Source organism: Neodiprion lecontei, chromosome 3, assembly GCF_021901455.1.
Source record: "Neodiprion lecontei isolate iyNeoLeco1 chromosome 3, iyNeoLeco1.1, whole genome shotgun sequence".
NCBI lineage: Eukaryota > Metazoa > Arthropoda > Insecta > Hymenoptera > Diprionidae > Neodiprion > Neodiprion lecontei.
This window is the reverse complement of record NC_060262.1, coordinates 19,360,361-19,471,485: the sequence shown is the minus strand read 5'-3', so window position 1 is coordinate 19,471,485 and position 111,125 is coordinate 19,360,361. Positions and strand designations below refer to the sequence as shown.

General features: G+C 36.3%; 6 protein-coding genes across 18 annotated transcripts; 4 read left to right on the top strand and 2 right to left on the bottom strand.

Annotated features, from left to right (window-relative positions):
- Positions 1-8,882: 8,882 nt before the first annotated feature.
- Positions 8,883-10,677, top strand: LOC107227073 (activated RNA polymerase II transcriptional coactivator p15). Of its 2 annotated transcripts, none has more exons than XM_015668113.2 (4): positions 8,883-9,035; positions 9,567-9,671; positions 10,117-10,339; positions 10,468-10,677. In XM_015668113.2, exons 2-4 carry the CDS (start codon positions 9,618-9,620, stop codon positions 10,548-10,550), a joined length of 360 nt encoding a protein of 119 aa, XP_015523599.1. In that variant the 5' UTR covers positions 8,883-9,035; positions 9,567-9,617; the 3' UTR covers positions 10,551-10,677. The 2 variants fall into 2 exon arrangements, with proteins under 2 accessions (XP_015523599.1, XP_046589993.1); XM_046734037.1 differs by lacking the exon at positions 8,883-9,035 and adding an exon at positions 9,252-9,275.
- A 524-nt stretch (positions 10,678-11,201) lies between these two features.
- Positions 11,202-25,922, bottom strand: LOC107227074 (serine-rich adhesin for platelets-like). 4 transcript variants are annotated; one of them, XM_046734034.1, is made up of 12 exons: positions 25,722-25,922; positions 22,993-23,163; positions 21,843-21,976; positions 20,960-21,110; positions 20,614-20,850; positions 20,300-20,541; positions 18,681-18,991; positions 17,984-18,576; positions 17,284-17,343; positions 12,644-17,167; positions 12,191-12,246; positions 11,202-11,819 (listed from the first exon to the last, which is right to left on the bottom strand). In XM_046734034.1, exons 1-12 carry the CDS (start codon positions 25,762-25,764, stop codon positions 11,721-11,723), a joined length of 6,621 nt encoding a protein of 2,206 aa, XP_046589990.1. In that variant the 5' UTR covers positions 25,765-25,922; the 3' UTR covers positions 11,202-11,720. The 4 variants fall into 4 exon arrangements, with proteins under 4 accessions (XP_046589990.1, XP_015523600.2, XP_046589991.1 ...); XM_015668114.2 differs by having other exon boundaries at positions 20,300-20,529; XM_046734035.1 differs by having other exon boundaries at positions 21,867-21,976.
- Positions 25,923-40,714: 14,792 nt separating this feature from the next.
- On the top strand, positions 40,715-47,727 carry LOC107222788 (synaptic vesicle glycoprotein 2C). Of its 2 annotated transcripts, XM_046736053.1 has the most exons (12): positions 40,767-40,839; positions 41,479-41,520; positions 41,579-41,653; positions 41,745-41,906; positions 42,888-43,050; positions 44,135-44,256; positions 44,506-44,744; positions 45,010-45,170; positions 46,287-46,645; positions 46,878-47,037; positions 47,120-47,247; positions 47,542-47,727. In XM_046736053.1, the coding sequence occupies exons 1-12, from the start codon at positions 40,806-40,808 to the stop codon at positions 47,673-47,675; spliced, it is 1,779 nt and encodes a 592-aa protein (XP_046592009.1). In that variant the 5' UTR covers positions 40,767-40,805; the 3' UTR covers positions 47,676-47,727. The 2 variants fall into 2 exon arrangements, with proteins under 2 accessions (XP_015517779.2, XP_046592009.1); XM_015662293.2 differs by lacking the exon at positions 41,479-41,520 and having other exon boundaries at positions 40,715-40,839; positions 41,594-41,653.
- Positions 47,728-52,617: 4,890 nt separating this feature from the next.
- Positions 52,618-67,759, bottom strand: LOC107222787 (probable multidrug resistance-associated protein lethal(2)03659). 5 transcript variants are annotated; one of them, XM_046736050.1, is made up of 12 exons: positions 67,693-67,759; positions 63,159-63,288; positions 61,640-61,891; positions 61,226-61,490; positions 60,954-61,128; positions 60,725-60,881; positions 60,420-60,622; positions 59,000-60,335; positions 58,244-58,458; positions 56,584-57,662; positions 53,483-53,593; positions 52,618-53,312 (listed from the first exon to the last, which is right to left on the bottom strand). In XM_046736050.1, the coding sequence occupies exons 2-12, from the start codon at positions 63,233-63,235 to the stop codon at positions 53,286-53,288; spliced, it is 3,897 nt and encodes a 1,298-aa protein (XP_046592006.1). In that variant the 5' UTR covers positions 63,236-63,288; positions 67,693-67,759; the 3' UTR covers positions 52,618-53,285. The 5 variants fall into 5 exon arrangements, with proteins under 5 accessions (XP_046592006.1, XP_046592005.1, XP_015517778.1 ...); XM_046736049.1 differs by having other exon boundaries at positions 67,544-67,754; XM_015662292.2 differs by having other exon boundaries at positions 67,548-67,754.
- A 14,029-nt stretch (positions 67,760-81,788) lies between these two features.
- LOC107222783 (odorant receptor 22c-like) lies at positions 81,789-89,156 on the top strand. The gene is made up of 8 exons (XM_015662288.2): positions 81,789-81,840; positions 82,764-83,214; positions 86,432-86,720; positions 86,805-86,904; positions 87,001-87,111; positions 87,875-88,030; positions 88,904-88,950; positions 89,022-89,156. Exons 1-8 carry the CDS (start codon positions 81,802-81,804, stop codon positions 89,023-89,025), a joined length of 1,197 nt encoding a protein of 398 aa, XP_015517774.2. The 5' UTR covers positions 81,789-81,801; the 3' UTR covers positions 89,026-89,156.
- Positions 89,157-100,707: 11,551 nt separating this feature from the next.
- Positions 100,708-110,780, top strand: LOC124293759 (odorant receptor 13a-like). Of its 4 annotated transcripts, XM_046736055.1 has the most exons (9): positions 100,714-100,741; positions 102,297-102,492; positions 102,577-102,744; positions 108,407-108,695; positions 108,781-108,880; positions 108,978-109,088; positions 109,161-109,316; positions 109,388-109,438; positions 109,526-110,780. In XM_046736055.1, the coding sequence occupies exons 1-8, from the start codon at positions 100,736-100,738 to the stop codon at positions 109,436-109,438; spliced, it is 1,077 nt and encodes a 358-aa protein (XP_046592011.1). In that variant the 5' UTR covers positions 100,714-100,735; the 3' UTR covers positions 109,526-110,780. The 4 variants fall into 4 exon arrangements, with proteins under 4 accessions (XP_046592013.1, XP_046592011.1, XP_046592010.1 ...); XM_046736057.1 differs by having other exon boundaries at positions 100,708-100,816; positions 102,297-102,744; XM_046736054.1 differs by having other exon boundaries at positions 102,297-102,744.
- Positions 110,781-111,125: the final 345 nt, after the last annotated feature.

Genomic DNA, 111,125 nt, shown 5'->3' with positions numbered 1-111,125 from the left:
ACCCCAAATTCGTTAGCTGTCAGTCCGCTAATAAAATTTCTCGACTTCCAGGATAAGCGCTCCGTGGTTCCTGGTTCATGTTTACAATAAATTATTTCAATTCATTTTTCGCGCAACCCCAAATTCGGTAGCTGTCAGTCCGCTAATAAAATTTCTCGACTTCCAGGATAAGCGCTCCGTGGTTCCTCGTTCATGTTTACAATGAATTATTTCAATTCGTTTTTCGCGCAACCCCAAATTCGGTAGCTGTCTGTCCGCTAATAAAATTTCTCGACTTCCAGGATAAGCGCTCCGTGGTTCCTGGTTCGTGTTTACAATTAATTATTTCAATTCGTTTTTCGCGCAACCCCAAATTCGGTAGCTGTCAGTCCGCTAATAAAATTTCTCGACTTCCAGGATAAGCGCTCCGTGGTTCCTGGTTCGTGTTTACAATTAATTATTTCAATTCGTTTTTCGCGCAACCCCAAATTCGGTAGCTGTCAGTCCGCTAATAAAATTTCTCGACTTCCAGGATAAGCGCTCCGTGGTTCCTGGTTCGTGTTTACAATTAATTATTTCAATTCGTTTTTCGCGCAACCCCAAATTCGGTAGCTGTCAGTCCGCTAATAAAATTTCTCGACTTCCAGGATAAGCGCTCCGTGGTTCCTGGTTCGTGTTTACAATTAATTATTTCAATTCGTTTTTCGCGCAACCCCAAATTCGGTAGCTGTCAGTCCGCTAATAAAATTTCTCGACTTCCAGGATAAGCGCTCCGTGGTTCCTGGTTCATGTTTACAATAAATTATTTCAATTCGTTTTTCGCGCAAGCCGAAATTCAGTAGCTGTCAGTACGCTAATAAAATTTCTATAACTTTACAATCTTCTCATAATCTTTTTGGTAAAATATGTCGATAAAAAAATTATATTAAACCTTACACATTATTTTTGATTTGTTCTCATGCTGAAAATATTTATTAGTATTCGAGGTATAACTCGAGGTGGTTGACGGTGGTCGTTGGGGGTGGTTAAGGGTGGTTGCGGATAATCTCGGTGATTCAGGAGGAGGGGGACGAGGATTTGTGCTCGGTGAGTAAAACACTTTCATAATAGTTGATGGCAATTGTAATTATATTTCATCTAAAATATTTCAAACTAGTCACGTTTACATTAAATTATTTCAATTCGTTTTTCGCGCAAGCACAAATTCAGTAGCTATGAATAGGCTTATACAATTTATTATATTATTAATTAATTAATTAATCAATTACTCAATTATATTAATCCTTACACAATATTTTCGATGTGTTCTTATACTGAAAATATTTATTACTATTCAAGGTACAACCTGAGGTGGTTGAAGGTGGTCGGAGGTGGACGAGGAGGAGGACGAGGAGGACGAGGATTTGTGCTGGGTGAGTAAAACACTTTTATAATATTTGAAGGCAATTGTAATTACATTTCATTTGAAATATTACAAACTTGTCACGTTTACAATAAATTATTTCAATTCATTTTTCGTACAAGCACATATTCAGTAGCTATGAATAATCTTATACAATTTATTATATTATTAATTAATTAATTAATATTCTTATAATATTTAATGGCAATTGTAATTACATTTTATTTGAAATATTACAAACTCGGCACGTTTACAATAAATTATTTCAATTCATTTTTCGTGCAAGCACATATTCAGTAGCTATGAATAATCTTATACAATTTATTACATTATTAATTAATTGATTAATTACATTAATCCTTACACAATATTTTTGATGTGTTCCTATACTAAAAATATTCATTACTATTCCAGGTATTACCCGAGGTGGTCGGAGGTGGACGAGGAGGAGGACGAGCTGGACGAGGAGGAGGACCAGGTGGACGAGGAGGAGGACGAGGTGGACGAGGAGGAGGCGGGGTGGGTCGTGGGAGAGGACCTCTCCTCTCCTCAGAGGAGGGGAGGGGGAGGGGCAGGGAAGGGGGAGAGGTGGGCAGGGAGGGGGAAGGGAAGGGAAGGGAAGGGAAGGGAAGGGGGGAGGGGTGGGTGGCGGGAAGGGGGGGGGCAGGGGGAAGGGAGGGCGGGCGGGAGGGAGGGAGGGAGGGAGGGAGGGAGGGAGAGAGGGCGGGAGGGAGGGAGGGAGGGGGGGGGGGGGGGGGGGGGGGGGAGGGAGGGAGGGCGGGCGGGCAGGCGGGGGGGTGTTGTTCTGCTCTATTAACTCTACAGATCGACATCCGTCCTCCACTCCCCCCGCCTTCCCGCCCTCCCTCCCTCCCTCCCTCCCTCCCACCCTCTCTCCCTCCCTCCCTCCCTCCCTCCCTCCCTCCCGCCCGCCCTCCCTCCCCCCTGCCCCCCCCCCCCCCCTTCCCGCCACCCACCCCTCCCCCCTTCCCTTCCCTTCCCTTCCCTTCCCTCCCCAGCCCTTCCCTTTCCCCTCCCCGCCCACCTCTCCCCCTTCCCTGCCCCTCCCCCTCCCCTCCTCTGAGGAGAGGAGAGGTCCTCTCCCACGACCCACCCCGCCTCCTCTTCGGCCACCTCGTCCTCCTCCTCGTCCACCTCCGACCACCTCGGGTAATACCTGGAATAGTAATGAAAATTTTTAGTATAGGAACACATCAAAAATATTGTGTAAGGATTAATGTAATTAATCAATTAATTAATAATATAATGAATTGTACAAGATTATTCATAGCTACTGAATATGTGCTTGCACGAAAAATGAATTGAAATAATTTATTGTAAACGTGACAAGTTTGTAATATTTCAAATGAAATGTAATTACAATTGCCATTAAATATTATAAGAATATTAATTAATTAATAACACAATAAATTGTATAAGATTATTCATAGCTATTGATTATGTGCTTGTACGAAAAATGAATTGAAATAATTTATTGTAAACGTGACAAGTTTGTAATATTTCAAATGAAATGTAATTACAATTGCCATTAAATATTATAAGAATATTAATTAATTAATAACACAATAAATTGTATAAGATTATTCATAGCTACTGAATATGTGCTTGTACGAAAAATGAATTGAAATAATTTATTGTAAACGTGACAAGTTTGTAATATTTCAAATGAAATGTAATTACAATTGCCATTAAATATTATAAGAATATTAATTAATTAATAACACAATAAATTGTATAAGATTATTCATAGCTACTGAATATGTGCTTGTACGAAAAATGAATTGAAATAATTTATTGTAAACGTGACAAGTTTGTAATATTTCAAATGAAATGTAATTACAATTGCCATTAAATATTATAAGAATATTAATTAATTAATAACACAATAAATTGTATAAGATTATTCATAGCTACTGAATATGTGCTTGTACGAAAAATGAATTGAAATAATTTATTGTAAACGTGACAAGTTTGTAATATTTCAAATGAAATGTAATTACAATTGCCATTAAATATTATAAGAATATTAATTAATTAATAACACAATAAATTGTATAAGATTATTCATAGCTACTGAATATGTGCTTGTACGAAAAATGAATTGAAATAATTTATTGTAAACGTGACAAGTTTGTAATATTTCAAATGAAATGTAATTACATTTGCCATCAAATATTATAAAAGTGTTTTACTCACCCAGCACAAATCCTCGTCCTCCTCGTCCTCCTCCTCGTCCACCTCCGACCACCTTCAACCACCTCAGGTTGTACCTTGAATAGTAATAAATATTTTCAGTATAAGAACACATCGAAAATATTGTGTAAAGATTAATATAATTGAGTAATTGATTAATTAATTAATTAATAATATAATAAATTGTATGAGCTTATTCATAGCTACTGAATTTGTGCTTGCGCGAAAAACGAATTGAAATAATTTATTGTAAGCATGACAAGTTTGAAAAATTTTAAATACAACGTAATTACAATTGCCATTAAATATTATAAGAATATTAATGAATTAATTAATAATATAATAAATTGTGTGAGCTTATTCATAGCTACTGAATTTGTGCTTGCGCGAAAAATGAATTGAAATAATTTAATGTTAACATGATAAGTTTGAAATATTTTATATAAAATATAATTACAATCGCCATGAAATATTATAAAAGTGTTCTACTCACCGAGCACAAATCCTCGTCCCCCTCCTCCTGAATCACCGAGATTACCCGCAACCACCCTTAACCACCCCCAACGACCACCGTCAACCACCTCGAGTTATACCTCGAATACTAATAAATATTTTCAGCATGAGAACAAATCAAAAATAATGTGTAAGGTTTAATATAATTTTTTTATCGACATATTTTACCAAAAAAATTATGAGAAGATTGTAAAGTTATAGAAATTTTATTAGCGTACTGACAGCTACCGAATTTGGGGTTGCGCGAAAAACGAATTGAAATAATTAATTGTAAACACGAACCAGGAACCACGGAGCGCTTATCCTGGAAGTCGAGAAATTTTATTAGCGGACTGACAGCTACCGAATTTGGGGTTGCGCGAAAAACGAATTGAAATAATTTATTGTAAACATGAACCAGGAACCACGGAGCGCTTATCCTGGAAGTCGAGAAATTTTATTAGCGGACTGACAGCTACCGAATTTGGGGTTGCGCGAAAAACGAATTGAAATAATTTATTGTAAACATGAACCAGGAACCACGGAGCGCTTATCCTGGAAGTCGAGAAATTTTATTAGCGGACTGACAGCTACCGAATTTGGGGTTGCGCGAAAAACGAATTGAAATAATTTATTGTAAACACGAACCAGGAACCACGGAGCGCTTATCCTGGAAGTCGAGAAATTTTATTAGCGGACTGACAGCTACCGAATTTGGGGTTGCGCGAAAAACGAATTGAAATAATTCATTGTAAACATGAACGAGGAACCACGGAGCGCTTATCCTGGAAGTCGAGAAATTTTATTAGCGGACTGACAGCTACCGAATTTGGGGTTGCGCGAAAAATGAATTGAAATAATTTATTGTAAACATGAACCAGGAACCACGGAGCGCTTATCCTGGAAGTCGAGAAATTTTATTAGCGGACTGACAGCTGCCGAATTTGGGGTTGCGCGAAAAACGAATTGAAATAATTTATTGTAAACATGAACGAGGAACCACGGAGCGCTTATCCTGGAAGTCGAGAAATTTTATTAGCGGACTGACAGCTACCGAATTTGGGGTTGCGCGAATAACGAATTGAAATAATTCATTGTAAACATGAACGAGGAACCACGGAGCGCTTATCCTGGAAGTCGAGAAATTTTATTAGCGGACTGACAGCTACCGAATTTGGGGTTGCGCGAAAAATGAATTGAAATAATTTATTGTAAACATGAACCAGGAACCACGGAGCGCTTATCCTGGAAGTCGAGAAATTTTATTAGCGGACTGACAACTACTGAATATGGGCTTGCGCGAAAAACGAATTGAAATAATTTATTGTAAACATGAACGAGGAACCACGGAGCGCTTATCCTGGAAGTCGAGAAATTTTATTAGCGGACTGACAACTACTGAATATGGGCTTGCGCGAAAAACGAATTGAAATAATTTATTGTAAACATGAACGAGGAGCCACGGAGCGCTTATCCTGGAAGTCGAGTTTCACCGCGTAGCGGACCCGAAGCGCGGGATCCGGGAGCTTGAGAACCCGGTACTCGAAATACGTAGCGGACTCGAAACGCGGGATCCGGGAGGTTGAGAACCCGGTACTCGAAACTTGCGGAGCGCGACTCTTATCCGTCCGCTCTACTGCGCGGTTGTTTCCAGACTGAGGAATTCGGTTAGCCGATTCTAGGTCGATGACGTCAAGAGAAAAAAAAATTTCGTGAACATCCGACATCCAAACGTTGGCTTCGAAGTTTAATACTGTTTATGATGTATCATGATGTATGATGTATACTGTATGATGTATGATGTATAATGATTTTAGTTTTAGTTTCTACATTTCACAATCAGACAAGCAATATGCACATTATCCTTTCTGCCGATTCCAGACTCAAGCGGCTAGGCCCTTCGATGGTCAGCCGTTGACTAGATATATTCTTCAGTTAACGAGTCAGCTAATAACGCTGCTGTTCTGCGACAGTCGGATGATAAAAATTTTTGCTCGTACCTTTCAAATGTGTGGTAAAATAGACTCGAGGTTTTCAGAAGCTTTGTTCTTTCTCTCCCTATGAAAAAAAGAAAACAATCGCCGACACACACTTTTTAGGTTTCTAATCAGGACACTGCGTTAAATACCGTCTCATATACGAAGCATCCATTTCATCTCGATCAAAATCAGCGCATCCGTGATGTATTACAATTACTCCGAAGTTTTCACCATACGAACACCTTTCGAAAAATAATTCTGCTTCTCTACCCAACGAAGATACTTCACTAGCGACTAGCTAAAACAGCGTTTCGATTCTATGCCTAGGAAAATTTAAGATCGAGAGAGCAAATGAAAAGTTGTGAGAATGATTATGAATATTAATGTTACAGAATACATAAAGGAGCAGGGGGACGAAAAGGACGAAGGTGGTCGGTGGTGATCGGAGATGGTAGGAAGTGGCAGGACCTGATAAGTGGTGGTTTGAGGTGGTACGGGGTGTTGGGTGACCGCAGGAGGTGACAAGGGATGGTAGGAGTTGTACAGAAATGATAGGAGGTGGTAGCAGGTGGTAGGGACTGGTAGGAGGTGGCAGGAGGTGTTTGGTGGTGGTTGGAGGTTGGAGGCTGCACCTTAAAATAGCTCATGTAATGGCCACTTACCTCTTACATCAATTTTTTGACACAACACGACACTGTGTTATTTCATTGGCGTATTTCGTTAGATACGACCAACGAAATCACATACTAAGTGTCGAGTTGTATCAGAAAATTGACGTAAAAGGAAAGCCACGGAGTAGTATGTGACGTCGGAACGGTACCTAGTGGAAATCTCCAAATGTTAGACACCGGAAACATTCACACACAGCTACAGCTAGACTCACATCAGTAGTTTGGGTCACCAATTACCGATTAAGTATTGAAATACACCGGACAACGGGCATTCTGTCGCTCTAATCTAACGAACCGAAGAAGGAGTAATTGTTGGATAAAAGATTTAATTTGACTTACCTTTTTGAGAATATTCTAGATGTGATGACTTGCAGCGTAGACTGGTGAGAGGTTTTAGCGGAATAACTGACTCTAATATATTTGGATACTTTGATTAACTTTGGTTTATTTTATAAGTTCGATATTTAAAGTCACAAAAACGGAGTTACACAGTGTAAGATCTTAAACTTAATATGACACAATGGAGCTGAAGCTCGCTGGACTTTTGCGCAGACTTACGTTGTATGAAAGTTTAAATGCAAAAGGCTAAAGGATTTTACCGCGAGACTGTACCGGAACAAGATCACGAATCTGGAGGTAGAAACCAAGAGGACGATCGAGTGATCGGTCGCCGTTTTTATAGGGGTCGATCGTTGCGCAGAACGATCCCCCTCTTATATTTTTGGTCACCTATGCGCACCTCCCCCCTTTTTCTAGGAACTAATTAAGGCACGACATCCTCGCGCATGCACGCCTGTTATCTTAGTTCATTAGCTATTACTATATTGTAAGTTTTTACGTATGGTATAACGCTGCATTGGTGCGGTGGTGTAGGTGCGGGGACTTTGTTCTGTAATTTTCCAACCTGCGTGAGCTTCTTTGTTGAGGCGCAAGCCCCCCTTTGGCCCCCCTCAGCCCACTTAACTTCTTTCTGTTTACTTCTTAATGTTTTTACTATCTTGCTCGTTACAAAGTCCATATGTCATATTGGTTACCCGTCGTTTGTTAGTTTTATAGCTGTATGTATATAGAATTACATATGTATCATAATCGATTACTGTCGTTATTAACCTGGAGTACAATAGCGATTGTTTATGAAACATAGTTTGCTATTTGCTTAACATTATTAGAATCGCGCTGCTGCGAATATTCTTAGCTGTTTGTGTTATAACTACCTTAACAGATTTAGAGTATTTAATAATTTGATAATTCATAGCTTTAGAGCAGGTTTACATGTGTGCTTTTTTGTATATAATTCTCTTCTGTAATTGTTAATTCCTATATTGATATAAATCGGCTTGGAAGCTTCTAGAACGTCTTCTTTATACTTGTCGGTTGCCTGTCATTGGGCGTTGCCGCGTATGCATCTTTGAGTTTAGTGCGAGTTGATTTACCTTTGATCGTTTCGTCGGTAAGTTTCCTAATGTATTCTCTAGGTGAAGCTCTGTATGGCTCCACATTGGAGATCTGCATTGCCTTCAAAACGTTGCGCGTGTTGCCTATAATACGGCGTTACGAAAGAAGGTATAGTTCATGCTGGATAATTAGTATTCACGGTTTTGATGGTTTTGCAGTCTCTGGTTTTATGGGTTATTGCAGCAGTGCTATCTTTACATTATATTGGTTATGCATTTATCTATGGTTTTACAGTCTTCTATACTCCAGGCTACATAGTGAAGCGTATGTTGCTTATAGTATAGCTCTCAGCTCCGAATGCACAAATGGCATTGTCGAGTGCTATATAATAATTGGATATAATCGTGTTAGTTAATTATGGTGTTAATATGATAGTGACATATAGTAACGTATAATAATATTATAGCTCTCTGTAGTACGAAGATCTCGTAACATGGTTTTTAAGCCTTGGCTAGTGAATTTCATAGTTATTTCTATCTAGGGATATTCCAAGTAGTTAGACAGTTGTTTTAATTTCTTATGGTTACAAGATTCTCGTACTTCGAGTTTGGTTAGTTGATAAAAGTAACATGCAGTAATAATAGTCGATAAAACATACGGACGTTCCGGTCGGATGTTACAAGTAGGTGAGCGGCCGCCATCTGCCGCGACATTGCCCAATTTTATTAGGCATAAGGACCGTTTCCCGCTCCGTGTCTTGGGGAACTGTACAGATTCAAATTATTCAAAAGCTGACTATCTTTAGCAATCCGTAGTTGATGGTGTTCACGTTAACGGCTATCCGCTATTTAATGTTTATTCGCCTGCTTGAGAGATTCTGCGAATTGCCGCTTTTTTAATACGGTACATATAACTACCAAATTATCGATAAAAGAAAAAATCATTTGATACGTATCGCCATACATATAAGTTTCAAAATTCAGATATATTTTTGTCTATTGATATGTAATATCAGACTTTTTCCCAACCGGTCTTAGCCTTTTTATGTTTTTTGTACAGTTTTTCCCGATCTGTTTACTCATGTTCCTCATGTTCTTAAACTGAGCATCAAACACATCATTAAAAATTTACTAACCACGCCATGTATGTTCTGAATTTTATTCAGAGATACTTATACGTATACATTGATATGCACTAAATAAAATTTTTATCGTCAGTTGACGTTTTCTGAAATTAATAGCGTTTAACAAGAAGTATTATTCCAGTACTAGTAGAGACATGTATATAACTATTTACAATCGGCAACTTTTCTTTGCGTAGCAATCTTAAAATATTGAAATGTTTGTAAATTATATTATTGGTTCAGGGTTATGACTAAAAAAATTTATTCTTTTACCAATCAATCAACTTAAGAGCAAGTTTTCATTGTTACAGTTAAAACCTGTCCAAGCATACAGAAAGCTATCCTGCAATATTCGTCTGACAATGCCGAAGTCAAAAAAGTATGTGGAGTCAAGTGATGACAGCAGCGACTCGGAGGTATATAAACTTTAATTTTTCAAATTTCTCTTCAATTTCAAACCTGGACTATTTTCTTAAAATGTTCTGTAAATATTTCAATTTGGGTAGAATCTTGAAGTGATAATGCACAAATTTTTCATCCAATCCGAAAGAAAATAAAGTTTCGAATTTTAAAGCCAACATATCGATGAAGTTAAATAGCTTGGAGTAGATGAATGCAGTCACTAGGCAATTTCTAACTGAAGTATTTGCACTGGAAAATTGTTTGAATTTATTGACATAAGATGTCCTAAAACTTCATTATGTTACAAATACTCAGGCTTGCTATTTTATTCTTGAGATTTGTATAAGTCCGGAACGAATTTACTAGCTAACAAACATCCACGAAACTTGTCTTTCGCTACCAAAAATGTGAAAAGTTTGAAGATATCAACATTTGTATCGTATTCTTGTTACCTTATAGCCAAAATCAGAGAAAAAAGTGTCAAAAAAGTCAAAAAGAGAAAATTCAGATGTCGAGGCATCCCAAAGCAAAAAACCAAAGAAAGAGAAAAAGGAAGAAGACAATGCTTGGGACTTGGGAAATAACCGGCAAGTCACGGTTAGAGAATTCAAGGGAAAGCTATTGATTGACATAAGAGAAATGTATTACGATAAGGAAGGAGAATTAAAGCCTGGTAAAAAAGGTAAAATTGGCATATGTTACTTGCTTATTCTGAACGTGTTTCTTTAATGACGTGTGCAGAACCATATTTTTTGTGTTATTACTGTTGTATGTACATTAATTACTCTATCCTGGACTTCTATTTTATAGGAATCAGTTTAAACACAGCCCAGTGGCGAAAATTTGTGGATGCAGTTGCAGACGTTGATGAAGCTGTTAAATCGATGTGTTAAGATAAACAGATACATCTAAATATTAATAACATATGTTTTACTTCTGGAAGAAAAAATTTGTATTACCTCATATTGTAAGCTAACGTCGATTATTTAATAAATATGTGTTAATACTATAGGTATCTAATTATCACGTTAAGGTCAATAACCTATTCGTACAAGTCTTGTCTATTAGTTTTCAAAAAACACACATGATTTAGCTATGTACAAGTTTAGTAAATTTAGCAAGTAGTGGGTTGAAAAAAAATTGAAACCATTTCTACATAGTAATATCTACACAATGGATGTGTGTATGAATACTTACGTTCATTTCTTGGAAACCGAGGAATAATCGGGCTCACAATCAGATGTGCTTGATGTATGTCAAAATATTGTGAGAAAATATGAGCACGAATTATTCAAGGGCCATACTAGTCTTGCAGTTGAGAAATTTGGTATTAATCAGAATTTTTTTTTCCTTATCACTAAACACAATAAATAATGGTCTCAAGAGGTGGAACGCCGAAAAAGAGAGGTAATGTGATTAAAAATCTGATATACCTATATCTGGAGTAATTTGTAAATTAAACCAATCATTCCGAAACTACTTGTTTCCTTAACGTTAGTCAGCGCTAGATATTATTTTGTTATAATAGACGAAGCATTGAAAAATATGGTATAGTATATATATATTTAAATATATTTTTCTAATATAGTCCAGCGGAGTCATTAATCTATATAATCGACAATGAACAGTCTCTTTTGGCCCAGTTACAAAAGTGGTAAGTTAACCCTTACGGAAAATACTCAACTTGCGTGTAAATTCGTACCCTCGACTTTTTGTTTGTGGGAATTAAGCATTATCTATGAGCTGGGGGTTCGAATTTGCACCCAACTTAGGGTTTTTTCCGAGAGAGAATAAAGTTCTGGAGAGTGACAACAATAGAAATACTCAACATTATTACTTTCTTTAGGCATGGTAATAAAAGGTTTGTCGGTAATGCCATTTATGTACTTCAGTGTCTTGAATTCTGCGCGGAAACTTTCGAATAAAAATAATAGTATTAATAGTAATAATAGTAGTTAGAAACAAATAACAATATCCAGTAAGTTACATGTATAAATATATGTTCAAAATTTAACAACATTATCTTCCTATGTACACTTAGTTAACTGTTTAAACGAAATGCATTATTGTCCGACAGGTCCATGAACAGACGTCAGAAAGAGGTCCAGGTCTAATTTCTTCAATAATGATTGTGGGTCAGCAATACGTCGTTTCTTTTCAATCTAAAATGTATAAAATCAATCTAATATCTTATATGCCTAGATATAATTAGTGATATTTCTGTCAGTATAAGAACACAAAACTGTAAATGTAGTAAGGAAAAATCAAAAAATAGTTATTATAAAATACGAATAATCAATCCTATTTCTCATCCTATTCTAAGATGTACCTGCAACAAATCGGGTGTAGAGGTAATAATATTTGTTAAACCATGAATTTTCACTACAATACCTCATGGTTTTGTTTTCTTACCAAAGTTCTAGACAACAAGGAAGATTAACGTATTTCTAAATTTTAGATTTTTCTTTCTTCATTTTTCCTTCATTTCATTCTATGCTAACTTAAGAAATTGTAATAAATTTTTGCACCCTACCGGTTGATCTTCTACTGAGTCTGAGATTTTCAGTTTCTCCGAATCTGGGTTGCCATCTACAACATCAAATTAGTGTAACTTAGTTTTTATCCTCTTACTGATGATTCCTATGAAATACGTGTGATCGGGCGCATTTTCGAAATAATTCTGACATTTGAATTGAACTTTTTCGTGAATGTTAATATTATGACAATTTACTTGGAAAGAATTGATTTCAAATATTACGAAAAACTGTTATCAGTTCTATTGAAAAATAAAATGTGCGAGCTGAATTATTTTCCGGGTAATATTGTTCTGCAAAATTTGTTGAAGATCAGTAAAGCATGATGTCCAGTAAAAAATTCGTAAGAAATTCAATGACATTTCCAGGACATAAGAAAAATCTATGGATAGTTTCCAGGACCACTGAACACCATGTAAAGGTAATTTATTTAATGTGTTGTAAGTCTTTACCTTCATGCTCCGTTTCATCATCTTTCTTAGTCAACATGAGGCTCTTGGTTTGCGTTTTTGTAGCATTCTTCTTAACTTTGGATGGTGCGGTTTTTAATTTCACGCTCGAAGATAAAACAACTGATGTCTCTATTATATCGTTTTCAAATTTTGTTCCAAGTGTACTTGTGGGTTTCAGAGCCTCTTCTTTTGTGGATTTGGAATTTTTAATTTTCAGCTTCTTAGCCACTACTCTTTTCTTTGGTCTTGGAGAATGATTGAAAATTTCTTCATAAGCAGTGGATGTCATTACCTTCTGACATTCTGTTCCGTTGTCATCATCAAGATACCGAGATATTATATATTCCAAACTACTACTACGAAACTTTGTTCTCTTTTTCTTTATTGATACGGAATCAGTATGGAAAAACTGATATTCACCCAACTCGTTAATATGTAATTGAGAACTGTTGCCTGTGTTCCCAATTGTTTCAGTTTTATTCGCCGGAACTAATTTCAAACATTCCAAAACATTTGTTAATTCTTCTTTTGATTTTTTAGGCACAATCTCACAAATCTTCGGTTCGGATTGAGCGCTATAAACAGGCATAGAAGGTTCACTTTTTTGCGTATCCGATAATTGACGGGTTTTCGAACGAGTAGTTCTTTGATCGCTATTTTCCTCATCACTGAAAAGATCCCTTCTGATCTGGTCGACTTTAGACAACTGAACAGTCTGACTTTTTTTCACTGGAATGGTGATATTTTCTACAGGACATTCCTCATCATTTTTGTCATCGGAATCTTTTTCGAAAATCGTTTCACACTTTTGGGATACAATTGCTATAAGTTCGGTTGAATGTCTTGGATCAATAATTTTGCTAGTAGCTCCAAGGTCTTCATTCAATTCCGTGTAACTCATTGGTTGTGAGGTATCGTAATCTAATGTAGTCAAACCCACTGTCAATGGATCTTCATTTCTCATCGCATCACAAATTTTGGAGTCACACTCAACTTTGGCAGTCTCCTGAAGCACTTGCCGATTTCGTATTCTCCTGATCGATTTTCTACTTTTCAGAGGTGCATTACAGTCTTTTTTTCTTATCGTAGAACTTTTGTGTGTATTCATATTAGATGACTTTTTTGTGCCACTTTGAGCTGCATCACATTTTTTCTGTTTACAGTCTTCAGAAATTAATTTCACCGAAGCTTCTTTGGATTGCGTAAGCTGTGCTCCCTCATTACTTTCATTTTCCGAAATCCGTTTGCTTGATGCTCTGCTACTGTTTGTCGCATTGGGGTTTGTTTTTTTTTGAATTTGAATAACTTGCTTTGTTGCTGGATTATCAGACATTGTTTGAGTTGAACTCTTTCTCTGTTCATAAGTGGAAAATGTGGCTATAGTATGTTTTTCTTTGGTATTCATTTTCGCATTTAAATTTACTTGTTTGAACCTTACTCTATTTGGAGCTATCTTTGTCTGAGGATTACTTTTCAGCTTAGCCATAAGACGCAGTCTTTTTTCTTCCAAATGCATACCAAGCTTACAATCTAATGTAACGGATGATGAGGAGACTTGGCTATTCGAAGGTTGTGTTGTATTGCTTACAATTTCAGATAGCAATGGTGGCTTGAGTGCAAGTGAAACATCTGGCAAAAAGTGTTGCACACTTATAATTTTCGGTTTCAGTCTTGTAAAAGGATGAATATGAGTTTTATTAACTACCTGATTCTGTTTTGAACTATCTTCATAGCCAGAATTGTCCAAAGTAGAAAGTTTTGACTTTAAATTGGTTAAATTTTCTACTCCAGATTTAGAGCTACTAGGAGTTTCCGAAATATTAGCCTCGGACAGTAGTGCCTTATCTTTAAGCGGTGTTTCCTTTGTTGAAGCATCTACCTCCTCCTGAGTCTTATTCAGTAACAGTACTTTTAAAGGTGATGTTTCTCCTTTCTCTAATGACGAAGTATTTTGCATTTCAAAGAGATTTTTGTAACTTTCTACTGCAGCAACGCCGTTGTTTACAGTTATGGGAGAAAGTTTACTTATTAAATCGTGAGTATTCAGTACATCGGGTTGATTTTTGGCACTAGAGTCAGTGCTGGTATCGCACGCGTTAGATTTTGTTTTACATTTTGTTACCGACTTGAATGGCGTAGATGTAGTCGCAAAACTGGAGCAACTACATGATGATGACGTTGATGAAGATGAACTAGTGCCAGATGATGACGATTTGCTCGATTCATTTAGACTTGTGGAATCAGTACTCTGATTTTGTGGGGACCGTTCAAAAACATTTTCATCTTCAATCTGTTCTTGAATATTAATAGGTGTCGCATAGATCAATTCAGGTAATAGTACTTCAGTACTTGTAGAATTTGTCGATATCTTCAACTCTTTGTCAGCTTCTTCTTTTGACAAATTTTCCTTTATTACTTCAAACTGTGTTATTTCTGGTTTACGCTTTAAAGTACTTCTTATAAAATCATTATCCACCCCACTATTGAGCATATCATCAGGGTCCGTTTTCATGGACGGTGCAACAGGTACAACTTCGGACCCACTTTTTTTCGTGGTATTTAGGCTACTGAACACGTTATCTACAATATTCGGCTGTTCTGTACTCGGTTCATAATAAGGCGAACATGTTCCAAACTCTCCTTTCTTGATTGCATCAATCGTGATTTCTTCCATTGTTTTTGGCGTTAGCCTTATGTTTGGAGTCGGTGGAAAATCCGGCGTACTAATGATACCTGGAACTTTGCTTGATTCCTGGGTCCTGTTCGTAAATGGAGTTATAGTAATGCTACTTGGACTGAGCATTCTTGGAGTGGGAGGAATACCAGGAGAAATATCGCCTTTTCTTGGAGTTTCTAAATCACACATTTGCAATATGTGAGTTGTTAAACTATGAGTTTCAGGAGAAACTTTCAAACATTCACTTTTCTTTTGGCTAGAGTCATTAGGGCATAAAGTTGTGCTTTCGATTTCACGATTGTACTTGTGTTTTGAAATTTTTGTTTCCAAAGTTTTTAATATAGCATACTTTTTAACACTCAGTTTTTCTTTCGTTTTACTCACATCGAAGCCTTCAGAGGATTCCATCTCATCTTTAAGAGCATGTTCATGCCGTAATTCGGAGGTAACGATCTGTGCATCGGTTTGCACGACTAATTCGACATTTGTATTTAAAGCAGAGCGCTTTTCATGCAGTGATATCTCTTTGTTTGCTACTGAAGGACTAACATCCGCAACTACATCAGATATAACTTCGTCAAAACTATTCACACCCCGTTTTACAATAAATTTCGATTCATTCCGGTCCATTATTACGCCATGCTTAGACTGCTCAGCATTTTCACTTCCTTCAGATTTTGAAGCATTTTCCTTTCTACCTGCGCTGCAGCTTTTCCCAACTCTACTTTTCACTTTTACAGGTCCCTTTTTCACTAGCAATGTTGAACACGAAGGTTGTTGATAGTCCTGTAAAACTTGCCTAAGATCGGCATCCCAACTTTTTTTCACAGTACATGACGAGGATTTTGCTTGAGAATAGGATGGTGGTTCATCGTGTTCGACGGATGTCGACGAAGAACTGGGATGTGGAGATGTGCCGCCAAGGATCATTCCAACGCCAGTGTACTTATCCCAGCCTCCGAGTAACTTTGGAGCAGGGCTTCTGGTAGCAATTGGTACTTTACATGGCTGCTGATCTTTCACTGGTGTTTTTATTTTCTGTGACATCGTTACCGAACCAGAAAAAGGTGGAGACTTGAAGAGGCTTGTTCTACAAGCTGACCTTATACGTTTAGACGATTTTGGAGAAAATTGTACACTTTTGTCGCTGCCTGTCTTCTGCTCAGAACTTGATGATTTTTTTGGGGTGTTAAAATCCAGTGCTCTTATGTGATTGCTTCGCCTTCGAGGGGTTGACATGCTTAATCTGTTATTTCTGGACCTATTTCTTAACAATGACTTTGGAGTGTTCCGAGCAAATAAAATATTTTCCGTATGAGGCAATACTTTAGATTCGTCAACCTTGATATCCACATCTAATTGTTCAATCGGAACATCATTGGTCAGTTTTGCTGATGATACGTTGGATGTTGATGTGATATTTTTGTTATCGTGGAATTTTAGATAGGGAGAGAAACCGGTACCAGTTAAGGCCATTGTATCATCAAGATTTATCATTGGCATATTCCCAGCATTTTCAATCAGTGTTCCAAAGCTATTGTCATTTGCATAAAGTGTTATAGACTCAACTTCTGCAGAACTAGTCTGTTCTGTGTTCGTAACCGACAAAGTTTTAGACTCTACGGCGGTATTTGTCGGTACAATAGCAGGCTTAAGATTTTTCTTTTTTTTCATCATTTTGCGATTACACTTTGTATTAGCTCTTGATACCTGTGATGACGATGGAGGATTCGTTATCATTTTCTCTACTTTGGTAGCGACTTCAGGTTGAATCTTCGATTGAACTTGTATTGGAACATGTACAGCTCTAAGATACAACGGCAACATTGGCTCCAAATTGTCAGGTCCTAGAAAAAATATGCCAATTGTTTAATTGAATTTTAATACTTAATTCAATAATATTCGGACATGAATACAATTTAATGGTTTAAGAATATTTAAGGATCATAATTTCCTTGTTTACCTTTTGGGGCAATGGGAACGAATCGAGGTTCAGGGTAAGACACAGTTGACTGGGATGAGGCTGAAATGTTAAAGATTTCATTTACTCAAACTCAGTTTCTCAGTTTTCAATATTAATTGTACACATTCCTTAACTCTTATTTTACAGTTATGTTAACCACTCGTCAGTTTGTGTACAACAGATTTCAAGATTACACGATTCTGAAAGACATCATGGATTATGTGATTATAGATTTCAAAACATTTATAGGATTTCAAAAAATTTCGAAGTATTTCATAGGATTTTAGTGATTTCGCATGTCTTCACATAATATTTTACAAGATTTCACAGGACTTTAATAGATTATGGTATATTTCAGGAGATTTTCGAGACCATTTCATAAAATTTCATGTGCGATGTAGACCAAATGTGAAAGGTGGTCAACCCCTTGAGTAAGGTATGTCTCAGCATTAAAAATTACTCGTATTGAATAATTCAATTCTATTTTGTAATACAAAACCACCTGTATCACAGAGGTCAAAAGCTTGCGATTATCTAATGAGCACAAGTAAAATGACTCCGCAAAAATATTTTTTTTACAGATTAGTATTTATTATACAAATGAATGAGAGAGAAAATGAACTAAATCATGAATGCTGCGTCTATCCAATAAATGTAAATAACTCGTTTAAAGATCTTTTCTTTAATATTTCAAACTTACACAGATTTTCTGCTTTAATACTATTGCACACTTCTGCTGCAGAACAAAGAATTAATGTAGGCATCGCCATCATTTCTTGTTCACTGATGAGATTAATCTGATTGCCATTTAGCTCAGAATTAGAATTTGGACAAATGAGGTTTTTAACGGCTGGTTCCTCACTACTTTTGTGGCTTGTAAGATCATTTTCCACTACTTCAGTACTGTCTGCGATCTGACTTGTAGGAGGAATTGATACAGGTTGCGACAAGTCAGTGGACTGGATAGCCACAGCAGGCTTTGCTGCTATAGCATTCCCGACTGCAGGACCTTTGTCTGACATTTGTTTATTTCCAACAATGTTTGCATTAATAATACTCCGAATAGCTTCAGCGTTATGATCTTCAAGAGCATTGTCAACTCTTTCAACGTCTTTTGTTCTGTCTCTTTCGTCCTCCGGCTTACTATTCTGTTGTCGAGATGAACTACGTAATCTGTGCTTCAAAGGTAACTCCGTTATGCCATTTGAACTCGTACTTTTAGTGGATACTACTGAAGTTACTTCTTCCAGTTCCATGTCAACTACAGCGGTATTAGATGGTTCTGTCTGAATTCTGCAAACAAAATTAAAAAAAATTAGATAAATCTATCCCCAATTCAATAATGAAAGTGAATTTCATATATATAATATATAGCACCACAGTGTAAATTCAATTACCTAGAATTTGTTTCATGTTCCAAACTAACTCTGAAGTCATGCTCTTCATCTGGACTGGTATCGGTATCCACATTTGGTCCTATGATCTCGTCCAAAAAATTTTCAAATACTGGATCCGTTTCTGTCGCTACAACTATGGATTTAATTGCATTATTCAGCTCAGCCATGATCGAGGTGTTCATCTCGCCACTCATAGACTCACAAATGCTTTCATCCTTAGAAGGCATTTCTATGGGAAGTATTGCTTTGTTTATATTTTCAGCTATTCTTTCTTGCAATTCCGTCCGATTAAGTAGTTCTTTGGTCAGTAACTATAAGTTCACAAGATTTGTTAATTAAAAGAATAAATAATATATACTTGTAAGTATGATACATCGTTTGAATCTTTCTGTAAAAATGATTCATGCCACTGATAGTCTAAAATGACATGCTACCAAGTTGCTGCGTAGTTTTCAAGGGATTGTACATTCTGAAAGAATCATTTATTCACCAAAAACTTTAAAGGTTAAGCACTACTACCACAAAATATCCGTTTTGTCTAACATAAAGGAGATTCTGTTCAAAATGAAACATAATTTTTTTTATATATGGTGACAATTTTCTCACGCACAATGCAACTTTCAAAAAGACTAGTCCGTGTGAGAACGTCAGCAGACAAAATTTATGTGAAATGTGCACTGCATTTAGGTACATCAAAAAAAAAAATATCTGAAATTTTGTAGTAATGCATCACGCATGGTAGTGTTTAGCAGTTGGGTGTGCTGGGTAACGAGGGTCGATTCTATGTCCATTGCTTCTAAATTTTTTTCGTTTGTCCAACAATTTTTTCTGAACAGTCATTCATTTTCAGCTGATCCTCTATTGCGTCGAGTTCTGCCTTCGGATTTCGTCCGATGATGCAAAGCCAGTAGTCATGTTGAATGAGAATATTCTTCCCAACTCCCAAATAATACCATGCAAAAGAAAATGTCAAACTGATCTTGCACAAACACACAGCGTTTGGAATAAGTAAAGTTACTCAAGTTTTTTATCGTTATTTCACAAGTCAGGCTGCCGAAAAACATTTCCAAAATTTAAAAACAATTAGCTGCGTTCGCACTTAAGACTATAGAGTCCCATAATTAGTCTTACAGTTTACAGAACAAACTTATTATACTCTAAAATATGGTTGAGGAAGCAAGAATCAAGTGTGACGTTTTATCCATAAGGTACTGGCATAACCACAAGATTTTCAAAGTAAACTTTTTCGTATCCTAAGTACTAAGCTTCATATGCTTTCGAATTTACTGATCTGTACAGATCGCACAAGATTTCAAATGTAAATTGTGTTCTCCATGAGAATATCAATCATACAACAGCACAATAGACATTTGTACGAATAGATTCAAATGTGACATGTCACATAACTGAGTTAATAATCACCTTAATGAGGTAATTCATACAAGTAGGCAGTTGAAAAAGAGGACGAATTTTAGGAACGTCAAAAATCTCTAAATTCGTCTGTTTTTTCGGCCGTCCAGTTGTATACACCCCCGTAATCAATGTGTCGTATATGATTTGTATAATGAGATCATTGCATGCTACATATTTGTGCAAAATCAGAACTATTATAAACTTACGCTTAAATTTTCAATTGGCTCATCGTCCAGCTCATTTGACTCTGATTCCGAGAGGGCGTAGGGAGTGGTTTGTACTTCAATGCTGGAGTACGTGGTCAATTCATCGGTACTAGTAGCCATCGTTTTTCCTCCGAGCATTAAGTTCTTGTTTTCCTCATTATCTGTCCGCCTCAAATCCGTTATATCTGTTACATCTTCCAAACCTGAACTGCATTTCTCCAGTCTTCCACCTGTAGTTTGTACTAAATTACACTAATGATCTGTTCAAAGTACAATATCCGTAAATATTATTGTTTGACGTGTAAACACCCTACTCGAAGTTTCCTGCTCCATTCCCTGGTTGGACAATCTCGTATCGTGACACATCTGTGTCGTAAGAGATGAAAAATCACCCAAAGGAGGGCGATCAGTGTACTCATTTTTTGTTGAAGTGCAGTAAACGCCATCACTGTCATGGCTAGTAGACGGCTCAGGCTGATGGGGTACGCTGCTCAAATATGTATGACCAGGTAAGCTTTCCAGTGGAGTAGCTTCTACTGTTTCGCAACGTACTGAAATAATTTATTGTATGATTTACTTGAAGTGATCTCAATATCGAATTAAGTCGCATTGTATTTCATCAACAACTTCTGGTTAATCAATTACAAATATGCCACTCACACTGACTGCTTACTGGCTCGGTCTGGTTTTCACTTAGTTGATGTAGCGGTTTTGGGCAACGCCTAGAACGGTCTCTATCACTGGCACTGTGATACCTTTTACGTATACTACTAGTTATTAATGGAGATCCGCCATAAGTTTGAGAACTCGCCTGTAAATAATTTGTGTTTAAATCGATGTGCCCCATTTTTCAAGGATAAGTAATGGAGATAAAATTTAATTATAGTACACGAGGATTCGATAGATTCTCAGTAAAACATCGTAAGCTAATTTTTTATTAAATTGTATTAACAAGGATGAAGTTTGTAACTTCAACACAACGAAACAGTTTTCGGAAAACTTTAGAATTTCCAAAAATGTACCAAATTATAAATTGCTTTTGTGATATAATTGTGAGGTGAGTAATATTATGTTACACAAATATTTAGAACATCTTTTGCGCTATGCAATCGTGAATATAATCTATTTTTGCCATTACAAGTTAGCTTTTAGATGTGCATCTACAGTATTTTAATTTTAGTCCATTAAATATTGATAAACATTACCAAGAACAAAATACTTTTAAATAATACACAAAATACGTAGATGTATCTCTGTTCGTGCAGAAAAATATAGTGGCTTGAATATTTATGGTAAAAAGATATTTAAAAAATTTTTTTATTATATTTTGAAGTAGAAGCTCGCATATTGTAGTTCTTGACAAAATGAGGTTTCTAAAATGTTTAATAAATATTATAGCGTGGTGTTGGCAAGCATGACGAAAAGTGATGATTTTGACTTTTAAGAAAAAATAATAGTGAGATACAAATTTCTAATCCGTTCATATGCATATGAAATCAAAATTCTTCAAAGTAGCAAGAACTTGAAAGAAATGAGCTAATACTTGTGATGGAACATTGATGTTTACTACAAAACGTTGTCCTCGAGATCCTCCAATCAGAAATCGCAACTGGTCCAGCAAATCGCCACATCGTTTGACCTGCTCACAATCCGCAACTTTATTCAATCTCTCCTGCACTGTAATCAAAATATGCAACCTCAGGAATGGCTGCCATACAGCACTTGACCTAAAGTTTGTATATGAGTCAAAGGGTATGACATTGCTAAATTTCTCAAACTGTTATAGAAAATCCAAACTATTTGCATGGGCATATTTACGACTTAATTAGCGTCAATGGTAACTCATAAGTAAATCATTTCTAAGCATAGCTGTAAAGATGTCCATCGCAAGATGCATCGAAATTGGTACAGCTGTTCAATCCCCAAAAATTCATCTTATTACTAGCATAAAATTTAGAGAAAAAAAAAAAAAAACGCAGTAAACTACTATTTTAAAAAAATATCATATCGACCTATGTTCATTTATCACCGTAACTCAGTATTATCGTAAATTTGAATTTGCAATCCAGCCTGATTACTGAGATTTCAGGGACAAAGATAGGTGCATTTCAAGATATGAATGGAAGTAAAAGTTAGGGGGTAATCCGCTACTTTAGAGTTATTATTGAGAAAGGTGATGCTTCAGGGGAAATAAGAAAATCAATAAAGTTTCGGATTAAATCGAAGACTATGCAATAACACTAAACAACTTGCTACTGCCAGTACTGCAATAGAAAACAAACTAGTTTGAATCGAAAGAATTAGAACAAACACAGAAGTTTATTTTTCTACATTCGTCCATATTTCTGTTCTTTTGGAAACCAAAAATTACTCTCATATAACAATATTACTTAGTCAAAAAGGATTTTTGCTGTCTACAAATTGAAACATAATGATAAATGGTAGTGATCTTTACCATTGCATATTGTGGATTAAAGAAAGTATAAAAAATACATTGTCTCGTACTTGGATGCCTTATCATTATGTGACTAATGGTGCAGAATGTAATGATTTTTATTTTTAATACCTGCAGTAATAAATATTCATTACACAAATAGATTTTTTTAAACGAATTTTACTTGTCTTGTCTTTAAAAAATTTGTAACATTAATGTGGATTGCTAATATAACGAGTTTAGGAGATTAAAATGTCACCTAATAAATGAGCAGCAGAAAATTTATCAAATATATCAGTAAGTGTATATCCGTTGACACGGGTGGTGAACCGTCTGCCGTTTAATACAGCAGTGCGACATTCATGCAGGTGTGGAGAGGCTTCCAAAAACGATCTGGCAGCCTCATTGCATTTTTGGTCTTCAAGGTATCCTGAAATTCAAGAAAAAAAAAAAAAAATTCATGTTGAAGAAAAACCACAAGTGTCAAATAGCAGTTTCGAGGGTGTATGGGTCGCAATGCCTGAATCAAGCGTGATGAAGAGAGAAAAAATTTCCAGTGGTGTTATTTGTGTAAATGACAGTAAACGCAAACAAAATAACATACCTACTACGAAAAAAAAACATTCATCTAATTGTAAGCAAATTTGAATAACACAAGCTCAGATATCAGCAATTTGAGCAAACGTTTTTTAATTAGAACGTTCAAAGTGATCAAGCTGTGATGTTTTTGGGCTTGTTTTGTTCTCCATAGAGATCTTCGTAGACTCCTGAATATTTTTTTCAAATAGTTATTTTCAGAGTCGTTGAAAATTTGTTTTTATAAGTACGGCACAAAAGGTGTTCATCAACAATTACACTTGCATACGGTAGCTGTAATGAAACGTAGAATGTCTTGAATGTTTTTAATACAACTTGTGAGGATCAGGTCAGTTTACGAAATGAGATCAAAAACATTAGAATTGGTTTGAAATCATCAGAATTTAATAATTCTAAACCTTTTCATTATATGTCTCATTATACCTTCTCTATTGATGAATATTTAGTTTTATAGGTGGGCAAAGTCCCGTATGATATAAATAAATAAATAAATCATACAACTTTTAGGCAAATTGTTCATACCTTAGCCTGTGTTATTCATATTTGTTTACTTCCATTTCTGTTACACAGTACACAGAAATAACACTGTTGGAGCTTTACTAAATAGTTGTTCCCTTTTCCTAATGTTTCATTCAGATATTGTGACCTTCTCATCTTCAATTGCATACGTACGTACTGTATAGTAACTTATGTTCAATGCTTGATAACTAATCTACAAAATATTATTTAAATTTGGAAAGTGCATCCGATAAGAGAAGTTGGATTGAAGTTTAATTACTGCCTGTAGAAACACAAATACAGGCATTCTTTTTAGGCATCCATAATCTTTGATACTTTAAAAGGTTATTTAATTTGGTACTTTACTTATGTACAATGCGTATTAAGTCGAGCGTCTTATGAGGTGAAATTGAAGAAAACATAGATTTAAACTCTGACATGACATAAATAAGTTTTATTTTATCGCTAGCTAAAACACAGTATGTATTTTAGTTTTTCAGAGATAATAGATATCAAAGTTTGTTACTACAACTATATATTTTCTTCACTCTAGATGTGAATCCATCATCATTCGTAAGTACTTCAAGAACATAGCAACTTGAATAGTCACTTATTGCGAGTATTGTTGTCAAGACTTGGGTTTAGTAATTAAATTTAATGCCAGACTGTTGTGGAATACTGTTCTTGTGATATCTGTAGGTTGTATAATGTAGTAAGCTCAATGTTAATAATATTGAGTTTGTTTCAAATCATCTGAGATACGTCTTCATGTATATTCTTTTTCGGGACTTTTGAGAATTCCTGTATTCATCCTCCAATAGCAGATGAGTACGGGGTTGAAGTTAGTATTTTAAACGAAAGAAATGTTGGTAAAACTTACTTTCAAGAAATCAAGTTTCCAAAATATAAGTATATTTTGCTTTGTAATAGTTTATTAAACTTCAGACATTTTTAAAGTTGCCAAATGAATTTTTACTTTACATTTGCATCATTGAAGTAACGTTATTAACTTTGACCTCATTTATTTCTAGGGCTACTTGAGACTAGCAAATCTTTCAGGTAGATAGACTATAAATAATCTTTCAAACTTTCTGTTTTTGAAAACTAGCAAATAATAGACTAATAGAATTGATAACCAATTCAAAGAAATTAAAGCAGTCTATGATGTTGTTCATTTTACACTATGCATTGGATTGTCGATTATATTTGCTACAATTACTACCTAACTGGTGTATTATTTTAATTCCATGCTTCCTCAATCAAATTCAACAATGCTGATCATATGGAGAATTTATTATATATGGAGAGTCTAACAAAAGCAGGCAAGATCGGTAAGTGTGCTGTACTGGCTCGATTTTCACCGCGCTATATTTTCAAGCCTCAAAGTTCAATGCAGCTAAGGTTTGGATCAATAAAAATAGAAGAAAAAATTATAGTAATTTGATTCAAGTCACCTTACCAAGATTCATATACCCATCAAGAATTCAAAATCAACAAAGACTTGGCTTTTCGATCATGCTTGATCGATTGGAACGTCAGGTGTACGGGTAAAGTATGCGGAATAAGAGTTTTGGATACTACAAGCTGCTTAGTAAAGAATCACAAAACACAGATAGAGAATAAGTTACGATTATGCACTTAAAGGTACGTGAAGTGGGTGGTGTAGTTGAATGTAAACAGCTACAAGCAAACATATACGTTGTAAACACGCCACTTTATTCTTTCGTAACTCTATTGAAACGGAAAGTTAAACGATCGTGATTAAAGATGAAAGTCAGAGAATAAGAAGAAATTAGATTCTACGTGCACAAAGTATTGTTCACAACAAAGGCTGTTGATATTCCCGCCAGAAGTAAAGGTTAGCGACGACTAAGAAGCCAAATAAAATCTTACCGAAAACCAGTCTTGCAATTTCCGATGGCAGTAGAGCCTCCATTTGTTTAACTCTGGAAGACACGCCGAAAACGATGAAGATACTTCACAAATAAACTGTTAATACTAATAGTCCGCGGTCAAAATTGAGACGCTACTGAACTGAATCCAAGCAAAACATTTTTTACGTTTGTATGCACTTGTACCAGAGGAGTAGGCCTGTACTCGCGACAGTGGCGACGACATTGGTAAAAAGATCAACTGCACAGCTCTTTTCTCTAAAAGTTTCCCTCGCTCTCTCCAGTTGAGTTGAGCTTAAGTATACCGGGTGTAAAAAATCATTGAAATACCCTGGACAAAATAGCGGATCATATAAATGGGCCCATTCACGAATCTTCGTTAATCTTTTTGGAATAAAAGTTTCGAAGTGGTTTTATTGGATGTGTACACACTACGATACGAAAATCCTCCAATTTATTGCTCTCCAGGCATTGACGTTTTCGAGAAATTCGGCAATCAATTTTATCACCGGATAGAATCTTTTCTTTCGATTTTTTAGCACTCCCCGTCGTCGTAAAACGATTATTATCTAATGTATATTTTTATAAGAAAGTCACATCTTTTTGAATACGCAATCCATACTCAGGTAAATCCTCCGCTGAGAGAAAAAAGTCTTTGAATCAAAAAAAAAAATTGGTTCGATAAACTAAATGCGGCGTTCACGGACAGCGAATATTTGGTTATTACAACAATTTATAAGTTGCACGAACTAAATGAAAAATACTTCTCTTGGCTAAATTATTATTTAACACAAGTACGTTTGCATTTGTTTTGTTTTTTTAGTTTCTAGTTTCTAGTTCTGTTGTTAAGTTTTCTTCTTCTATTTTTATTTTTATATCTTCGGTCTGTGTATAGGGTCGTTATTGAACCTCTGCAGAATATATGCAACTGGATTAGTAATAAATAAATAAATAGGAGGATGTACAATCAAAGAAATTAAACATAGGTAATATGAAAATCATTTTGATAATCCAAATATTCTACTCTTTGATTTAACACATGTTTAATCGACGCAAAATAATGTTTTGTTAGTTTCAAAAAATCTTATTTATTGGAATTGAATATTTAGTTGAAAAAATTACAGCTAGGTTTGACAAGCAACTGAACATTCAGTTTAGTGTAGTGTTTTATCAATTAATTAAAACAACTTATTTATTGACTGTAGTCTCATATCGTTTGGATAAACAAATGTTCAGGTTATAATAAGCTAAGGTAATTTTTTATTACAATTACTATATGGGTTAGACACCTTCAGGCTTCAATAGCATTGATTTAATTTTTTTCTAGAATTTTGTCATACTGTTTGAGAGTAGTGTCCATCATTTATTTTACAATTTTTCTAGCCGCCGTTCCCGAGTTTTTGGAAGCCCAAATTTTAATATATTCGAAATCCACGAATTTTTAACCGATGATATCTCCAAATTGAAAAGTCGTATCAACAAAAACAAGAGGTGTTTGGATTTTATACGAACCCAAATACTTCCTTGTTTTTGTTGATACGACTATTCAATTTGGAGACATCATTGATCAAAAATTTGTCGATTTCGAGTATCGTAAAATTTGGGAACGGCAACTCGAAAAATTGTGAAATAAATCAGGGGCACTACTCTCAAATGGTATAACAAAATCCTAGAAGAAAAATGAAATAGAAGGTATTGAGGTTTGAAGGTGGCTGACTTGAAGTGGAATGTCCCATATTACTGAATGGAACGAAAGGAAGTTCCACAATCATTTGGAGTGATTCTGATTTAAAATAAAATTGATGTTTTTAGCATAATAACGGCAATTGGTAGATTTTACAGTAGCGCAAATAACTTGTAATTGTTCGCAAGTTGGATAAAACCCATTTTGAGCTTCCGATTAAATGGTCCGTGATTTGGTTCGGGATTTGAACCGGGGACCAGTTGCAAATGCCAATCATTCTACCTGGCTGCACATCTGTATCTACTATGCCAAATTATCGCACAGACTTCGAATTAACTTTTGCTCAGTTAGATCACGAGATATATTTATCTCACCGATACAAAGCTAGTGCTAGGTGACGTGAAGAGATTTCAACAACATCAAAGGAGTGAAAAAGCGGATAAAATAGTTCAATTAACGAATGAAACGCTCCCAGTCAACAAAATATTTATTGGACATATGTACATAATTTGTCTATATAAATGGTTCAAGTCGCTGAAAACTTCGATTTAATTAACTTTAGGTTTTCCCAGTTGCTGTACACGTTGGACTTTTGTGGTTTTTTTCGACCAACAAAATATTCGAACATAGCTAAATTTATTGGACTATTCGTGATTGTAGATAGATTCATTGTATTATTTGTATGGAAATAATTCTCTTGTTGATTCGACTGATTCATACATTTGAAACAACAAAAGTATATATGCAGTTAGTCGAATTACGTTCGCTGACTTGGATCAACGAAACAAGTGGTACCTATATACCTGTGAAACGTGGATCCGTTTAGACTAAGAAACACAATTTGTTTCTTTCAATCATCAAAAGTTCCTGACAAATTCACATTTAGTTCATTCAACCATACATATTCAACAATGTATAAGTTTAATCGGAAAGAATAAAAATCACTTCTTTTAACGAAATCAATTTATTTACTGAATCACATGCAGGGACTGATTCAAGAGGATCAAATTTAATTCCGTGGAGTAATAAATTCTTTGACGGCAAAAAATATTTAGTTGAAATGATTACACGCATTCAACCGCAGGTATCCCCTTCTTCAACCGGATCATGGAGTTGACACAACTCACTCAAACTAAATTTTTTTGGGACCTTTCAAATTTTTAATCAAATCAACCGCATAGTTCAAATAACACATCTCGTTGACTTAACCTGACAGAATTTATTATGTTAACTACGCTATATTCATTTTCACAAAAGAATGATTGAAACAACAATTTTTCATCCAACTAAATTGATTTCGTTGATTTAATGACTTTTTTCTCTCCGTGCAGAAAGTTCCAAATACATGTTGATAGTCTTTTGACTCATGTATGTGAGAAATGGTGAGAAGGCCCAAAAGATAAATAACTGTCGCGAAGACGGCATCGAATAAGGGGTGTTTCACTGATTGTGAGAAAAAAAAATGATACCACGATTACAATGTTTCACGATTACTTACATTTTATAGAGTGATTATGAGAGATCACTCGATAAATAAATTCTACTTAGATTAGGTGATTTCTCATGATTTCAAAGACTTTCTTCAGTCAATGGTTACGGTAACAAAGAGATTTCTGTAATCAACAATAAATGATTTCTTCATGACTATCAATGATCAGTAATGCAAAATTTTATTTTAATATTACTGATTTCATTCTGATTTCGAAGATTACGAAATTATCTGGAATCATATTAACACCACGATTATTTGAATGGAAGACCCCTTGGTATCTAAGACCACTGTCTAAGCCACGGTCTTGAATACAGGCTTGAAAATAACCTCAATTTTTCGGAAGTAAAGGAGGCCCCCGTTTTAAAGCCAAATTAGTAGTTCCATAAACGGACGCGCGGATCGCCACGTATGCAGGAGTAAGTTGTGCTATATTCATGTGTTCTGGCGTTCCGGTGAAAAATCGGAATAACCGACAGCGTTGACTGAAAATGTATAAAGACTGTTAGCCTTGTGGAGTTTCTCGTAATCGTCAATAGGCGAGGTAAATTCATCGTCAAGCGGCGTCTTCTGCGTCCTACATTGCACGCACAATTCATATCGGCAAGTGGTCGGTACGTAGAAGCAACTGGAGGCAACATAAACTGATGTTGCTCACCGCGTGTATCCAGATAATGCAGATTCGAATGTTATTATGCCTATGGAATGACAAACGGGAACAGACTGAAATTTTTATATAGCCTCATATGGACACCGTATACTTTTTTCAACTATGCAAATTCATTGGAGCAAAATTCACCATGTTAATCTAACTCCATCGGATCGATAAAAATAATGTTATTTAAATAGATGCATAATAAACATACACTTGGTCAGAGTTGTAAATAATGCATAAAATTTTTTAATTCATTAGCATTTCCATTAATCATTAATCTTTGTTTTTTAATGGAAATAATTTCTATTAACTATTAAATTAATTTTTTTAATGGAAAAAATTTCCTTATTTATTAAATTTCTTTATTTAATGGAAAAATTTTTTATGAAAAGATTAAATTTAATGAATAATGTATTACCTTTTCATAACAATTTTTACAACCCTACACCTGGTGAGAAGTCTTTTCTTGATGCAAACGATGGAAGAAACAGTCGAAGAAGTTAATCAAAGTAAGAAGATATAGGTATAATTGTTCCTGTACGTACCTTATGTAGTTTGTATACATATGTTATACATTACTCATACCGGTGTCCGAGGATATATTGCTTCAGTCAACGCTCATACTTTCATTGCGAACGAAGATGCAGCTGACATATAAAAATAATTTCTCAATTTACGTTAGATTTCCGAGGTTTTTTTAAAACTCTGTTCATTTCCAGGAGAAAATTCAGACCTTTCTACACAAAAATACTACTTGTAAATATTTTTTGGAAATTAGATAACACTGAATTGTTACTAATTTTTAAGTCCGTGCTGTAACAAACTCGGATGAACCGCAGGATATCATTATCACAAAAGTAATAAAAAAGAAATTAAAAAATTATTATGGTTCATTTTTTCAACCTCTAGTTGTATTATCTGGTTAGATTGCGACTCTGCCCGCCGACTAGTGTCCCAGAATATAAATGCCATATCTGTCCGCTTTATTATCCATTTGTGACAGTGTTCGTGTTTATTATTAGGAATTTCGAGTTTGAGAATAATATTTCTCGAAAGGGTCCGAACGGTGTTTCACCGGGTCTTTCAGCATTATGTAATGTTATAATAACCAAAGTAAGTAATATCGATCATAATTGTATAATAATGAAATTCTGACATCTGGAGTTTGTCTGATGGATTGTTTACGAATTTTGTGACTCAAAAGATAAACATTTCACGATCCGTTGACGTTTACTAAATAACTTCTAGAGATTAGGTACAAGTTTTCAGCGGTCAGGAGGTGAAGGTTTCAAATTTCTCTGAATACACGTCAATCAAAATCATTCAATTAACACTCTGGCTATACATGACTACTGTTGGAATGTCAAACTATGAGAGGAGAAGGTAACGAATGATTGCGAACGTTGCATGCTCTCCCGGCGAGAACCGGGCAGGGTTGACAGATGAAACAATGAAAAAAATATCGGACTCACAAGATTTTGTTTCGCTAGAACACAATTTGCTCGCTGTCGTGGCATAGCAACATAACACTTGACTTCGTACTCGACCTCTAAAAACTTTAAGTAAATGTGACGTGATGTAGTCCTCGTGTTCATTACAATCGTTACTGAAAAATCATTATGAAATGTCACAGGTACTTTTGCACTGAGGAGCTGACGAGAGAAACAATTTCCATATTCGGAGCTGAACGCGATGATAATATCGCCCCAATATAGAAGCCGAACGGATTTCATCGCGCGTGAAACGGACATTATTCAGTGTATGTACAGCTTTAATGCACTCATACTTCGGTAAATAAAAAATAATATGATGATTTTTATCAATGTTTTGAATCTCGAAACAATTAAAAACATTATTGATTTCAGTGTACGCTACGAAAAACAGTAAAGAAAGTGTAGTTTGGACTTCTGGTAACATTGAATATGACCAATAAAATTGGAAAAAAATGAATAAAAACAAAGGCATATTGTAAGGTTGAACGCGACGCATTTTTGAAAGTCAAAACCAGTTGCGAGAAATATAAAGTATTTGAAAGTGTAGGTAAGTGCAGGTCTGATATTCATAAATATGTAAAAATGAAGCTTTGCTGATGTAATGTAAATGAAAATCGAACGAGATTTGTTAAATGGGTAATTTGTTTCGCGCTCGGCCGACTATGGCGCTGTATGTTTCTCTGCGTTGCCAACATAACTGACTAATGTAAAAAATTAGCCATCTCAGATTCATTGTCCTGAGGTGTACATGCGCTACATTTCGAATTTGGGCTGCTTGATATAGTATCGAGGCATTTCGATGCACTGCGATGTATTATGACGATTGTCTGTGACATATAGTATAGAACATTACACATATATATTCAAACATATCTTGTTAGCAACTACAGTCGATAACCCGGAGTACAGTAATTTAGAGAGCCTGAAATAATCGACTTATCCCGTAGATTAAATCAGAATACTTTCCTTAGGTTACTGGCGAAAGCCGACTGACCGTAACAACGAGACTGAGGCGGACTGAAGGTAGGAACTGTACCTATCCGGCTTTGGCCGTGATCCCACTCGATATTGCACTAGTTTTTATGTGCGACAAACTTCACTCCACTGCAGCCAGTATTTCGATTATAAATCGATTGAGTCCGCGGAAAGTCAAAGACGTAAGTACGGTAGTTCATTATCAACAATGATTTATATGAACATATTTTACGCATGTTCTGCTTGGAGAAATTAAAAAAATTGCATAGAGTCAGAAGTAACAAGTCGTGAAAATAGTATTTTTAGCACTTCATTACTTTGCAAACTAATCGTATTACTGAAACCGCTATCAAGTATGATCGAAATCTTTTATTTTTAATGTTCTCTTTCTTCATAAAATAGTTCCTTCATTACTCATGAAATTGTATCTTAATCCATTATTTTATTCAAACATAAATCATCATACATTTTATATAAACGTTGTGTTAACTGCACCGGAGTCCTTTGAGTTTTCATGAATTCATTTCGATAGAAGCATACGGTCAGAGAAAGCGAGACATGGCGATCTTCAATGGCTATCATTTAATGGTAAACTAATGTAAATTTCATCGGTATAGCCAAATTTATTCTTCCTCAAACAATTAAATTGAAAACGAATTCATAGACCCCTTTGTTTTTGTTGATACAACTCTCCAATTCCGGATGACATCCATCAAAAATTCTTTAATTTCATGCATCACATAATTTTTTTACTTTATTTTTAACTGCAATGACGGATTGTTTAATAATCTAAATTAATGTTTTTGAGGTTTCAACAGAATGCCCTAAATAACGGTACCCAACTCGTATAATGTGACGATGATTTGTTTCAGACACAGATCGTTGAGAGGCAGTGGCAGAGGGAAGGAAGAGGGGGAGAGGTAGGGAGGGGGGAGATAATTAAAATATTTATGGTTCATTTTTAATAAAATCTTATTTTTAAATAAAGTTGAAACGAACATCATTCACTGTGTTACCATTGATTTCTAATATGGTTTGTGTCAGAATATGCATGTTTAATAATCACCCTCCAAGATTGTTATGCGTAAAAAGGAATACGATGCGCAATCTACACGTAAATACGAGTGTAAAAATTACGCTTTTTCCTCTAGTCGTTAATGTATACAACTTTTTTTCATTTCTTTCCCCCTCGTCAAATCGCCACAAGTCACTTTTTTCTTTAGATAATTTTTTCAACTTTCTCACTAAAAGTATAACTACAACGACAATAAATCAATGTGCAAGATGTAATGATGTTTGCTCCAATTTTTTTCGATGCGGAATATCATATAACTATTAGTATCTTCAGAACAAGGTCGTAGACTTGATGAGATAAAAATGTTGCAGGGCTTATAATAGTACTTTATTCCCGACTCAACCGTACAGTTAGCTTCTACGATCTCAAAAGCGGGATGAAAGTGGCATATTTTTCACTAAAAGGCATTTGTGGGAAATATGAGCTCATATTGACCCGGAGACGAGATCTAATTGTTCAGGAACTATTTTAACCGGTTAAACAGGCCACATTATGCGGCACTAATATAAAGTCTTTATACCGCTGTTCAAGATGCGCAGTTCGAAGTGAGCATCAAAACTGCGGTATAAAGACTTTATATGGTAGGTCTCGGGTTAACGGTATAAAGTGCAACTTTGCAGATCGAAAACAGGCGCCAAGAAGTGACTTTTATTCATGCCTGTGCCGGAAAAAGGAATTATTACAGATGATGCCACTCACTTGTGAAATTGGGATTCAATGATTCTCAAAGCTAGTGAATTATTCTCTTCAAAAACAGTTATTCGTTTCCGACAGTTATTACATGCAAAATGTATAAATATGATTGCACGATCAAATTTCAAAGTAATAGAATAAAATTTAATTAAATTAGGTATTTTCTACCTAGGATCGGCACGGTTGCCAGCTTATTGATCGATACGTGACGGATACAAATGATACAGTTAATACAGCTACGGACATTTGTTTTCAAAACAACACCCTAACTATCAGCGCTTTCAGTCAGTCTCACCAAGCGGTTCTCCGTTCACCGACATAAATTTTTAGTTCCGGTTGCCGCTCAGTCCTTAACTATTTTCATTTTTTACCACAATCGAAAAATATAGTTCTAGGTACAAAATGAAAATTAGTTTTATAGCTGTTACCGGAAAGTCTAGTATCCGTTACTATTCTTTCTCATTACGATCACTGTTACTATATTTTCTTGTAACTGTTACGAAAATTTAATGCTTGTGCAACGATAAATTGACGTTAAAGCCATGTTTAAGTAAAAAAGTAGAGTAAACCTCAGAAACTGATTTTGCGTTGCAATTACCAAAAAAGGATCGACAATAACGCAAAACGGTTACATGTTTTTTCCTCGTTTTGCGTAATTCCAACAATATTCAAACAGTTTTTTTAACGACACCTGTTTTACTGAATTTTTCTAGTTACTATAACAAATGAAATTTTTCTCAGTGTTACTATTTACTGTTTCAACCTGTATACGAAATCTCTGAAATCTTTTTAAATTCTTTGAAATATGGTGAAACCATTTGGATACTCTGAAATCTTTGAAAGAAAATCATATATTGTGAAAGCCTCAAAAGAATATGACTTAAGTTATTTCGGATTAGTCATTTTGCAATTGTACATGTTAGTGACAAACCACCCTGGGGTAGCTTAGCTTATTGTTAGCTACTCCGGCAAGGCCAGCCCACGCGGCTACACCAATTTTGTGTGATTTGTTATTTATTTTCAAACGTTCTTGATCCGCGAACTGTAACAATCACGTTGGTTTCCCAACGTGTCAACCACCCCGGGTCGAAACCTCAATCATGAGGCCCCGGGAAGGCCGGCACGAGAATCCCTAACCGGGTCTACCCAGTTCTGCTCTCGCATCTAATTACTCGATCACTGGTACATTAGAAACACGATCCAACGTCATTTAATAATCAAATCGATCATTACGAGCCCCGATTCGACGAGTTGATATCCCCGCGTTCACACAATTCACTGTATCACTCTCGCACACATAACGAGCTACTGTCAGCAAGACTCACGTGTTTTCTCTTCCGAGTTTCGACTAATACTGATCTGGTTTTGGATTCTTCTCCGTATTCTCCTCTCGCTCGCTCTCGCGGGGATTTTGAGAACTTTGGACTGTATTGTCTTGTTGACCACTCGCCGTAGTGTGCGTGAGATTAGCGTACTTGGATTCATTCACACATCACCGTAGTATTATAATACATTCTGTCCCTTTACTAATCTCTTACTGATCTATAGCGGTCGTTCACCCCCTCGCCTTACCATACCTCTCTGTTATTACATATGGTTTCGAGTAATGATCGTCCAAACTGTAGTGCTATTGAGTACACTTCTTAATTTTTTACACATTCTCAGGTTGAGATCGCGTTAAATATCGGATTATAAATCAATAATCACACGGGGCAATAATGGTCTGTGGCAATGGCCGATTACGAAATTATAGGTCATAAAGCACTAGTTACAGCTGTTTTCTGTCTATGTATTGCTATGCGTTGCCAACAGTACACATAAGACTACATTAAAAAATACAAACATATTTTACTTCTGTTGAAAACGTTATATCACAGATATAAACTTTAGTTCACAGCATCCGCTGAAAGTTATGGAAAGTTTTGTCAAGTTTATTTAACGTTTCCACAGATATTTCTATAAAACTTTGGCTTATCGCAGCTGAAAACTTACAATTATATTGCGGGTCAATGAAATAGACGTATGGATGAACTTAAACGCCCTGATAGGAATAAAAAACACTCATTGAAATAATTTGTGACTAGCTCAAAATGTATTTAAAATTGACAGAATTTTCTGTAACTGTAGAAAGAATGGTATGAACTTGACGACATCAGGATTTTAATACAAACATGCAATGTGTCTTGGATATTGTTGGATGTAGTTTTCTTCACATAATTTGAATGATGAAATTAAGCATTTTTAACGTTTCATCACCTTTGGTGACATAAAAAAAATACTGATTTTGGTCGAAAATCACTTTTTCTAATTTCACCGAATCTTGAGCCTTCGAACCTCTAGAATACGAAAAACAGGTTGTTAGAAAAATGTCAGTCTGTCGGATAAACCCCCGCGACGATCTTAGAAACGGCTCGATCAAATATTTGAAACTTACAGAATTTAACAATCAAATGGTAGGTATGAAAAATTGTCATGTCCTGTTTAATTTGAACTTCCAGTGCTGACGGAAATAAATCGATTTTCAATGGTTTACTGACAAACATATACTTCTTTCTCCTTATTTCTTTTTTTAAATAAACGATTATGTTCTTCCCAGTTTATAGGGGAGACCGGGTTACAACGGCCCCCCTTAAGCCGCTAATTATTTTTTGTGGCTTTTTGAGCACCGGGTACAAGTTGTTTTCACCTATCACGAACAAATTCATCATCACTTGGTCGTAGTTAATGATAAAAAAAAAAATTCTCCCCTCCAAAAATTTTACTTTTTGTTTTTAAAATAACTCTGCATCATATTCCGTGGTGAATAAATCACTGATTATCTAGAAAAATGTATGGCAAAAGAAATTATATTGCGGAGCAAACGGCCTTTATCTAAAATATCGTTTTTAAACAATATTTAAAAATAATTTCTTTTGCCCTAAAAGAATGTTGAAGTTGCGTACGCAACACATATTAAACATACCTTTAATAATATCTTGATATTAAAAGAAAAATTTGCTGTCAAAACTTTCACATTTGGCTGCCAAATCCTATCTGTTTCAAATTTTGCACTGGGCCATTTTCGAGATCGTCGCGGACGTTTATCGGATAAATCGACACTCTTCCTTTTTTATGGTGATGTAAAGTATCGCGACAAAACTGTTTTTCCGGCTTATTAGGCTATTTAAGTAGAGGTAGTTATGTGTAAATTTCATTTTAAAAATGCATTACTCCTTCTCGTTTCCTTGTATACACACCTTATCGCAAAGTAAATAATTTATAGCATAAAATAAGCTACACAATGATAACGAAAATGTATGATTTTGAGAAATTTGTAACTCCTTCCAAGATGCTTACTCGTACATAAAATCTCAACGTAGAATTCATCTTTTTTCATTTCATTAACCTTAATTAAGGCCCTGCGTGGATCGATGCTTCATTTATTTCCATTCAGCTCTGTCCTTTCTTCGTCAGATTCTCGCTCGCGGTAACTTGAGATACTTTTCTGCATTACTCCTGGTCGCCTTTGTTTTTTTATCTTTCCCTCCTTTTTTTCCTAATCGGCTTCCACTCTGCTTTTCTTTGAACTCCTATACCAGTGATTCATCCATCCTAGCAATGTGACCAATTGGATTCTCTGCACACTCATGAATCACCCTATCCCTAATTCAATGAAATAATTCAAACCGATTGATATTTTATACCGGTTTTAATCGGGTTTCCGTTTGATATTTCCCATTGATTGGTCAGCATAATTAACGTATTCTGTCGTTTCTTGTAAAGAAATATTGCATTAATGCGAGTAGCATTCGGTCCGATAAAAATTAAGATCTTATTGAAAAGTTATTAATTCTTATTAATTTTCCATCGCCAGCCGGAGATAGAATTGGCTTCACAGATTGACTCAATATTTTGATGGGTTTTTGTCGGGTTCTGTTATTTTTTATCGGACCTTATAACCGAAAATGACTTTACCCTCTGTGACATTGTTCAGTTCGTGATTTATTTTAATTCTCCGTACACTGTCTTAATTTCCTCTCATTTTTCGCTTATAAAATATATAAAAAAAAAACAAGCTTCAGGTTACCTGGGCAATTATGTAAGGAAGTATTGTAGTTTTACTCAAAACGTCATTTTTGAAGAGCGCGAACTGTCTTTCTCGAAAACTATCTAACCGATTCTTTTGAAATCTGGTACAATACTTCCTTACATAATTGCCCAGGTAACCTGAGGTTTGTTTTTTTTTTTTTCAAACAATTATGCATTTTGCAATAACAAATAGGCTGTTTTTTTTTTAGCGAAAATCGGTGTTTTTTGTTCCAAGTGTCAAAAAACTTTTGGAGCAAAAAAAAAAAAAAAATTATTTTCTTCCAGGGATACTTGCGGAAAGAAATTATTTAACGATAGAATTAAAACATTTTGATTTCAGACCAACCAGTCCCAACTTTTGTTCGAGGCGCCACGGGAGATCTGCTGCCACGAGCTTAATTCTCGATATATTTCTTTCAAAAAATTATGAAATACTCTTGGAATGTTACTCAACAATGTCACAATCAATAAAATAAATTTATATTGCGTGACTCGTCAAAAAAAATTGTTGAAAATAAGCCTTTTTTTGGTCTAATTAAGCATCCCCCCTCCCCCTTAAGACGCCTTAAGAATGCGAACATACTACATAATCCAGAAACATTGAGCTTGTATGATTTACACAACACTGTTTCACGGTAATACAAGTTATAAAACTTTTTTATAAGGCCCCAGTGGCCCTACAAACACGAATTAATTGTTTTGGCAATTCGTGTAGAATATTCCTTAGTTGTCACTTGGAGCTTTTAACTTCACGATCGAATGTATTATTATTTCCGCAATAACAATATCCTATCGACAGTTTTTTTATCAGTCCATAGAATAGACTGATAAATCAGTTCAACACATGTTGCATTATTTACTAGTTTCGCTTTTGATAACAAATCGAGGTTACGATAATGAGTTCTATTACCTTATTAGGTACTGAATTTCAGAGTAAGGCCCCAGTTAGATGCCTCAGCATCTGGCTGGATGAATATTTTTTTTTTTATCACTTTTTACTTGCTCCGACTTAGGATAACGATACCCTCTATATGCATATTCGCAAAGTTTGATGAACTTCCTGTTTACGTAGTTGTTTATATTTATAATTATTTACCGCCGTCTAATCAAAATTTCTGATTAATTATATTTTGATTATACATTCCACCACTATTTTGTCTATAGGGTGAAATGATGATAAATGCAAATTACGTGAATTCACACCGACACTCTCCGATGATCTCTTTGGCGTATACTGCAATATACCAATCTATTGCACATAGTCGAGCCCATGGCAATGCAAGCTACGCTGAGGAACCGAACGTGATGATTCCAATTTCTACTCATAATCAGTTTAACTTCTGGTCTGTGGTGCAGATATGGGTAATATCTATGTATGACCCCTCCCTTTCAGTTTTTAGGTATTACTTATTTTCCTTATATTTTTCCGTGTCTGATTACATTTATAGTTCCGCCAAAATTCCATTTAGTCCGAAGATCTTGCCATCCATGGTGTAAGGATTTCTAAACGTAAAACTACTGAAAAGTGCTTTGCAAAATTGGTTGTTGGTGGATTACTGTTAGACGTAAGATTCTGCATATCCGTTTTAAAAAAATGAACAACTACGCAAACTGTAACGATAACAACACTTTGAGCAGCCAAACGATGAAAATCTGATTTTCAATAGAAATCTACTGGACACTATTTTGTGTAATTTTGCAGTTATAAGTTTAAATAACACGCCGGTTCGCGTAGTTCGTCGTTTTTTTAAAAAGAATATGAGGAATTTTATAATTTATATAATACATACTTTTTTGCGAAGATTTTCCCAAAATTATTTTTGCTGAGGGTGAGTTTGGGTCGAACCCATGCAGAGAAAAAAGTATATTCAAAACAAAAATTGGGTTTAAATTTCACGCGATTTTTATCGCATATATAGTACTCAACAACTCTGGCAGTTTTGCATTGATCAGGGTAAATCGAGTGTTTTCTGAAAGGGTGATTAATTCTGAACATTTTGAACGAAAACCGTAAGCATTGGTCGAATTTTTGCAAAAATTACAGCAATTTTAAGAAAATAACAATTACGACAGGGTTACGAGCTGTTGTTAAAAAAATTGATTCATTCGTACAAGGTCCGAAAAATATATTGAAAAAAACCCAAACATACAGATTCCTCCGTAGGAGTAGAGACTTGGACTTGAATACTTCGAACGAATTTACACGACTTCAGGCAAGTTCACAGAATTTTTTTTGGGTCACCTTAAATTAAGCCCAAAGAATGACATATTTAAATCCCAAGTAATTTGGATTTATGGTCTAGACTTACCTGGGTGATTGGAAATGAAACCCTACAAATTTTTCCAATTCTGTTTCTCATTTGTTCCTCAATACTCTTGCAACAAAATTATAGTCACGAAAAATCGCACTCGAAAAACAATCCAATAAGTGTGGTAAACGTCAACTTCCTCATTGTCCATTGATACAGTGGGAATTAATTCAATTCGGTATTTAATTTATCGGCGTTATCCGCAGATGCAATTTTTTTAAATTTATTATAAGGCATCGAATGACACGTTAGCATGTTGACATGAAGCGCAAAACAAGAACGTGTCGTATTGACAATGGGACTAAAAATATGCCGTCATGATAATTGAACGCTCCCTCCCCCTCCCCCCCCCGCCTTTGGCTTTATCCTATATGTATAAATATACATACGTGTTTACATACATATACGGTATATGGTAAAAACAGTACGCGATTATATTGTCCGTAATATTTTTAGTCTTTTCTTACGCGGCGATAACGGACAGATTTATTGCATGCCTTACGGAAAGTCTGCATAGTAACTCATCCGACTGTATCTTCTTGATATAAGGTGAGGGTATAACATGCTTACAGCATTGATTAATAAAGTTGCTGCCGGAAAGAGTGCGTGCTTTGCTTCATAAATAACAAAGGAGCTTCAGAATAATGAAAAAGTTGCAGGAAGAAGAACAGCAATTGCGTGAGTGCATTATCTCGTGAAATACGTAAATTAATTGTTAGTAGTTAATTAAGGGATGACAAAATGAATTTTTGTGACTTCGTAAAAATGACTTTTCCCTCTCGCATATTGCAAATGTAACGAATATTTAAGAATTCCTTATAATTCTTTTGACATTCGTGGCTATCGTTTGTAAGGAAATTGTCCGGAAATCATTTTACTGCATCAAATAATGCAACATTATGATGTTTCGGTAATTCAGGAGGCATTAGCCGAGACGTCAGAATCTGAAGATAGGAAAAGAGTATAAACTGTGTAAAAAATTTCCAGTTAGGTTATTTTTACAAATTTTTTTTCATCCACTCTAGAGATGAATGTTTACTAAATTTTTTCCAGGAAATCTCTGGAAATCTCTATGGTGAACAAAATAAGCCCCGATACGTTAGAATTTTGGGTCAATAATACCACAGTCTAATCATTTTTTACATTTCCAATTTTACAACCTTTTCTCGAACTGTCAAAATTTTGGCTTGAGTAATTTGAATTTGCACAAATTCGTATCTAATACATAGCAGGGATGTTATTTCATTCGTGTTTACAGTTATTGGCGCATTTAACGCTGCTAGAGATTTTTTCAAACGGTGTTTTTACTTCTCCTAGTTTTTGATTACGACGGTCCGAGCGATTCATCCTCAATTGCTGGTAAACTTATATGGTGAAAAACAAATTATATTTGTTTCCTTTGCTCATAATTATGTAGCTGTTGACTTTTCAGGGACCATTGAAAAGTCCGGTGATGAATCGGCTAGCTTTGAACGGGCTATGCATTTGGCAGGTAGCAAACTTTGTATTGTAACTTGGTAGACGAAAATATTGAGATTTAATTGATATTACGGAATGAAGTTGACCGTCATATGTAATTTTAGGCCATGGTCGATATCACGTATCACTTATGCTTGTATGCGGGCTAATTTCGATTGCAACTGGTTTTCAAAATAGTTTAAGCGCGTACATACTACCAGCTGCGCAATGTGATCTTGATCTCACCTCTACTGAAATGGGATTACTCAACGCTGCAATTCCACTTGGTTAGTGACAATTAAGCAATACATTTTTTTGTTGAAGTATATACTATAAATATTCGAAACACATACACTCACAGCGATTGTTCGAGTTAGGTTTAGGTATGCAACATGTCTGGCATGTACATTGAAAAAAGAAATTGCCTTTTACAAGTAAATCGAATTTACTTGATTTCCCTCTCTCGCAGAAAAAACCCTCGAGTTAGGTGTCAATTCGTACCCTCGACTTTTTCCTTATGGAAATTTAGCATTAACTATGAGTTGCGGGTACGAATTTACATCCCAGTTGAGGGTTTCTTCCGTAAAGGCTGATTTGTTTCATTTGATTGATGATTTGTTCGATTCGAATAAGACGTATTGAAAATTTAATCGATTTACTAAGATCAATTCAAAGGTTGTTTGATCCGATTTTTCTTTTTTACCAACAACAAGTAAATATGGGCTAAAAAGTATTCAAATAATTTCCAGCTTTTTAAATCCTGCAACCAATCACTTGTTTAGAATAAAAGGAACGTAATTGAAAAAATTTGTATTTGAACCAAGTGAATATTTTGGGAATTCAGAACGCCTTAATTATTTAAACAGTCCGTAGCCAATATTTACTTTTTATCAGAAAAGAAAAATTGAATCAAGTAACCATTGCATTGATCTGAGTAAATTTATTAAAATTTAGTACATCTTATTTGAATTCCAAAAATACTTTGTCAAATAAAAAAAAATCAGGGAAGTCAAGTGAATGCCATTTATAGCGAAGAGCAATTTTTTTTCTTTAGTGTATGCACTTACCTTCGAGGCATTAACGCCGTACGATGAGCTCCTACTTGTTTGTAATTAATATAGATTTTTTTGTAATTCTCATAATTGTACAAACTTCATCGATAAACCTTGTGTGTAATATGATTCAATTATGAAAATCAAGCATACTCAAACTGATTCAACAGAGATCTATGATCGAATTTACACTTTACGATTCACTTTAATTTGCAGGAGGTACATTAAGCGCAATGTTATGGGGCGTCGTCGCGGATGCAACCGGTCGGAGGCATATTATGATATGGTGCCTGTTGATCGATGGCATTGTTACGTTACTCTCCAGCTTATCCCAAAATTTTCCTATACTATTTATACTTCGGTTTATCAATGGATTCGTGTATGTAAGCAATTCATACTTATCGTTTTACTATATGAGGTACTCTGCTCTAAAAATGTCATAGGACAGTCCAATCGAAAGTATATACCTAAGATTCTACCCCGACCTTTACAAAATCGGTTGCAGCTTTCTTTACGAACCGTTATTAAGTTGAATTTTCTTCCGGTTTTTAGGGTCAAACCTTTTTGAACTGTAGTAACTCGCGATCACAAGCTTTACATCTGAAGTTGAAGTTATTTACATGGAAAAAAACATTTTCTTCTCTTGATCTAAACGTAAAAATATGTCGAATGATACTTTGGTAACTCTTCCTTAGTTGTTTTGGATCAAAATAACACAAAAATCGTGACTTCTGGAAAAGAAAAATGTTGTAGCCTATAACGTAACATAGAAACGTACAAAGTTTTCCGAGCTACTCGGTACAATTTTTATTTTATTTTTTTGCTATTTTTTATTGCCCATAACAGGAAAAAAAAATTGGCAACCGATTATATAATTATAGGGGCAGAACGTTGTTCATCTTCATTTTAACTGCTGCACACAGGTGCCGTAAATTTTGCTCAGCACCAAAAGAAAGTTATACAATCGGGACAATCTCTTGAAACTTGAAAATAGCTGCGCATGCGCCAAATAATTCAATCTCATTGGTCGGTGAAATCTTCCCGCAGCGATATTTTTGTCCGCGACGCAGGCGGGCCAACCTACACAAAATGTCTACGTTTGAATTTTCAAAGAGCATAAGCATTAAATTCCGACCATTCTTCGCAGAATCAACTTTCCGACCCAATAACAAATGCTTCCCAAACCTTTCCGAGGCACTACCTCAATTATTTAAGATTCTAACCTCGAAAATTCGTATCAACCACATCGCTGCCAGAAACAGTTTGACAGCTGAAACTCGGGATAGCCAGCTTGCGCTAACAGCCGATAAAACTCGCGCATGCGCAGTTGATTTTCAAGTTTCAAGAGATTGTCCCGGTATAAATACGTGAATTTTTATACGATCATAGAATTGTTTTAAAAAAATGATTATTATTTTAATAACATATACTAACATGATCGTATGCATGAAATAACAATATAGGATAGGTGGACCTTCAACGGTAATAGTTTCATTCCTTGGAGAATTTCATCCTGAAAAAACGAGAGCTACGGCTATTTGTTATCTCGGTATGTTCTGGACTATTTCAGGTATAGTTCTACCTGGTGAGTATAAATATAGGATATCAAAAGTATCCTGTTATTTCTGGACATTGAGTAGAAATTGTATTTAAATTACAAAGACCGTGTATGCTACATCGGAAAGTATATTAATGCAATTATACGTATTATTTATAAATCATTAATATTCTGGATGAAAATAATGAAAATTGGATCCTTTTTAACTATGAAATATTAAACGTAAGAATGCTTTGATATAGTCTTATTGTTAGATATACGATATTAATATTACAGGTTTTGCGTGGATTATTATTCCTCTTGAATTTAACGTTGTGGTGTGCGGGCTCGTGTTTAACTCGTGGCGATTATTTGTTGGGATTTTGGCCATTCCCAGTTTGGTCTCCGCATTTCTCATATCAAAGTATCCCGAAAGTCCAAAATTCTTAATTTCCCAAGGGAAGCACAAAAAGGCGTTACAGATCTTGCGGGAAGTTTTCGCTTCAAACACTGGTATGCAAGCACATCAATATCCGGTTAGTATTATCTTAAACTTTGCATGTCTATGTTTGTAATCCTCAATCCGCAACGGTTAGAAATATTTGTTATCCAAAAAAATTGACATCACGTTGACTTTTTTTTTAATCAATTTATCAACCTTACAATTTTTTACACAGTTCCATCAGTTATTCAATAGTTTATAATTACATTTGCTAACACTTGAAATAATCGGAGTGGTAAAATATCATTGAACCTGTATCAAGTTTTATCAGTTATTAACCATTGGTTTTCATTTTAAAGGTCGCGGTACTTACTTACGATCATCATAAATCTAACGATGAATGTAATTCTATAAAAGCAACTGTCAGCAAAATGTCGGAGCAGCTGCACCAAGTGTTTGCTCCTCCGTTACTGAAATATACAGCTTTGATTTCGTTTATCATGTTCACGAATATGTTTGGGTAGGTAAAAAAACATATTTGTCTGTAGGATAAGAAAGTTCTAAAACTAAACTGCATATCGGCATCGCTGGAAAAAGAGCAACTTTTATCACTATTGAACACGTATGCATAAAGTTCTGAGTATCTTTCTTAACGCAACATTGAGAATCGATAGGGTACCTTTTTGCCTTATTGAGATTTTCCTCAAATCACTTTGAACGCAAACGTATTGCACACAACCTTGTTTGACGCAGCATTATTTGACATGACAACATCCACCTCAGGAACTAATTATATTATTGATCACAGACATATTCGATTCGGGTGTCATTTGAAATGGTGCATGTTCTTGTATCAAGACGTCCTAGTATTTTTATTTTAGATGTTCCGTTCAGACGGCATGTATTTCGGTTTTTGTGGTGAATATCATTGACTCGCCTAAATATGTGAGGAAAATTGATATGAGGTGAATCCGGCCATTCTCTAACGAGAACTTTCCAGACAGTCCCGTTAATGGCCGATATTCAGTAACTATATAATTAATTTTTCTCCATTTCTAAATTTTTTTTATCCATTGTGTAGATTGTCGTTATAGAAAAATACGAAATGTAAAAATGTTCAGAGTCACTACCTAACCAATTTAGTATGGAATGCTCCATATGCACGTACCATTGGTTTGAGGTACCTTATAAAATACTCCAATTGCATACAAATTAAAATTTGATTCTGACCCACGAACATAATTGTATAATTTTAAGGCAATTCGGCTAAGGTCAGTTATTATATAATTATAAAAAAATGCAGATGAGTACTTTAATGTTCAAATTAAAAATGGTAACAGAGTTTGTCGATTCTGTTGAGTCGCACCTTCTACAGGGGATATTGGGTAATATGAAATTCTCAAAATATTGGGTTCGATTCTTGATAAACTCCAATAATTAGTAGTAAATTCAATGTTTCCAACGAGGAATTGATCTGACTTTTTGAATGTATTTTAACTGACGTCACTTTCTGCAACCAACTGTACAGACCTAACATGTAACTTTCGTTGTCTATTTGCTGGCGTTGAGCTGTGAGATTTACCGAAAACTCCCGGTACGTTTATGACAACGATAATACCAGAAATTAACGTTACAGGGGCCTCGGGCTGGGCTTGTGGTTTCCGGAATTGTTTAATCGGTTCGAAGCTTACTACAAGTCGCATCCTAACCAAACTATAACGGTATGCGAGCTGGCACATCTTCGAGAAGAAAATTTGGGACTCACAAACTTACAGTCCGTGGGACATGTACACATCAGTTCAAACTTCACGTCTCAGATTATTTCCATTGCCTCCAATTTGACATCAATATCCGTTGACGATACGTTTGAAAAATGCGACAGTTTCGTCGATGATAAAGTTTTCATCAACACGATAATAATGGGACTTAGCTGTCTGCTGGGAAATTTCGCTTCTATTCTCTTAGCTGGACGTTTGGACCGCAGAATTATGCCGAGTAATGAACATCTATTTTACTGTTCATGTATAATACGATGACAGCTATTATTATCATATAGATTTTTTTTTTTTTAAATTTATACATTTGCATACATATGATATTTCTGCCAGTCGACGTTCATAGAGGATGTTCTTTATACTCATATTTAGAGAATAGCGAGTCGAATGAACCGCAAGAAAAATGCGTGTATTTTTAGTAGTAAACATACCTATCTATCTGTTTGTTTTAGTTGCCACAGGAGTGATTTCTGGAATAGCTGGAGTCCTGATCTACTTTCTTCGATCTTCGACACAGAATCTGATTGTTGCTTGCTTATTCTCTTCTCTCTCGTCAACGGCAAATGTTGTCATTTGTAGTGTCATAGTTGACGTCTTTCCAACTAATGTTAAGTAAGTGTGCGATTATCGAGTTGTACATGAGAATATACACGTAAAAATCTTTTTGAACATACTATGTACATTTTTTCTGCAGTTCAATGGCTATGTGCGCTGCGACATTAGCCGGACGATTTGGCGCAATTATCAGCAATTTGTTGTTCGGCTTACTATTTAAGACTAGCTGTGAAATTCCTATTTTTCTGATAGGAGGTCTCGTTACATGTGAGTATCATTTCACTTACACATAGTATTCATACGTCTACAAATAAATAATCTCACCTTATCCTCTATAGTTTCTTTAGCTGACCCACAAAACAATAGTCAAAATTTTTTCAATATTTTTAGAGTAATATTTGTATTTTAAGCTGGATATAATATGAGACATGTTTCCAAAGTCAGATTTCCCAGAGATTTTAACAAAATGTTTTTCAGACAACTTTTTCCAACAGGAATAATTACCTATAAACAGTAATTTCTACAACTTTCCAAATATTAATTATTGACAATGTTTGTTAGGTGGCGGAATCCTTGGAATATATTTACCAAAAAATCTGGTTGATGTTCCAGAAAAAAATAGGAGAAGCTTTCCAATCCCACAAAAAAATCTCCCGGAAGACATGGAGAAACAAATGTTCAATCCTGCAGGCTGACTTTTTCTTAGTAAATTGTTTAGCAGCGCATATTCCGCCAGGAATGCAGAAACGATATTGCCATTAAGGCGCAATAATATTGTGGCAATGTTGAAATAGTTACGCTCTCTCAGGAATCTCAGACCGAGGTTCTGGTGAGATTGCAGCAATATATCGTACTTAGGCATTATTTCCACAATATACTTCGAATATATTTCGAATCAATTTCGAATCAAGTGTGTGACGTAAAAAAAAAAAAAGAAAAATCGATGCTACATTAACTCAGGTAAATTTGGGAAACTCATAAGCGATAGCTTTCAATATAAAAAAAAAATATTGCTCACAATCCGTCGGCACGTTCATCGATCAGGGAAAATAGAAAAAAATGCATCACTCGCATTGAACTACTACAGAATTAGGCACTCTCTCACTCTCTCTCTCTCTCTCTCTGTCACTTATCGCTAAAGCTCTGTACGTTGACTAAAGAATATACTTTGTATAGTATTATAATATAGGTCTGTAACATTATAAATAACAAAATAGATACAAGATAGATGTAAAGACAAAATAAATTGCCATTACGAGCGTAATATTTAAAAATATAATTTAAAATTTGTTCGGTCCTGCATGCCCAAATATTCTGTTTTTACAATTTATTGCGCAGTTTGATATAATTTCCGAAGAAATGACTAGGCTGCCGAACGAGACTTTACACACATTTGGAAGGGAGGAAAGACCCAGTCCAGCTCATAGTCTGACTCTGCTTTCTTGGACGGGCAATCGCAGCATATTCGGTAAGACAATAACCGTTTCGGGACGATGTACACTTGGGGTCAATAAGTCCGAGGCTGATAATTTTTTAGACTAGGTAGTTATGTTGGCAACACAGAGAAGTCTGCAGCGCCACAGTCGGCCGAGCGCGAAACAAACTGATTCTCAATAAGCGTAACATAATCCATGACCATCGAATCCAATCTTAGAATACCGCGGAGATAATGACTTGTTAGATTGACACGTATTATAAGGTTGAATTCGACGGTCATGGGTTATGTTACGTTTATTGAGACTGAGTTAGTTTCGCGCTCAGCCGACTGTGGCGCTGTAGGTTTCTCTGTGTTGCCAACATAACTGTCTAGTTTAAAAAATTATCCGTCTCAGATTCATTGTCCCCAAGTGTACCTTGGATGTAGCCGTAGACAATAACTACGCATTTTAGCAACAATACAATCGTCTAAGAGTACCCCAGAATGCTGGTGCGGGTTTTTTCCCGCATTTAGGAGACCGCGAGGGTCTTTCCATTGTTTTATTGTTTATTTCGGACATACCTGGTTTTCCCTCCCACTCGCGGTATGTGCAGCCTAGCATATTTCCAAATTATGCGTAAAAATCAGTTGCCAGAGAACCAGCGCGGAGTGCACTTCTACTCCGGTTCTTTTGTTGCAGTTCCCTCAGACGTACTTCAGTTTATTGTAAATTCTAGAAACAATCAATTAGAATCAACTTTACTACGACTAATATTTGGGACACTTATCCTAGGGTACGAGCAAAATTATTTCCCCTAATAATTTGATATCTTTCACTGTGATTAAACTATTTCTTTACAATCAAGAAATCGACGAGACGTTTGTTATTTTAGAACTGATTAGATTTTGGATACGATGGGTTCTGTAGTTTACGAGTTGTTCTATTAGCAACATAAATAAAAAATAAAAGAGGTTCGAGACTGAATCAATAGATTTTGATAACTTTGGTCTCGATCGACGTAGCTTTTCTTAGCTCAGAACTTACGAAATTTTCTATAATATCAATCATGCAGTTTTCGAGTTATTTGAATAATAAAACAGGAGAAAAACTTAATAAATTGCATTTGTTGATGTCGTATGGGCTCAAAATGCATCCTCCGTTAGGGCCAACCAAAATAATCACTTGTTTCACGATTAAGTCTGTGAATTAATTTCTTTTGTTATTAAATACGCGACCGGAAAGATCTGGTCTATCTGAATCTTGCCGACATAGGTCTACAAAAATTGAATTGATTATGTCTGTATAAAACGTGAGGGATAAGTGTTCAGGTCGAAATGGAGATTGATTGACTTGAGCTTTAGTTATGCTGTGTTACTTGTCAAATAAATATTCAAATTTGATTAAATAGTACGTATTTTGATTAACACAACCATTATAATCGTCGATTTTTCATGCACTGTAAGATTTCGTTTCTTATTTTTATTTTACCTCCAGTTATATCGACAACCACTAAGTGAACAAAATCAGATATACCTAGAAGATGATATAACAATCGGGAAAAAATCGATCGAGAGAAGAATATCATATTTCGTAGTCGACTAGTTCTCGTGCTGTTGAAAAATTAACGCTGCATCCTTTGCATGGCAATACGTCTCACAAAGTGCCGAAACATGTGATTAACTCTATCAGTCACAGTGGGATTCTCAGCCTCCCATCGCAAATATTTCCATGTTCTAGCCTTATCACAGTTTATTTACAACTTCAAATGATCTTGTTACTTCGTATAATCCCAAGAACCCTCGAGTAAGAAGTTTAGGCCAGAATCGTCAAATTTTTATAGTTTTTTTCGATTTCACATCCGCCATCTCGGATTTAGAAATTATCAAATTACGACTTCAGATTCGTGATCAGTGACTCCAAAAACCTCCGGGTAATAAAAAATTCAGGCCACAATATTGAGTTGAGAAATGTGTGACAGAAAGGGTTAAAATAAACTGGATTCGTATGATGTTTGAAATATTCGTGAACGGCGGTTGATCTATATTGATTGTGTTTTTCCTGGTCAAAAAGTTCAGGTCGACTGTTGTTTCGTTTTTTGATAAAACGGACCTTAAACAAACGGTAATTGCATTCTCCTGGTTTTGCTCATCGAGACGAACGCAATACGGTTTCCAGTAATTGGGAATTTTTTTACACCCTGTACATGTATGTGTATAATCTGTATATGTTATTCGTATAAAGTATAATAATAGGCCCAGGTTTAAGGTTGTCACTCCGGCGAAAAGTAGAGTAGTGGGGCCGAAAGACAATAGATTTAGAATAGAGTACCTAGATAGAGACGTCGAACGAAACTATATACTGATATAGTTATAGATATATCAGTGAACGGAACAGACAATTAAATATTGCGACGTGCCAAAATGGCAGAGAAAGAATTACGATTACATACAAGAGGACGACCAATAAATGGAAGTTAACATATAAGACCACATAATCGATCCGTGTATGTATGACCTTGACAAAACCTTACCGATCGTTCGAATATGAAAACCACCCTATGAATGTCTTGTATTATATGGATATATTGATTCATCAGTTTGTCACACGTTCCATTAGTTGCTCATTTCGATTTTAGATCAGTTATGAGTGGAACTTGTAAAACTTTTCACTAGTAGAATCGATAGCCTTCCTGCGTTAGCAACTGAAAAGATACCCCTATCTGGCTGATGATGTCCGTGTCAAGTGCGAAGTAATATCGGCATTACCATTATACATATACGTGTTATTTAAGTGAGCCGATCCAAAATTTTCTCCTTTCTACTCAAACTACTTAATGAATGAAGAATTATACCTACATTGTTTAGTTGCTCTTTATTTCCCATTGGTCTCAGTAACCTTCGATTTGTCTTTAAGCTCTCAGTTGTCGATTAATGATTCTAAACAATTTCAGGAAAGTTTCGAATGCTCTTGAAAGTTCTGGAAACATTCTAGACTGTTCGATAAATATAGACAATATTCTTGAATAATGTGTAAGGTAAGTGTACCAGTTATTGACATATTCAGACCGGATTACTGACCCTTTTATTTTCCGAAATTATAAATTGTTAATTTCTCGAGGACTAAAACCAATTGCTAGAGAGTCAGACACTGCAAATTAATTTTTTTGGTAATTTGAAAACTGAGCATCAAACAGATGCAACAAAAAAAGCTCAATAATTGGGACGCTGCTAACAATTGGAACACTTACCTTAATTTAGGTAGATTCGTAACATAAACATGGAGAATACTAGTTTTGGTTATTTTTAGTTTAATTTTTTTGTATGCGTGTGTGTGGGGGCGGGGCGACTTTTTAATCAACTTTGCGATTCGTTAATCCACGATTAATTAACGTTTATAATAATAATAATAATCACTACCAGTTTCGCCATACCCTTTCGGGTATGCTCTATATAAGTGGATAGCTTGTGCGGAATGGGGGAGGGGTGCAATGAATTGACTAGGTATTTCACGATTGTTATCTCAAGGCTCGATTTTCTTTGACTTTCCGTAGTGGTTTATGCCTATGAATTTTTTGTGGTTTGAATTTTTAAAAGCCGTAACCAGATTGCAGAGTTCGTAGTGCCACTTTGATACAGCTTCTGTATTCTGCTTATGGCTTACGGGATTCGGTATGCTTCGGCCTTTAAGATGTTTAACACAAACAGGCATATTTGCACAAGTGACAAGGAAAACTACAGTAAACCTGGTCTTGGTGTAGCCGGACCGAGTACAAACCTTACTTCCCGATTCGAAACTCAAACGACGTGATGTGTTTTACAATTTTTACGAGTGGCCGTTCACATCCTCATGGACGCACATTGGATTTGAGCTCACGTTTCCTTGTTCCGTAGTCTCGCACGCTATGCGTGACACTACTACGATAGGCTTAATATCTTGCATAATTTTGCAAGCCTCTGGTAGGATCGATGCAATCGTGACGTGTATTCTTCTGCCTATCCTATACCTATAGAAACTTTGGTAAATTACATTGCCAATTAATTGGAAGGTAGAAATGAAAAATATATTCCTGTATCAATCTCTTAATGCGTACAGTCGGAGTTTCTGTTTTTCCTTGATCATTTTATATCGATAGTTTAAGAAAAGTTTAAACTGAAATGATATTTTCATACAGCTATTTGACGGAAAACTTAAAATAAAAAAAAATTAATATCCTAATAAGTTATATATAATAATTGTTTTTTAATCATTATGATCATAGCAATAATATTGAATACTAATAATAATGATAATAGTAATAAAATTTTCCTATATAAATTGTTTTAGGCACATTGATTACTGAGATCGTTTTTATATGCGATTTGCCACAACAAACGAATACTGCAATATTGATATTATTACTCTATTAAACCTAGTAATTGAAACCTAGTAGAAGCCCATATATTGAGCTTGTATGTCGTATGCTTATATAAAGCTTATAAAGTTTTTCTGGCGGTGAATAAAACGTGCCAGCGTAATAAGTACCTATAAGATTAAGATCAACTGTGTCCGCTCTGATTCGATATCAGTATTTGCACCTATAAGGTCCTTAAAAATTAATGGAAAAGTATACAAAGTTTGAGAATGGTAGATAATAACTAACTTTTAAGACACATTAAAAAAGACTATATAAAAATATTTGATTTTCGCATGAATCACTTTTAAATATAATGTACGACATGTTAAGAATAGGAGATGGAAGGCTTCGTGAAAGAGATTTTGATTAACGTATTATGTGCAGCCTTGGTAATGGATGATTCATACTCATACGTTCTTGGCAAGTTTAGAATCCTAGTATCCAAAATGATTGTGTGAATCCACAACAAATCCTAGTATCCTTCATGTATTCCTTCAAGTCGACGTTTGGCTAGTGTAGTTCTGAAATAACACCATTAATCTTATTCACATTTACGCTGATTTCATTATGTTTTCTTCTGCCAAGCTATACTATTTGAGCTAGAGGGAAAATATAGGGTCGATAAAGAATGGAAAACTCACAGTTATAAGATGTGCATAAGTTGCACATGGTTGCAAGAATAATGCTTTACCTTTTCTGCTATTTTTGTAAGATTTTCCGCCATTGAATGTCCGGTTTGCTGCACCATGTCGTACAAGTATCCTTGTCGATTTTGAAGCAATAAATGAGGATGATCAAACTCCTGGAAGCACAATGGTGATCTTATTATTATTTTAGGATCTACATACCTATATGGACGATAATTAAAATATGGCTAGTTTTTCGGCCGAGTCGAGTACGTTGGTAATGCAGATTGAGCCCGTAGCGGCCGACCGAAAGTGGCACAGCAGGCTGAATCAGGGTTACCAACGTAATCAACTAGGCCGAAAAATTAGCCGTCTCTGAATTAACGTCCGCATGTGTACAGTTTTACTCAAGCACAGATTGCGTACGAGGGTACAAATGAGTAGACAGTAGGAGAAGTGGGTGAATTTCGGGAATTTATATTCCGACAACCGGTTATTTAGTTCGATTAGGGTTCAATTTATTCAAAAGTTTATACAAGATTGAGCTTCATTCGAATTGTTTTTAAAATCGGAATCAGTACTACGCATCGTTATTAACAATCACGTCAATCATTTCCCTCGGTGATATGCATGTTTAGCGGTGCCCACAACATGTCAAAAATGGCTCAGCCGACTTACTTCTTTGCAGACAGTATGCTTATGTAGTCAATATATTTTGCTACGATCTGATTTTTTTTTCCTCACCAAAATGGCGACCTTTTGATGTTGATTTTGACTAAATTTTTCGTAAAAAATCGACGACTTTTTCTTTATTGAATTAACAAGAGAATGTTACATCCTCCAGACTTCGGATTCTTTTCTCGCCATCCAAAGCCCATGACGAAAGAAGAGTCGTGTATGTCTCTGTTGTAAGGGAACGTTACGGCCTGGAGGTGATCCGGCTCACGGATCACAGTTTTTTTATGTGTGATGAGCTTTACAGCTACATTATACCCTGCATCCTCGAATCCTCCCCTTACCATCACCTCGCTGCCTGGGTTCCCATACCGCATCAGTAACATGCTCCTTCTATAATTGATAGACGGTAACTAGCCAGTCCCTTACATCCTTCCTCCCATATATTCACTTTCAAGTCAACTCTCATTCGGCCAACATATAAATTCATTTCTCTTCCTTTTTCCCTCCTGCGAATAATACTTCCTTCTCATCTTCTCATTGTACTTTTGAGATCATTCACAATAAATCAATTATATAAACAATCATTCAACTTCTCAATATTAGTTCCTCTCATTCTCCATTATCTTTCGTACGAGTGCGTAGTCGACGGGTTACAAACTCATAATAGGAATATCATCACGACAGGGCTGAATTCATTGATAACCGCTCGTCGTAATCACAGTCATACATCCCGTAACAAGAATAGAATTATAAAAAACATGAAATCTTGGCAAAGAGGCTAAACTATCCAAGAATACGGTCTCCAAATTTGAAGTAACTGGTTTAAGCGTTTTTGAGATATCGTGGGCACTGTAAAATGCGAGGTAACGAGTGTACGCCTGTGGAAAACACAAATGCATGCCATTGAGATTTATTGACTTCACCTACTTAGATGTAAAAATTTTTCTTCAAACCAAAAAAGAAAAATTCTGGACTCTGTCAAGTTATGACATATTGTTCCGTGAAAGGTCAACAATTTTTTTCATTTTTACAACTAATATTTTAATCACTTGTATGCCACTCTGGGGTCTCAGAAGCTCTAAAATGGAACCGTAAACTTGCGTTTCTCGAGAGAAAACATTTTTCAACCGACCATATTTCAGAAGGATTTCAGAAAGAACAATTCACCTATTACCAGTTTGTTAATGCATAGATAGATTTCTCGATTAATTGGCTATCGTAAGTTAAAATCGAGTGTGATCCGATCTCAATGCATATTGGAAAATTAGAGCATACTGAAAGGAAACGGTGAAATTCAGCAGCCTGAGCAACCGACTGCGCATGCGCGAGATAATTGAACTCTATATTGTTCAGTGAGATCGTATCGACGCAATATTTTCGTCTTTACGTTAGGAAGGCCAACTTACTGGTAAATGGGCATGGGCTGTCAAACTTTTCCGCGTCAAGTATCTAATTGAAATTGGGGTCACGCTTTTATTATGATTATTATTCATTGGTTAGTTTGCCGAGCCTAATCAAATTATTATATAAATTATGTGATATCTGTGTAGCCTAAAAAAATAACAGTTGAAGCTTGAGATCGCTAGCCTGCGCGAAAAGACAATGAAACTCGCGCATGCGTAGTCAATCGTTTACTATTTCTTCTGTGCATACTCACGGAGGACAGGAGGAAGCATCGATAATTGGACACTAAAAAAAGTGTCCTCAAGTAGGTGAGCGTGAGGGACGAGTATGGCTACATACCTTCTCGTCCTCTAACACAAAAGCATACCTATCGTAATTGAAGACCCCGAGCATTAAGTTGATATAATCCGAATAATGTGTGAGGTTATGATGTTTTTAAAGTCGATTGACCTGTTTTTTCTGTGAACCTTAGAGGCTGGGTAAATTGTTAAGAAATAAACAATTACGTCAAACAAAATTATTGTTACAAAGGCAGTAGCAATCATTTATGTATCGATTATTCAGAGAGAAGCAACATGATGAATTCACTAAAAAAAATGTAACAATCCACAATCATGATCAAAGCCTAGCAAAACGTTGTATCTGCCTGAGTAAACGTATCAGCTTTGACTGAAGAATGCATGTTAGAATTACTGATTTAATTCAGACTGCCCTTCATGCACAGATGGTAAAATTTGAAAATGCTCGTTCATACAAGTTTCCCATTCATACTAATGAAAAATATATAAATGAAATTTGATCTACGTAGTTTTGAATAAACCGAACTTCAATTGAATTAAATGATTGGTTGTCGAGGTATAAATTCCCAAAACTCATACACTTTTTCCGCTGTCAATGTGTGTACTAAGATCCTCTTAAGAGGTATAATAATGCCCCCTGTGCTAGAATTAATTGTGCTACAAATTTGAGAGAAACCACTCTGAATTTTGTTTGAAGGTAATGTTGGTTCTTCAGGAATAAAATGTGATAGTCAATACCGACATAATTATAGAAAATGTTTGCATATAAGATAAGTGTAACTCACCACCATGGTACCGGCATCCATAACAAGCACTTTGCTGCTGTCCATAACGGTGTTGAGTCGGTGGGCTATAGTGAGAACGGTACAGCCAGCAAACTTCTTTCGAATAGTTTTTTGAATCAGCACATCAGTCTGAGGATCTACATTGGCTGTAGCTTCATCAAGTACCAATATTTGGTTGTTTCTAACAATGGCACGAGCAAGACAGACCAATTGTCGTTGCCCGACACTGAAATTAGTACCCCCCTCAGACATTTTCGAATTCAAACCACCCGACAATTCGTTTACGGCTTCCTTGAGTTCTACTTCCTCCAGCGCTTGCCAGAGCATATCGTCAGAATACTCATCAAACGGATCAAGATTTTCACGCAGGCGTCCGGAGAACAGAACCGGTTCTTGCGGAATTATGCTGATCTTGGACCGCAGATCATGCACTCCCAAGTTACTGGAAGGTATGTCATCAATGAATATTTCACCGTCAATGTATGCAAGTCGGAACAATGCAGATATCAACGAAGATTTCCCGGCACCGGTTCGTCCGACGATTCCAATCTTCTCCCTTGGCATGATCACAAAGTTCAGGTTCTTTAGAACCGGGGGCTCGGCTCTATCGTATCTCAAAAACATATTAGAGAACTGTATTCTTCCTTCGGTTGGCCATTCTTCTGGAGGTTTATGTTCCGGTTTGCTCTCAAGCGGCGGTTCCTGTTCAAGGGTACTGTACTCAAGAACCCTCTCGACGGATGTCATATGGTTCTCCATTTCCGCAGTCTGCCGGACGCCCCACTGCAGCATCCCAGTCAGCCCGATACACTGAGTAATTGCCAGACCCACGTTTCCTCCGAAAGTCTCTTGGCTCAGAACAAGGAAGCTGAAGGTCACCAGGCCAGTATAGATTACGCAAGTGAAGTCCAGGTAATATCCAAACGTTCGCGAACATGAAATGAAGATGTACCAGGCTGAAGAGTGCAAGTCTTGGTGGTTATCGAATTCTTTTGAGAGATTGGCTTCAGCGTCAAAAGCTCGAATCGTAGTCAATCCATTCAAAGTGGCACTCAGATGCCCGAATACTGGAGAACGAGCTGAGGAAACACCATGTAGATTATGAAAGATTGAAATGTCACTGCCACATTCTGGTAAGTTCCAGTTCACTTGAGACATATTTCGTAAGATCAGTATCTGGCTTATACTTATTGAAAGCGTTCTTCTTTTTCTAATTTTTTTTTTTTTTTTTGCCTATATTCATGTTGGGTAGGTACCAAGATTGAAACCATTAATTCAAGATTAGCAAAGATAGCCAGCCAAATACGGTATTTTGAAGCTAGATGAGTGATGGGGCAGAGAGCTTCGATATGGAAATTTCTTACTTTTATCGACCTAATCAACATTGGAGTCCCATAAGAGAGTCAGTAAATGTAGGGTATACACCCTTGGCAACTTGTTTCGGCATTAATTATATTATTACAAAAATAATATAAGCATTGTGTGAAAAGTGCGGAAACTGGGCTATTTGCGATGCCTCTGAAATTTTTGACCGTAAGCCTCAAGGGCAAGTGCTGTGTTCCTCTAAATAAAGATCAGTTCACACAATAAAAAGTATTTGTATTCGTATTGATCTTAAATTTTGCATGCCAGACGAAATAACAATAAACGTCATGCTTACTTATTCCTTCTAATCGTTTGACACTGCGGCTGGTACTGATGTAGATAACTCTCATAACATACAGCAGGATTAGGATAATCACGGTCGGTATCATGAGCAAAGGGTTTATCATTGTAACCAGGACAATCACACCGAGTAGTGAAAGGCCAATCTGCACAACGTCAGACATACTCATCGGTAGAAGTTCATCAATGGCACCCATATCTTTCGAGAACCTGACGTAGAACGTATATAAAAACACCCGGTTATCATCTTAAGGTCAGTCGTCATTATTGATCACTGATAATCAGAATATCAGACCTCCGAAGCGCGAAATTTGCTGAAACGTCTAGAAGTGTTAGAACTAAATAAATAGAACTACTCATGTTCAGTTCCATCCATTGAGCTTTCCTTGGCTCAATCTATAATACATCAGGTTCTCGGAAACTCGCTTGTTTGAGCTCGACTACAGCTCTGAAATAATAATACATCCGTTTACACTAGAATCTGTAAGAGCGTGTCATTGAAACTAAAACAGAGAACAATGAAAGTTAATATTTAGGACAAAAGTACACAGCAAATTTCGTTTATTGCGGCATTTTACTCATCGCACTGTCAATTTTAACCGGCGTGAAAAGCCCAATGGATAGAACTATACGCAAGAAACTTTATATTTTCGGCCAAAGAAACACCCCTAATAGTTTTAGCAGAACCCGTGATCCGGAAGTGTAATACTCACCTTGTGAGTGTAACAAACTAGTAACGTAAATTTCGTACCTGTTCAAAATGCGTCCGGATGTATTCGTATTGAAGAAACGCATCGTTGTCCTGGTGATGCATCTGAACATGTTGCCATGTAAAGTTTTCGACGCCCGCATGCAAACACTGACGAACATATACGTTCGCAAGAAAGTAAAGATGACGGTGGCCACTGTAATGCCGCTGTATGTGTAAATACACATGTCTCTGTTCAAGGGTGCCGTCCAGTTAAATACCAACGTGCCGTTGGTTATGTTTACTGAGGTCTCCTCCGTGTTTACCCAGTATGTGATAAAGTAGTCACCGCCACTAGCGAAACCTTGGTTCAGGATGCACACCAAGAACATAGTTACGACGAAACAAACGCTACCAGCTGCTTTAAAGTAGGACAGGTAGATTTTGGCCGATATTCGACCAGTCGATCTCAGTTCCGCTTCCTCGACGGGATCCACGTCGTTTATCTCTTCGGATCTCATGCTCTGAATTGAAGATTTTCGACTCAAGCTTTTCCGCGTGCTTTCGTTATCCTCTGGCACGTTGACTTGCTCCTGCAGTAGCTTCACGAAATCTAGTCCAGCAGTTTCAAGCTCTTCGAAAGTACCCTCAGCTTCCACTTCGCCATTGTTCATCACGATTATCCGATCGACATGCTTAAGATACTGGTGCTGGTGTGTCGCGACTATCCTGGTTTTACCCCGGAGGTAACCATTGATGCATTCGTCGAACAAGTGTCTTCCCACGTGAGCGTCTACCGCCGACAGAGGATCGTCGAAGAGGTAAATATCTGCCTCCGAGTAAACGGCCCTCGCCAAATTTATTCTCGCGCGCTGTCCTCCGCTCAAACTGATTCCCCGTTCGCCAACAATCGTTTTATCGCCATAGGGAAATAGGGTGAAATCCCTCTTTAGTTGACAAACACTGACGACACTCTCGTAGCGCGTCTTATCCATGGGTCGACCAAAAAGGATGTTTTGTCTAATTGAAGAGGCGAAAAGCCAAGGCTCTTGACTTGCGTAAGCGACTTTACCGTTCACTTCAACACTGCCACTAACGAGAGGAAGTTCACGTAATATTAGGTGGTGAAGACTTGTTTTTCCAGATCCTACGTGACCGATAACTGCCACAAATTGACCAGGTTTTATCTCAATGTTCAACTCTGAAAGTGTGTTCTCTTTGTTGTCTGGCACCCATTTTGCCGTAGCATTTTTCAACATAACAGCGTGTTGGCTGTTACTGATTTTCTCACAATTGGCTTGTCCATTAGCTTTGATCGCTGGTTTTTCTCTCTCCTCGTGCAGCATGAATTTTTGCAAACGCCTGACGGACACCAACGCTTCAGCAATTTGGGTCATACCTGAAATATTTAAAAACGTGCAATTGAGGTACCAATTGAAAGGGTATAAATTATAATGGCGTTTGGAATGATTTCTGCTCTTACTGATTGGAAACGCAATTGTCATTGCTGTGCGAAGGACGTTGTAAAAGGCTGTCATCATGAACACTTGTTCCGTGGTAATTTTATTACCACTAAGAACGTAAGCCAGTATCGTGACAAAGACGCAGAGTCTCGGTGTGTACATGTCAAACGACGATGATATTCCTAAGACGATTGAATTTTTCTTTATTGCGTTAACCTCTTTCCTAAAAATTATACAATATTATGTATGATTCCGTGATATATGTTTCCTTCGCTGCGATTTATATTGCTCAATGACTTTATTCAGAATAATAAATTACCCTTACCGTCTTGCGATTTCGACAAGGTAAGAAAATGGCTTTTCCCACGTGTACATTTTTATTACTTGAATACCATTGATGATTTCATTCATCAGGCGAATTCTTTCATCTGTTCGAAGAGCGATTCTCAGTCTGAATGTAGAGGACTTTTTTCCAAGATATCCTGACGATTAAAAAATAATATAAGTATTTTGTTAGTGTGCATTTCTAACGGTTCCGGCAGTTCAACAATCACCTTGCAACGGAATGAAGAATAGCAGTGTCAGCATTCCAATGACTGCTGACCATCCAACTTCCCGGTAAATCAGGTAAGTTATTACCACAGACTCTAAGGGCCCCAGCCAAATGTAGTGGATAAAATAAACTGCCAAATCAAATCTGTTCACATCATTGCTAAGCAGATTAACAATCTGGAATAGTTTTATAAGTGGATGAATACTACAGTCTTTGATGATGGTCGGTCACACGTGCAGTCACGTGAGGTTTGAGTTAGTGTCAGCAACTCACCTGCCCAACGGTCGTCTCAGCCAAAGCGGATTTCGAGAGCTTTAAGACCTTCCTGTAGATGAGCGAGCAGCAGGCGACCCTTATTTTCATTCCCGTGTGCATTATTCCCAGCATGCAGGGATGAATTACAAGGAAGTTGAGGGTGGAGCATAAAATTATTCCACCGGCCCACAAGTATGCTTCGTCCTTTGACATTTTGGACCCATTGACATTGTCACTGCGGTAATACCGAAGTAACCCGGCTAACATCAACGGCTGCGTTATCCTGTCGGTGTTTGACGGTGTCGAAGACACAACGAATGTTCGTTAAAATGTTTTTCATGTTTTACCATTCGTTTTTGTTTTTTTTTTTTGGGTCAGTTAATTATTGACCTTGGAACCGTTTCATGTCTCTGCAATGAGAGCTAGTCTCACCTTACGAGAAACTCCAAGGCTGCTATTATGATCCCCAACATCATAATCCGGGGGCCAAAGCACCTTACAAGTACTCGCAGCAGACTGGGCTGAGTTCCTTTCTTTGTTCGACAACATCTTTCTTGTTCCTTCTCCCAGATCCTCGATATTTGGTCCCCGAGGACGTTGCTCTTGTGTTCATTAAGGGGTGCATAGAGGTCTGTTACTTCGAGCTCTCGTCGGTATCCCAAGGCAAACGTCCTCAGAACCCATCTACATGAGAACCATTCGTTGGTGAAGTATGTAATATATAGTGAAGTTAAAGTGTTATAGAAATGGATCGAGGCGCTGAGCGATAGATATTTATGTTTTCTCATGCCATCGTGTTGAAAAACTCAATTTGACGGTCGTATTATCAATCACCAATTGCCAACGGCAGGACAGAGGTAACGAATAGAAATCTCATTTCTCAAGTACCTTCGAGAGGCGAGGACGTGTATAAATATACGTGCTATACACAGTGTTCGATAATGACTTGGTTCTAGACTGTGCGGTAAGTTTTAGCTTGAAATCATAATACTGCGTACCCAGTGGCGATGGCCAGTAAGCTAAAAATAATCGATGCATCGATCAACCGACTCCAAAAAATAATTGAACACAACTCGATTGAATCGGTGAAAATCAATCGATTACTTTATATTTGTTTATATTTGTTGAAACGGTGCATTTGAAACCAAAACTTTGTCAGTGCGTACTCTTGTTGGCGGAAAAGTTTTTCGACAATTTATAGTTTCAGTCAAAACATGTTTCAATTTCAGGTGAAGATATTCATTTATCTTTCACTTATTACATCAAATAGGTACTTAGTAGGTAAGATAATGATAATAGTTGATACTTTAATCAGATAAATTGATATTGTATTGCGTCGTTCATGGGAGTAAAAAACAAAAACCGATTGCAAAGAAAAATAGTCGATTATGCTCGATTAAACGGGAAAAAATTTTCATTCGATTCATTCGAAAATCGATTATTTTCGGTCATTCTTAGCACCCAGCATTTTTTCATTTCACTCCTGGACGAGGCGCTTACAAATTACTCGCATTACTATAATCATGTATACTGTGTGAAATTTAATGCTGTCAAGCTTGTGATTGTCATGGTTATACTGATGTTTAAGTTGCAAAAAGATGAGTTGGCGTTATGATGAACCATAGGTACTTGCATTCCATGGTAACGAAATACCGGATAATAATTACAGTCGCAGACCACTGTATGATATCAATTTAGTATGCGTTGTATGTTACTTACGGTATGTTTGCGATGCTAATCAATACGGCGATATGAGTATCACTACCAAGGCTTCTGATAAATGCAGGGCATAATTATACCGATAGCACACGTGTTACACCATAGTTAAATAGTTAAGTGCATAATTGCGCCCCAATTCTTTGTTAACCAATGCCGGTGATTTTTGTCGCGAATACCGATAACCAATGTCACCTATCTGGTTTATAATTGTACAAACGTGAGTTGAACTTACGCGAATGTGATGATCGAGAACGGATTTGCTTTTTCACGCGGGTTCCGTTGCGCTTGTTGTTTCTCCGACTTGTCCATGGCACATGAAGTTGGATGATTACCAAATGTCTCTCATCTAGCACAGTCACCTCCTGCAACAGGAACAAATCGTAACGAATTCATTAGCGTGATGCTAAATGTGACCGAAATCCACGGTACGATGTGATCGCGGTTCGAAACGGTTGCCATAAATTCCATTTAATTATCCCTTATTCGTGCGAAATGAATCAAGCGCAAAGTGTGGATCTAAAGTTTCTTGGAATTACCAATTACCATATTACAATTTCATTTGACAATTACACATCTGCAAAGTAAATGCATTGATCGAACCGTAGCGTTCAGGAATTATTTTGTTTTCACAAGTGTATAATATTACCAACAGCACCTCGATGGTATTGTTTTGACACGGTAAATATCGCTGATAACCAATCGTCGGTGGCAAAGATTCAGAAGGTACTATGATGACTTTCGACGAATTTAGCACAACGACCTCATCACGTGGATGAATGTGGTGTTCCTACATGTCGGTAAGCGAAAGGTGGGGCTGGGAATACGATTTAGGTCCGTACATAATGTATACGAGTACAGTCGTCGTATTAGAGTTTCGCTTCGTCACTATGCCTGATCGATTTTTTCGCAGTTACAATATTTTTTCTTTTATAAACCAACAGTTTAGATTGTATACGAAGCACCGTGGACGTGGACAAATCGCTGGAGCTCAAAGTACAACCGACTACTTGAATTGTGAGCCAGATTTGCGATTCTAATCAACCACACGAATTCTGAAGTCGAGAGACTCTCGGCTTTTGTATGGTTCGTTTATACCGCATGCGTGACGCGCGTTTGTACTTTGCGTACATATGAGTTGTGCACTACGGCACAGTTCCGCAAATATTCGTCACTCTTACGAATAACCGAATTGTCGCAAAGAATACCGAGTTGTAAACTCAATGGATCGATTTTCCTGACACTTTTCCTCGAACACGATGTTGCTTTGTGATTAGTCGCCACTGTCTCCATTTCTAGCAATGTAAGTGTTGCGTTTTTCAATGTTACCACTTTGTTATACTAGTTTAGATTTCCGACTATGAGATCACTGCTGAACTGCATTATCTGCACGCGGATAATGAATGTTCGACTTCGATCGTTTGTAAGAGAATACTAACACGATGTTTAATAATTTGAAAATAAGACTTGTCCATTGCACGGTATAAGATAAAAGCTTCATTACCTTTTATCCGACTGCATTGCCAGAAAAAAACCGAAAATCGACTGGTCTAGACTTACATCGTTTCAAATTTTGTTCTCCGTATACATCGTCAGTCCGCACCAACCGTGCATTGTGATTAATATGCTTGTTTATACTTGGAATAAATATCAGCAATCGGTAAATCATAACAGCCTCGAAATTATCATATTGGTGCATAATCGCCTTAAACAAAAGTGAAAATACGGCAATTAGAGCCACTGTACCATACTGATGTCACCATCGGCACTTGTATGCACAGTGGATAAAAAAGTTCTTCAGCTTCGGGCTCAATAAGTTAAAGAATTTGTGTCAACATCATCGTGTTACGAGCGAAAGGAATTGCTCGCGACGACTTCGAACGTCACCAGCAAAGAGAGACCAGACAGCTGATGATCGAGGCAGCCCGCATGCACAGATCAAGGGTGAACCAACGTAAACGAACGTTAAGCAAGTGCAACCATCGCGCATCTGTTAGAAATAATGAAACAATATAACGGAGGGAGTTTATTTTATCGTTGACTGGACATCTTTTCAATTATTCTAGAAGACCATCTGAACAGACATCATCCCATTAAACCTTAATTGAAAATTAATATTAGACCTGCAGCAGACTTTCTTCACCGATTTCTTCACTGATCGTGCACCGTTCGAACTCTGAATAGTTAACCTGTGTCATTTTATTTTTCCGTAGACTTATTTTATTTCTCGAAATTGTTATTTTATGTAATCGTCAGCCGGTATAACGACGACACAGCCGCCGTCGAAAGTCTAACAATAAGCATAGTAGAAATCCGCCAACCGTGCTACTTTGGATATGAATGGCCTGGCGAATATTTTTTTTTACTCCATTCTACAACGCTAAGAATTCACCTCGACAGTAGACATCATATATAGGGATATAATATATATTATGCACATGTAAGTTATAGATGTTGGAAAAAAGAAATAACAATACCGTTATAAATGTAACACCGATGACAGGGAATTCGGATTGAATTGCACAACATTTGACAGCGTATGTCGATGAAATTAAAATCTTACTCTGGTCCGTGAATTTGGCGAAATGAATAATCAAGCAGATCGATAACAACGAGTGGAAACTATACAACGTAACGAACAGCAGGTCTGCACGTCCTAAACCAAAGGGTACGTATAATATGCAGGGAATGTCGCGATCGCTAAAAATAGCTGTCCTGAACCTTCGTGCGTAGGGTAAATATTTCAAAGCAAATACATATAAATATACAGTTGTTGATCGAACGAATGTGTGTCCTACGAGTGAGTGGTTTTTACCCTCTCCCCCCCACCCCGCGGGTTTCATTTCTGGGAAGGTTGAAAAAAAATACATCTTTTCTATTAATAAGTGACACGACGGTCCCGCCTTACCAACTCTTATGACTCGAGAACCAGCAACAACGTCGTTACGTAATCCCGGGTTGAATCTTCTAGACCATTTCACGTGTGTGTGTGTGCATACAACAAGCGTTATTGTTAGTATCGGAATATAAATTTTATGTTGACCTTGCAGCATTTCTGTATCGTAGCTACCAGTACAGGTAGATATGAAATCTTATAGTTGGTATAAAAAAAAGTGGTCTACCTGCCAGAGCGACTTTCAGTGCGGGTTCAAGATCATCTATTAGCGAGATATAAATACGTTACATCCGAACTTGAACATCACTTCATTGAACCATCGGCGGTTGAACGTGAATTAATTCACAATTTTTAACGGTAAAACGATTCTCTTTTGCTTGTAATCTCCTCCGTGTATCGTTTCCGTGCACTAAAATAATTGTGGATTATCGCCACTGCCGGGCACGGAGTTGAAATACGCGCAGGAAAAATTATTCCAATACCCCAGCGTCTGACAATGAGATTATAAGCGAAAACACCGTTCAATTAGCTCTGGTCATAATGTTACAGTATCAAGTTGACTGCTTCGATGTAAACAAATTGACGAGGTAGTGGTTAATGATCGATTTTCTTCTTTAATAATCAGGCATTAGTTGTCGCATTGCATACAACCTCTGCTTATAGTTCGCGTGACATTGAGAAATGCACAAAGTATGACACGTTCAACTCCCCGCGATTCTAGATGAAAATGTTTTATCACCGCAGCTTCGCTCTGCAATCATGCAGAGAAGCACAATTATTGCCGTCCTTCGGCGGTTGTACAGTTTCTCAATTAAAATCGTATCAACGTAGCTATAACGGGGGGATGCGTGACGATAAACAGCTGCGAGAGTGACGCCCGTTCCGGTTGCCATGGCAATCGACGTATCGGGTTGAATGATAATTTAGCACGATATACGTATAGGTACATGGTAATACTCGGCGGCTGCATGTGATTCGTGAGGGAAGCGTGTCGTCTGTGAACCATTCCCTTTCGGAAATACAACGCCGTTATGCTACTCATTTCTAACGCTATTTTTTATGCAGATACACGTAACAACAGGATTTCCGTACAACAACGCGAACGCCGCAACGCGACGTGCACGATGCGACAAGTCTGAAAGCGCACTCCGTGGGATTGTGCATCGGCAAAATATTTGTGCTTACACAAGTGTCTCGCTTTAGACGAATGAATGCGCGATTGCAAAGATCTACTCTTCGCGTGCGGTGTGTTTTTACCAAAATATTTTCACCCGTTTCTTGACAATTAAACATCACTCAATTATTTTATTAATAATTTCACGGGTACGGTTAACTCACGCGGCAGCACATCGTCATCCTCACTTATTACGCAATTCCGATTAACCCGCAAGGAAAAACCCTTCTACGTTGAACGAGGCGATCGTTACAGTGGCGTAGCCACCGCACTGCGGGAAATTGACCGAGTCTAGGGTTCTGGAATGTGGGAGAAAAGCAACGCTAACTTCGCAAGCTTCGTCCGTGTGAAAACCGCTCGTAAAACGTGCGAGGCGTTGTGATCGAAGCGTTGCACGTAGACGCAGTTTCCGCAATAACTCTTGGCCTAACAACAAAGCGACGCGCTTCCATTTTACACTCGCATCGCGCAATATCACGACCGAGTTAACAACAAACATTGAAACGCTGAGCGCGAGCAACGCGCACACGCCGCATGATTGTATTCTTACGTACTCGATGCGCCTCCTGCGTGCCTCGAAACGCCGATCACTCTTTCTCGCGTTGCCTCGGGCCCGGCACACTCCAAGCATTCGGAGGATCGAATCCTCGTCGCCTCCTCCTCTCTCGCTGCGAGACGCAGACCTGTCGAGTAACTGACCGTGTGTGTTAAACTGCGGCACTCTGCCTTCTCCCGTTCGAAGCGATGCCGACTGCAGCTGACTGGCTGGCGCTGAGCCGAGGGAGTCGAGAGAACTCGTCATTCGGGCACGTGGTGGCTCTTCGACGCGCATGCGCCCTTGCGAGGCGAGTTTCAACCGGACAGGTCACATTGTTCGGGAATTGGCGAGATCACGGAACACAATTTTCACCGTAATATCGGGTCGCGGAGGCGGTGTCAAAGTTCCGCATATGAAAAGTTCCGAGGGCGCAGAATTCCGAACTTTTTCCTGACGAAACTTAAAGTAAAGAAACAAAACTTCGAGGAATCATCGAAATTTCGAATGGTCAGAAAACCGACGGGTCAAAGTTCCGAAATGCAAGATTCCGTAAAGTAAAGTTCCGACAGAGCAAACTAAAAAGTTTCGAAAAGTAAAGTTACGATAGAGCAAAATTCCGAAAAGCAAAAATTCCAATAGAACAAAAAACTTGAAACAAAGTTTATTGAAAATTTTATGTACTGCAAATTTGGTTCACACCACTTTTAATGTTTCGTTAACCATTAACTATGTGTTTAGCAATAACCATGTTAAAGAAAGTTTGACGCGCTATAAATAAAAACCTATGCGTTATACAGAAAAAAGTTTGTAATAAAAGTTATAGGAAATTTTGTCATCCACAAAATCTATTGTTACTACATTTTTGTCGGGTGCGGGTCAAAAATTAAAAAAACCAAAAATCTGAATGGTCTGCATGAAAACAGTCTCACGATGGCTCATTTTACTCCTTACTTCGCATTGTTGCGCTGTCGTTCTATCGGCTGATAACTAACCGTCTGTACTGCGGTTAAACGTGCGTCGTGCGGTTCTCAATTCCCCTTTGTAATGTTTCTGGGAATTGTCTCGTACTCGCTAAACCTGTTACAATATTCTCACTTTCCGATTGGCGGCAGGTTTATCTCGACAAACACGAAGAGCAACGGATTTCATCCGGTAATTGAGTTTTTAATAATATAACGATTTCACCCTAATCACCAGACGGGTTCTTGTATCTATTATGCGTGTCCATATGACGAATACTTCGGATGTTATATTTACTGTCTAACAATATCAAACGAGATATTATAAAACTGTATGGGATCTCTTCTTTGGTATCGCACGAAGTGATCCATGCGTATGTATAAAATTGAAGGACGGAGCATTCGAATTGGTAAAAGACCAACTGGGCAGTGAAATTTTCATCAAAAATATGAAAAGTGGCATTATTCCGAAAAAAAATGTCATGTTTTGTACTTTATCGATTTGAAAATTTGAACCGCATTTCACGTCGACATTTTATACCACGTACTGAAAGAAGTAATACCGATTTTCTAATTAAAAAAAAAAAAAAATTCAATACATGCGGGTCATCTGTCTGTCCGTTGCCGCTTATAAGGTCCACATAGTTCATTAAACAAGGCGCAAATTACGTCACCAGGCGTATAGTATACACAAAATTTCAGAGAAAATTACGGTGTTAGATTGAGGACGCAAACAGCGTTTGCACATAAACGACACCTAAGACAAATCGCATGGGAGTGATGAAGAAACTCACATTATCCGTCTATGTTTAAGCTGATCTGTAGTTCGTCGCTTACAGCACATTTGCAACTTCGAGGCAAGTGGAGTGCAAATTCAAAGTCTCCTAGGAATTTGCGAACTTACTGCGTGATGTCTCATGAAATGATTATTTCACAATTGGATGATTAAGTTACTTCGACCTCGTTTCAGTTCATTCGTCATTCGCAGTTTACGACAGTTTCACAAGCGAAGATCCATTTTTCGCTCTCTCCGACATACTGCGCTAATGAAATTTCAAGGAGATGATTTTTTCCGACATATTCGGAGTAATACTGACTTCCCTTGCGATTTACAATTTTGATGAAATAATTTCCCCAACACTACCGTTACTCGGATGATGGTGAATTTTTTTCCGAAGAGTTTGCATAAGTCCAACATTTCAACCCAAGACCGATGAAAATTTTTTACAGTTGTTTCGTTCCGTTGTGAAATTGTCGTTGTTACGTAACCAGGTAATCGATTAAACGCATTCATCAACAAATTACGACCGTTTCAGGAAACGTGGATTTCATCGTAGTTACGTCCGTAACGTAATTACTTCACCGTGTTTCCTGAACTCTTCTTTCTACTTCTGCATTTCCTATATCCGCCAAAATTGATTTACATATCATCCTTGTAGCAATAAATTTCGCTCTGTGAAATACAATTGCATTAGCACAGGAGAGAAAATCGAATGCTTAGAAAACATCAACGACGATACCTTCTGAAGTAGATAAGATGTATCTGTTACTTCTTATTAAACCTGCCTTGTGGCTTACACATCGCGATGATACACCTGTGTCGTATCCGGATGGTCCGCGGTGTGTTTACATTTCCTCTTATCAGTCATTGCAAAATATTTATCTCTCGCCTCTGTCCTACCCGTTCAAACGAACCGCCTTCTATCTTTGTTCACGCCGTCGTCGGTTGCTTCGCTACGGTGACTTGGATCTTCGCTACGTACCATCAAGTCGCACTGCACATAATGTGAATCTCGGATATAATTAGAAGTAGGTATAAACACTCTTGTTTCTAATGCCGACGAGCTGCATGATCTATTTGATAACACTCACACACCACCACCCTCTTCGTGTGTAATTTTAGGTGGAAAGTTTCTCGTACGTTTCAGAGAAGACATTGGTACCCATTTCTGTAAGATTTATAATATTTCACGTTACAGATTTACATATGTCCGTACGTGGCACGTAACCGTCAAAATAATGATTCAACTTGAAAATAGTCTGGAATTAGGACACTGTCATCGGTTTCTTCCAAGGAGGCTAGATGGCCATTGATTGATAATTCTTATTGAATTTGTTTCAAGATTTTCGTACGTCGAGTGTTTATCAAATTATTATATAAGTAGACTGCGAAGATCTTTTTAATGATAAATAAATAATGAATATCGGAATTATAAACAAGTTTAGATATCGATGCTGAGTTTCAAATCGATTCGGAATGGTTGAGTATCTGGTAGATTTGTTAGATTTGACTCCACGATTATTCATTTTATTCATGATACTATACGAATTCACTAGAGGATTATTTTTTTATCGTGTTGGTATCGTTAAATATTAAATTTTATACAATTGTACGAATACTGCTCGTGTACGATAAAAGGCAGTATTGAAATGCGTAACTACTCGAAAAAAGCAAATCTGGTTCACCGACTTTTTAGAAAATAGTCTTCCGAATAAAATGCGATATCGTATACCACACAAAATCGAACGATGCTACTGGATTGTTAATCATTTGACAACGATTTGAAACGTAGCATCGATATGTTAACTTTACTTTATACCTACGGTATTATCTGTTTATTTAATTTAAAATGAGATGTTCGTGAACGTTCGCATGAGATAAGATCTCTCCTTCTGTATTCGAGCAATGCATCTAATTCAATCAAATAAATATGAGACGGACAAATCTTTTTTCGTTGTGCACAATGCACACTATTGCATAAATTCAACGGGATTATGACCAATTCAAATCCCTTTCTCTTCGAATCAATCAGTCCTCAGGTTTTCAAATATAGCCCGTGTTCTCGGTTGGACATAGTTTATTTCGGACATGATTATTCGTAAGTTACATTTGCATGGAAAATTAGCAGTTTCACAATCGTCCTAGAAATTGACTCAGTTGCTGTACGATGTCGTAAAGTTTCATACGCACATTATGCTGATTGTGAAAGGGAATTAAGACAAAAAAATTGCGATTGAGTTATCTCTGAAAACAATACGGTTACCGATTAAACTGCACCCTGTAGTTACAGATTCCTTTCTTGCAATTTATTTCTATAGCAGCTGCGTCGGATTTTCACAATTAAAGTCAATCAAGATTGGATCGATCCAAAACCCTTTGTCAAGCACATTCAATCTCTCTTGAGAGCCATAATCTGCGTAGAATTTAATTGAATACGAACACTCACTGACGTGGCAACATTTTTAACGGTGGATGTTAACGGATGTACTTACATGAAAAGAGATAAAAAATATAATCGGAACAATAACACTAAATGTAAACTCGTACTTCAAGTTACGTAATCAGAGATCGAAACGTTCTGTAAGTTGAACTTGACATAAAATTAGACCAGGAGGTCATCGAACGCTTGCACAATCTATGGGTAAATTTCGAAACTGATGCTAATTCTTATGGTCTCGAGTCGTTGGACCAACATAATACGATTCAAGTTGAAAAAGCAGTTATTTAAGAGCGGCAGCGTTCAATGATTTTATTGCGCGTTAGTTCGTTACAATTGTAACATCAGTATCAAGTGCGGAACGCGTTAATATAAATTTGTTATTGGATGTAAGCATCTTTCGGGTGGTGAGAAAATAGTTTCATTTGTTTCAGTAACTAGAAAATTCTAGTAAACTGGGTGTCGTTACGATAATGATTAAAATACTCTGGAATCACAACAAAATGCGGTACAAGCAACTATTTACTGCAATTATAATTGTCGATACTACATTTTACGTTCATCGCTACATTAAACCGGTTCGATTAGTTAACCATATCCCTTTAATTAAATAAGGTAATAACATCAATATTTTGTTACCTATTCGGTTTAGTCGTAGGTGAAACAAAGCGTCATGGATAACTTTGAATTGTTAATATTATGGTGAAAATATTAGTCTCGGTTCTTTTGTTATCACGCCGCCATTTTGAATGTCGGTATTTTCCCAAACGTGTTGAAACTTTTCCAGAAAAATAAAATCATGAGTGAAAAATGTCTGAATAGAAAAAAGCAGTCCTTGAGGACCGAGGTGAAAGGAAAGTAACGCCTTGACTTTGTCGATTTCACTTGATTATAGTTTTTAAAATCGGCTGGACAATATATTCATTCGCGTATTTTTCAATATCCGTAGAGTATTAACATTTCTTCTTTCAACTCGCGCGGCTAATGTTCAAATAAGCAGCAAAAACCGATGTTTTTAGGTACGGATCTATTTTCGATGACGCAGGCTACGACTAAACCGCACAGATAATCTGTGCAAGGTTCTCGCGATACTTGTGGAGTTAAGCTGATTGTTCGAACAATCACGAAACAAGCTTGAACGTGTTTGTCACTAAAACTAAAACTAGATTTGAGAACCAAATAGGATACTTGGAACGTCAATTGTTTATGGATGAATTCGTTTGAAGTATCGATCTTGAACCGAAACAATTTACTCGTGAGAAAAATTTCTAATATGGGTGAACTCAACCAGTGTTCCGTATAAAAATACTTGAGGAGTCGAATATCATCGTATTGAAAGTTGTCGAAATAGTTTTTTTTTCTTTTTTTTTATGTTAAATTCAGGAGATTGGATAAAGGAAAATTGGTTTGATTCTGTCGTGTTTCATGTATTCGACACCAAAGAATAGCGCAAATTTGTTTTCCATTTTACAACCTCGGTTCAAATATATTACGCGTACATCGTTGGCCTAGGGCGATTAAAATGAAAGACCTTGTGGTATTCGGTACAGGATAACAACTAGTTGGATGAAAAAAAAAAAGTTTAGCTGCTAGCAATAGACACGATCGGAAGATAGCGTTGCTAGTTTCGAGTAGCTTACACTCGGTTTAATTTGTTTGATATTCGAAGACGAGAGACCGGGGCAAACTATCGTACGAGAATAATTTCCAAGTGGCGAACGATACCGAGATAGAAACAGATACGCTAAATTGAGAAATTGAGGTCCTGTATCAAATTTTGAAATTTTACGAAAATTCGTACAAACTTCTGCGAATGATGAATTTTGTTAGAAATTCGGGCTCCCGCCATTACGTAACCGAAAGTCGACGGTTGTTTAGCAAGATTGTGTATAATCTTCACGGAATAGTTGATTTTATCGCTAAATTTCAATCGCACCGATTTGGCCGTTTTTTCGATATTCAGGATATAGGTAACCAAAAGTAGTAGAAGTTTACTTGAAAAGTTTCCTGACGTTTCTTTGAAAAAAACTTCACGCATCATTAAAGTTTTGCCCAAGTCGGTCAAACCATTCCTATATAATTTAGGATACACGAAATAATTATTGAAAAGTTCAAAAATTCGTCATTCCGTAACCGGAAATATTCAAATACCTGTGTGAGTGATGATACATACGTGTTAAGTAGCAGATGATTTATTTTTCATTGCGTGGTAACGTTTTTCGTTTAAAAATACAATAGGCTTTCCATTTTACGATAGTGCCTAATGGGTGTTGTGGCTGTGATTGGAAATAAATTACATGCCGCTGTTTTATTTATTCATCTATTTTTTGTTATACTTACGAGTATCTTCCGCCACTTCTAGGTAATTCTTGCGGTAATATTAGGTCAACACGCAGTAATAAATTAACGTTAACGGCTTATTTGACTGATAGACTGTAGTCAACTACGCAAACAAATTTAACGTTGAATAACCAGAAAATGTATTATTGCGAATGGCAAACATTAGCACACTGAATACAAACTAAAACTATGTAACAGAATTTTGTCAGCGGCTGTTCATATTTACGCTTTTTCCACTCGAATAAGGAAGTATCTTGATTAGATATTTGACCGAAATTTTAGCGAAGGCTACCCTAATCAAGTTCAAAGAAATGCTCCTAATTTCGTGCAATCTTATCTCGCAACAGCACCGTAATCAGCCTTCGAACGCGAGACGAATGCATTTGACCGTTTCCTTGGTCCTCGTTTTTTTGGTTGTACTGTTTATGAAATTTCAAAAGCTCCTTGTTATTCATGATAGTATCGTAATTTTCTATCGAAAGTTAATTGATCGTGAATTTGACCGATTGGACAGAAATCATCACGGACGGTCATGACACACGTGCTGGAAAGCCGAACGAGATCGTTTGAGTTTAAAAACTTCGGCTTTCTGTTTCTGTGATGAAAGTTTGCATTTCGAGAATATTTCGAAACAGTAGTTGGAAAATATTCTGAGAAATGTTACTTGTGCAAACAATCTAGCGATAAGAAGCTGAAGCTTTTATGAGAGGCGCATAATCTAAAAATTAGTCTAAAGACTTCTTGACGTAAAAATGATAGTTCAAACCTGAGAATGGAATGAAACTTCCGCTGCGGAAATCTTTCATAATGTTGTCGAACTTCTGCAAAAATATGATGCATAAAGAATGATTGTTAGTTTCGTGATACAGATCCGGATGCTCCGGAACGAATCATCAGTTTACGCTACGTGTTGCGCAAATATTATTACTGAGTCATTTTCACATCCCCACGGGAATGACGAACGTAAAAGATTACATTTTGTAATGTCGGATACTTGTGCAATCTTATTATTTTCTTTTTTTTATGTTACCGAAGAGAGTTCTAAACATTAATCAGTTTCCAAAAGTATTTATGAAATTGATATTCAATCATTTCAATTACCTTTTCAGCCCGCTTTAATATACTTACATGATAACTTAATTATAACAGGCCAGCGGAATGAGTTTTGAGGGTCAAATACAGAAAAATAATGGTTGACGTGATTTGAAAAAACTTGTTTTCTTGGGGGTTTAGTCGTTGAGTGAAATTTTAGAAAATCTTTACTGTATATTCACAAGTTGAATGAATAAGAATTTTGGTTACAAGATTTCAAGGTTTTTCAACGATTGTAATTTCAACTTGATAAATGATAAAAATGCGTCAAAATCACAGATTCCCACAAGACCTCATGTCAAGTGCTTCGAAATAAAATTTATAACATCTTCTTTCAAAGTCAACCAAAGGTTACAAAAATTTAAAAGGTAAAACCCGTGGATAATAAAGTAGGAAAAAACCCGTGCTTCGATGATTTAGTCATCGTTTGATATTAGTTAAGTAACAATAGTTCAGAGCGATTTTATCTTGCCAGATACATGTGGGACTCTTACCTTTTATTGACCCGGCTTCGGATCACCTTCCATGGAAGTCCCAGCCAAATGAGAATGTATAGATTAATTAAAAAAAAAGACTAGTTATACTAATGAAATTGTGTTGATACACGACAAATATTCTCAGCTTTTATTTTCTGGGAAAGAATTCCCGAACTCGTAACGATTGCGACGAAAAAGCTGTAATACGAGGATAATGATAACATCCAGATAACCGCTCATTGAATAAATGAGTCGGTTTCAAACACGTGCAGCACTGATAAATAAGCCTTCCGCTCCATGAACGGTCATTTATATGTCACACTGCCCGCAAAACGTTGACGATGTAACAAAGGAGAAAACATTTACTGTCGTAATAAATATTGTACGTACGTATAATGACAATGAATGCCATTTTGAACATTTTTTTTTTATGCCACATACACGGAGGTTTCTGCACTCTGGTTCTATTGAATTACAGTAAAATTGAAAAAATTGGAATATCATTTTGGAAGAATGTTCGCGTTTCCGCCGCTGTAACTCGTTACAAATCAGACTTACAAAAAAAGGGTTTATACAAAAATGCAGGGAATTTAGCCTTCTTCAAATTTGTATCAGACATTTTGTCGTAGGATCAAGCATTGATGAATTATTTTGAAAAAATCACCTTTTTATACCTTTAATTTAAAATTATCTCTACACCACGTTTTGTAGGGCAAAGGCCTTTTTCAGTTCCTAATGACTAGGCTATTCATAGCTGCAGGTTGATTAGTGTCACTCAGGCATAGCGAACTCGAAAAACCAGAAAACTTTCGTGGAATTGTCTACTATCGTCTGTCAACAGCGTCACGAATGCCGTAACAAATCGACACTAGACAGGTAAATAAGATATTCGCACTTGAGTGCAAGACCCGCTAACGGCCGTACAATTCTTCTAAGACAATGAATTAACTACACTGAGAAAAATTTCATTTGTTATGGTAAATAAAAAAATTAAGTTGAACAGGTACCGTTAAAAAAACTGTTCGAATATCGTTGGTATTACGAAAAACGAGGTACGCCTAACCATTTTGCGCTATTGTCGATCCTTCTTTGGTAATTGCAACGCAAAATCGGTTTGTTAAGTTTGCTCTACTTTTTCAGTTAAACAAGGCTTTAACGTCAGTTTATCGTTGCACAAGCATTAAATTTTCGCAACAGTTGCAACTAAATATAGTAATCTATCTGTTATCTATAAGTTATCTGCCGTTTTTAAGTTCTGATACGTCTACCGCAGTTAAACTTATCTTTTGTGGCCTGTTTTTCCTGATTATGTATTTATCATCTAAACGGACAGCTGAAAATTCTTGGATCAATTCTTATTCATAAAAATTAAAAGTAAGAAATGGGTATAATTAAAACGAGTTATAAAAATTAGAATGTTATATGAGGGATTCTCCGTCAACTCGGCCACTTTTTTTTCGACCATCTCAGATCTGCCCCATAATTGGTTGTATCAAAGTACTACTAAAAGGTACTCTACGTGAATTTTTTCAGATTTTTTCATTCATTACTTGAGACACTGCCGTTTTTTTCTCAAACGAATATATCTCGGAAACTTGAAGTAACTGAAAAAAATGACTCTACATAAAAGTTGTAGTTTATTGTTAGCTTTCGCGAGGAATTTTTGAAAAAAATTTTACGTTCCGGTAACGCTGATTTTTTACCAAAAAAGGAAGAAATTATTTTTTTCATTCAAAAAGGACCCTTTTTTTTGCTGAAAAAATTGCAGAGTCTTCCAATATGTGTGACAATATCGCCAAAAAATCACCAGAATGGCACGGATCGAGGTTCTAGGGTAAAAAAAAATTAAGCCACACAAATTCGGTCGAGGTTCCGGTATAAAAAAATTAATTTGTTCAAAAAATTTTTTCAAAAATTCCTCTCGAAAGCTAACAAAAAACTACAACTTTTATGTAGAGTCATTTTTTTCAGTTACTTCAAGTTTCCGAGATATATTCGTTTGAAAAAAAACACGGCAATTTCTCAAATAATGAATTAAAAAACCTTAAAAATTCACATAAAGTACCTTTTAGTAGTACTTTGATATAACCAATTATGGGGCAGATCTGAGATGGTCGAAAAAAAAGTGGCCGAGTTGACGGAGAATCCCACATATGTAGATGATACTGTCGGTATTTGTATTATTTTGATAATAATTGAGATACATATGTTTCCTTCCTTGTGCTTATATTATCTTCTGTCGTTGTTGCATCCCCTGTTACAAAATACTATCATTCTACCGTACAAAAACAATCGTACAAATAGTGCAGACGGTGTAAGACGATTAGTATTGTACTTCAAGAACAGTTTTTCAATGACAAAAAAAACGCAGTTTTGAAGATTCTTGCTAGATCTAGCTAGTCGTTTTTATTGAAAACATATTACAGGTACTGGGATTGATGCGTTACTATAAATAGTTTACCACACTATTTTTTATTTAAAAATGAATCGAAGACCCGATCATTTCAACAGACATTATTCCAATCAGAGAGAATTTTTCTTGATTATTGGCCATAAAATTTTAGATATAATAAAATTGGAAAAGATAAGGCTACGCAAATGCATTACTCATTTTCACTAAAAAATTGAAAATGAATGTACAAATCTATACGAAATAGAAAACCTATAATGGTACCTTGCATTAGAAGTAGTTATTAAAAAACGGGATCATTTCCGATGATACCCAGCCCTGAAAAAGCCATCCCCGTAGGTCCCGTTTTTAAACGAACCGCCCTCTGTCCGCGGGTTTCATTTCGGTTCGTGACTCGCTGTTGGTTATATCAGTGCCTGTTGCTACACTGAGATAAATTTTTAGTCCCGGTTACCGCTCGTTCCTTAATTATTTTCATTTTTTACCACAATCGAAAAATATAGTTCTAGGTAGAAATTGAAAATTAGTTTTCTAGCTGTTACCGGAAATTCTAGTATCCGTTACTATTCTTTCTCATTACGATCACTGTTAGTATATTTTCTTGTAACTGTTGCGAAAATTTAATGCTCGTGCAACGATAAATTGACGTTAAAGCCTTGTTTAACTGAAAAAGTAGAGCAAACTTAACAAACCGATTTTGCGTTGCAATTACCAAAAAAGGATCGACAATAGCGCAAAATGGTTAGGCGTACCTCGTTTTTCGTAATATCAACAATATTCGAACAGTTTTTTTAACGGTACCTGTTCAACTTAATTTTTTTATTTACCATAACAAATGAAATTTTTCTCAGTGTAGTTAATTCATTGTCTTATTGTTAGAAGAAATGTACGGCCGTTAGCGGGTTTTGCAGCGTTCATCGCAATTCTTTCTAATCGTCATTGATATTCTTTTGTTTTTCTGCCGTTTCTTATATCAGTTCGATTGCTTATTATACCTATGCTATCGTTGTAACTATAATTGTTTTCACCGCTGTACCGGCGATGATTTTCATTGTTGTTCCCACTGGTTTTCTTCTATTTTATTTTATCTAACTATTTTATTATTTCTATATTTGCGACGTAATGCGTTCAACTTTATATCTTGTTTGCTTGTGTCGTTTCACAATAACGCTGTTTAAGTTGCTCCGACTGAAAGGCTAATAAACACGATTTCCTATCTCACACACTTTGCACAACGTGTAATGTTGGATCATCGAGTCAAGTTTTTCTCACTCGAGCAGCTTACTACACTACGAGTTCACCGTAGTCAAAGATTATTCTTTGTGAAATGAAACTCATCGTCGGTTATCTTTTATAAAAATACAAGGCATTGAAATTCTGCAATCTCATTCTGAGGGTTCTCGGATTAGTCGATTCTGCGATTGAGCATTATTAAAAAAATTCCTAAAGCCTTTTCATCATTATCCAAAATAATATCGAGAAGTTTAGTTGAACTATTTACACTGACAGAACTTTCTAATTGTGATTACAAAACATTTTTTCTTTAAATCTATTTTCGTTTTCTAACGTAAACGAGAAATGTAGTTCTGAATACAAAATAAAAATTAGATTTGTAACTGTCACCAGAAAGTCTAGTACGCGTCATATACTTTTATTTTGATTATGGTTACTGGTACTATATTTTTTTTGTAAGTATAACAATAATTTAATGTAATAGTACGACATTGAATCGATGCTTAGGCCTTGTTTAACTGAAAAAATATTTTTAACCGAACAAACAGCGCAATGCATTGAAATGATACCCATTTGAAGTCATCTTTCTAATAACTATAAAAAATGAAATTTTTCTTAGTTTAATCCACGGCATTCCTTTCGTTTAATTTATTCCAGCAGATAATCTTTGTCGACAGGTTCGTAAATGTGTTAAAAAAAAATCATCACTTTCCTAAAAAAACAAAAACAAGACAATAATTTCTGTATTCCGTGCGAGATGATGAAAATACGTCGTCAGGCTTCCAACTATACTGACAACCTCATCGCTCTCTCGACGATGCCAAAATGTGTTTGGCAGAAAAACTACATCGTCTCTATTTCAGCTGTCTTACCACCAAACTATAATTCCGATATTATATCTCCGAGAGACATAGAAGAAGAAAAGAAAACACTAAAAAAATATTCAACTCCGAGAAAATTGCCGGTTGTAGATAGCGAGGCACGTTTGATCTAGGGAGTTACTATCGGGGAAAATTACAGTGATACCGGATCCCAATCGTTGACAATGAACCATCACAAAAAATCGCATTATCGATTCCGAAAGTGGCGACACGAAATATTCCCCACCGTGAGCTAGAATGAACGAGTTTATGCTTGGGGGAAATTCGGTACGCAATAATCATTTTCAAATAATGAGATCCCCACACCCGCCTGGAAATATGTGTGAGCACGTAAATTTTTTTCACGCAAATCGTATGATTCTTACGTGTTAGATCAATGAGGAACGTACGCTACGTACATGCGTGCCTCAAATACGATTGGATGAATGCGACGTATATTTGCACATATTATATCGAATTTGCATATAAGCATAATATTGTTATTAACATATTCGATCGTGCACGTATATGCAGAAATATATGTTGCACATCACATAAATAAAGCGTGAAAAACTGCTCATTTGTTTTTCGCATGTATATTTTTTGATGCGGGCTGCAGCGCAAAATTCAGAATAGATCGAAAAAGGTTCTTCCTACTTCAGAAAAGGGTTTAAAAATTTTCGTATTTTTCCATGTTAAAAATACAATCACCGAAAAAAAAACTGGCATATTTTAGTAATTCAGAATTTCTGGTTAGAATATGAAAATTTTCCTAGCGATGGGGGATCGAATCATTGTTTCATGTAACGCGGTTTGAGTGAAAATCAACATTGTTATTAGAACAAGCGGTTTCTGAGAAAAAAAAATTAACGTCATTGAGCGTCAAATGGCAATTATTCGATGTCTGCAAAAATCGATTAGTTGAAATTAGTGACTGAAAAAAAAAATCGCTTTGGGCTGTTACGCTGGGAAAAGTAACTCGGCAACAGTGTTTGACCAAAGTATGAGAAACGAAATTTTGAACTCTTTCGACTTGCTCGAGAATGAACGATACACGTGCAGCAGAAACCAATTCCAGCCAATATATTCCTTGCAAAGGGAAAGAGCATGGCACTAATTGTAAGAGGTAAAGAGGAATCACGTATAGTTTTTCCCTGATCGTAAGTGCAGAACTGTTCGTACTTCCATAGAGAATTTTGCCATCATATTTGCGATTCACTTCACGGAGATACCGTCAGAATTTGCATCGTTGTTGCATGTAAAAATTTTCAGAGAGATATTGCTTCGGTGTATTCGTAGCCTACTTGTATATGCGCATGAATATTTCCAAGTGTATCGACTGAACGTAAGTTAATCCTAATGTAGTTAAGGTTAACGATCATCCTACATGCCGTCTCTTGCGTGTGATCGATAATGCCCTCATAAATTTGAAAATGCACCAAATTAGACGATGCTCTTTTCTGGGTTCGATTGGCGTCTGCCTTCTGTCCAAATCGCCAATCAAAAACGAGACGGACCTTTCCTCGGTTCCAATCGTATGGTGGTCATTCAGTCCTTCGTAAGCCTGTGACTACGAAAAATCGCCTCTACGATGCAGGTCAGGGTCCAGGTTTCACTTCTTCGGTACTTCTTTATTTGCTTAACATACGCTGACAATTTCAGTTGAAATTTTTAGTACATCGATGAATTTATTCGTCGTAGAAAGTGTTTTGCCTTCCCCGGTGTGAAACTAAAAACAAGTATTACAATAATGTTATAAAGTGTTCAGCTTTCATTCAAGTTATTTGTCAATTTCTTTCTTATTACACATGCATACTCATATATTAAAACGAGCTTGTAGCAATATCGGTTAATTGTTCTCAAAGTCCATTCATATAAGCCTACAAGAGATACGACATTACTTTACCAGACAGTCTGAATGTATTTTTATACTACAAGACGTAAAATCAGTTTCAAATTTAATGAAATATGAAGTTAACGCGGAAGACTGTCGTAGAGCTAACGATAAGAACATGTGGTAAAGATAAGAGACGTGATCTACTTGCTGAATGATTTGACAATGAAAGCGCAATGAAGGTATTTTTTGCGACGGTTACTGTTTAAATAGCGAGCAGCTGTCTTCTATGAGATACAACCAAGTTCAACGCACCTGGAAAAATTTGACGAATTATACCATAAAGTAGCTGAAAATAGAGCACTTGTATTTTAAGTTATGTAAATAAGATAATGGGTATTTGTATTCAGTAAGTAACACCAAACCGATGTGAACTGGTTTACTGTAGTATAATCAAGTTGGGAAATTCAGTAATCTATAATCTCTGCTTGTGTTTACAGTGGTTTATAGACGAGCTTCTATCACGGCTAACTCTATTTTCTTTAATGACAGGAATGCTCGATTAAATAACGGCTGAAAGTGTGTTCCGATAACGCACAGATGACAAATCCAACCTCATAGTCGGATTGTCGAATTAATTTTACTCGATGCCATTTCGATTTCACAATTTTGATTATCAATTTTTTTAGCGTATTGCCGGCAGTCGAATATAACATTACGAAACGATCCACGCAGCTTCGCATTTTGGTATTTGTAATTGTAATTGGTAATGTATTTTGGTGACGCCTGGTGTTTAACATTTTTTTTTAGCAGGCCGAAGAAATTGTCAAAATATCGGACCTGCTGGGTTGGACTGAACGGATGTTAACGCCATTCGGCATGTGGCCAAAGGATAAACATGACCTACGTTTCGCCGTGAGCTTTGTCTACATGGCCGTTCACGTTGGCATGGAATGTGCAGATTTTACACGTCATATGGGTGACCTCCAAAATCTTTTGGACAACTTGTCCGAGACGACCATCTACATGATTTTGTTTGCAAAGGTAATCGTTTTTCACAAAAATCGGATATTGGCTCAGATGATCGACGCCATGAATGAAGATCGTACGGATTTCAAGAACAACAGGAGCATCGACGAGCAACGATTGTACGCCGCGTACAATGCGATGGCGAAAACATTTTTCAAAATTTTGGTACCCCTGGTATTTTCTACTGCCATTCTGTACTATTTGAGGCCTCTAGCTGGACTCATATTTTCAAGTAAGATTCATTAATTAACGTCCTATAAAGTAATTCGTCATTTTTTTAGGCCCACGTGGGTATGTGTTTCATGACTTTTAATTCCAACTATATTTTGAGATTGAATGAACGGGTCTTGCATGATTTTAATGTCAAAACCAACCGATGTAGATTTTGACGACTTAAAACCGGTTAAAACTGAGTTCAGCAAAACACTGCTCAGATTTAAAGACAAATCGTTTCACAATCAGTAATCGTTGAATTAATTGCGAAAATTGTGGCAAGCTTCAGGACTGATTATTTTAGGGCAGCCGATTTTTTCTCTTTACTTTCACCAAAAATGCCTAATCATAAAAATAGACTTAACAACGTGAAGATAAATGCAAATTTCTGAAATCATTGGACGGTGAAGAGCGAACCTTTTCGTATTTGGGACAGGATTTTATGATGCCTCACCATATGATGAAACGCACTTTGGCATAATGATGAACGGAAGATCGGTGCCTTTTTTCAACCAGCTATGAAAATTTTACAGTACATCGACACTGGTAGTTTTTGTTTTTTGAAAATAACTCTTGGAATATCTTATGTAATCACAGGAAAATTTCAAATCATTGTCAAAATACTGATTATTGATGGTTGTTCAAACGGTAGGAATTTTTTTGTTTTTGTTTACTAATAATGATTAGAAATACTTCACTTTCTGAGGTGCCGAAAAATTGTTTTCTTTTTGGGCAAAGTGGGTTAACTTCAAAAAATGTAAAAAAAAAAAAAATGCTAGTTGAATTTTGAGCTAGTCCACTTTACCCCAGCTTATGATGCAGTAAAATTTTCATCTCCAACCAAGACACTGATCGATGATCATGTTAGTGTAACGGGTCGAAAAATAGTTGATTTTCGCGATTTTTTTTCGATGATTAAAACACGCTAATCAGCCTCATTTTTTTTTATGTCGATTCAAAAAACTGACGAAGAATAGAAGATAAATTTACTAACGTTTGTTTCTATTTTCCTTACCATTTTTTAACGGTAAATACTACACAAAAAAAAAAATTGGTAAAAAGATTATTAATCATTATGAAAGCCGTTATTTTGCTACGGACTCTTTTTTCATCAGATTTGACAAAATGGCGGTGATTTGAAAATAAAGTATCGAATTTAGCCTATTTTTTCGACAGTTTTTCGTTAAGAAAAATATGAAAATTGAAACAAAAAAAGAAGTTTCCATAGCGAGATGAAAAATGGCGTGAAGAATGTTGTGTCCTTTGAGATGGATAGCTTGAAAGTTCTTTCTTCGAGAGTGTGCACCGTTTTGAAAAACCACGTTTCGAGAAAACCGTTGATGAAAAAGTTGAAAAAAAATAAATGAAAGTAAATATTAAAAAATTTATATTCTCTTCTTCATGAATTCTTTGATTTGACACAAAAAAAACAGACTTATTAGCGTATTTTAACCATCGGAAAAAAATCGTGAAAATCAGTTATTTTTCCACCCGTTCCAATCGTTAATCGAGCGATTAGTGATTTTATACTTTAGTGAATTCACTATAGATCTTGTTTCAAAATTAACTGTCCCCACCAGTCATTTTCGGGGGATTGACGTTATTTTAAATTTTATTCAATACTTTCAATTTGGGAAGAATCTGAACTATTATGTAAAATAGTTCAGTTATTTGTAACCAGTTAAAAGTATAGTAAGCTTAATATTCTCAGACTGAAAAAATAAGCAGACCATACATGCATTTGAGAGAAAAAAGCTCGAAAAGCCTAATCAAATGAAATAACGTATAACTGACAGTCAATATACTGACGAATTTATGGATTAACCGAAAAATGCGAATATCTATTCTATAAAAATTCAAAATGCAGAAAGTCGAATTGTTTCAAATTCAAAATACGAAAGGATCAAAGTGGAGAAAACCATAACATAAAATAAAGCTCGCGTATTTTCTAGTGATTTGGTACGTTTTTTTCCTGCTTATTTGTCTTTCGTTTCATCGAAACGACGGAGCCCAAGTTACTACCGAGTGTCTACGATATTCACTGAAGAAAGAGTTTGAAAAATCGGTTCAACAGTTGTCAAGTTATTCGCGCACATACAACATTCCGACAATGAATTTTACGTAATAGTTTAAACCATAATACCATAAATACCAGTCAGCCAGGTAGGCAGTCCCATGTTACACGGGTGAAGCGAAAGTTGCGTACTTTCAGGCGTAATTTCGTTCCGGATTCATTTTACAATTAACGAATCGAGATGAAACACACTGTAGATCATTTTCAGGCATTTCTACTACCAAACAATCTGAGGTTGGTTGAAATCGGATGATTCGTTTTCGCGCCAAGTGGGAACAAAACGTTGTGCAAACGAGTTACGTGTACAAAAGATTAAGAAAAGTCAACTTTTGAGTTTTGAAACGAAGCATCGATATTCAACAATAAGCTTTTGTTTGACGTTCCAGTATTTTCCATTTTTGCATTTCTAGAGATCTTCTTAGCTTACGAATACAATAATTTTGGAAATACTTCATATACGATTATCAGATAACGTAACGTAATAAATCGTATCGACTTTTGGCAAATGACGTCCAATCACTTACTTCAGCCGAAAAAAGTCCGCTTTTGAATTTTTTATTCAAAAGTTATTCCAAGTTAAAAAAAAAAACCGTTATGTACTCCTGTATTCACGCGTCCTAAAAGCTAACCACCATGGATATTATTTTTTTTTCTGTGCACATGCACATATTATATCGAACAACGGAATTGTTCGGTCCGCATTTTCATAAATAATGAGGTATTCTTTTAATATTTAATACGGAAATTATTTCTTCAATAATAATTGTTTGGGGGGGAAATGACATTTGATAATTTATGGCTGATAAAATTGACGGAGATATTAGTTTTGAATACAATTAACAAACGAATGCAAACGTTGGTGTAATATCAATATTTCAGCTGTTGGACACAGTTCTGATTTTATTTCGAGTCTATTATTATCTTTGGCGCTTGCTCGTTATCAAGCACTGTTTTATACCAGTTATAAAACTTCATCTAAAAGTGCTAAAAAATCTGAAATATAATCTCACTTTCAACTACCTCCCAATAACCGAGAATTTATCGCGCGTAATTTACTCACCATTAATTCACGACTAGTTCAACGATGCTCTAGATTGATTCGTAGATCAATTTCTGTTTTAAATATCGTATAATTATTAATGGAGAAAATCCATTTTTTCAGAAGTCCACGATGGTAAGACACCCTATGTCTTACCGTACCGGACTCGTTATTCGTTCGAAATCACAGAGGTCTACACGTATGTTTTGGCCTATTTGTATCAAGGGGGAACATTGCCTCTAGTCACCGTCGGCTTGATCGGATCCGACGGTTTGTTCATAACGCTCATGTTGCATATATGTGGAGAACTTTCAATATTATCCAGCAAAATAGCTGCTCTCAAAGAAGATAAGGCAAACTTTCAGCATAGTGGGATTCGGAGCATTGTTAAGAGGCATACACGTTTAATGTGGCGAGTTATTGTGTTCCAAAAATTTTTAAAACCAAGAGCTTAATGTCGTTGGTTCCGTTTCTGATCGGAATATAAAATTCTCAGGATGGCGGAGAAAATGGACAAGGCATTCACCATCGTCTTGTTAGGCCAACTGTTCGGATCTTCCTTGCTCATTTGTCTCAATGGGTTCAATGTGATTGTGGTAAGCACTTCGCAGCTAATCGTTTTTCTTTGTTTTGAAATTGAAAAGACCAGCGAAAAGAGACTTGTGATAAAATCTTATTCTTCCCTGAGACAGAATTCCGAAAGGGTTCAGAGGACCAGTTTGATTACTTTTGCCTTCTACGAGGCCTCAATGCTGACCTTTCTGTACGCCTATTGTTTCATCGGCGAGTGTCTGATACAAGAGGTGAGATTATTCAAGCTTGCGTGATCAATTGTACCCGAATCAAGGATAAATCAGTCTGACCGTATGAACAAAAATTTTGGAAAAGAAAAAATAACGTTCGAACAATTTGCTGGAATTTTATTTGCGCCGATGATAGTTGACAGGAATGCAATAACGTCCCTTCTATGTGGTAGAAATAAATCTGGGTAAATTCGAAAATCACAAGCTAAGATGTCGTTAATTCGAGAAACGATTAAACTCTGGTGTTTTTTATCTGACGTTTTTAGACTTACTCTGTTCACCATAAAGACAAATCCTCAGAGATTATCTGAAAAAAAAACAAGCAATTATTTTCAGAGTGGATAAAAATAGTTTTTTACACGCTATAACAAACATTCGTCGTCGATTATAATTAGTGCATTTTAAGTAAACTATATTGTAAGATTTTTAAAATGATTTCAGATGATTTGCGGGAATTTGGCTGGTGACCAAAATGTGTCCAAAAACATTACAATCGAATTTAATTACCCCGAGCTTAATCAGGTTGAAACTTCCAATTACGAAACATTTTCTCAAATTATTGATATCCTAGCTTTCCTCACTCGAATTAGCTCACATTCCTTTCAACTACATAAGTCAGGGATGTTGTTTCATTTAAGTTCACTGTCAATAGAACGAATATCATTGCCGATGATTTTTCAAATGGTTTTCTATCCATAGCCAAGTTTCAATTACCACGATTCGGCTGATTCGACTTTAGGCATAACCAGTCATTATTTCGCAGAGCAAACGTTTCAGAGAAGCTTGTTACGAATGTGCCTGGTACGATATACCACCACATCAGGCGAGGGATCTCATCCTATGCATGGCCAGAGCTCAGCAGCCTCTTTACTTGACTGCTGGAAAAATTTACGTTTTCTCTTTGGAGAATTTCACCCAAGTAAGTTGCAATCTATAATCTATTTCGATCCGACCGTAGCGTACATACGACGTTCAATGCAAAGCAACGAACAAATGCTCGACGATTATGGGCATCTGGTTTCAATAATACAGTACGAATCTATTCAATATTTCATCTCTACCTACTTACGTCTATATCTAGGCACCGTATTTCGTACCTGACTGCGTAGTGCCGACGTATGTACCGAACATCAATCAATTTCCCACACATGCCCATAATTTTAATCTATCGACGGATTAAGGTGGATTCGTAACACCGGCCCACAAAAAAAAAAAAAAATAAAAAATAAAAAAAAATAAAGCTCGTTCCTTACCTTATCTTTCTATGCTTTTTTGAACGATTTTTGGTAAATTTCAGACCGATTCACATTAACAGATTTTTTATTTGGATTTAGTTCACCACAATATGTGAGAAATAAATTTAATCACGTTTAATCAATTTTTTCATTACTGTAAATACAATTTATAGTAATTTTTACGGATTTTTTGCAATTTATTTATATTTTTAAGGGCCTACAGGCAAAATAAACTTCAGATTTATACTCAGCGGATCGAATCACGTGTAAAACTTGTATGATTTATATTTATAAATTTTTTTATCACCAAAACTGCAGTTTTTTCCATTTTTTACGGTTTTTTGCATTTTTCATAAAATTTTGAGGGTTTACGGACCAAACGGACCTCAGATTCGGATTCAACGCGTCAAAATACATGAAGGTAAGTGGGTCTGTTCAAATGTACAGACCACTTTTTTTTTTGTGGGCAGGTGTAATTTTTCGGTATCCTCCAAATCACTGCATTTATGCGCGTGAGCTTGGCTTTAATTGATATGAAAATTTACACATCGTTACAGATTATCAAAACAACAATAGCGTATCTTTCCGTGTTGAGGACTTTAACGTGAGTCTGGTATTTTTCTTCAATAATTTTAAAAGTAACTCCGTTACTCAAAGTCTTTTCTTCATTTACAGGTAATACGTTGGATCACTCGCCTGTTCGCGATTACTTGCGAAATTGTGCCTGTGGCAAGATTTTCTCTGCATAAAGCGAAGTCATCAGCCATTTACTGTAACAGAGTAAATTGTCCGGATGACTTCATACTTGACCAAACCCAAAGAAGACCAAAAATTATATGAATACGAACCTATAATTGTGAGATTTATCTTGTTTAATCAACTTTTATTTAATGGTGAATAAAAAATAAAAAAAAATTCTCATGACGAGAAGTTAACTTTTTCTTTGACGGATATATCGATAAAATTCAAATAAATAACAAAATGCTAATTGACGATACTTGGTTTTTTGAAATTTATAAAATAATAGTATAAAAATTTGCTACAAGAATCAAAACCGGGACATTTCTGATGGAAATATTTTCTTCTTTATAAGCATAAAAAAAGATTGATTTCAATATTGTGAGTTTTCAGTTGTTGCTATTACAGATTTACCTGTAAATTATTTTTGTAATGGGTAATAAGAAAAAAAAAAAATTAATTACAAATCATTTCGTGATTGGATATCAGGAAAAACATTCAATTACTAACTACTGTTGTCTGAAATGGATATATACTATACACTGTAATAATAAAATTGAATGAAGACGTTTATTTGATATCTTTGGAATATATAGAGAAAGATTATGTGGAAACGAATCTCACCATCCGTTGGAGTACAACCATTAGTTTCTTATAGGGTGTTATTTGAGCTGATAATTTGCAGGCGGGTGTTGACGTAATTCGTTAAATCCCGTTACGTATACAAGAAAATATTTGAATTATAGCATGGTTTAATCTTTCATTTGTATGGTATTCATTTGTTTTAACAACAGGCATTACGTTTTTTACCATAGGTAGCTTCAAACACAAATTGTATCGTCGTCGAGGAAATGCTGCTTCTGATATCGTATAATGCATTTTACGTTATCAATAAAAGTTGTATGGGAAATTCCATGTAGATTGAGCCTATCCCAGACTGGAACCTCCTCGATTCTGTTTTCCTTTTAGAAGATTGTTATGCTATAAGTGGGAACTTTCTGGATCGTTTCAAAACTTTTCGTCACCTCATACCTGAGTCGTCGAGGGTCAAAATTTTGAGAACATTTAACATGAAATATTTATCAGTTAACCGAAGCAACGAATTCCGAGGGCGGGGGTTTAACCAAGTTTCTTCTTGACAGGTAATCACCAGATTGAGGTCTCACACAGTCTAGGTATATACCTATAATCAGAGAAGATGATTCTGAAAATGTTACTTTTTAAACTTCAATTTAGTCAAAACTATCCCGCATGGGATCAAACTGACCGTGTTCTCTGCTTTTGAAGGGATATCAATCCTGTCTTCCGGTTAAATACTCGGTATGTAATAAGGGTTTACAAAACTGGTGACTGATGAAAGTTGAGAAAAATGACGAAAAATACGAATATTGGGTTCACCTTTTCACCGAGTCTATGGTGTTTTATAGCGCATCTATACTATAACATATGCAATGAAAACCTGATTCAACATGTATATTTTTGAAGTTTCAAAAGTTTTCTTAGCGATTGCACACAATCACCATTACCAGTACTATCATTTCTAAAAGTGAGGATAGGAAAGCTCAACAACATCTGCTTGAATACTCATTGTCAATAAAATACAATTTTATGTGAGATAGGATCTGGATAGCGCTCAGAATACTACTTCGATCACTTTTGTTGTCTATGAGACGTCGGCGACGTTATACGTGTACTTTTATTATTATATTGGTGAATGCTTGGCACAAAAAGTAAGTAATATTCGAAAAATATAAAGAAACCCCGTAATCAGTATCTCCGACAAGATTCAGGCGGATTGTTCAAGAATAAACGGGGCACACAGGCTGAATCAAAAGTTAGGAACAGAAAAAAAATGGTTCTAAAAATCTCCACTATTCTTATTCGTGACAATGATAGTGAACACAAATAAAACAACGACTTTGCTTTGCAACAGAAATTAAGACGAGAAAATTCGATTAACACAAGCTTCCATAATTTGTGTTACGAGACAACGAAAGTCATAAGATACTTGGACACGAATACGAACTCAAGTCTGAACCCAACCTTGGCCATAGCCACATGTGTCTCTCATAAGACAACGCATACATGTCGAATAAGCCATTGTCTAGTTAAACTCAAAAATAATAACAACTATCCAGTGTTTTTGTTGTGGTGTCCAGCTCTGCGCGAACAATTAGAATGTTCAAAACGATTAAACTTTGTTCGATTTCACACTTCGATTGCTCATTTTATTAAAAAGACTGTTCATATAAAGTGGCTGAACCTGATATTCTTTTTCTTTGTTACTTGATTCAATATTGCCATTAATTTATGTGCGTAATCAAACAAATGGACGTAATGTTGCAAAATCAAGATTCGTGGAAGCGAATCGCCGCCAAATTACCTTGAAGGCGAGAACTAGCTAAGAAATTACTTCTCTATCTTCCCGTGTATAAGCAACCCGTTATATCTTAGGAACGCGTGAATATTTTTGAATGAGACTTACACGGCTGGTATTCCCAGCTGATATAGCCTTAGTGTGAAAGTCTAATCGAAATCTGGCAAGTGGTTTCCACAGTATTACCTGTGAAAGATGATGAAAAAAAAAAATTTTCTCTTTATCTTCTTCTTCACGCTAGAGCGCCTTGTGAACACGATTCTGACCGAACGCGTATACCAATCGACTTCAAGTTTGAAATACAGATATTCGGCATCAAAATCTCGCCCCCTATTGATTTTGGCATGAATCTGAATTCTTATCCGGCTGGTATGTTATAATAAAGTTACGGAGTGGTCGATAAAAAAAGATAGAAAAAACAGAATGGCCGCTGGGTAGAGCAGTTAATAATATAAACGTCCGATGGCGCTGCTGATTGCTTAACCAAAATGGCCGCCCCCTGGTGCTATCACGCTCGTAACGATGTCAATCGAAAAAATATTTATAATAAATTATTATTTATTTACATATATGTTATCCAATTCAGAGATCAATTCGTAAAGGTGAAAATCGGTTATGCCCATTATTTTATGAAATAAGCGAGTGAGTGAAATAGTCATCGAGTGTCGTGAGAGTGAAAAAGTTCTACGATCAGGGTCGCCACCTCGCACCAATTACCGATTCGGAGATCACGGTAGGGGGGGATTTGACCTGTTATTACTGTTAGCAGTGCAAATCATCTTTTACGACTTACGGGCCTTACGGCCGTTAACGATGAGAATTAAACGAAAAACGCAATGGTCATACGTTTCACTCAGAGATTTAGTTCTCCACCCAGGACCCGGAGTAAAGTAGTCAAAACCCGGAGAGGTGGCAACTCTGAGACGACCGTAGTTTCATACCGATGAATGTTTACTAGTTTTAAAAGACTCGCTCGCTAAAGCTCGCTCGGGGTCGGATGCCTAGTGTAACTAGTTTTTGTGCTCGTGCACTCGATTATTCGTTGTCAGTGTTTTACCACATGACATAGTTGTAGGGGAGACTGGGGCACGATGACTCCCAAAAAAATTCTGGTATTTGCTTCGCAGTATACAGAAGGAACACTGTCTTTGCGCATGTGACGCAAACCGAATCTGCCCGTAAGATTCTTTCTATATAATGCTACAAATCACGTTTACACATGCATGTAAGTATAACGTATCGTGATTTTATGACAATAAATTTCGTCAAAAAATACCGCAGAACAATGAGCTAAGTGCTAACAAATTGGAAACACTACGCACAGCAATTTTAGCTCTAATTGAACGACGTTATTGTCATGTATTCCTATGTATACAATGCGAACCACTCACCTATTGCAATTTGTTGATCCTGGTCGTTCGGTTTTTTTTTCGATTCAAAATGTTATTTGAAGCATGCATATTGGTTTGATAGTACAAAATATGACGTTTTCAATAATCAAACTTGTAAATTTGAAAATAAGTCCGGAAGGTCAAAAATCATCAGGTCACAGACGTGGACAGCCAGAACTACGGAGCGCTTGTCCTAGAAGTCGAGTTTCACCAGGAAGCGGACCTGGAGCGCAGAAACTACGCAGCGCTTGGTCAAAAGTCACCAGGTCAAGAACGTGGACAGCCAGAACTACGGAAAATTAGTCCTGAAGGTCAAAAGTCACCAGGTCAAGGACCTGGATAGCCAACACTACGGAGTGCGAGTTCTGGAGGTCGAGTTTCACCAGGTAGCGGACCTGGAGCTCAGAAACCACGGAGCGCTTGTCCTGGAAGTCCAGTTCCTGCAGGTAGTGGACCTTGAGCGCGGAAACTACCGAGCGCTTGTCCTGGAAGTCGAGTTTCATCAGGTAGCGGACCTGGAGCATAGAAACTACGAAGCACTTGTCCCGGAAGTCGAGTTGCACCAGGAAGCGCACCCGCAGCGCGGGATCCGGGAGGTTGAGAACCCGGTACTCGAAATTTGCGGAGCGCGACTCTCATCCGTCCGCTCTACTGCGCGGTTGTTTCCAGACTGATGAATTCGGCTAGCTGATTTTCGTCTACATAGATCGATGACGTCAAAGAAACGAAAATTTTGGGTGACGTCACTTTCTGAACATCTGAACATCCGAACATCCAAACTTCGGTTTCGAACTTTAATACTATGTATGATGATTATCACTGACATCTACATTACGGGCTTCTGTCATTGCACAAAACAGATCCACTGAGCTAGATCTAGATAAAGAATCGAACAAACGAAGATGCGATATTATGCAATTGATACAAATTTGAAAAACAGCCCGAATAATAATGAGAAACATTTGTGTCACGCACAAATGGTTAGAAAGAAAATATCCCGCAGAAGATTGTTCGTTCGTCACGAATCTGACAGAACAATGCTAACCTGAGTTAGTGGAAGAACAGTCACGATGCCTCAAATCAGACGGTAGGTTACATACGTTGATTATTAGATTACATTTATTCATGTAACATGTAGAAGATGAAGAGATCAGCCTCAATCTTTTCATTTCCATTAAATGTGTGACTCATTTGTTGAATGATTTGTATGTTTTCCACCGTAATCTAGAATATGTCCCATGCAATTACTAATACGATAGACTAGACGAACATGAAGCTTCAAATTGATAACAAACGACGGAATCAAAAACACAGTCTGCCGACTGATTCGAATCTCAAAGTCGACATTGATACACTACCATATCCCATATCTGCTGCGTTACCTTGATTCATATGAAACACGGTTTAAAAATGAGAAGCAATAAAGTGGAACCTTGTCTTCCATGGCTTATTATTTTGCATGTTTCACAGTCACTAGGACCATTTCGATCTTATTATCAATCCATTGAAACAGAACGACGTTTCACTTTGGCAAGTCGATGTCGCATACAAGAGCTGGCCCGTAAGTGTGGTAAAAAAAATAAAGTTAACACTACGTATCTCATTAGAATGAACTAACTTCCACGAGACTACCAACCATTAAGTTAACCTATCGATACTCCGGTATCACTAACTGCTTACCAAGAAAACTGATATAAATGTCAATACCTGTAATCAAATAGTATGCTATACATTTCCACATTCAATAAATCACCTAACCTCGTCTGATATGTACAAATGGAATCATAAGTCGTCATCGCTTGTTTGTTTCATTCAACTACATACATAATAACACTATGATTCTTTTTTATTTCATATATTTCACAGTCATCTGGATCATCCCTATTCGATTACCAAACCGTTGGAACAGACACATATTACACTTCAACATGACAATGTGTCGACATAAAAGACCGTTCACAGCTGCTCTGAAGTTAGCACTCTATGTATCTTGGGTTGTCCTGAACCAACTTTTACTGGCCTGACATCCATTAATTTCATTTGCCTATCTATCAGAACCGCTTGTTTTCCAGTGACATGTCTGATCTAATCCCAATATCTGGCTTTATGTGGCATGCACTGAGTAAAATACTATTACTAAATCATATAAAACAGACTAAAAACTTCATAACCATTGAATTATAGTATAAATGTATAGTGACTAGTTGCATAGTTGTCGTTTTGTATGTGACCGTTGTTTCGTATAATATTCTACAGAAACCTAAATTGTTCTTACTATCAATCCATTCATAGAAATTGTAAGCATTGTCAGTCTTAGTGATAGTCAGAATTGTAATGTGAGCCTGATGGATGCTTTAGAACCAAGGGATTATTCACTTATGAAATCTGCTGAACATCCCACTGAAAACCTGTGACGAAATGTTGCACTGAAAAAAACCGACGCTGAACTGTTTCTATTCATTAATAAAACGTTTTATCATTGGTTTCATTTAAATCCATCAAGCGCATAAAGAAATCACATCATTGGGTGTCTATCATTGGGGTTCGTTTTCACCCCTCTAAACCGTTTATTAGGGGATAAAAAAAAATACGTGTCTTTTAGTTTTCGATGCATCACAAGATATATGAACCAGGTCAAAATCAGCGGGGTCGACCTACCTCGGGTTGCTTTTTAGAATAATATACATTTTAGTATGCAATTCAGCCCTCCAGTATACTTACACACAACGATATTTGGACTGTGATCAACGGCAATTAATGCAACTGAAAAAATTAATGAAATGCATCCATCTATTTCAAAATTGACAATACGATGATCTGTTTGAAGCTAACTGATCAATTAACTCAATCCCATTGTCCTGAATTCTAGAAAATATGAATCTAAGCTGTTATTATAGTGGCAGAAAAAAACCATTCCAATTTGGATACGTTGGTAATATTGAAAAAGCTGTTATCAACCAGTCAATCTAATGCGAAAATGATTGCGTTCGAAAAACAATACAGTTCATTTATTTTATGATAAATGTCAATCTTAAAAACGACATTGTTACACGGTATCACACATGACATGACCGAGTACAATCATTTCAGTAAAAAAATTTCAGTACCTAAGTTGTTCTTGTATTTTTATTGTGATGTGGTCTTGGTAACGGTGGATTTTTTTATAATTCAAATGTTTTTGCCTAGATTTTAAATATTCAACAATTCTAATACGGAAAAGTCTTTCTGTGCATTCAGAGAAAATAGCCTACTGAACAGGATGATCGATCCAAGAGTGAAATCGAACCAATCTTCCAGATTTTTAATTGCTTGAGGCATGAAAATTTAAACTTCTCTTTGCAATTCCAATATCGTCTAGTTTTATGTGTTTAGATATCTCCGTACCTTACCAATATAATATATAACAATTTGATAAATACTCAATGTGCGACTATCTCGTAATAAAATTAACAATTAGAATCATAATTTTCTGGCTGACGAATCTCGTTAACCTGAATTTATTTTTTTAAGAACCGAACATGTTTAGCATGTTATTTACGAATGTGCTCGGTATGAGATATGAAAATTCCAGTTTAAGGATTTGATTATTTGCATTGCTGGAACTGAAAAACCACGTTTCTTCACCGCAGGAAAAATTTTCATTTTTTTCTTAGACAACTTCGCTGCGGTAAGTCATTATCTATTCCAACGGTGCCCTTATATCGTAGGTATGTAAAGCCCAATTGTCTACGATGATGGGCATTGAGTTTCAATAATGCAGCGCAAATCTGTTCAATATTTCATCCACACTTACGTCCGTATCCAGCAGACATTATGCATCCGTTTGCATAGATAATAGGAATAGGAATGTTCGAGCATAGCGAATTTACTCGACAATTCGGATTTCGAAGTTGTAGATGCTTGAAGAATTTGGCTTTGAATATCTGTTAATAGAATGCCAATTATTTAAAGAAGATGTGAAGCAAATTCGGATACTTCAAAAATTCTTTTTCTTTTCCAAAGTTTTCGAAGACATGTTCTTTTTGTATATCTTGATGAAAGATTAATTCGTTTTAATTACTACGCTTTGCCGTGAAAATTCACGTATGTAGCGATCACCAGGCACAAGAAGGGGCAGTTCCCGAAAAAGCGAGAAAAACGGTCTGATTTGCGAAGTGTATGAAGAGCGGTTTGTGATGCATATACACGTGTATATTACAATAAATTGATGCTGAGGTATTATATATCTAAAAAGCGGTACAAATAATAATTTTCACGTTACTTGTCATCACTATACAAAGCAATTCGATTATTGGATGTATCAAGTATGATCAAAATCTTTAACTTTAAAATTCTCTTTTTTTCATAAAATGATTCCTCTATTTTTCTTGGAGTAAGTTGAGTTTTGGGGGCTTTATTATTCATAATTTCAAAAATCGCTTTAGAATATTTTCATTGAAATTAATAACGAAATTCCGGCATGGTACATATAAGTAGCGAACGAACATGTTTCCAATTTGGTGGACTTGAAATTTTGACACAATCTTTAAAATTTGTTTACCGATTCGATGGCGTGGCTAGATTTTTGTATTCGAATCCCAAAAGTTTTTTACAAACATTTTTTTAGCAATTTTTTAGTCGAAAGATGAAATTTTTTTGTTTATAGTCGCATATATTTGGAATGTTTTTTTTTCAAACTTCGGGCTACGAGCCAACACACGAAAAAGTATTTTTAATTCGAAATTTTTTTTCTATCTGCCAGAAGTTGGACAGCGATGTCAGGAGATGCGCCATCGCAAAAACCCTCGAATTCGGAGTAGTTTACTACTTATATGCGCAATGCCGCCATTTTGTTATTAATTTGAATGAAAAAATTCTAAAATTCATTTTCTTAAAAAAAAGCTCCTGTCAATACGTACGATTTTAGACAATCCAAGTTGTACCCCCCCCCCCCCCCCCCCCTTCCCTTTACCCTTAATGTGAGAAAAATGTACGGAGTTATAAAGCCTCCAAAATGGTACACACTATAGAGGCACAACGAATATATAGTCGTGGTCGGGCGGTAGCTGCACGCAAGAAAACACGGACGAGGAGGGACTGTAGCTTTACTGCGAGTTGTGAAAGGATATTTTTGCAATACCTGCTTGGATAGATCGATTTTTGAAGTCTGTAGATCGTACTTAAAGTGCCCTATTTACGCACAGTGCGTTGAAACAATGTTCGCGCATGCGCATCAGTGAGCTTCTCTATTTTTCACACTAAGGCTTTCTTCGGCGCACGCGCACTTTCGAGTAACTCAATTTTACGATGTGTTACTAAACGAAAATTACGTTATCAGCTTCAACGCACTGTCAGTGGCATATTTGGTGCATCGCCAATAAAAATTTTCGTACTTGTAACACAATAACATATTCAAATATACGTTACGAGTGTTATGCAATAGTATATTGGGTTACAAGTGCGGAAAGTGGGTAATTTCCGATTAGTGTGAACGTAACATGAGTCAAGGCGAGTGCTGTAATTACACGAGCGAAATATCGCCCATCCGTACGCGTGACACATGCTATTTTTTGAAACACTTGTATAGGAAAGTTTGATTTGAGGGGAAAAGAAGGTGTTATCGTCAGCGCGTGAAACTGAGGTTGGGTAACTTACGCTCAATGTCACAGTATGTAAGATCGATTTATTCGAAGATGCGCAGTATGGGTCAAAGAAAGCCCTAGTGTGTAAAATATACCATTTCAATTATGCGCGGCGCCGTTTTATCGCATTATTCGGAAATGGGGCACTTTACACACGTTCAACAGGCTTCGAAAGTGAAATTTCCTAAGCAGGTGTTGGAAAATGTAATATTTCGAAGCTGCATCGAGCCTCCGCTGCTGTACCAGAAATGAACAGTTAAGTTAGAAAACGATCATTTCATTTAAATACTTTTGAAACTTTCAACGCTGTTTTATCAACGTAGCACTTTCAAAATCGGTAACGACAACGAATTGACGATTTTTCCAAACATATACCGAATTGATTTCCTTTCAGCTTTCCAGAATGTTTTCACAGTCAAAAAAGAAATCACGTAGTTTTTCAATTATCAACAACAAAAAGGCGATTTTCTACTCGAACATTAAAATTTTCACTTTGAACGCCCGCCATGTCAGCCCAAATAAAAATTTCGAATAACTGAGCGATTGAAGATTCGATAATTTGACGTATTAAAGAAATGCTTTTGATTTTTAGATTTCAGATGAGTTCTATGCTGCTTGGAATCGGGCTCTACCGCAAAACATGTCTTCGAAAATATAGTTCGAGAGGACGCCTGATTTGCCATTATTATTGCATATGTTTCGATAAGAACAAAATACAATTTTCCTGGAATCATGTATTATCAAGTACCTACAACGAGTTTCTCAATAAAGGTCCAATGGCTTTTTAATTATAGTGATATTATCTTAGTGATTTTTAGGAGAAAGAACCTGTCTGTGAGACGAGCAAGTAATCATTATGTAACTTGGCGAACAATTCGTCATCTAGAAAAAAAATCCCAACGAAAATACGAATAACACGAAATTTTTTAGTAACACTGAAGTTAGAAGGACAAGATAAAGATATTGAGAAAGGAAGAAAAGTTCATCATTGAAAATTTTTAAATTCACTCGTTTTCGTGTAACAATGACGTTACGTTGTCCAAATCAATTGTATTTAGTGTTTTAATTAATTTTTCCCGATGTCTTCAAGCGAATCCTTCAAATAATAATACGTTTTGCTTGAGTATTTTACTTGTCTATCATTTTTATTGTAAAATACTTTCCAAGTCTAACCTATATATTACAAAATAGTTTTCGAGTCCAATAATGAATCTGATATTTATAACAATCAATGTGACAATAGAAAGAAGTCTAATATTGAATACCATAGTATACTAGTATACGAGTATACCATAGTGCATGCTTGTAACTAGTATACCATAGAATACCATAGTATATAAATTACTACGAAATCCTGAAATTATAAATCCATCGTTGGCATGAAGTGCAAACACGTCTGCTTATAAGGAATTTTGACTCATTACATCACAGTGAGAGAAATTTTTAGTTCTGTTTACCGGTCACGATCAGTCCTTAACTATTTTCATTTTTTACCACAATCGAAAAATATAGTTCTAGGTACAAAAAGAAAATCAGTTTTCTAGCTGTTACCGGAAAGTCTAGTATCCGTTACTATTCTTTCTCATTACGATCACTGTTACTAGATTTTCTTGTAACTGGTGCGAAAATTCAATGCTCGCGCAACAATAAATTGACGTTGAGCCTTGTTTAACTAAAAAAGTAGAGTAAATCGAACGAACTGATTTTGCGTTGCAATTACCAAAAAAAGGATCGACAACAGCAAAAAATGGTTACGCGTACCTCGTTTATCGTAATTCCAACAATATGAAAACAGTCTTTTTAACGATACATGTCTTACTGAATTTTTCTAGTTACTGTAAGACATGAAAGTTTTCTCAGTGCATATCTGTACGTTTTTGTCTCTGCCAAAGGTTCATATCTTCGGTCTATTTGCAGCTTCGATTTTCTCACTGCATAATTGAGTAAATTAGATTTTCCACGCAAGTAGATAACTCGGAAGGGTATTAAATGGACATAAGTTAATTCCTAGGTAACAAGGCTCAACGATCATTCCACACGCTATCTCTAACGCGAGGTCGTTGCATCTCGCGTATTATACGTATGATGTAATGGTCTCATGAATTTGAAAAACGACGAATTAAATTGTCCTTGTATGCGTTATGATCGAGCTTCTTTCCATGCCAATCGCCAATCAGAAGCGAGATACGATTTCTGTCGGTTTGACAACGTTTCATCTCGCAGTTCCTCGAGAACCTTCAACTGCGACAAATCGAATTCACCATGCAGGTTAGAGGCCAACTTTGACATCTATTACCCCTAATTATCAAACATATTCCATGGTGACGTCTGGATACTTAGCAAGTGCGTGGATTTCAATTAGCTAATATATCGAAAATGGAGGAATATTTAATGAGTAATGCGAAACACCTGTCGAATCATTTTTCGTACAGTACTTTTCTGTAAATTCTTTCACAAAAACAAGAATTTCGAAAACTGAGATACGCCGAAGTTGAGATTGTTCGATTAAAAATCAATATTTTGTCGTTACTTTTATTACAAATTAATCATACGTAATGAGTAATGAAAATACAAGACACGAAATACTCTAAACCGTAGGCAACAGATCAAGTGAACGGGATGAAAAATTTCATGATCTCCAAAATCCTACTGAGATAATTTTTTTTTAATCTGTTGAAATTTGTTAAACATGTGTTTTTTCAATATTGCACTGATTATGTTCATGTCGATCAACAAATTCTCATGTTCAATTGAACATGGAAGAAACGAAATTCTTTCAGTGAATTTGTGAAAAATAATTCTCTAGATAAAATGCCTAACTCAATGCGTGACTCTTTCGTAACCAAGTAAATAAAGATACATCGGTTCTTCTTTTCTTCCTAAGTATTTCTATGCTTGTCCGGCCAGCCGGTGTTCGTTCACTCCGATTTGTGTCTGGACTAACTCAATTGTCACGTCATTCGAATTTTCAAATTTTTCAATTTTTATTCAGGATTTAGAAGTTCTCAGGACACGTTCTGTGTTTTTCTAATCGTATTTAGGAAACTAGAGTTCCCGTTAATCACCCTTACGTTACTCACTACACATACATAATTTTTGTTTTCTAAGTCACTCTATGTCATTTAATTTTATTTGTATTGAATAAATCTTTAATAATCCACGAATATGTGAAAAATTTATCTTTGTCCCAACAGAAAGTCGTACACTTGAATTCAACTTATATTTAACAAAGCTTTAATAATATTTCAGAATGGAAAAAAACTATTAATTTTTATTAAATTTTTTTTGCGGGGTTCGTTGTGCCCCGCGTTTCCTTACATTATTCTCTTATCAACGGTAATATTCTACTTGGCGTCTGAGTATTTTATTTCTTTCTATCCCATCTGACCACGTTTAAGTGCGAATTTGTAAGTATGCACGCACGGCTCTTGAATCCCTATAAGGTTCGGTACGTCGTTACAATACGTAACGGAAAGTTTAGTACGTGTTACTATTATAATTTTAGTTACGGCCACTTGTACAACATTTTCTTATTACTGTTGTGATAATTTATCAATGGTGCGATAATAAGCTGATGTTAAGGTCTCATGCAACTGAAAAAATGTAGTTAAGCTAAATAAGCAGATTTAGTGCTGCGAAAACTAGAAAATTTAGTATTGACAACTGTAATTCAAGTAGATAGTATCTAATTGTACCACATCTTCTTGCGATTCCAACAATATTTAAACCCGTATTGTGACGTTACTTATTTTATTAGAATTATTTAGTAACTATAATGTATGAAATTTATCTCGCTTTACTTTCAAGATATTTTTTCCAACAGGAGGATGAATTCACAGAAACAACCGATTGGCTAACTAATACTGAGCGCATTTTGACCATAGTTGGCACTTGGCCCAAGAATAAAACTAACCTACGGTTTATCCTGAGCCTCGTGTACATGACAATTTTCGTAGTTATGCAGTGGGCAGACTTTGTAAGTCACATCGACGACCTTCAGGAACTCGCGGATATTTTATGTGAGACCGTTGTGGGTACGATGGTTGTTATAAAATTATTGGTTTTTCACAAGAATCGAGTATTAAGTAAGATGATCGATGCAGTGAATCAAGACTGTGAAAATAACAAGCTTCACTTCAGTCCAAGCGAAAAAAGGAAATACGCATTGTGTAATTCGAAGGGAAAAACGTTTGTCAAAATTTTTACATTTTTCGTCGGCGCCACGTGTGTCTTCTACTACTTGAAACCTCTTCCGATAACCGTACTTGCAGGTAAGATTATCTCATTCTGCCAGTAGTTAAATAGGCCTGATTTTAAAAGATTTTATTGTCTGGTATGTACTAGATTTTAAGACTCACAATCAGTATCTAAAAATAACATTGGCAAAAATATGAGTATCGTTAGAAACAAACTAGTAAACAACTGAAATCAGTGTTAAGGAGGTTTGTTGGCCAGAAATTGATATTTTTGATTAATTTTGTTGAAAAATAGTCGTACATTCAGTATCTATCAAATTCTTATGTTCGTGAGGTATGAAACTCTTTTAAAATATTAAAATTGAAAATATGGTAATTCCAAACGATATGCTTGATTTTAATTTCTTCAGAATTTGTTGAAAATTCAGTAGATTTGTGAAATTTTACCCTGCAATGGCTTAATTTATTTAATATACTCGTACTATTTTCTGTCAGTTTACTTGTAACACGCTTTTAGTTTTATCAGATTGCCACCTGTAAATATGTAAATTTCCATGTATCGGTATTGATTACAACTAATCCGTGGCATTATTGAACTGACTGTCCAAACAAAAATCTGTTGTAGTTGATTTTTGGGAAACAGTTTTCTGAATAAAATAAGCCATTACATTTCACAGCTTGGGAACATAATAATTTCACATGTACTCAATTCCTACGAGTATCTTGTAATAAAATTATAAAAAATAAAAATTTTGGGGTAAATAAATATCCTTAAGTATAATGTCGTTGTGTTACTAGTGCGGAAAGTGGGTAATTTCCGATGAGTGTGAAGTTCGCACGAATATGAGTGCGAAGTTTTCCCTTCTTTACGAAACTTTTTGAGCATTTACAAGTAAATTAAATTCTTTACGAAAAGTGCTGTGTCACATCTATTGTCTATGCCCATCGTAGCATTCAATCCCGTTATACCAATGAGATGTTGCGATCGGCCATATTATCTTGTACCGCGATGAGAAGCGTGCTAAGCATCCCTGGCCAAAATATTATCACATATACATATATTATTAGAGCTTTCAATCAAGCCCTATATCGATACGACAGATGCACGGATAGCCGAAATATACCACGTGTAAGATTTCCAACTTGCCGAAATCGTCAATTCGAATCAGAATTTTCGTTCTTCTTATTTCTTGATACTGGATACATAACATGGCGCTTGCACTGTATACATATACCGGGGAAATCTGTTGAAACTTGAAAATCAACTGCGCATGCGTAAGTTTTATCGGCTGTTCGTGCAGGCTGGCCATCCCGAGTTTCAGCTGTCAAACTGTTTCTGGCGGCGCGCGGCGATACAGTTGATACGAATTTTCTAGGTTAGAATCTTAAATAATTGAGGTAGTGACTCGGAAAGGTTTGGGAAGCATTTGTTATTGGGTCGGAAAGTTGATTCTTCGAAGAACGGTAGGAATTTAATGCCCATGCTCTTTGAAAATGCAAACGTACACATTTTGTGTAGGTTGGCCCCCTGCAGCACAGACAAAAATATCGCTGCGGGAAGATTTCGCCGACCAATGAGATTGAATTATTTGGCGCATGCGTAGTTGATTTATATGACACGAATAACCGGGTGGAAAGAATATCAAAGTCAATGTTGAAAAGTTCACAAATGTAAGAAACAAATCGGTGAACATCACTCACATCGATTTTTTTATCTGTAATAATGTTGCGGCGTAAAAATTGGACCGAGGTATGGCTTGACTTTCTTGAACAATAATGCCTTCACTTTTAGGTTTATGATAACATAGTTGTTGAAATAGTCGGGATAATGAATACGGAAGCATTTGAGTGTACTCTAATTGTAAAACGAAAGTGTGAAAAATTTATGAGATATATTTTACACAAAAGAAGAGTTGCCTATCAAATAATCATCAAAAAATTATTCTACTAACGCGTATGACTAACTGGTAATTATTTTGAGCTTGACGTGAGAAAATTTGTGTGACGCAGAACAGCATGCTTTGTGGGATACATTTTAATTCCATCCGTCGCAAAGTAATATGCAATGCGACGGTGATAAGAGGTAAGATTAGAGAGTACAAAAATATGTACTATTATTAGTTCTCACACGAACGACTCGAACAAAGACTATGCTGACACATGTAAAAGAAAAAAAGCTAAAGAGCCTTCTGCAGTAGCATTGTTGTTTTCCATGCATTTCAAAAAGTAGTCTTATCACATCGACTTAACCTCGATGCCTAATGGTGAATATATTTAGAGCACGGGGATAAAAATATTTTAATTCTTAAACGTGTGTGTGGAAAATTTGACAGCTTGCTAGCACTGTAGATTTAATAATGTATTTAACCTCATTGATATTAGTTTAGGAAAGCATGTTGCTTGCACAGAATATGACCACTCTGATGTGATATTGATGATAACATAATCAAATATGCGTATTATGCGGTGAATAGATTTCATTGCCTGACTGTCGTTCGGCATGGTTGTGAAATAATGTGTGAGTTAGTTAGAATGTGTTCTCATCCTTTATCAAAACAAGATTTAAATCAGACTAACCTTACATTTATCTAACTACAAATGATAATTAAGTATGAATAAAAAACAAAATAACTCATACATTGATGAAAAATCGGAAAAAACACAGATTAGTGGTACTTGGCGGGCCTTTTTAGAAAAATACCACGAGGAATAAATCAAATTCTATCATTACCGTTTTATGTATGCATCATGCCTTGAAATAGGCGCGCAGAGTACCACTAATTTAATTTTTTTTCCAGTCTTCACCAACAACTACCGGAAAATGTTTGTACGATTCCTCAATTGCTGTATCAACAATTAAGGTGCCTGCATCATCAAGAGCTTGTTTAGACGTACCATATTGAAAGTAGTGAATTTGTACGAAAACAAAGCGATTAGTCTACCTTCATTATGGTTGGTAGACGAACAATTTTCTTTACCCACAGTGACGATCACAGTTTAATGATTAGAATGTCAGTTAATGAAAATTTTGTGAATCTGCGAAGCTGATTCAAAGTTTTTGTGCATGTACCGATATTTTCGTATGCGTCGAATAGTATAACAGCGCTTGAACCATAGTTCTTCTGTTTCGTCGAAAAGTGCTGAAGGATGAGAGGCTGTTTTATATTGAAAGCAGTTACCTAGTTTTTTGATACTTTGTTTTGCGACAGTAAGTCGTTAAAATAATAAGAGCGCATGTATTAGTACGATAGCATAATTGATCCTGACAGTACCGTTGATCTATAAAAGTGGTAGTACTCTATCCAAAAGTTTCAGTTTGACTTCGTTGACTTTCTTAGCAATCATTGTATACAATTCATGTTCTTCCGATCCCCTCTGCGTTATGACAATTTATTTGATCACCGCCAAATACTTTTGTAGCAATGCGAGTATTTTGTCAATCGAAACAGAAGCGTAAATTACAATGTGCATGAACTTGGCACCACCATTTTGGAATTTTCGAAAAACAACGGTTGTGCCATATTGTGCTAGGCTTGTGCTACATTGTGTCGTAAGCATAGTATCGGTAGCTTTAAAAAATGATCGAGAGTTCGAAAAAATCGTTTTACGCCGGTTTGTGCTATCACGTCAATACTTATTTCAAAGATTTATGGATGCGATGAATGGTTATTTCACGTTTGTCATAAGGCCATTTATTATCAATGTACTTGACGCAAAACTCAGCCAAGACTTTTGATAAAATGATTCTATATTTTTGTACACTCATCACATTATTATAAAGATTGGAAGAGTCGGGTGCAGTTCCGAAAAGCTTGTACCGCGATTAATCATAAATTCGCATACTCATGTACTTTGACTGGCTGATCGCGAATATGATGTTGAAAATACGCGAAAATTTGATTTTCGAGATCAAAATTCACAAGAACTGATTTTTGAAAAGGTCTTTAAAACCACAACTGAAACCACACATACCATAGCTTACGAAAATCAATTTTACTGAATGTATCTTCGCTCGAACTTTCGTACATGAGCATTGGTACGTATCCAATCGAACCAAGTTCTCTAGCAGTTGGCATTGTTCTTCTTATCATTGGTTTATGTGCTACAATTGCACTCGCTGAAGTTACAATTTCAATACCTCCCATACCATGAAACGTATTAAGGCTGCTATGGTATTGTGGCAGTCTTCTAGCTGTGGATGAAATAATGACGATGCTTCGTGTAGCTTCGTAGCTGTGGATATTTTGTACGACGCAGAGAAGCCTAGATTCCAATAGAATATCCAAAATTCACTTTGATCCGAATTTGCAATGTAATACTACAGCGATTCCAAGATGCAGAGGGGACAAAAAGTTTTCGACCGCATAGCAGATCCGATGGAATATGAGATAGACGTGCATTTTCTAAGCGGCGGTTCCGTCTTTTCTTTTTCGAATTTCACAATTAGTTCTTCCAGAAACGACATCAATGACTTTAGAATTGAGCTATCATCTCGATCCATAATCTTGGCACTCACTGGATAACACTTTGTATCGTAAATCTGTTCCCCAACATCTATAGTTTATACCACCTTCAAGCGTTCATCCGCATCTTCACTAAACTTAGTCACACATAGTCTTTCCAAATTCCTTTCAATTCAATCATTGTAAATCGACCATTCATGTTACTCTCAATGTAAGAAGATATTTAATTCACTGTTGAGGTAATATCAGGATATAGCAGACAGCCGCTACTTTGCCGAACGTAGCGCTGAGTACATAGGTCATGTCGTATTTATACTTAACTACTCAGATTTCAACCCTTTTTTCTACTACATACCATTCATTTATCTTACTCTCGCGGGTAACGGCCTCTCTTCAAATGAATCGAGTAACTGAACAAAATTATTTTATTTTATTTAAATGATACACAGACAAGGAAAATTAAAAGCTAACCGGTACAATGAAAATAAATTGAGTTTCGTGTATTGTCAACAGCTACGAAAAAAAATTGTCATTATTCAGCGTTATATTTCCTGAAAGGTTACTGGAAAAATCCTATTTTTAGGTTGGAATGCTCGCAAAAGTCAGACGAACCCTGGAAATAGTACTTTATGCAACACGTGACAAAAACCAGGGAATGATGATGAGTCTGCTCGCGAGCACGAGTCGGAGGCGAGACGAAGGCTAGCTGGCGGCAAGTGTGGAGCTTGCGGGCGAATCACCATTCCGCGGTTTCGTCGTTAATGGCATAGAATATATTTTATAATGAATAAGTCAAAAATGAGTTTTGATACCCGTAACACACGCCTGAAATGGCTTGCGACGTCAGCTGTGTGTCGAACCTAGCCTCACTCGGTTTGCTTAGAGTGCGCATGCGTGGCGGTGCACAGTGTTTTCTAGTGCGCGTACACAGTGGCGCACAAAACACTCCGTACGAGAAAATGCGCGTGCGTAGCGGTGCAGAGTGCTTTATGCGATTCAGACTACGCAACAGCGCTGCAAACGGCCCTTTTAGACACGCGTTGCGGGCATCGAAAACTCGATCGATGAGTGATAAAAAATAGGATGTGTCGTACCTGCGGATGGGCGATATCTGACTCGTGTGATCACAGCGCTCGACCTGGCTTACGCGGCAAACTTCACACCCATCGGCAACCGTCCACTTGACGCACTAATGCCACAATATACTATTCCGAGAAACCAACTTTTTTTTTTTTAATATGCACAATCAGAAAGAGCGAATGACTTTGTTTCAGCAAATCGAAATGGCTCGACATCTCTGGTTTTACCGTTTCGGACAAGTTTGTCTTTTGAAAGAACAGACGCCTACGTGTATGCCGTTTTGTACGTTTGTCAAATGGGGGCATTGCTTCAGATATTTCTTGGGTATGTGGGCACCCATGCATTACTCATTACTCTGATGATGCATATATGTGGCGAATTGTCGGTTTTATCCGAGAGAATAGTTAATATGAAGAAGCAAATGGAGAAAGGTCATCGATGCGAAATTCAAAAGATAACAACGCGACATTTACGTTTGATATGGTGAGTGGATCTTATCGAATCATTCGTTACGTAAAGAATACGGATAGTATTGATTGTACATTTGATCGTGAAATGATATTTTCAGGATGGCGAAGGAAATAGACACCGCATTCACCGTCGTCTTGTTGTCTCAAGTTATATCCTCTGAAATAATGATATGTGTCGCTGGATTTAACATGATTGTGGTAAGCTGGACGTGCACAATATTTTTCACTTCAATCGACCAGTGATTTTATTAAAGATACCGCACATGACGGTGAAATTTCATATTTTCTGTAACAGTATTCCGCAAACAGTGAAAAGACCGCTTTTATAACGTTTGCTTTGTATGAGGTTGCGGCATTGGTGGATTTGTATGTTTATTGCTTCATCGGCGAATGTCTGATATTGGAGGTAGGACTATTCGAGCTTGGATGAAAGGAGTCCAAATTGAATAGATGTCGCTAGTACGAAATTTGTTTCTAGAGCACACGGATCTCCGACGCAGTTTATGATTGTGCTTGGTACGAGATGCCGCCATCCCAGGCGAAAGATTTGATCTTAGTCATGGCCAGATCTCAAAAGCCACTTCACCTCACTGCCGGGAAGATTTTTGTTTTTTCCTTAGAAATCTTTTCTGAAGTAAGAATGTTATACATCAATCATACGCATGCATGTAACATATGATGAATAACATAAACTGTTCATTACAGTTCGTGAAGACATCAATGGCATATTTATCAGTCCTCAGAGCTATGACTTGAGTGAGTTTTTCCAATGAGTTTAAGGATAATTTGGTACAGTGAAAATTATCGAAAAAATTTATTAATATTTAAAGTTGTTTTCCACAGGTGATGAACAGCATGAACTCGTCTATCCACGAGGTGAGAGTCGAACTCTCATGGCGAATCAGCGATACTGTCCTTGGGGCCTTCAATAGTCTTACAGAAATCATTAGAAGATAATATAGACCTCGCGATTTCAGAGGTAGCTGATAGCTTTAGCCAAGTTACACTTTAGCTCTTGCCAATAGATTTGACTAAAAATTAACGGAATTATTATAAAGTGGATGCATGTCGTCTTTTCAGGGCGTTATTCTACTGTCTATTCCAGATAGAAAATGGACATGAGAAAGTTAGATCAGAAATTGTGGCACGTGTAATACGTTATAGGCAAAAATTTTGAAAGTTACGTCACTGGTGATGAATCACTAGCGTATCAATTGAATAACTTGAGTATTATGCACGTTATATAAGAAAAAATCTGGTGCAAACGCGGAAGGTTAATGCGCCGCCCTGAAGCTGGCGAAGCTCCCAGTCCGTTCATATAATGGTTTTGACAGAAATCTAACAGTGGAATCTAATCTAACTATAGAATGATGCGAAGTCATCTTGTGAAATACACAAATAGTGTACATAAAGTTGCTGTTTAGGCGACTGACCGATGATGTGGCATTTATTCGATGATATTATTAATAAATAAATAAGTATTCTTAGGGACATCGGGGTAAAATGGGACTTTCTTGAAGTGATCGAAGCCCGGAGTAAATTAGAACACTTTTTTTTATGAGGCTCGAAAATTCGGCGAACATTTTCAAAATATTAAATTAGATAACAAACAAATGATCTGAGTCAGTACGTACATACTCATAATGAACACCATTGCGTAACAGCCGTTCAAATGCCCTGCGAATGATCGTATTATAAAAATGTATACATATAGATGTAAAATCACGTTCATTAGATATTCATTCGTTTTACACTTGTCCGTTATGAACGTGACTTGTTCTAGAAACGATATTCAAAGATAGATCGAGGGCGGATAATCCGGCACCTTACGGCGCAGGTCCTGATCTGAACAATAACGATAAACATAGTTTGATTGGGCGCCAGACGCAGTAATGTCAAATTTTAGATAATTAAAGAAATTAACCTACCTTATTGTTCATGACATGTTGTTTTATATCGTAATAAATGGTTAACTACTGCACATTGGGTTCAATAATAAATTACTTTCAACCGAGGTTCAAGTGTCTTTTTACCCTGATTGGATTGATAACCACTGTTCGCTTGAAGCGCGAATAGACCCTACGAATTGATTCGAAAAAAGGTGTCAATTATAATTTTAATTTGTAATTGAAACGAAAAAAAGTATCAATTACATTTTTAATTTGTAATTGGATCGAAAAAGAGTGTCCATTACTTTTTTAATTTGTAATTCAATTGAAAAAAGTGTCAGTTAGTTTATTAATTTGTGATTGAATCGAAAAAAAATGTCAGTTACGTAAAAGAGTGAACATTAAAAAAAAAGTGGCAATTAAAATTGTAATTTGTAATTGATTTTTTATTCAATTACAAAATACAATTACAACTTGTAATTAGTTTTTTTCACGACAAAATATAGTTGTAATTTGCAATTTGTAATTTGTAATTAATTAATTACAAATTTGCC

Coding starts and splice junctions, on each gene's coding strand:
- LOC124293759 (XM_046736054.1), top strand. Junction 102,745..108,406: donor TCCGATAACCGTACTTGCAG/GTAAGATTATCT, acceptor ACTTTGTTTCAG/CAAATCGAAATGGCTCGACA. Junction 108,696..108,780: donor CGACATTTACGTTTGATATG/GTGAGTGGATCT, acceptor TGATATTTTCAG/GATGGCGAAGGAAATAGACA.
- LOC107227073 (XM_015668113.2), top strand. CDS start 9,618: ATGCCGAAGTCAAAAAAGTATGTGGAGTCAAGTGATGACAGCAGCGAC. Junction 9,672..10,116: donor ATGACAGCAGCGACTCGGAG/GTATATAAACTT, acceptor GTTACCTTATAG/CCAAAATCAGAGAAAAAAGT. Junction 10,340..10,467: donor ATTAAAGCCTGGTAAAAAAG/GTAAAATTGGCA, acceptor TCTATTTTATAG/GAATCAGTTTAAACACAGCC.
- LOC107222787 (XM_046736050.1), bottom strand. CDS start 63,235: ATGGACAAGTCGGAGAAACAACAAGCGCAACGGAACCCGCGTGAAAAA. Junction 61,892..63,158: donor TTCTCGATCATCACATTCGC/GTAAGTTCAACT, acceptor GTTCTCATGTAG/ATGGGTTCTGAGGACGTTTG. Junction 60,623..60,724: donor CTTGTCGAAATCGCAAGACG/GTAAGGGTAATT, acceptor TATAATTTTTAG/GAAAGAGGTTAACGCAATAA.
- LOC107222783 (XM_015662288.2), top strand. CDS start 81,802: ATGAATTTATTCGTCGTAGAAAGTGTTTTGCCTTCCCCG. Junction 83,215..86,431: donor AGCTGGACTCATATTTTCAA/GTAAGATTCATT, acceptor CCATTTTTTCAG/AAGTCCACGATGGTAAGACA. Junction 88,031..88,903: donor CTTTGGAGAATTTCACCCAA/GTAAGTTGCAAT, acceptor ACATCGTTACAG/ATTATCAAAACAACAATAGC.
- LOC107227074 (XM_046734034.1), bottom strand. CDS start 25,764: ATGGAGGCTCTACTGCCATCGGAAATTGCAAGACTGGTTTTCG. Junction 21,977..22,992: donor TTCTGCTGCTCATTTATTAG/GTGACATTTTAA, acceptor TTTTGATTACAG/TGCAGGAGAGATTGAATAAA. Junction 11,820..12,190: donor ACTCAGTAGAAGATCAACCG/GTAGGGTGCAAA, acceptor TATACATTTTAG/ATTGAAAAGAAACGACGTAT.
- LOC107222788 (XM_046736053.1), top strand. CDS start 40,806: ATGAAAAAGTTGCAGGAAGAAGAACAGCAATTGC. Junction 41,654..41,744: donor ACGGGCTATGCATTTGGCAG/GTAGCAAACTTT, acceptor ATGTAATTTTAG/GCCATGGTCGATATCACGTA. Junction 46,646..46,877: donor GGACCGCAGAATTATGCCGA/GTAATGAACATC, acceptor TGTTTGTTTTAG/TTGCCACAGGAGTGATTTCT.